Source organism: Lampetra fluviatilis, chromosome 44 (assembly GCF_964198595.1).
Source record: "Lampetra fluviatilis chromosome 44, kcLamFluv1.1, whole genome shotgun sequence".
NCBI lineage: Eukaryota > Metazoa > Chordata > Hyperoartia > Petromyzontiformes > Petromyzontidae > Lampetra > Lampetra fluviatilis.
The window spans coordinates 9,975,277-10,119,455 of NC_136318.1; the positions used below are offsets into that span (position 1 = coordinate 9,975,277).

Sequence of the window (144,179 nt, forward strand, 5' to 3'; positions counted from 1 at the left end):
GTCAAGCAATCCCCGCGGCCAACGTGGCACTGGGAAGGTGTTCATCCAGCATTGGGTCTACGCTCGGCCATACATTCAAACGATTAAAATCACAGACGATCCAATGCCATGTACACGCCCAGCCCTTGTGTCGGTCCACCGCTGGACGAGGGGCTCCCCATGCCGTGCGGGCTGATCGACCATACTTCACCACGTTTTGCCAGTGTGGGTTGTGAAGTTTGGGAGCGTAGTGAAAGCACGGCACGGCAATGGGTCCGGACGTTGGGCGTTGCTTGACCAAGTCGGCAGCCGGTGATCATTGGGCGCGCGTGGTGGCTCGCCCAAAGCAAGGGCTGCTGCCCAGGCTCAACCCCTGCGTGGCCTCTGAGATGTGAGGACAGTGGGCACGTTCACAATGATTCAGCTTGATAGCGGTGTAGAACACTTTTCCAGTCCATCGCTTAACCTGTACTCACTTTTATTTCGGAATGTTGACTACCTTTGGGACGTGGTGCCCACTGGCAACCATCCCCAGTGGGCTTCAAGTGGCCCCTGCGTGCACTTCCTGCTCTCATTCTGCCCAATTCCAGCGATTTTTTTTGTCCACCGCAACTGAACGGAGAGCATTGGCAGATTAAAGTGGCCAAATACTCAACGATATTTATCGTTCAATTAAAAATTTGCACTCTTCTCATTTTTTTGTGCACGTGTGTGTGAGTTCTAAATGGGGAGTGGTGGCGCAGTGGTTAGGGTGCTGCGCTACGAACCCGTCGATCCGAATTCGATTCCCACCCATGGCCAATACCATTATTTGAACTGGTCCTGGGCCTCCCTGAGGTCGACCCAGCCTCATATGAGTAGTTGGTGCGGTGTGTAAAAACGTCACCACTTGGGGGAGCGTGGTGCTGGCCACCCACTCTCTGGTGTGCCCTGCAGGTCTTCATAGCTGCTCGCTAACGGCACTGGCCCCAGAAGTCCGCTCAGACCACGTAAAGGGGGATATTTGTCTCGTAAGTTCTGAGGGATTTAAATGCCGACAGATTTTCCTCTTAAGGGTCCTCGCCGAAACCTGCGTGCGCAGCCTCTGAGCTCTCCGCGCCTCTCTGGCTCCAATTTTCTGAGTGAACAAAATCAACAAGCCAAGCGGCGCTTGGCAGAGTGTTTATAAAGCGCGTTATAGTGTCCAGCGCCTCTTACGGAGTGTGTCATACCTCACGCCGCGCGAGAGAGTGAGCTTGCAGTCACGAGGAGTAGTAGAAGTATGCTTTATTTATTTATTTACACGTAATCCAAGAGATAAAATAAAGGGGGCCATCTGTTAAATGAATGACGTGGATTTTTAAACACGGTAATTTATAGTCTGTGCGAGTCTGCCAAGCAAGGCTATTGTCGTGTCTTTGTGTTCGCATCCAGTGTTCTCTCTCTCTCAGCTGTGGTTTATAATGGAACATCATCAAATATGAAACGTGTCCTCACATTGCAGCGCGACCTTTTGCCTTAAATCTTTAACGAAGGACTTTGGCTCGGCGGCAGATGAAAAAAGGTCCCTCACAGAGAGCGGTTATCACGACATCTCGCATTCAAATGTAAAATGTTGCCACAATCACTCACAACTGCGACGGCAAGGCGGTCGCCTCGTGTCCTCGCAAGGGTAAAGGCGCAGCCCTGAAATGTCCTGCTCGTTGCCACCGCTCGGCGGGAGGGCCTCCAATGCGGCGAGCTCTCGGAGGGGCCATCGAGAGGATGTTTTGGTCTACTCTTCCACATTGGCCAAATGTCTCGGAAGAGGTGGGAGTACTCACAATGTCCCCCACCACAGCACGAGACCGACAAGGTAACGCCGCTGTGAAGAAGAGCTGTTGCCGCAGTGTCGTTAACGAATGTGTTGTGGGTGTTGATACTTGTCCTTCACTGCCACAGAAGAAAAATGTGGATAAAATAAAATACAAACAATATTTACGTCGTATGAAGAAGGGCCATTTGCCCGAAACATCGCCTATTAAATATGTTTTACCTCTTAGACCCGCAGTTTTGCCGACGAATGTGTCAAGTGTTGTTGTTGTTGTGGATGCAGTGATGTGTCAGTTGGCATCACACAACGACATAGTCGAGTTTGATTCTCCGCTCCAATTTATTTGGATTCATTGAACCAACACTTTGTAGCAGTGCAGTCTGTGTGGTCATGCCTCTCCACGTAAAAATAACCAACTCTTCTTTTTTCAAACACAACCCATCGGCCGCACGACCTTCTGGAAAATGCATAATTTCAACAGCACTGCAGGGATCGATGCAAGCACACACCTTGGACCGGTTTCGGCATCCAGTGTCTCATCAGCAGGGTCAGACTCGCTCGAGCCGAGGCTGGTGAACTGCCAGATGTTTAGAACCCAGGGCCATTTCTGCAATATATGAATGGGTTCGAGTTCATCCCAGAACTCCGTGATGCAGGTTGCGTAATAAGTACTTTTTTTTTAATGCGAGAGACAAATAGGGGAAGGAAGCATTATTTATTTACTCAAAACCATTCTAAACCACCGACGATCAAATTATGATTTTGTGTTAACTGAACTGAATTGGCCCATTATAATTATTAACGGTAATATAATCATCTGCTGGACTGCAAATCTCCCCGTGGCTATTTATCTCTCGGGATATTTTATCTGAGAACGTAAGCAGCGAGCGATTTTTCTACCCTTTCTTGCCGATGGCAGTTATTACGAGAGCCGGCGATGATAATGAATGACAGGAAACATTTGAAGGCCACTGACAAAGAATGGCGTTAAGTTGGCCTCAAGATATATACGAGCAAAGCAAAAGTCACGTGGCAGAAGTTTGTGCAACAAAAAATATGAATACAAAAAAAGTAAACATTCGTCAACAGCACTGGGGCCTTAATGCAAAAAAAAAATGAATAGCACATGTGCTATAAAAGGGTATAACTTTTCATTTAAAACCTTGGCGTTATTGATAATTGTGTAGAGTTATTTATTATTTGTGTTTGTACACCACTGTCAACAGAGCAGCAGCATCATCATGGCCAAATGGAGTGTTTAAAACATTATACATACGTCGTCAGAGGGACACGGGCTGGAGAATACATCAGATTACGGTCACTGAGGGCAATTACCGAAGGTGTAGAATGATGGATTGAAAAATATGCGAGAAACAAATGGGGCGCCACGGTGGCGAGATGTTAACTACCTCGCCTGCTATACCAGGAGGTCGTGGGTTCGATCCCAACCCTGACAACTGTTGTATATTTTGAGTTTGCATGTCGCTCTCCCCGTCGTCGCGTGAATTTTTCTCCGGGTCCTCTGGCTTTTCTCCTCTACATTTAAAATCAACGTGCGTTTAAAGTATTTGGCTGCAATACATTTACACGTGACAAGCCACTTCGTCGAGCTATCATTTATGATGGCCAGGTCTCTTCTAAAAAAGAGTGGGCCTCACCCTGGTAAAAATTTCATAGATTTTTTTAGAATTAAAGAGACAGATTAGAGCAAGGTGGAGTGAATTCAGAAAACAACGTTGATAATGAAGAGCAACACAACGGTGTTGCGCCTTAGCAAGAGGAAGGTTTTCAGGCATTGCACATTGCCTGTCGTGACACGGGGACAATAATGAAAGGAAATGGAGCAAAAATCCGAAAAGTGCCCAAAGACGCACTGAGAGGTGCATGCTGGGAATTACATCGAGACGCAGAAGCATGAGCACGTGGCTCGGTGGGGTGGTAGGAAACCCCATCCACAAATCTAAGATCCCCCTTTGATGTAACAACAGTACGTGTGTGTATGTTGAACTTCTTTCGCACCACCGCACGTAGCCAACCGTGCTAATCGGAGGTGCGGGGCAAGGACAACAAACTAAACACAAAAAGCAGTGGTAAAGAAATTAGTTTTCAATGTAGATGATGATTTAAAAGTGCATAGCTCCAATGGCTTCCTAATATTGGAATGAACAGCGTTCCAGACGGCCGCAGAAGCGCACCTGAAGGCGACGCTCGATGCGGTCAGCCGTCTTTGTTCGATGGCCAGCCAAAAGCCGCTGCGCGAATGACCGCAGTCCCCGTGACGTCAGTCGGCGTGGGCCGCACTTATTCCTACGAAGGGGTGAGGGCGAATGGATGACAATGGTAGTGGAATGGCAGCGAAAGGAGGAAGCGCACCTGAGAGCACGGCCATTGCAGATGAGGGGTGACGAGTAGCTCGTGCGCAGGCGTGAGAAGGATTGTGGCTCCGCAGCACTCTGAGGGATGGCGACAGCCTTTAATCCGGCAGTGGATTGACCGCAGCACGTGACGGCAGAATGATGATTGACTGTGAACGAAAATACGAGGGCTTTGACAGGATACGCGGCGAGAAGGAATGGCGGCCGATGGATGAGACTGTGAACCGAATGACAGCCAAAGGAGGGGAACTCACGCGAGAGGAGAGTGACGTCCACTGCGGGGATGGATCGGCTCATGTGCGCAGGAGCGATCATGGATCGACGCGTGACCGACATGGCTTTTATCCACCGATGGAGAGATCACGTCTCATGATGATGATGTTATTTACTGACACATTCCTGCTCTGTGCAGAGTCACAGGGTTATTTTTTGGTTATTACTGCGACAATGTGGCGATGCTATTGTTGTTGTGCGTCCCTGGGTGTCCCTTGGCTTAGCCGAAAGGAATTGCGGCACCATTCATGCACAATCTTTTCAACATCTGTCTCTATCCTCGGCCATGAATTATGCCGGGTCAGCCCGGGTTTGGGTAATATTGTGAATTTGGTGAAAAGTCCATTGTTAGGGGATTACACGGCTGTGGCCATGCCTTAAGAGGGCATTGAGCAGAGCAAGAATGTCAGCACCGCCGGCATTGTCCTGATCCCAAATAATTGAGTTGTACCGATGTCCGTCGGCTGATTTTTTTTAAACCCCAGTAGGGAGGAGGGGTTGGGTGACTGCATGGCTCCCAGATAATGACTGCACGTGAGTAGAGTGCATGTGCATTTCTAAGTTCGTTAGCAGCCACGATCTATCCACTGCTGAATTAATAATACTGCTGAATTAATCATACTTGACATTTGCAGGGCGCATTTCATTCGTAGATCTCACCAGTGTGTGCCGTGTATGGAAGGCAGAAATGTACATAACCTGCAGGGTAAACGGTCAAAACTCGGGGGGTAACTACCAGTTTGGAGATGGGAGATTTCAATACAAACTTAAATAGCTCTCACGATTCTGATTGTCTTATGAGCAGAGGCAAAGCGTTCCGCAGCTTGGGAGCTGCACTGGCAAAAGCCCGATCACTCCGGGGAATGTGCCCTGACCCCAGAGTACTGAGAAGAATGCCGTTCGAAGATCTCGTGGAACTCGTTGTAGAATTCAGATGGATCAGTTCCTGCCTTCCCCTGAGCCGTCGCAATCCCTCACGGCCACGCGATGCGGCGATCCATCATTGCTCCTGCGCACACCAGCTGATCCATCTCCGCACTTGGACGTCCTCTCCTGTCACGTGTTTCCTTCCTCTGGCTGTCTCTCCACTCTCGGTCTCCATCCTTCGGCCCTCATCCCGTCAAGCCACGTCTCCTGCCCAAGCCCACGTGTTTTAGTTTACAGTCAATCATCATTAAACCTTGGCCATGATCGATCTACTGCTGAATGAGGCCATCCCCAAGCCTTCGGCATCTCTTACAGTCGTGCGGTGCCATATTCCGCATTCCATCTGGCAGCTCATCAGCATCGCTCCATCTCCAACAGTTAACGTCCCCTCGGGGGCAAGTCCCATTGCTTCGGCTGTCGATCTATCACCAGTCTCATCCTGTGGCCATCAACACTCCCATCGACGTGTCCTGCCTCAGGCCACTTTTCTCAACGAGTCATTCAGCTGTCTTCCTGTTGACAGTCGGAGGAGAGTGCCCAAGCGCAGCTGTCTTTGCCACCCCACTGATGGACGAGGGCCTCCTCACACCATGCAGCTCGTTGGGTCATTCGACTCTACCTCGCCATGCTTCCGTTTTCTATTATCCGGCATCGATTCGCTTCACTTGCATGTTTCTTGTGAAATGCATCGTAAGCACGATTCAGATCTCTTGTTAATCATTGTCGTCATCATCAGCGGGAGTTGAAACAGTGCTGCTAGTTTGTGTTTAGTGTTTAAGCGCCTCTGCTGCATGTTGCCCAGTGGACCGGTCGAGTGTGGCGGTGGGCATCATCTCTTCCAAGTCGTCTGGCCAGCGTAGAAGAGTAGGCCAAATACCGTCTGGGCGGGGTGGGGGGGGGGGCGCGCTCACTAGAGCTCGCTATCGTAGAGGCCGCCGTTCTGCCAGCAGTGGTGTGAACGAGCTCATTGCAGTGCGGCGCCTTTCCCTGGTCGTTCTTGATATGAAAACATAAAGCAGCATGTGTGCGCTCGCCGCTACGAACTGACAGCCAGCCACTGTTATGACAGTCGCCATGGCAGGGAGAACGTGTTCAGCCTTACGCACGCGTTCGTATTAACAAAAAAAACTATCCCTCATCGAGGCCACACTTCAATAATGCTCGACAACGCAACAGCGCGGATCACGCAGTGGCACGAGGGTGGCTTTTGTGCGCGCCGAATGTCATTGACGGCTGCCTCCCCAGCGGTCCACGTGCAGCTCAGGTGGTTGTTCATGCGTGGCAGGATCAAGCCCACGTGTAGCTCGGGTGGGTGTTCATGCGTGGCAGGATCAGGCCCACGTGCAGCTCGGTGGGTGTTCATGCGTGGCAGGATCAGGCCCACGTGCAGCTTGGGTGGGTGTTCATGCGTGGCAGGATCAAGCCCACGTGCAGCTCGGGTGGGTGTTCATGCGTGGGAGGATCAAGCCCACGTGTAGCTCGGGTGGGTGTTCATGCGTGGCAGGATCAAGCCCACGTGTAGCTCGGGTGGGTGTTCATGCGTGACAGGATCAGGCCCACGTGTAGCTCGGGTGGGTGTTCATGCGTGGCAGGATCAAGCCCACGTGTAGCTCGGGTGGGTGTTCATGCGTGACAGGATCAGGCCCACGTGCAGCTCGGGTGGGTGTTCATGCGTGGCAGGATCAGGCCCACCTGTAGCTCTGGTGGGTGTTCATGCGTAGCAGGATCAGGCCCACGTGTAGCTCGGTAGTGTTCATGCGTCGCAGGATCAAGCCCACGTGCAGCTCGGGTGGGTGTTCATGCGTGGCAGGATCAAGCCCACGTGCAGCTCGGTGGGTGTTCATGAGTGGCAGGATCAAGCCCACGTGCAGCTCTAGTGAGTGTTCATGCGTGGCAGGATCAAGCCCACGTGCAGCTCGGTGGGTGTTCATGCGTAGCAGGATCAAGCCCACGTGCAGCTCGGTGGGTGTTCATGCGTGGCAGGATCAAGCCCACGTGCAGCTCGGGTGGGTGTTCATGCGTGGCAGGATCAAGCCCACGTGCAGCTCGGATGGGTGTTCATGCGTGGCAGGATCAAGCCCACGTGTAGCTCGGGTGGGTGTTCATGCGTGGCAGGATCAAGCCCACGTGCAGCTCTGTGGGTGTTCATGCGTGGCAGGATCAAGCCCACGTGCAGCTCGGAGGGTGTTCATGCGTGGCAGGATCAAGCCCACGTGCAGCGCGGGTGGGTGTTCATGCGTGGCAGGATCAAGCCCACGTGCAACTCGGTGGGTGTTCATGCGTGGAAGGATCAAGCCCACGTGCAGCTCGGGTGGGTGTTCATGCGTGACAGGATCAGGCCCACGTGCAGCTCTGGTGGGTGTTCATGCGTGGCAGGATCAGGCCCACGTGTAGCTCTGGTGGGTGTTCATGCGTGGCAGGATCAGGCCCACGTGCAGCTCTGGTGGGTGTTCATGCGTGGCAGGATCAAGCCCACGCGCAGCTCGGTGGATGTTCATGCGTGGCAGGATCAAGCCCACGTGCAGCTCTAGTGAGTGTTCATGCGTGGCAGGATCAGGCCCACGTGTAGCTCGGTGGGTGTTCATGCGTGGCAGGATCAAGCCCACGCGCAGCTCGGTGGATGTTCATGCGTGGCAGGATCAAGCCCACGTGCAGCTCTAGTGAGTGTTCATGCGTGGCAGGATCAGGCCCACGTGTAGCTCGGTGGGTGTTCATGCGTGGCAGGATCAAGCCCACGTGTTGGGAGCTACGAGAGGGATGGGGGAAGAGGGATGAAGGCCGCGGCGATGCCTGGACACCAACTTGCAAATGAGAATGTCCATTTCAAGAGATCCTGCAGGTGTATTTGTTTACCCATCACTGCCACCGTCATCATCGAGCTCCTCCTGGGCAAAAATCTTAAGCCGCCGTAATTATGGCTATCTGCTATTGGTGTGATGAGTACCGGGGGAGACAAAGGTGGCTGGCCGGGCATGAGTGTGTGGAGCTCTTCACCACCACCCCTTCATGTGTCGTGCCGGCCGAATGGCTCAGAGGTCATAGAACTGAGCAGGCACCGTCTGCTTGTCATTCAACTTGGTCCTCAGCGGGAATGAGTTTATAGTCTCAGCCCGGTCACCAATGACTACACACAAAAACCCCATCACGATACATTCTGAATTACATTTGGCTAAATTCCAGCTTCCGCGAGTGCGCCATCGCGCCCTCGAATGCCCTCTTGTCACCCCCCTCTCCACTCCCTTTGCCGCAGACGAGAAGCCTCCGACCGACTCTGAGAAGAAGCAGGAGCGGGCGGCGTGGTGCGGATTCATCCGTGGCCTCGAGACGCTCGCGCGCTCACCACGCCGCGTCGTTACAAGTGATCCACGCCAGGCTGGCAGGGGCGGCGCCGTGCGGGCGCGTCCGTCTCGTGCCCCCCCCCCCTCGGCTCATCCCCTCTCGTCGTCAATCTGCGAGCGCCTTTTCCCCGTCTCGGGACGCGTTCGCTACGCGCGCGCTGCTTTTGGGGGCAGCAAGCACCTCGCCTTGCTCACTCCGGAGGGTTCATTTGAGGATTTATGACCAATTTTCCAAATAAGGTTGAGCGCGTTGGTGCAACGAGGTTCGTCTGTCCGTGTGTCCGTCTGTTTGTCTGGGGCATGGTGGTGGTGATGGTGGTGGTCACGGTTTTTAGCGATGCCCTTGTTACTGCCGCCACTTGCGAGCCGGTGTTGGGCTGCCGTCGTCCTTGGCGAGCTCAATGGGAGGCCTCGCACCATCTGGACTCTCAAAGTCTCAACTCTTGATCACGGTGATCCAACTCGGCTGACGAGACACTGCGCGTCGAAACGGGCACGGAATTTTGTTTTGTTTTGTACTTAAATCGATGCCGTGGAAATTGTTCACTCCCAGAAGGCCGTGGAGCCGACCGTAAATAATCCTTGTAATGTTTTGTTTTGCGGAGAGATAGATAAGAGTATATGAAGGAGATGCATTGTCTGCTTATTGATGTTGTTACTTAGATATTTATATTCTCCCAAACGACACTCGAGAGGAAGGAAGGTAGGCACATAGGTAGGTAAGTAGGCCATTCGGTAGGTAGAAAATAGATGGGGGGTGGAGGGGTATGTGTAGACAGTAGGTAGGTAAGTATGTGGGCAAATACGAAGACAGGTCGGCAGTTACCACACACAGGCAGGTGTGCAGACAGCTGTGTGGATACTACACAGATACATCTTGCCGACACGTACAACTGGAGTATGTTGCAGGTAAGCACACGGGAGTGTTGTGTCGGTGGGTGCAATGTAAATATAGCGAGAGAGGGAGGAGAGAGGGGAGCGCGTTCCTGGCCGACACGGCAGAGAAGGCGGCTGAAGTGTGCGGACAGATGAACAATTGCGCTTTTGTGTCCCCGGGACCATTCTCCTGCGCTTGCCCGCGCGTGAACGCGCGCTGATTGTGCACTTCCTAAGTCGCACACAGATCACGCGAAGACAAATACCCCCCCCCCCCCCGTGTAGCCCTTAGCAGGCTTGGGGCAAGTGATGTCAACGATGAAGGCCGACACGGCACACAAGCCACGTGGGGTGGGTGGCCAACACCACGCCCGGCGGCCGCCTTTGTCTCCCCCAATGCTGATGCTTACCCGCCGCAACAGGTACCCGTTTAAGGCTCTCAGAAGTCCAGTAGTCGACCTGGCGGATTCCGAGAACCGGTTCAGATGTTGGTTACTGGTGTTGGCCCTGAAAGGAAATCGAATTCGGGTCGCCGGGTTTCGAAGTGCCGTGCGCGAACTGCTCTCGCACAGCTCCTTCCCGCACAAGGACACAGAAGATCCCCCGGTGCAGCCTTCACAAGCGAGCAGCCGACGAAGGCCGATCACGGAACAGGAGGGGCTGGTTGGCCAGAACCACGCCCGGTCACCTTTGTCTTCCCAGTGCTGGTGTTTACCGACATACGCACACTCACACACATACACACACACGCACACACATACACACACGCACACACGTGAGTGTGTGAAATCCACCGCGTCGTGCGGAGCGGTGGCGCAGCAGTGGTTGGCGCACCGCTCTACGAACCCGGCCACCCGAGTTCGAGTCCCACTCACGACCAATAACAATGGCGGATATCTCTCCCCTAGGTCGACTCAGCCTTAAATTAGTACCTGCTGCGGTGTGTAACAAAAACATGTCAGCACTGGCGAGACCGAGGGGCGGCCGAGCGTGGTTGTTGTTGTCGTGCGCCATGCCGACATTCGAAAGGTGCTCGCGAACGGACCTTTCCCACAGCCTGGTGAAGGCTACTCGGGGGGGGGGCTCTTTGTCTCTGCGTGAGCCACCCCCACCAGCAGCAGCAGCAGCGTGCGCGCGTCTCGGCGCGCACGCGAGGACACGCACGGGCGGCGAGCTGCAGCGCGGCCTCGTGACCGCCACTCGGGGCGCAGACCGCCCTCCGCAAACAAAGTGGCGAAGAGAGAAGTCGTGCTTGAGAATGCATGAATAGTGACTAGACCCGAGCAGCCCTGCGCCGTGATGGATGGCGACGGCGTGGTGAGGTCATCGTCCAGTGGATAGATATTGACTGATGGTCATGATTTGTATTTGACACTGTTAGTTGCTGTTCTCCGTAGCCAACTCTATCCCCGATCGACTGCGCTTGTCTGCCAGATGGAGCCACGAGACAAAGGTGATGGGGACACCCCCCCTCCTCCACCCGCCACCGCTTCCCCTTCTTTAAGACCCTGACGATGTGGTATTTTATTGACTTAGCAGAGAAATACACCGAATGTTTATTTGATTCCGATACGCTACCTGCTTGATGAACTCGGCATCTCGAGACCGTCCCCTCTTGGGAAGGTTCTCGTCCAACCTCTGGTTCGCGTGCACCCGGTGAACGCGCCACCTTGGTCGAACGTTGTTGGTTAACGTTGGCACAACGTTGCTTGTGCATTGACCATGGCTGATGATGATGATGATAGTGATTGATGATTTGCCTGCCTGCTCTCCTCATTCACTCATGCGGGGGAGCGTGAGAAGGAATCTGTGGGCATCAGCGGGGCAGTGATGAGGGTTGGCGGTGGCTTGGGGAGGCCTTTATCCAGCAGTGGATAGGTCGTGGTTGCAGACGATCGCGATGGCAAGATAAGTAAACTCAAGATAAGTTAACTTGAAGCATCTTTACCTCACTGTGGACCACACGCCCCGTGTTTATTTGAGTTCCGAGCAAATGACGTGGTTACGAGAATTCGGAATGTAAACCGAATTCCTGTCTGGTGCTATGCTAACACAAAGTTATTAATATTTACAAACAGCAACGGGGCAGGGGCATCAACAAATACAGCGAGTCCTCGTTTAGTGCGGTAGGTGCGCTCCTAAAAGGTGCCGTTATAACGTGGAGCGCATCCCGCGTTATAATGGGCGCGTTATAGTGTGAACGCGCGTTGAGTGAGGACTTACCGTATTTATATGTGGAGATACAGTGGTCCCTCGGTTAAGGATATCAATTGGTTACATGAAAACCATCGTTATTTGAAGTAATCGTTAATGGAACACTGCATCGGAAATGCATGTTAAAGGCTTAATTTGTTCCAAGACGATCAGTAATTGACCTTTTTCACCCTAAAAACATAGTTTATCATATTTAAATTTTGAGTTAAAAAACCCCGACTAAGTATTCAAGAGAGCTGTTTCCATAAGCAACGTCAACCTAAAACATTGAAGGGTGTGCAGCCGATTGCTCTCGAACTGCTCATGGAAGGGCTGGTCGCTGATTGTCTGAAGTCTGCTGCCGAATCCACTTCGGAGTGCTCCGATTGGCCGAAATAGGCGGGTCCGCGTGTGAGATCGTAAACCACACATCGTTAATCGAACATTCATCGTTAATAGAAACAATGGGACCCTATGGGAGGCGGATCGTTAATCAAAATACAGTAGATAATCGATTATCAACAAAAAGTAGATAATCGATTATCAACATATAGTAGATAATTGATTATCAACATACAGTAGATCATCGATTATCAACATACATTTTGATTTAAAGCTTTCATGACTGCAGGGATTCATATTATTGGTTGTTTCGGTAAAGTCACGTAGAAGGGAAATAATAAAATAATAATAAAAAATACTAATATTAAGCAATCAAATTATTCTACGTGACTTTACCGAAAGAACCAAGAATAACAACATACAGTAAATCATCGATTATCTAGCGGCTTCGGTGGGGGGGGGGGCACCGGATTTACAAAAACGCTGGATAATCATTAATCATCATTATTTAAAATAGTTTATTTTTGCACATTCTTGACTGACATTATTATTTGCAGGTGTTGTTATATGGTTTTTTGTTAGTGTTTTAAATTTGTTTATTATATGAAATTCGCATAAATAAACATACAAATGGTAAAAAAAAATATCCTTTAAAAAGTTACTGTACCGGACTTACTACTCCGAATGGGGTGGTGTATAGACGTGCACTATTTTCATTGTTGAAGTTGTATGTAGTGTATAATGTACCGTATAGATTATTTAACGCGAAGATCAAGCGTCGTTTGTCACGCTACACGGTGCCCATCGCCGGGCTGGTCACAGCCTTTGGAGCGGTGTTGCCGATGTCGCCAGATCGGCCCGGGACCACAGCCGGATAATGTTGGAAGCAGCCGAATAATCACGCGGTGCCGGATATAATCCATGGCCAACTCTACCGTTAACCGATGGCATCGTAAACCGAGGTTACCACTCTACGACGCGGCGGGGGGGGGGCTCCTGATGGCTCCACACAGTGGCCGTGGAGTTGTCCTCCTCACACTGTACAACACCCTCCAAACAGATGGCGCGGGCGAGGCCCCCCGTGGCACGGCTAATTTCGGGCTCTTGCTCCCACCACACGCGGCCAACTTCGCTGGCCGCTCGCGCAGACGACCGACAGACCGACCGACGCGGGACACGTCGTGCGCGACCGCGCCGCGTGAGCTCGAATCACGTGCAGCAGCAGCGGCAGCAGCAGCAGCCAGTGTGCAGTAGCAGCCAGTGTGCAGCAGCAGCGGCAGCAGCAGCAGCCAGTGTGCAGCAGCCAGTGTGCAGCAGCAGCCAGTGTACAGCAGCAGCAGCCAGTGTGCAGCAGCGGCAGCAGCAGCAGCCAATGTGCAGCAGCAGCAAGTGTGCAGCATCAGCAGCCAGTGTGCAGCAGCAGCAGCCAGTGTGCAGCAGCCAGTGTGCAGCAGCAGCGACAGCCAGTGTGCAGCAGCAGCCAGGGTGCAGCAGCAGCAGCCAGAGTGCAGCAGCCATGTGCAGCAGCAGCCAGTGTGCAGCAGCAGCCAAGTGCAGCAGCAGCCAGTGTGCAGCAGCAGCAGCCAGTGTGCAGCAGCAGCCAAGTGCAGCAGCAGCCAGTGTGCAGCAGCAGCCAAAGTGCAGCAGCCAGTGTGCAGCAACAGCAGCGGCAGCCAGTGTGCAGCAGCCAGAGTGCAGCAGCAGCCATGTGCAGCAGCAGCCAGTGTGCAGCAGCAGCCAGTGTGCAGCAGCCAGTGTGCAGCAGCAGCGGCAGCCAGTGTGCAGCAGCCAGTGTGCAGCAGCAGACAGTGTGCAGCAGCAGCCAGTGTGCGGCATTGAAGAACACAGCCGAGTGGAGAGGAGGAGAGACGTCGATGAAGCCCCCTCCCCACCTGCGTGCAATGAGCATCAGAAGAACGGCGACGGTTTTAGGACGCGCATTGTGCGGGCAGAACAAACAATTGGACGTGACATTTCGGCTCACAGAGAGAGAGAGGGCTTTATTGATGGCATTGTTGAGTTGGGCGGAGGGGTGGTTGGGTTTGTTGTTGATGCGTCCAAACTTTTGTGTAACTGTGTCTTGTGAGAGGGGACACTTCATCTTGGGGATGTATTTTTTTTAGACACGAAACTGGTCGTGTTGCAGCGAAAGCAACGGTGAAGAACGAGGGCTTTTAGAAAGAATCCACTGACCGACTCCCAATGGGATCCTTCAGTCAACGCAGTGGTAACAGACCACTTAAGTAAACAGGCCCGTGGAAGCAGATGGTTACAGAACTACTTCTGAGACGTTTTACAGCGAAAGCAACATGGACCACTCCGTAAACGTGAGACGTTGGCATGTTTTTGCTGGGCAGGAGGACCTCAGTGGATTAACTCGACTTCGGCTCGTGCCTTCACTTCCTTGGCCACCTGCACTGTGGATCTCCCTGCTGAAAGCGGTCACAGAGTCCGCTTCGGTTGGTTATCCGCAGCGTCGTTCCACCCCCGAAAGACATTTTTCTTTCAGAAGGCGTTTCCAGCCCCAACCCCCCATTGGCTTTGATGTCAAGTACCTTGAGATTCCATGAAAGGCACTGTACAAGCTATTATTATTACGCAGATTTTAAAAACGTCTGCTTTTCATCCACACAGGTGAGAAAAGTTTCGTCAATCCGCTGCTGGATGAGAGCCTCCCCACACCGTGAGGAGGTCGTGGGAGGTTGTTTGACCATACTTCACCACGTCCGATCTCATTGAATCTCAGGAGCAAGCAGGGTTGAGCCTGGTTAGTAGTCGAACTGCCTTGGAAAACCAGGTGTTGTAAGGTCCCGACGAGATGGAGCTCCAAGTGTTATCGAATGCGTGGCGAGTTTTCTCCAGGTGCTTCTGTTTCCTTCCATGTGAAGAGAAACAATAATTACACAGAAATTGGCCAAACTTCCCAAATCTAAGACCCTCTTTGAACATAGCCATGAGACACTGTCAGCCTTTTTCAGGTAAATAAAGGACATCGCGTGCATTATAAAATAGAGGTCGGTGTTATTATACCGTCTGGTCTTGCGTAAATCACGTTTCTTAAAACTGGTATAATTGTTGCGCGTAGTACCAAATTACCAAACCCATTTTAATTGCATCAATCGCTTTTATTTAATAATAATGAGGACTAATTGGGGAGCCAGTTTCTTGTGTGATGTTTGCGCAGTGGAAATGTGTACAGCCCTCTAACAATCCACTGCTGGATGAAGGCTCCGACAACAATGCCCTTCGTTGTTTGGTTCACAATACTTCACAACACTGGCAGTGGTGGTTGGTGGAGGGACCGCCTGGCACTGGTTTATACTTGCCACTGATGTAGGCCGTGCCTGGGAATCAAACTTCGGTTGCTGGGCTCATCGGGGCAATGCGCTGATCACCCAGTGAACTGCCCCTTGGCACCAAATATAAATTAGCATTTATATTATAACAAAGTGACAGCCAATGGTAACAAATTGTGAGAAGAGCTGGTACAGCAAGCACAAATCTAATTCCAAGTGAGATGAAAAAACAGATAATGAAATTAAATCTAACAATGACAAACATAAAAGGTAAAACAACTCGATTATTTGAACATGAAATATTTGATTAATTCAATTACATTTCAGTTCAAGTGTTTAAACAGCAGGGACTAAATGAAAGGACATAATACTATCCCTTATTTTTTTTACTATTCAGAATAAATCAATGTCTTTGAAAGATGAATACAAACAAATTAAATACATTTTCTGACTGGCGAATAAGTCCTAATCAATATGGCCGTTAACAATACAATGTATCTTTAAAACACGCAGCCTTTCGAGACCAATATCATCCATATTACAGGGGTTTTTTTGTTAGATCGCGTAAATGTATAAATGTGTCATTAAACCCGCCGCCACCCGACACAGCCAATTAGCAACGAATTGGCCACGTTCTGTTTACGTGGCAAACATTACTAGTTGGCTTTGTCGGGAGGTGGCGGATTTAACAACACATTTATATATTTACGCGATCTAACAAAAAAAATACCTGTCTTCTTGGTTCTGACTCAGACTCTGTCTTCTCGACAGACCTGTTCTCCACCTGAGGACGGCTACTTGCGTTGTGGCCGAAACGTCGTGACAATTATTTTATTATGTTTTAATTGTATTATTTTATTATTTCTATTCTACGTAACTTTACCGAAATAACCAAGAAGATGAATCCCTGCAGTCACGAAAGCTTTAAATCGAAAAATACCTGTATTATGACTACAAGGTATCATCATATGTTTTATGGTAACATATCATTATGATAATATGTGATTGTATTTAGTAAGACAATGTAATTCAACTACACTATTCAATGAACAAATGTCATCAGCTGTGCTGGGTGGAGTGTTGCAATGCAGGATTGTGAGAGATGGCGATGGTTTGGGGAAGCCTTCATCCAGCAGAGGATATATCATGGCTGCTGATGATGATGCTGCTGATGATGATGATGATGCTGCTGATGATGATGATGCTGAATTCCAATAACATTTGGCTCTACAATTGCGTTCTTCTACAACTCAGCAAGGTCTCATAACGAGAGTTGGCACCCGTCCCGATTTTCCCAGAATCGTTTCGTACGTGTTTCTTTCGGAAGAAGCTGTCTATAAGAATTTCTATCTTCCAGCAACGTAAAAAAAGTTCCAGTTTAGTTTTTATCATTCCGTTGTATAACAAACAATGTAAAGGCGACGATGCCTTTACAATGGCGGTAGTGCTGTCCTCTTGAGTTACGGTATTCCTCGTTCACCATAATCACAATACGCTTCGGTTTGTTTTGTACCGCGGAGGTGGCAACCCCATAAACTCGAGACCGCTTCACGCATTCATTGGCTGCCGGCTTTGTGAGCGAGCCTGTGGGGCCACTCCCCACGCCGTATAAAGTGGAAGCTCCTGCGGCAGAAATAGCAGTATCACCCGGCCCCTCGCTGGGGAGAGAAGTCAGCGGCAAGGAGCACTCACTCACTGACACCAGCGAGCCAGCCAGCCAGCCGGTTATTTAATCAGTCCGTCAAGTCAATGCTCTTCACTCTGAAAGTGTACACTTACAGCCGAGTGTCGCCTGGCTCAAAAAGATGCACGCGCGTGTAAATGTGTTACGTAAATAAAAGCCACTGTTAAAAAAAACTACCGGCGATGCCAAATGAGTGAGTGGGGAGTTTTGGACAGTACCCTATGACAGACATGGTGGCACAGGATTATCACTTGGAGTTCATCTCTCCGGAGAAGAGCCACGGCCTGCCACAGAAGAAGAATCTCATGGCGCTGCCTGCGAATGAACCGGAGGTGAGTGAAGTTGGGCTTGTCGAGGTCTGCGCGCGCGTTGACACGAATCGTCTCTGTCCATCTCAATCGCACTTTCACGGGAGAGAGAGGTCGCTATAAAAAAAGGTAGAAGGGGCAGGTGCAGCCATAAAAAAGAGAAACCCTCTTGGTAGTGAAGTGTCCTTTCAGAACACTGACAGATTAACGAATGACCAACCCTGTGTTTTTAGAAACGGGCCCGTAGAAGCGGATATATGTGTGTATGTACGCACGGTTACTATGTGTGTATGTATGTTGAACTTCTTTCGCACCGTACGTAGCCAACCGTGCTAATTAGAGGTGCCAGGGTAAGGACAACAAACTAAAACAAGCAGTCCTAAAAAAATTCGTTTTAAATTTAAGGATGTCACAGAGCTACTTCCGAGATGAGTGTTGATGATGAATGCTGTGCTATTCATATCACATGTGTATATTTGGTTCTGCGTATACAGTAACACGGCTGTCACCCCCACCCCCTCCTCCAACATGGATTAATTAATGTAATCATTCATGACCGCACTCTGCTATGAACCCGCCCACTCAAGTTACATTCCTGACCACGGCTAATATCAGTGGCGAGTGGTATCTGAACCGATCCTGAGCCTCACCTCCAATTGACAATGAGCGGGCGTGGTGAAGTATGGTCAAACAACCGCCACGAACCCGCATCACATTAGAAGGGGCGGGGGCTCATCCAGCAGTGTATTCAGAACGGACTGCCGTGAGTCATTAACCGTATTGTAGTCGTATTGAAGTGGCCAAGTAGGGTGCGTACAGCGCTGAATGTTCTGTGATGAGGTGGCACGGCGGTGCGAGAAGCGTTGCGAGTGTGTATTTTGTTGAACCAGGTGCGAACTTAGAAGGGACCAGGGTAGAGTCTTCATTGGCAGTGTGACCGTGGGGGTGCTTGTCGTGAGCAAGTGGGTGCCTATCTGAAATGAGGTAATGAGCTTCCTGGGACAGAGCTGTGAGTGGACGTGTTATCCACAGGAAGTTGTCGTCAGCCTTATCCCACAGATTACCAACTCCCTCCCTGAATGGCGAGATGTTAACTACCTCGCCTGGTATGCAGGAGGTCGTGGGTTCGGTCTCGACCCTGACGCCTGCTGTATATTTGGAGTTTGCGTGTTCTCCCCGTGGTCGTGTGGATTGTTCTCCGGGTCCTCCGGGGTTTCCCTCCACATTTAGAAACGCGCGTTTAGCGTATTTTACTGCTTTAAATGTCCACTTGATTAGCCGCTTAGTTGAGCTATCAATGTGTGGCCAGGTCGCTCCTGAAAAAGAGCTATATAGCTCAGTTGGGCCTTACCTGGTAAAAAAAAATATTAGTTAATCCGCAACTGTCTACTGTTTGCACAAGATATAATTAATTGTTTGCAACCGTCGGATATTTTATCTGTGATATGTTTAAAGTTTCGTTTCAAAAGGTAATAATGCAGTTGTCGTCTGATGCTCGGCTCTGTTTAGCGAGTGTCACTGTCGGTTGAAGACATTGACAACGTGGACCGATATCTCTTCAGGGCAAGCTCTCCCGACGAGCTCGTTGGAGAGTGAAGTTTCCTTGGGTGGACATTAGTGTACCAGTGAGGGTAGCGATGGTTGTGATGTGGAGAGAATCCGCCATCGATTCATCATTTGCGGGGTGGGGTCATTTTCCATTTTGGCAAATGTTGGACCCTGTCGCCGGCGCACGGAGTGACGTCACTCTCGTGAACGACGTCAGGGGGGGATCTTTAACGTCCACTGTGCGTTAAGCAGACGGTGTGTTGTTATTAATAATACACCGCGGTATTAATCGGGGCGGCCGCTGGATTCGAACCGTGACCCTCCGCGACAACGAGCGGGTGAACGCGCGTCCCGTGTCTCCCGGATGTGATTTTTTTCGGGAATCGAATTTTTTTCCTGCCTGAAGAAGCTCTCGGCACGTGGAAGCAAAACGTCGGACGTCGTGGTAAATAAACCCGAACACACATTGGAGAGCCAGCTTGCCTCGTGGTGGGAAAGCAGATTATGGTTACCAGCAACGCCATTGAACGTTCTGTACAGCGCAGTCTTGAGTCTCTGTCAAATAGTCATGAAGGCATGGGTGCTCACCTGTTTACAGCCATACAGAGACAGTGGTGGAAATTCAACATTCCTATGGTGGGGGATAGTCCGCTGTTGACTTCCCACACAAAGTGGTAGCTACTTTATCAGCCCTTGAGAAACGATGGGCTGAGTCAACCGGTAACCAGAATTGGAGCGTGCAACCTTTCCACAACGCACCAGGGGCCGTAACGATTCTCCCGCCCCCAGCCCCCCCACACGATTCAACCAATAGCCCAGATTCAGGGTTGTGACGTGCTTCAAGAATTATTTTAAACATTTGATCCACTCGAAGGGTTTTTCAGAAGAAGTTTTGTCGAAACTCGATTGCACCGTCATTCTCGGACGGAGAATTGTGATATTTCCAAATGGATTCTTTGGCTACGTGGCATTATAAAATCAATGATTGCACCGCGATGCTGGCTGACATCGTGCCAGCAATAACGTTTGGGCATGGAATATAACCCAATGTTTTTTTTCCCTTTCACACGTGTGTTTCACACAGTGGTGTGAACGTAGCACCCTTAGGTGTGGCCGGCGGCGGGATTACACACACGAGCCAATTAGAGGCAGCATATACGAATCGAAAAACAACGCGAGCCCGACACTCGACATTAATCTACGAATTTACAGGTGCGTCGTCAAATAAATAGAAATACAAATACCTAGGGAGGAGAGGTGGCACGGTGGGTAGCATGCTGCGCTACAAACCCGACAGTATCATTGGCGTGTCATATCTGAACTTAGTTTTACCACCACTCCCCCGACTTCACGAACCGGCACTGACCAGCGCGGTGAAGTATGGTACAAACAATCCCCGTGACCGACACGGCATTGGGGAGGCCCCTCGTCCAGCATTATATTGGCAAGAGGACTGTACATTATCTGTGTTGCTATACACGCACAAACAGGAGCCATACAAATTTTTGTTAAAGGTCTCCGGAGTAAAATCTGCAGACCAATTTGCTGCTCGTGTAAATGCCAAGTTTTTTCTCCCCGAACTCAATACAATTGCCTCTGTATACGGCCAGCGTGTGTGTGTGTGCTGGGGAGTTTGGAGGAACTCGGAGCATTCACACGCACAAGATAAGTACAAGAACTCCACCCCCCCCCCACCCCCCACATGTAGCCTGAACAGACTGTTGGGGCACGTGGGGGTGGGTGGTAAGCACCACGTCCGGTCGCCTTTGTCTCCCGAGTGGCGACGTTTACACACCGCACCTGGTACTCATTTGAGGCCGAGTCGACCTAGAGAAGGCCCAGGACCGGTTCAGATAATCGTCACTGGAGTTGGCCGTGAGCGGGAATCGAACTCGGGTCCGCCGGGTTCGTAGCGCAGCGCGCTCACTACTGCCCCACTGCCCCCCCCCCCCCCACACAAAGATAAAGATCGCCCAGTATAACCTTTACCAGACTGTTGGGACAAGTGTTGTTAGCGAGCACCTGTGAACGCCGGCACGGCACGCGCATCTCTTCACACACACGCACGCACGTGTTGTTCATTCTGCTCCCGCAGAAGATGAGACGGAATGAGAGGTTCCTCTTCTGCGTTGGGCTTCCCCGCTGCTTCACAAACAGCCACTCCACAAGCTGCCCCCGCCCGCGCACCGTCCACTCGAGGGGGGTGGGGGGCATTGCTTTACCTCCAAAACATCGCTAGCGTTTCACCAATGCGGAGGGGTTTTTTCCTTCCCGTGGCCATCGACTCCTGCGAAGCGCTCCTCCCGCGTGCGTTTTTCGCGTCGTTCGACGTTTTTCGCGTCGTTCGACGTTTTTGTCCGACGTTTCGCTACCACGGGGAACAAAACGACGCCGCCGTGCATCGTGCCGAACGACACGAGCGGTGCGATCCGGAGCCGCATGGTCCGTGGGCAGAAATCGCCGATGTATTGACACGGCTCGTAATGGTGAATTGCTCGGCAGCCGCTCTCGTCCCAGGTGGTTATCGCATGCTTCACTGCTGCTGTTGTTGTTATCCACGTGAATACATTTGAGGGATGCCACCCAAGGTGCTGCTGACAAGTGAGATGTCTGGTCTGCGCTCGTGGACTACCACCGGTTACATTCTTGTAACGACCGCTTGCCACTTAAATAGAGAATTGCGGCGACGTACTTTAGTTTTATTTTTTTATCACCAGGTGAGAGTTTATTGAGATTAAAAGTGGGGTGTTTTTTGTTGTTGCAAGGGAGAACCTCTCTTGGTAACAATACAAGAGACCGAGATCGTAAATAAACGTGAGAGACGGTGATGGCTTGGGAATATCATCTAACAGTGGATTGATCATGGCTGACGATGACGACGATGATCATAAAGAAGACAAAAAATATGGTGAAGAATAAACGAGGCGTGAGGCAACGATGAAGAAAATCATTTCGAGCGATGAACACGGTTTTATCAATAGACGGCCGACTGGGGATGCAACACGTCTGTTGGAAAACACGTCCAGTGGAGAAAAGAAAATAAAACGAGAGAAAATCTGCTGCGGGAGCTGCACACAGTGCCAGGTCGCAAGAGAACAAGTCAAGAAACCTCAATATGGCGAAACAACGTTGGGGGCACTCCCAGTGAACAACCATTTCCAAATCGTTTTTTTCTTCCATAAATACCCCTCCATGGTTGGTTGCCTTCTTGTGTAACAGAGAGAGAAGCCAACTGATATGTATCGAAATGTCGCGCTGGAAGCTGGACTGCGTGTGTGTAACAATGTAGCGGAGTTAAACAAATTGATGGACCGACCATGCTTGCCGAGCCCGCGCTGACTGATCAGCGTGGTGAAGTATGGTCAAATAATCCACGTGACCGACACGGGCGTGTGCGAAGGCCCTCGTACATTGACAAAGGGCTGTAGCACTAAAGCGTTAGATATCATGGGTCTATTGTATACCATTTAAAAATAAAAGAAAACTACTTTTGTTTGTGAGCCTATCAGCCAGGAAACAGTTGTGGCTCTCGAAAGCATCATCATTCATGAACTATTGTCTAAATTAATTATTGTGTATTTTTAAACGGCATAATTTTCCAATCGTTCCTATATTTGATCCCAAACAATGTAGATCACGTGCAACGCGGTGTATCTGTTTTACTGCTTTATTTATGAAACGTGCCCTCCGCTTCCAGTTCGCGACAAACCCCATCGTCGCCCGTCGCCATTTGCGGCGACAATTCTCGGAAACACTTCTGCGTCGAGCTTTGCTCGTCAAAAAGCGTAGAACTGGCGAAGGCAGGGCAACACGAGGCAAACCAAAGGCGCGCTACGTACGTTGGCCTCGCTATCTCAATCTCGGGATGCATCATGCGGAACGCCGCAGCAGCCGGTGGCGTAGGCGTGGGCGGTAGACGGAAAAATGGTAGCCGGTGGAATCCGTCTGTTTTCGTACCCGTGGGTACATCGCGCGCGGTTGTGTGTTGGCGAAGGCGCGCGTGCATGTGTGTGCTCCGTGTCTTGTGACGAGGCCGAGCGGCAGCGCGTTTGCTGCAGAGGTTTGCGGTTCAGAGGCATTGGCCGCCCATGGTGTCACGGTGGCCAGGAGATGTTAACTCCCTCGCCTGGTATGCAGGAGGTCGTGGGATCGATCCCGACCCTCACGCCTGTATATTGGGTAGTTTGCTTTTTTCTCTCCCGAGTGGTCGCGTGTATCTTTATCTTGAGCTTCAAAAAAAAATTCCCTCCACATTTAGAAACAAGCAGTATTTGACTACCATACATTTTAGCATGATAAGCCACTTCTTTGAGCTATCATTTGTCGCCAGGTCACTTCTAAAAAAAGAGCCATATAGCTCAGTGGGCCTTACCTGATAAAATGCAAAAAATAGTTTTAGTATAGTAAAACAATAGTTTTAGTCATAGTTCTGATTTGACGGCAGGTTTGGTGAGGTGGTAGCGCTCGCACCGCGGAAAACTTCGGGTGCCCTTTCCGTGCGGAGTTTGCTCTGTGATCTCCCTCTGTTCTGTTCGGCACTGGTGGCCTCCAGAGTTCCCCGGTTGCCCTCCTGGTCGCTAAACACGCACAACAATGTGCGGCTTGCAAAGGTAACCGGATAATGGAAAACTTCTCAGGACACAACTTCGCGTTGCAAAGTGTCACAGAATCCATGCATGTGCGCGGTCTTTCTGCCTTGTTATTGTTTCACTTAAGGAGGGTTTGAGGGGCACTCTGTCATTTGTGTCAAAACACCCGATGGGCACCTATTTTTAATTAGCTTCAAAAGTTCAGAGGGGCAGTTAGGGATAATGTATTGCCTTAATTAAAACACTTCCTTTGTTTTTTGTTTATTTGCTTTTCCCGCTCACCCCCCCCCCTTTCTGCTGAGCTGTTTTGTTTGTTTGCTTGTTTATTTGTTCAACGCGTGAATTACTTTTTTTTATTCTGGGTGGGCCCCGGGGATTGCTTTGGGGGGACGAGCTCCGTTGCCACCCATCAGACGAGGACGAGGCTCGTGCGGGGCCAGGTGATCGCGTTCGCTCTGCCCGCGCGTCTAATCCCTGTGGGGGGGGGGCGGGGGGGGCATCGCTTCGTCTCACTGCCTGCAATGGCCCAGCAACAGCTGCGCGGTTGTTTAGGCTTTCAAAGGTGGGGTGATGGCATCGACAAAGATCCCCCGTGTAGCCTGTAGCTGTTGGGGCAAGTGCTGTGAGCGAGCAGCACCTATGAAGGCCGGCAGGCACACGAGGGGTTGGGTGGGCCAACACCACGCCCGGCCGCCTTTGTCTCCCCCAGTGGTGACGTTTGCACGCCGAATCGAACTCGGGTCGCCGGGATCGTAGCGCAGCGTGCTAACCGCTCCACCACCGCTGCGGGTGATGACGGGCACACGCACCGCGCAGAAAGTACACGGGTGGCAGGGCGGTGGCGACGGCGGCAGTGGTGACGCTTGCGCCTCGCAGCAGGAGGAGGAAGGGCCTGGGTTCAACTCGTGACTCCGGGCGCCCTTTGTATGTCATCCCACTGTTCTGGTATTAGCAAAACAATCCAAACGTTTAAAAATTACCCCGGCAAATGAACTCATTTGGGATTGCACTGGGCAGGTGATTAATCGCAGGACGCTCCGGAACGATTGTCTTGAGACGAATCGACGCTTTCCTGGGTGAACAAGTGTAATAATCAACAAACGAATTACACACGCGTGCACAAACGCATGCACAAACGAATGCACACGCATGCACACGTGAAAACACATGCAACATTGAGATGCATTACACATGCATCCAGCTTTACTCGACTCTTAGGGAAAGTGCTGTTAGCGAGCACCTATTAAGGCCGCATGGCACACGAGGTACACATGTGAGGCTGAGTCGACCTAAGGGAGGCCCAGAACCGGTGTCAGATAATCGTCATTGGTGTTGGCCGTGAGCGGGAATCGAACTTGGGCCACTGGGTTCATAGCTCAGCGTGCTAACCGCGACACCACCTCTCGCCACCACACACGCACACACACGCACACACACTCTCGTCGTACACAATCAATGTATCAAAGCGAATGGTCTTTGTGAGCACCCATTAGTCTGGCAGGAACACGCATAGGGGAAGAGTGTGGCTAAACAACATGCAACCCGGCTGCCTTTGTCTCCCTTGTATTGACATTCACTTCACTATTGTAGCAGCTGCGAATTCTAGCCTGAGTTGACCGAGGAGATGTGCAAGCCCATTTGTGTTATGCGTCACGGCCAGGAGTTGAACCTGGATAATATCTCAACAACCACTGTGTCGCAACCCTCCACATACACCAACACTGGTATTTATTTATCTATCAATAAAGGCCGCTCAGTGACACAGATCTTCTTTCCATAATAAAGCGGGTTTTTGTTTGTTAAGATCGCATAAATATAAATGTGTTTGTGAAACGCGCCACCACCCGACACAGCAAATGAATAAGGTTTGTCACGTAAACAGAACGTGTCAATTGGTTACTAGTGCAGCACAGTGGTGTTGTGTGTTGGAGAGTAAAGCCACAACTTTTACAATTCGAGCACCGTGACGTTTCACCAGTAGTTACAACCAGCCTCATCAGGCGACAGCCAGAATTGTGGAGAAATCCTCCTGTTGTTTCGGTCTTAAATAAGATGACGATATACTTTTTTCTTGTTATTGACAAATGCACTGAGATGCTTGCCTTTTGACACAGATTCGAGCCAGAAGAAAAATGCGTCCAAAAATCTTGAGACAATTTTCCACTTTGTTTCGTTTTGGCCGCAAAGAAGCCCCAATGGGTTTTCCACAAATCGCAAAATGGTGGAGCAAAGTTCCCGGAACATCGCCCGTAGTTGCACGGGATTAGATTTAAAACGGGTGACCCTTGACCCCGTGTGAAGTTCCGCCGACCTTGTCTGTAGCTCGAGGATCAGCGGGGCCCATTTCCTGTGCGAGGTGTTGTTGGCAGCTGGTCGCCTATAAATACTCGAAGCCTCTCGTTGCTTGTGCGATATAGCAAGATAAACAACCCATTGCCGTGCGTCCTCACCGAAGGGGGCTGTGCGTGGCGCGTCTGGTCACGGTGGCGTGACTCTGGCGGCAGGTGCAGCTCAGCCGACGCGGTGTTACAGCAGTCCCCTTCTGCTCGCACTCGCCAAAACTCGCCGGCGTGCGAAACGAGGGGCGTTCGTTTTTCGCACGGCCCCACGGAGTGGCACTTAGCTGCGAGCATGCGATGTGACGATTGCTCGCGAAGCGCTCGCACAAACGCTCTGCAGCGGCGAGCCCTGGTTGTGCCTCAAAGGGCCATTACATCTCCCGGTGCATTGAGGCAACGTTCACAACTGCGCTGAGGCAGAAGCCAGTTAAACTGAGAATTCAAGAGAACATGAGAGGCTCATTTGCAAGAGTTATCTGGGGCATTAGTCCGACAGTAGGGGCAACAATCGTGTAAAATTAATTTAGTGACTTGGAGGTGACTTTCAAATTTGACAAATTTGGACCCTGATGCCGACACACAATGACCTGCTCTTGTGAACGATGCCACGGGATCTTGAATGACCACTGCGAAACTGACGGCGCGTATTTGTACGGTGAATACACCTGCAATATCAGTCGGGGGATACGCTGGATTCGAACCGCAAAAACCTCTGCAACGAGCGGAGGCGAAGCCACGTCGCGCCAGTGGTGTGGCCCTCGAGTGTGAAGGCGATGCAACTGCAACAAGGGCCCGTGGGCCGCAGGGGCCTAGGCGCTGAATTGCAAAAATAATTATGAAATTGGACAGGGCGCGGGGGGCATTTCATTCCTTGCACCAAGGTGCATGCCAAGCACCCTGGGCCAACTGGCAGAGGAGTTGAGCTGTTTCAGTCTGTGGGCTTCAGAGCCTGCAAAGTGCGTTTTGTTCACCCAGTCGGCGAAGACATTGGCCAAAGTTTGCCGACAAGAAAACCGCTCGGGAGTCGGTCAATTCGTGTGAAGAATTGAAAAAGTGAGGAGTAATTAAGAGTGCAGGTAGCCGGAGTGAGTGCAGTGCGATACACAGGTGGGGCAAGCCAGGACACGTGACCGTGAAACTCGTACACGTCGCCGTAATTCTTGAGTTGCGAATGGTGGCAAGATTTAAATTAGAAGCAGATCAATCTTGATGGGATCTTGTGCTGCCGATTTATTTACTAACCCCCCCCCCCCTGAAGTATTATTGTCAAACAAATTATCCATGATTTTTTGTATTTTAGTTTGGAGTGAAAACATATTTTTGGCTGGTACGTTCTGTTCTTTTGTTGTTTTTTACATCTGTCTGTTTACCCATCGAAAAAGTTGAAAGTTGATTCTAGATAGTATCACATTTAAAAAAGAAATGTTCAACCGTTAGCATTTTGCCATGCATGTGCATGATTTGTGGCCTACAGGACTGCTTTTAAACTTAATTTTAGGGAAATGGTTATTATTTTTGTTCGACTATGAAGTGTAATAATCTAGAATCGGATGTAACAGCGGTGGCTTATTGCTTACCATGCTTCGCTGCGAATCCAGCGACCCGAATTCCAATTTCACGGCCACGGCGAACATCAGTGCCGAGTGATAACACTTTACCCCACCATACACGACCTTACAATGAACTGTGCCGTGCCCCTTTATACTCTACAGGTATCCCTCAATTTACTAAAGGGATGCGTTCTTTAAAAAAAAAATCTAAATTCCCCACCTGTCCTCAGGCCACGGGCACGCTTTGCTGTGTCGCTGAACGTATATATCCTGAACCTCTTTCCCACCGTATGTAGCCGACCGTGCCAAGCGTGATTCATGGGTGAGGCTGAAGCGAAATTGATTGGGCCCGTAATTTGAAATCGCAAACAAACACAAACCTTTATTTAATTCCGTGTTGCGTGCGCGAGTTTGCGAGAAACGCAAACGTCATGGGGCACGGGAGAGCCCTCGTCACTGTCTGTGGCACCGACCTGTGGCGGGTCTACATTCCACATTTCTATGGCAGGAGCAGGTCTATCTGAAGCAGAACATCTGCTGTGCTCCACCACGTGGTGCAGTCTCACCAGTGTAGGGCTGGTTTTACTCGGACCAAGATGATGATGGTGGTGGTGATGATGATTGCGATGACTAGAATACTGCTGATTGCTGATCATTGTATTGATCTTTGATGATGATGATGATGATGATAATGTTGATCATTAAGGTTGTGAAGATCATGCTGATAATGTTGCTGATTATGATTGACTTTAGATGATGTTATATGTATGTTGAACTTCTTTCGCACCGTACGTAGCCAACCCTGATGCTGATGTTCATGGCGGTTATGAGACTCATGATCAATTTGTATGATGATCGTGTTTCTGGTGATGAAGATGCTCTTCCTAACTATGATGATGCTACTTAATCTGATTGTGATGCCAAAGTTGCTGATGATGATTCTGCTGATTGTGATTATGTTGTTGCTGCTGCTGACGATGATGATTAAGTATGAGGATAATGTTGATGGCATCAACTCGGGCTGGGCATGCAACACGTTGTCTCACAACTATGAGCCGTGTTGCGTTGCCAACCGAGTTTTTACCCCAGCCGCAAACCGCATAACTGAATAAACGCGTCACCTTGTGTACACACATTCTTTTTTTCATGTTACTTCACAGCAACTCATTTAAGTTGGAACAAAATGTATAGTGGGACATCATGTCCCAGACTTGAGCATCCATAAACAAGTAATTGCAATGCCTTCTCCCTTGGACTTTTAAAGTAACCACTTCCATGGTAATTGCATTTAGGCAACAAATCAGACATGTCATTGGCTTATCAGGGTCGGTTGTTTACTGGTGGTGTAAACAAAGCATGAGGAGGATGCGGCAGTGGGCGGAGGAGGCTATTTTGAGTGAAGTGATGATGACCCCTGTTCTGGATTCGTGTTGTGACCAGCAGCTCTAAAATTGTGTTTACGACTCCAGACATTTTGGACGAGAAAATAGAAACAACAACAACAACGACGAAATATTTTTTATATTTTTTAAACAGGAATGTTGTTCACTCTGTGAATTCGGTATCTCCGGTGGTTAGCGCGCCGCGCTACGAACCCAGCGACCCGCGTTCGACTCCCACTCACAGCCAACATCGGTGACGAATATCTGAGCCGCTCCTGTGCCTCCCCCTAGGTTGACTCAGCCTTGAAAAATGAGTACCAGTACTGGGGAGAAGAAGGCGACCGGGCGTGGTCCCAGGCCACCCACCCCCTCATTGTGCAGCGTCAGACTTCATATCGGCCGCTCGTTACGAGCACTTTCCCCAAGAGTCTGTTAAAGGCTATATTGGGGATCTTTGTATTGTGTGAGGAGGAGGAAGGGGGGGAGTGGGCAGTGCCTCACATTGTATTCCTTTGCCCCAGGGCCCATGCCAACCGCGCTCAGCTGCTCTGAGATCTCGGCGGGATTTGGCCAACGTTCACGTGTGACGGTTACAGTGATGTCGTCGTTTCATTGAGGAGGAGGAGGGCTTTCACCGAGTCTTCTTCATCTGGATATATCCCGCATCGGAATATTGGGCCCAATTGTCTAATTGTTTTTGTTTAGGGACGTCGTTCGCGTGTGATGTCGCCGCCGCTTACGAACAACGGACCAGTGTCTTTAATTCCACCCCCCCCCCTTCTCTGTCCACTCAGCAATGTAATTGGGTCATGGAGGACCTCGCTTGCCAGTATATAAATATATATAACAATAGCTTTTACCCTTTCTGACAACAAAACAGGAGGTGTTACGATGTTAAAACAACCAAACAGAAACCTTTTCCCAAGGAATCATGTCCGCATTAACCGCACGTACTCGTGGTGAGTATGCAAACAAATCCGTTTCAAAGGCAACGCCACATATACTACCAGAGCACGTGCTTTTGTTTGCATGTTCGCCACGAGTACATGCGGTTAATGCGGACATGATTCTTTGGGACAAGGTGTCTGTTTGGTGTTTTAACATCGTAATACCTCCTGTTTTGTTGCCAGAAAGGGTAAAACCAATTCTTCTCGTGAAAGTGGGGTTCACCGTAGTTAGTCGATCAACGGGCAGGTCGTGTATGGTGGGGTCACGTGTGTGTAAGCCCTCCCCTTCCAAGATGTCTGCCCATCGTGGAAGAGGAGGCCAAAAGTACGAAGCATGGGTTGCCTTCATCTATGTTACCTTGTTACCGCGTACATTACCTGGAGGGGCTTCGTGGAGCTCCCCGTTAGTGACGAGGCCCTTTTCACCAGCAGTGCCACGAGTGAGCAATTGCAGGCCTGCAAATTTTACCTTTTAAGAACATCCGAGGAAACATTTGACCCTAATTTTGGCGCAAGCAAACGCGTGCATAAGTTGTTGAGAAGGATGCTTTCAACCAGTGGCGGCTCCTGCAAAATCTCTCAGGGGGGGCAAATGTCTGGATGATTGATAAGGATAGGGTCCACCCATGCAATGGATAAATTAACAGCTTAAGCATGTAAAGGCAACTTCACTTCTTTAATATTAATGAAAAATAAAGTGACTCTACAATACATCTTGTTTGTTTCTATACTCACTATTATTACAATCCACTCAGTTTCTTTTATTAAAGATTCCACTAGGTGGCGACAAATAATTTTGTTGACTGAAACGTGCTTACGTATGATGACGTAAGCACGTTAGTGCGAGCCCTCCCGGAAGCCATAGAGAATGCATTGCAGCGCCCGCCCTTCGAAAAAATCATCTTTGAATGTAAGGCTACTTGCTAACCGCACTTGCCCCAACAGTCTGTCGAGGTTATACAGGAGGATCTTTGTCGAGGTGGAGAGCGGTTACCAACGTAAATTAGCCCACTGCGCTACGAACTCAGCGACCTAAGTTCGATTCCAGGCCGTGCAGGACATTGCCAGCAAATATCCTCACCAGACCTGATCCTCCACTTGGCTCATTCAATTCTTAGACAGGTAACTGGAGCAACGTGTCAACATCGGTACTGGGGGCGCTCACTAAGAACACTTTGCCCCAACAGTCTGCGCAGACTACACGGCGGTGGCGGCGGGGGATCTTTATCTTCATGAGTGTGTGTGTGTCCGTGTTTGCCGACAGGAACCCAGGAAAAAGCGCGTTCGACCCTTGTCCCGCGTGGCTTCCCTGGTCAGCCTGATCTCGCCCGTCAAATCCACCTCCATCAAGCGCCTTGGGCAGACCCTGCAGGTAAACCCGTGGTTGATGATGGCCTCTGATCGCCAGCGTTGCTTTATTCATGTCGAGGTTGGTGAGCGAGGAGTGAGCAGGTGGATGGCCTCTGTGATAAGGATCTGAAATGCTGCTGCAGGTGAACGATATAAGCGTGGTAGTGGTGCTACTGTGTGGTCCACGGTTTGAGATGTGTGCTCACATGGAGTTTCATTGACTCGCATGGAATCCAATAGATTCACAGAGACTTGCATCAAAACAAACCCATTGACTTGTGTAGAGAACCAGAGATTCACATATAAACCCACATACATAGACAGCCATAGACTCACATCGAGATCCACAGACTCGCATAGCACGGTTGGCTACGTGTGGTGCGAAAGAAGTTCAACATACAACGAGACCAACGGGACTTAAATGGTGGGGAATTGATGAGCTGCGTTTATTTATACTTCGTACGTCGAGGTTGGTGAGCGAGCCAGCGGACGGCTTCAGGAGTGGCCTGATGATGAATATCTGAAACTCTGCTGCCAAGGATTAACGGAAGCTGGCACTGGATCCACTTACGTGGCCTCACGGTTTGAGATCCCGGCGGACCTAGAGAGACCCAGGGAGGTAAACGAAGGCAGTGGGCAATGGTTGTTACCGCGTGGGCCACGGCTAGAGCCTTGGCGACCGTGTGAGCAGCAGGGCCTGGGAGTCGCTCGCGAACCCCGCTGCCGAATGTGTGCCCGCGCCCTTCAAAAAGATAGCCCTTTCAATGAGCACGCAGGCGGGCAATGCGTGGACGTTGCTCTCTCCCTCTCTCTCCTCTCTCTCCTAAGGTTGTGTGAGGTTAGTGCCGTAGGATTTTGTAGTGAAGCGCCCGGCGCATAATGGGCGTCTCGTGCGTGGCTCTGGTGCTGGGGGGTAAACACCGACGACACGTGGAAAGCTGACGCTGGCGTTTCACTGGATCACACATATGAGTGGGTGTCATTGAGAAAAACATAACTTGATAGCCCGCATATATATAAGAAGATAATATAAATTAAGGTAACTCATTTTGGCTTAATGGAAACAATTTAGAATATATATTTTCTATTGTTTTTACTCCCATCATCTCCCCACAATTAACTTCATAATGCTCTTTTTTTTACATCCACTTACATCTGCTTATTTTTGATAAAAGCCGACGCACGCACACACAAAGTCTCATACATACACAGTCTCATATATACACACCCTCATACACACACAGATTAATATATACAAAGACAAAGACAAAGATCCCCCGTATAGCCTTAACAGACTGTAGGGGCAAGTGCTGTTAGCGAGCACCTATGAAGGCCGGAACGGTGCACGAGGGGGTGGGTGGCCAGCACCACGCCCGACCGCCTTTGTCTCCCCAGTGGCGATGTTTACACACCACACCAGGTACTCATTTCAGGCTGAGTCGACCTAGGGGAGGCCCAGGACCGGTTCAGATAATCGTCACTGGTGTTGGCCATGAGCGGGAATCGAACCCGGGTCGCTAGGTTCATAGCGCAGCGCGCTAACCGCTACACTACTACTCCCATCATCTCTCCACAATTAACTTCATAATGCTCTTTTTTACATCCACTTACATCTGATTATTTTTTATAAAAGCCGACGCACGCACACACAAAGTCTCATACATACACAGTCTTATATATACACACACACTCATACACACAGTCTCATACACACAGTCTCATATATACACACCCTCATACACACACAGTCTCATACACACACAGACTCATGCACACAACAAAGACAAAGATCCCCTATATAGCCTGTAACAGACTGTTGAGGCAAGTGCTGTTAGCGAGCGAGCGCCTCTGAAGGCCGGAACGGCACACGAAGGGGTGGGTGGACAGCACCAGACAGTCACACATTTAACACTTTCGCACAGTGTGTGACACATTCACACAGTCGCTCTCTCTCTCTGACACACACACACAGGCCTCATCACAGTTGGGCTCTGTGTGTCCCCCAGCGTCAGGGTTTGCAGGACCCACAGTGCCACGTGGTGCCGAAGATGCCTGTGGAACGCATTGACCCGATCCCCCCCCCCCCCCCAGGGCTCCCCTCTCTGAGTGCGACACTTTGATCCCTGCAAGCACCACAGGCTGTTGCTTCGAAAGAAACAAAACGCACGTCACAACTGGAAAGCAATTGCTAAGCGACAATAATGAACAACTCTACATAGGTATTTCCCACATTGTCGTCGTTGTCATCGTCGGCCATGGTCAATCCACTGCTGGATGAAGGGCGTCACCAAGCCGTCGCTGGCTCTCACGATCCCGCACGCGAGCCAGATTCGTCATCGTTCCGTCTCCTCCGTGGACGGGCTCTCGGACGCGTTCCACTCCTTGGCTGCCCCCCCCGCCCCTCGTCAACGTTTTTGACCAATAGCCATCGCCCCTTCTTGCGATGTTTTCAGCTCGAGCCCCGCGAACTTTCCTAATATCTTTAACCGGCTTGCGTTCTCTCATCCGTGTGTTATTCCTTCTGCCTCTTGGCTATAATTCCAACCGTGCAAATGTCCACATGTACGGTACACAATAATTATAATGTGCGGCCCTTTGCAAATCCACTGCTGTATGAAGGCATCCCCATACCGTGGTAGTTTTGGGGATTGTGTCACCATGCCTCACCACGCTGATCAGTGCGGGTTGGTGAAGTGGTGGAAGGAATAGGGTTGGGTGGGACCATAGAGGCCGGTTCAGATATGACACGCCACTGATGACGGCCGTGGCCAGAAATTGAACCTCAGAATGTTCCAGCAGGTTCATAGCGCAGTGCGCAGACCGATATCGTTGTGTCCCCAGCCTGAAGCGCACACACGCAGCCAGTTACACGGCCGCGGGATTGATTGCCACGACCATCCTTGCGTTTGAAGTTCAAGTATCAACCATTTTTCGATAACATTCATCATCTCACACTCGATCTGGTAAAAATGCTAAGATGTACATTTGTTAACGTTTATTGATTGATACGTATTGTTTCAGAGAGCAGCTAATGACACACACACATGCACACATGTGTAAAGTCAAAGATCCCCCATGTAGCCTTTACCAGATGGTTGGGCCAAGTGCTGTTAGCGAGCACCTATTCAGGCCCAGCGTTGCACAACGGGCGGTAAATGTGGCCAGCGCCGCGCCCAGTGCCGATGCATGAAACACTGCACCGTGCTCTCGTTTACGGCCGAGTTAACCTAGGGGGGGGACGCCTGGGGAAAGGTTCAGAAATCGCTCACAACGAATGTTGTTGCATGAGCCAGGAGTAGACACTTGCTGTTGTGTGACAATGTTCCTGAACGTGACCAAGAAGACAGTCTCATTCCACTGTTGTGATGGGTATCCGCTGCCTTCGCAATTTTCAGCTGCGTTTGTTTGACAAAGCTGGCCAAGGCTCGTCCCAGACACCTGTTGGTGCGTTGTTAACGCCAAGGGATCCGCAGTCACTGGTTTGGGTGGGGGGGGGGCTGAGGTCTAACGTTTAAACAAGTGTCAGACAAAGACGACTGTACGAGCGTTAGTCATGAAAAGGAAACGCGGGACGTTTGAACTTTTAGGATCTGGCCCTGGGGGGGTGGGGGGGGGTCTGCAATGGCCGCGAGAATCTCAACTTACCAGCGTCAATTAACCCCCTCGTGACCCTGTGCCAGCGGCAGAGCTGTCCCCTGGGGGAGGGTGGGGTGCGGGGGGGTACGGGGGAGGGGGTTTGCGGGGGAGGGGGGTGCGGGGGAGGGGGGTGCGGGGGTGGGGGGTTACGGGGGATGGGGTGCGGGGGAGGGGGTGCGGGGGAGGGGGGTTTCGGGGGAGGAGGTTGCGGGGGAGGGGGGTGCGGGGGAGGGGGGTTACGGGGGAGGGGGTGCGGGGGAGGGGGTGCGGGAGAGGGGGTGCGGGGGAGGGGGGTTACGGGGGAGGGGGGTGCGGGGGAGGGGGTACGGGGGAGGGGGTGCGGGGGAGGGGGGTTTCGGGGGAGGAGGGTGCGGGGGAGGGGGGTGCGGGGGAGGGGGGTTACGGGGGAGGGGGTGCGGGGGAGGGGGTGCGGGGGAGGGGGTGCGGGGGAGGGGGGTTTCGGGGGAGGAGAGTGCGGGGGAGGGGGTGCGGGGGAGGGGGGTGCAGGGGTTGCAGGGGAGGGGGAGGGGTGGGTACGGGGTGGGGGGGCTACTGCGTGTGGGGGGTGTTTGGCCATGCTGTGAATTCCCAGTTTGAGCCGCTGGCTCAACGTCGAGCCGGGTCTGAGAAGCCACTGCTGCCCTCGGACGTTGAGCTGCTGATGCCGCTGCTGATGCATCTGCTGATGCATCTGCTGATGCCGCTGCATGTGCTCTCGCGGTTGCGCCTCGTGGCTGTGCGAGCGGCTTGCGGCGCGACTCGCAACTAACGCATCGATGGGAGCGAGCGCCGAGTGATTGGCGCGACGTTCGCTCACATGGGGAGCGAATTGTTTCGCCCGGAAAAGGGTCGAGCTGCAATCGCGTTCGCCGCATCGCGATCTTTACAAACGTATTCACTGTTGATCGGTGAAGATTATATAATAATTGTGGTGATACTGTTCAATTAACCCAGGAAAGCGTCGCTGAGTCTCAAGACTCTCTTCTACATTTACTCATTCATCCAGGAGCTGTGGAGTTGTAAGACTCAGCAGGGTCCAGCTGCCATCATTCATTCACTTGTTCATTAAACAAGTGGGAGTAAACCGGAACACCCAGAGAAAGCGCCCCCCCCCCCCCGCACACGGGGGGAGCACCACTCTCATCCCCGTACAGATGGAAACATGTGGCGATCAGTCGGCGTGTTGTACTGCCCCCTCTTGGCGAGCCAGGGTACGGTGGCCTCCTCGACACCCACAGGAAGGGAGTTTCACAGCATTCGTGCGGTGATCCACCAACCCTCGCTGCTGCCTCCACAGGGCTGAGTGACACCCGGCCATGTGCAGCAGCGCGGCCGCCACCGGAGATTCTTGCCTGAGGAAGTTTGGCCAATTCCGTGATCGAGCGTTTGGAGGCTTCATGTGGGATGCATATGGCGTGGAGGAGGTGGTTGGGGATGACACTAATAGCTCGGCAAAGATAGATTCAGGAATTAATTACGTATCGCGCGTGCAGCCCAATGCTACAGCAACCGCTTTTCCCAAGCCAGTCTCCCACGCAAGGACTAATCACAGGCTCAGCCCTGATCAGCTGCTGTCTGCAGGAGAAAAAAAAAGAAAAAAAACCTACGAAGGAATTTTCATGATAATCTGTGCATCTTTTGTCGCGTGGACACCAAGAGCAACTAAGGATGTATAACCAATCGCGAATTTGACGCGATATTCGACACGATATTCAAACGGACGGCGTAGCGTCAAGGTGGGTCCGTAGCTCTAGGCGGACAGCATCGCGGGGATTGTGAGAACTCTTTGGCTCTCGCCTCATCGCGAGAGGGGGGAAAAAACTCCGCGTCTCTGTGGGCGCACGAGAGCGGATGAATGAGAGGCAGCGGAGTGAGCGGATGAATGGGCCAAAGTAAATAATGTAATAATCCCGTACACACGGGAGCTCTTACCGTGAAACGCTTTCAAGATGTTTTAGGACACGGACAGCCATCGACTGTGTGATGACTAAAGCAAGTGTTTGAAACGGTGCCCTCGCGCCATTGTCAGTCATAACACTTCACGGCTAATGGACTTCCCAATCCTCTCTCTGAGGCTTTGATGTGTGGAGTCCGTTGCCCTCTCTCTCCAACCGCAACCCCTCTAGCTACCCCCCCAGCACCCACCGAACCAAACCCCAAACCCCCACCATCTCCATGGCCCCCTTTTCAGGTCATCAGACCAGAGCCCAGTGCGTTCGTGTCGTTCATGCTTTGCCTATAGAGTTGCTAACCCTCCCGGATTGGTTCGGAATCGCTGATGGAATTGGCATCGATCTCTTCCCGGTGACAATTGAGAGGAATCTCGGAGATTTTTTTGCGACTGGATATTTTAAGAAAATATATTAACTATAATAACCAAAACAAATCCCAGTACATCTTCAGAGTTAGCCTCGTCTGCTAGCCATGGACGATCACTGAATGTGGACACGACCAATGCCAATGACGCGGATCGTTGCAATATGTTTCTGAGTTTATTTTTTGTTTAGCCACCATGAGTTTCGTTTGTAAGAGTGACCTGCGATGGGGGCGGGGGAGGCATTGATGTGCTCGTGTGGGGTGACGATTGCTCTACAAATTGTCCCAATTGAGTAAATTTGCGGGTGTAGTTTTCGAATCCGGCACAATTAGAAACCATAAATTTCATTTGGCCGTGCATGTTTGAAGTCAAAATCTCGACCATTGAAGCTGGGCCACCGAAGTTACTACAAGGAAATAGAGCAACAAGAAAACAACTAAATCATCGCTGCAGAGGACCCACCTAGCAGGAGGAATGCGTTTATAGAATTATAAAGCACGACGATAGTTTATCAACATTGCGTCAAATTGTATTTACTTTCACGGACATTGGCTCTATCGAATTACTTGACACGTTCGCCGTAGAATTAAGTTTGAGAAAACGTTCCCAGGGGACGCGCGTGACCAAAGCGTGGCCAAAGCGCGCACAGCGTGAACGAGTGCAGAGGTGGTCTTGGGGGGAAGGACGCGCCCGCTCGAGATAATCGATGGCAGGCGTTCGACTCTCACGACGGAGCGCCAGCCATGGAACCCCGGAACGCGTACGTGAGAGGATGTCCGCTGCCAGGTCTTCATTCAGCAGTGGATCGATCGTGGCTGGCGATCACGACGATCTGCGAGTGGGTTCGCCCCGTAGTTTGTCTACGGTGGGGCTTCGTAATCTCGCGCCGATCGCGTGACAGTCGCTGCGAACACGTGCGGTGTCTTCGTTTCCACATCTGGCTTTGTCATTGTGGGAGGTGGGTGGGTGGGTCTCCTCTCTACAATGACCCCCTCACACACACAAGACAGAGATCCCCCATATAGCTCTAAACAGACTGTTGGGGCAAGTGCTGTTAGCGAGCACCTAATTAGGCCGGCGCCGCACGCGAAGGGGCGGGTGGCCAGCACCACGCCCGACCGCCTTTGTCTCCCCAGTGGCGATGTTTACACATCGCACTAGGCAGTCGTTTGAGGCAGAGTCGACCTAGGGGAGGCCCAAGACCGGTTCAGACAATCGCCACTGGCGTTGACCGTGAGTGGGAATCGAACTCGGGTCGCCGGGTTTGTGGCGCAGCGCTGACCGCTGCACCAGGGGGTCGGCAACCTGCGGATCCCGAGGCGCACGCGGTGGCTCATTCATCACGGGCCGCCACCGCCTCGTATTCACATTGCGTTGCGGCTCTTGAAATATAGATTTTTTTTTTGTTTTCACCGATAAAATCGAAAAAAGTGGCTCTTCTCGTTGTTTTCGACGTGTCGACCCCTTCGCTCCACTGCCGCTCCCCACACGAAACACACGGGCGCAGAGACGCACGCACACTCGCATCCACGCCGCCACCACCACCACCCTCCTTCATCTGGCGCAGAATCCCTCGCCACCAGCAACACAGCCCTCAAGGTCAGCAGGGACTTCGGCCTGCGAATGACGAGGAGCAAACGCAATGCAACAGTTGGTGTGGAGTGTCGAGTTTCAGTTGGGGGGACGTGTTCATGTGCAGGCGTTGCGGGTCTGTGTGTGTGTGAAGCTGTGTTGGTGTACGTGTTTTTGTATGATTGTCCGTGTGCATGGGGAGCGGTAGCACAGTGGTTAGCACGAAGTTCGATTCTCGCTCATGCCGAACGCCAGTGACGATTATCTGAACCGGTCCTGGGCCCTCAGTCTCAAATGAGTACCTGGTGTGGTGTGGAAACATCGCCACTGGGGAGACAAAGGCGGCCAGGCGTTGGTATTGGCCACTCACCCCCTCGTGTGCCGTTTCGGCCTTCATAGGTGCTCGCTAATGGCACTTGCCCCTACAGTCGTTAAGGCTATATGGGTGATCCTTGTCTCTCCGCCTATATATAGAGTATCTTTAGTTCATCATCCTATGGGCTTTCCAGACCAATATAGCAGAGTGCATGTGTGCTCGTGTGTGTGTGTGCTCGTGTGCGTGTGGCTCACGGACTGCACAACAAACTTGGCAAGTCGAGTTCAATTCCTGTAAGTGTGGATAATATCAACGGAGATTGATATCAGCACCAATCCTGGGCAACCCCTGCATCCGGTGAGCATTCAAATGAGTATCCGACGCAAAACGTAAACATCCAGCGCTGGGGAGACAAACTGTGAGGCTCTGCAATGTGTCCTTAGACAGACGTGTCAACTGTCTGACTAGAGGAAGGACCTGAGGCCTATGGGTGGCGGTGATGAGGCTGTAAGAGCGTTCGTTGAAGGTCAAGCGTTGACTGCGTGACGGCCGCTGGCTCCAGCAGAGGGGAAGAAGCGATGGTGAGGTGTGGTGGCTCTTCGCTTCTCAAAGGCACCACCTGCTTGGGAGCGAATGCACAGCCTGAGCGAATCCATCACGTGAACATCGTTGTTACTTTCGCAAACTTTGTTGTGGGTGACGTTTGACATTTGGATTGCTAGTTTGCCAAACAGTCACACAATGGCCAATCCTTGAGAATAATACGAAAATGTTTTTGTTGACTTTTTTTGTTTTGTCGAACTAGCTTTACCGCATCGTGCAACAGCTGCGCGATCCGGCAAAAGGTCGGAAGTGACGGCGCAGTGGGCTGGTGGTGTTGGCTGCGATGGCTTCTTCACCTTGACCTGGCACCGTCGTGCGCTCACACGGTGCGTGCGTGTGTCTTCACAGCGCTCCATCAGCCTGCGCCCAGAAAGCGGTCCCCTGGTTCCGCCATCGCCACCATCGTCTCCGCCGTCACGATCGCCCACTCTCTTCGACGGCGCCTGGAGAGCGGTGCGGTTGGGCGGTGGCTGTGGAGGAGGAGTGGCAGCCACGCCGGGTCCTCACCCTCCGTCGTCGCACAGCAGCTCCTCGCTCAAGCGACGTGACAGCAAGCTGTGGAGCGAGATGTACGACACCGGCACCACGGAGCGTCTCTCCCGCGCCGAGATCAAGCGGCAGGAGGTAGCTCCTGGCGCACTGCGAACCAACGCCACCGCGCATCGTCGGCATCGCCATCACCATCACCACCAGCCATCACCTATCCGCTGATGGATGGATGCCTACCTCGGGCTGTTGCCAACTCTCGCAGTCCTACGATGGAACGATCTGGCTGGCTCCTGCACCATGAGCTGATTTCATGGCTCCCAACTCGATGGAAGACGTCCCTGCGGGCGTTCTCCCTCCTTTAGCTGCCACTGCATTTTTAGTCTCGACCGTTGGCCGTCACCCCTTCTCACTGTGGCGAATTCTAATGGGGGCTTTTGTTTATTGGTCAAATGATCCTTATGGCGGTACCCCGGGGTACCAATAATACAAAATGGCCGAAGTAATTAAATATTTTATTTCTGGGACACTATTTTTTCCAGGTGTGTACTTCACTCCGCGACTGTGGTACCAATCAATCCGAAATCAGTGCTACTCCGCGATCTCAAAACGCAGCGAGGACGATTGCGCTGAAACCCTGAACGTTCGTGTATGCACCGTAGTGGTGCATCGTGCACAGCTCGTCGAGATGAGTCGATTGCCGCATCGCCGACCATCTACAGACTAAAAATGACTGTATCACAGACATTATGCGAGAGCCGGGGTACTATGGTACCCCGGGGTACCGCCATAAGGTTCAAATGTAGGAATATTTGTACAATGTGACGCAATAACTCCATGTGGTGCATAATCTGTAAATCTAAAGTAGCTTACGCCTCCCGTAAATCTCGTGACATCCGCGTGGCCACTCCCACTCTGAACCCCTCCCTCTCACTGCCCGCTGCAAAAACAGACGATCCTCCTCCGTGCTGCTCACGTCTGCTCTCTCCTTCCTTCTCTCTCCCTCTCGTCTCTCCCCTGTCATCATCACCACCCTCTCATCATCCTCGACATCGTGGCCCGGTCATTCCTTCTCTCCCTCCCCCTCCTCCCCCTCCCTTCCTGCTGCTCCACTTGAGCCGTAGCCTCCTCCTCCCCTGTCCCTCTTAAGGACTTCCGTGCAGGTCTCGCTTCCCGTTCCTTTCTCTCTCTCCTTTGCATTACATCCTTGACTCTACTCCCCTTCCTGTCGTGCAGTCACTGGTAAATGGTGTTATGCTAGCGAAATTACAATTACTTATGATTACTTAATGCTAATTTAAATCTGATCGAGTGAACACACTGAATCGATGTGTCCTGTGCACGTAAAGTAACATGAATACTGATTTCTGACGCTTGGTTTTGATTCTCCAGGCAATTTTTGAGTTGGCCCAAGGTGAACAGGACCTCATCGAAGACTTGACCTTGGCCAAAAAGGTTGGTGTCCGTCCGCCAACCACCTCAAACAAACATCAGTCATCATTGAAACCACAGGCGGAGTCTGACGTCTATATTTGGTGGCGGGGGGGCACTTTAGAAATCGCGGTTGCATATAATTAATTAATTTATAGTCTTCATATTAAACTACTAAACTAATTAATAAAGTTGTCTAGTTTGGAAGGGGCCTTGCCCCCCCCCCCCCCCCGCAAACACCCGCTCATGATTTAAATCCAAAGTTTAAATTATTCACAAACCCCGTAGTGTCAACCCACTGCTGCATGAAGGCCTCTCACCATGCCATGTCGGTCAGTCATGGGAACTGTTTGGCCCACACTTGGCCACGCAGGTTCATGCCAGATGGTGAAGGGGCCAGCAAGCCCAGGGCCGCGTCTCAGATAGAACTCGCCACTGATGTTCGTCCATGGCCTGGAATGAAACACAGGCTCACAGCACAGTGCGCAACAACTACACCACCCCCTCGATATACACAGAGTCCACCGATTGGCTGACGTGGGGGGAGGGTAAGTTGCATGCCCCCCACACCAACATTTCATCGCCTCAGAAGAGTGCTTAACCAAATGTGTGACTGCTTTTGTGCCATCTGTACGGAAAAGCGTGTTACCCCCCCCCCCCCCATGCGTAGCTTTTCACCGGGTGCTCTGATTTCCTCTCACACGTGTAAACACTCCTTCATTGGCTGATATCACCTTCATATATAGAGGACCGCAGAGCTTGGGGTGGGTGGAATTTGGCACTGGCTCAACACCTGCCTGCCGCCTTCCTGCTTGTCTGTAATTTGTTACAGGTTGAAATTGTTGTTGTTGTTCTTATTATGTCATGGATTACACTTAGAGTATGGCTAAAACGCAATCCACAGAGTGATACTCGCACAAACATTTCACGGTTTTTTTAAATACCTCGACTGGACAAAGACTGTGCAACGAAAACAAAATAAAACCCCGAAATGCCGACCACATTACCACCGCTCTCTGGGGGGGGGGGGGCACTGGGTGGGTGGGGGGGTCAATGTCACCCGCTCGCCACGCACCAGCGAGCGCGCGGTGCGGTGAGTCGTTGAGGAGCGTCAACACGAGAACATTTTGTGAGGCCTCCCCCACCCACCCCCCTTTTCACAGGGTCCCTCACCACCGGAGGTGTGTTTGACTTTCCCAAGTGAGGCCCAAACTGCTGCGCGGCCGGCCGAGCCTGTTTACTTTCCCAGATTGTGCTGTGGGAGGTGGAGGAAAAAAAACCCCAAAGGAGATGAAAAAGCATGGAGCGCCCTCCTGCGTGCTTGGGCACGCGGAGACGCGGGCAAATTAAAAACGCCACCCATCGAGACGCCGCCGTCGTCACTTCTGAGTTACCACTCGGGTTGCCTCCTCCGAGTTACTACTCGAGTTGCCGCTTCTGAGTTAGATATGAAGCCGGGGGGGGGGAGGTTAATCGTCATCATGGGGAGGAAGGATCACTCGCAATACTATCAGGAACTTTTTTTTCAAGTCGGGTCCCGGAAGAAAAACCTCTATCGATTTACCAAGACGACAACCTCACAAAGAGGACGACGGTCCTGGGAATACCAAGTTAGGTGGACACCCGAGTTATGGCACCGTACACTGCCCATGGTGGACACTACTCGTGGTGGACACTACTCATGGTGGACACTGCCCATGGTGGACACTGCTCGTGGTGGACACTCCCCATGGTGGACACTGCCCGTGGTGGACACTGCCCCTGGTGGACACTGCTCGTGGTGGACACTCCCCATGGTGGACACTGCCCGTGGTGGACACTGCCCCTGGTGGACACTGCCCATGGTGGACACTGCCCATGGTGGACACTACTCATGGTGGACACTGCCCATGGTGGACACTGCTCGTGGTGGACACTACTCATGGTGGACACTGCCCATGGTGGACACTGCCCATGGTGGACACTGCTCGTGGTGGACACTACTCATGGTGGACACTGCCCATGGTGGACACTACTCGTGGTGGACACTGCCCATGGTGGACACTGCCCATGGTGGACACTGCCCGTGGTGGACACTACTCGTGGTGGACACTGCCCATGGTGGACACTGCCCCTGGTGGACACTGCCCCTGGTGGACACTGCCCATGGTGGACACTACTCGTGGTGGACACTACTCGTGGTGGACACTGCCCCTGGTGGACACTGCCCATGGTGGACACTACTCGTAGTGGACACTGCCCATGGTGGACACTGCTCGTGGTGGACACTGTCCGTGGTGGACACTACTCGTGGTGGACACTGCTCGTGGTGGACACGAGTAGCATTAGTCACCCCAGGTGGGTCCGAACGAGCTCTTTGATGCAAGGACCGTCCTGAGTGTGTATACAAACCCGCGCAGGGCTCGTTCACAAAGACGGGGCGCTACCCTCCAGTTCCCATGGCTAACCGCGCCAGGCCCCACACTTTCCCACGTTCTCGCCGACGAGGCAGAGGTGGCGGCGGCGGCGCATACGTAATTGGCCACAGTTTAATATTTGCCAGCGTTTTCAGGCCCCGTGCGCAATTTTGACTTTTCTTCACGGCAGATTAAGGGCGAAATTCGAAAGTAAAGTTGAACCATGGAAACTGGAGGGGCTGGGCGGCGGAGGTGACGGGGGAGAGGGGGTGGTTGCGGCTGGCTACTGGCCGCGGCGGCTGTTTGCACTCTGGGAAATTTACTCTCTGGAGCAGGTGGTCAATTTGGCTGTGACACCGACACGCAGCGCCCAAGAGCCCGTGGGAACTTCGCCGCTGGATCTGCGGGGCAGACTGCACGCAGCAGCAGCACCCGTAATAGCGTGGGGGGGGGGTCGTAGCTAAAGACGACAAACCACACGGTGCACATGAGATATTGGCCCAAAACATCCCAATTCTGAAAAAAATGTCCTTGCATATTACTCAACTGGAATTATATGTCACGTCGCCCCCCTTCTGTGTACACTTGGCAGGACCCTCTGAAAAACGAGCCTTGAGACTCGGTGAGGCTTTTCTGGGTAAACAAACAAAATCATAATATTATCCAGAATAGAGGTTTTTTTGGGTTAGATTGCGTAAATATAAATGTGTCATTTCCCGCCACCGCCCGACACAGCCAATTAGTAATGTTTGTCACGTACACAAAACATGCCAATTCGCTACTTGTTCAGCACACCGGTTTATTGCAGAGTAAACCCACAACATTTACAATTCGAGTACTGTGACATTTCACCGGTAATTACAACCAGCCTCATCAGGCGACAGCAAGAGTTGTGGAGAAATTCTCCTGTTTCGATCTTAATAATAATAGACATTGGAGATTAGTCCAGAAGGACGGAAATTACATTTTACCCAGGACGATCTCAACTCAAGACTCGTATTGTCATGACGACCCTGCTACGGTAGGTTTGGCTGATTTCACTTGATTGCGTGTCTTTAAGGTGACGGCGCCCTCGCTGCTGCAGAGTCCCCAATGTCCACTTTGTCGAGCCCAATAGTCTGCGCTCATGCCGACAAAAATAAATATTCTGATTTTGACATTTAAAATATTTAATTGAAGCTCAGTGCTAAGACACCATCTCTTGAACCCAGGGGCAGTTTCTTCATTAGGGCGATTGGGCGACGCACCACCAATGTCATTCAACCACAGAGTCACGCTAGCCGTCACTGTGCCTCTGGATATAGTCCAATCAGCGTCATGTCACGTTCTGTGGAGTACCGCCTCTTTTTGGGCGATTTCACTCCGGCTGAGAATCGCCCAGAGTGTTCCCATAGACTTACATTCAAAGATGTTTTTTTTCGAATGGGGGGCGCTGCAATGCATTCTCTATGGCTTCCGGGAGGGCTCGCACTAACGTGCTTACGTCATCATACGTAAGCACGTTTCAGTCAACAGTTTTATTTGTCGCCACCTAGTGGAATCTTTAATAAAATAAACTTGAGTGGATTGTATTAATAGTGAGTATAGAAACAAACAAGATGTATTGTAAGAGTCACTTTATTTTTCATTAATATTAAAGAAGTGAAGTTGCCTTTACATGCTTAAGCTGTTAATTTATCCTTTGCATGGGTGGACCTTATCCTTATAAATCATCCAGACATTTGCCCCCCTGAGAGATTTTGCAGGAGCTGCCACTGCTTGAACCCCCTCGTGTTCACTCACGACCGCCGTCTCTTCCACCCGGGCCCTGTCCACATGATGGGCCACTTTGCTGAGTTAGCATTTGTGGGTAGGTCGCTTCTGAAAAAGAAGTGAATACCTCAGCGGGCTTCGCCTGGTGGGATGGGGCTGGTTTAGTGTCATGTGTTTGTCTTTGGTTGACTTGTTTACCTTTCTTGCACTTTGCACGACTACCATGCGTTTGTGTTGTTTGTTGTTGTAACTGTATTACTTGCCCCTACTGGACATCTGTGAAAAAGAGCTTCATAGCTCATCGGATTCCTCCTGCAGTGTAGATACATCTTTCTGCTGATTCTGTCCCCCGCAGGTTTACCACGACCCCATGCTCACGCTCGCGATAATGTCCGCCAAGGAGCTGGAAAAAATCTTTGGGATGCTGGAGACCTTCATCCCTCTGCACGCCGGTGAGTGCCTCGGCTCTCGCCTCCCTTCCCGCGAACACACGCGTCGATGCCGGCCCGGTGTTGTTGTCTCCATTGCTATTGAAGAACAACAACAAAATACTACATGATGAAGGGAAATAGCAACGACGGAAAGTGGAGCCACTTGAGACGGCGTTTAGTCGTTGAGCTGTGAAGCCTTTGGCTTTTTAGAGAAGGCCATGCTTCAGTCCCAGCCGCTCTGCGGTTGTTCGGAGGGGGGGGGGGATAATTAGAACGATTGTCCCTGCCATAGGAATGTGTCGTTTCTGATCCCCCGCTGGATCGGGGTCACCAGTGGGAACAAGCTTTGTTCATGCGTTGGGTTTGAGTAGAGAGACGTCTTGAATCTACTGGCCTTGTACGCAACTTCACAGCGGAGGAGTGAAGGGGCCTTAGCGCAGGGGATTACGAATGCCGTGCAACCTCGCGTGAAAGATCCTCAGCAGCAACTCAATCACTACACCAAGTTCTCCCAGTTACTCCGCCAATTTAAACTTTCTTTAACGCTCCGACAAAAAACAAATCTTAGTTTCTCGTCCACACCATTTGAACAACGATTTTGTGAATAAGTCACCAAAGAAATTTGGGTGCCGAAATAAAAAAATAAAGTGTCTGGAGGGCATAGTTTCAATCGGGCCTGTCCTTGTCGGTAATGCTTAAAATCACACCAGAGCTCGGTACACCACATCCAACATGTGGTGTACCGAGCTCCCGTGAGAAATTGAGTGCCGGGGGGCTCATCCCTCGTTGCGTTCACACGAATAGCCAAACGGTGAGGTCTCTGTTGTTGACACGGGTGGCCAATTTGGCTGAGCACAGGAAGGGCCTCTCCTCGCAAGTGGGTGCCGAGAGTAACTCGCCGTGTTGTGTCCCGCCGGCACTCTGCGCAGACCTTCTGGCCAAGCTGAAGACGGCGCGGAAGGACGACGGGACCACGGACAGAGTGGGGCACATCTTGGCAGCCTGGGTGAGACAAACGGCTGGTTTACCCAGGACAGCCTCGCGTTTTCAGGATGGTCCTGCAAAGTTTTAGCAGTTGGGGGGGGGGGGGCGATCATTGCCGTTGTGTAAATTCCGATTAAGTAACTTGAGAGTATTTTTTCTAATCTGAACCGTGACGTCGACACGCAATGGCATGCTCTTGAGAACGGCGCCACGGGATCTTTGATGTCTACTGGGAAGCACGTGGGCCGTAGTGTGATCATGGTTGTTACAAACCACAGTATTGACCAGGGGCAGCCGCTGGAGCGAACTGTGAACCTCTGCAACAAACAGCGAATTCGCCACCGCCAGGCTGCGTCACTGCCCGGCGTGTCTTCGGGCCGTACCGCTGTGCGTCATTTGGCGCGATGTCTGGCGTTTCGCTCTCCAATTCCGGAACCTTCTTCCAGAATTAAATTCAATTCAGGTTGAAATACGCCAGAAAGTTATGCAGCATTACCGTAAAAAATGTACGCGGTACAAAACGAGCGTATGTCCGGCGACAACAGCTCCAGCAAGTCAGCCGGATCGGCCACTACAGGAAATATCTCCCAAGTCTCCTTTTAATAGGTTTCGTGGAGGTATAATACGTAGGCTCTCACGACCAATATTATCCACAATTGAGGTTTTTTTGGTTAGATTATTTTGATGTCAGTGTGTCATTTAACCCCCCACCACCCGACACAGCCAATTCGTAAGGTGTGTCATGTAAACAAAACGTGCCAATCAGTTACTAGCTCGGCACACCGGTGCGTTGGAGAGTAAACAACAACATTTACAATATGAGTACCGTGACGTTCGCCGGTAGTGACAACAACGGCCAGCATCATCAGGCGACAGCCAGAGTTGTGGAGAAATCCTCCTCCTGTTTCGGTCCTAAATAGAGGACGGATAAACGTGATGTCGTCACTCGTGAGCCAATGAGGTGCGAAGACCAGAGGGGGGATTAATTCATTCATATGAATGACAACGGATGTCTGTTATTGGTTGGGTTATCCACAGTTAAGTAACGTACAAATGTACATTGTGCATTATGTATGTACATCATGCAGGTACATCATTATGCCATTTTTGGGTCACAAAGCTTTCCTGGACTTGGTTCTTTGAGTTCATGGTTGGGGAGGGGGGGTTATTACCACAACCTCTCTGCACCTGTCAGGATATTTTTTTGATTTGTGTACTGTTTTCATGAAAACCCATTTGTTCTGTCCGTCCACATGTCCATCCGTCCGTTTGTCTGTGCTTTGTTTGTTCATCTACCTGTCGCCAGCCAGTCAGTCTGCCCGTACATTTGTCCATCCTGTTGCCAGTCCGTTTGTCTGTCCATCCATTTGTCGTCCATACAATTGACCCATCTCTCTCTCTCTCCCCATCCGTTTTGCCCCCACCCCTCCCGTCTGTTTGACCGCCCGTATGTCCCGTGCCCCCGCCCTCTGGCTGCACACAGCTCCCATGCCTCACCGCCTACTCGCGCTACTGCAGCAACCAGGTAGCGGCCCGCCTGCTGCTGGAGCGCAAGCGGGGCGAGGCGCGCGTCCACGACTTCCTGCAGCGCTGCCTCGAGTCGCCCTTCTCACGCCGCCTCGACCTCTGGAGCTTCCTGGACGCGCCGCGCTCCCGCCTCGTCAAGTACCCGCTGCTGCTGCGCGGGATCCTGCGCCACACGCCCAATGACCACGCCGACCGCCAGCTGCTGGAGGAGGCGGTGAGCGAACTGCTGCCCGGAAGACGTTAAAGGCTTTATGGGGGGGGGGGTGTTGTCTTTGTTTGGATAATGTATAGGTAACGATCTTACAGAACACCAGAGTTTTGAACTGATGTCATTTTGAATACACAGCCCTAAACCATTGCCTGTGACCAAACCTCCCAGAATTCTGCACAGCCTCGTCACGTCTCAAAAAGCTAAGCAGGTTTTTTTTATCGTGGACAGTGCTCGGATGGGCAACCACCGTTGCTAAAGCTCAGGTGCCATAGGCTGCTGCCCTTACAATGTCGGCAGATGGCAGCGTGGAAAAAAATCCACCGTGGTTCTGTACTACGCCTGTTCTACGCCTTCAGCTGCTGTACTGCTGTTTTGTACTACGCCTTCAGCAGCCCGCAGCCTGCGTGTGTGTGCTGCTCCCTGTAAAATTGCTAAATGAAATCAAGCGCACGAATCCACAGAACGAGCCTGGAGACTCGGCGAGGCTTCCCGTGTAAATGAAGAACGGTTATTATCGTTATTACCACCTCCGATCGGCCCGGGTGGCTATGTACGGTGGCAAAAGAAGTTTAACGTACGTAGAAAGCAATAAGCCGAGTATAAAACAGGTTTTTGGTGTTCGTTTCTAAAAAGGTATATTTTTTCTCGTTATATTTACGGACTAAGGTCCCAAGTAAGGGCTCTCCTTGGCACAGTCTTGCGGCTCAGTCGAGGCTGTCTGGAACAAGTAAATATTAACTTTACGCATGTTTTTTCATGGTGGAATCTCTCCGGACATCTTTCAGCTAGCTATAACCGCGGCATGAAAACAAAAAGCCGAGTTTGCGGAGAAAAAAAGAAAAATCGCCCAGAGCGATGCAAATCAAAAGATAACAAAACGATTTGGTGATGCTGCTGCCAATCCTGCAGCTGCTGCATTGGCAGTGGCGCACACATACACATAGCAGACACACATACACATAGTAGACACACATACACATAGCAGACACACATACACATAGCAGACACACATACACATAGCAGACACACATACACATAGCAGACACACATACACATAGCAGACACACATACACATAGCAGACACACATACACATAACAGACACACATACACATAGCTGACACACATACACATAGCAGACACACATACACATAGCAGACACACATACACATAGCAGACACACATACACATAGCAGACACACATACACATAGCAGACACACATACACATAGCAGACACACATACACATAACAGACACACATACACATAGCAGACACACATACACATAACAGACACACATACACATAACAGACACACATACACATAGCAGACACACATACACATAGCAGACACACATACACATAGCAGACACACATACACATAGCAGACACACATACACATAGCAGACACACATACACATAGCAGACACACACACACATAGCAGATACACACACACATAGCAGATACACATACACATAACAGACACACATACACATAGCAGACACACATACACATAGCAGACACACATACACATAGCAGACACACATACACATAGCAGACACACATACACATAGCAGACACACACACACATAGCAGATACACACACACATAGCAGATACACATACACATAACAGACACACACACACATAGCAGATACACACACACATAGCAGACACACATACACATAACAGACACACACAACTCAACGCACTCGTCACTAACACTTGTGGCCTTAAAAGGAAATAAATATAATATAGGCAACGCTACGGGCAACGGGCCTCTTCTGTACAGCACATGAAGAAGTGGCCATCGCCAGATACAAATCGTTATCATTAACTCCCTCGCCTGGTATACAGGAAGTCGTGGGTTCCATCCCGACACTGATTCCTGTATACTTGGAGTATCTTATGTTCTCCTCGTGGTGACGTGGATTTTTCTCTGGAGCATCCAGTTTTTCCCTCCACATTTAAAATCAACATCACGCGTTTCAGAGTATTTGCCTGCTATACATTTCCACGTGATAAGCCACTTCATTGGGCTATCATTTGCGATGGCCAGGTCGCTTCTGAAAAAGAGTTACATACCTCAGTGGGGCTTTACCTGGTAAAATAAAAAATTTAATTGTTTAGCAAATCGTAAATATCTGAACCCCACGGCTATGCTTCGTTTCACCTCCCGTCGGAGAAGAACGCTGCCATGTGTGGAAGCGTGGGGGCCGGCCTCGCACCACAAGGACGCGTGCACGCTATCGCGTCGTCGCGAGGGTTTTTGTTCGTTGCGTTCGCAGGTCTTTATTTTTTCTCAAAATAGATCAGAGATCGGTGGTGGGGGGGGGGTGCAAGGGGGCTAGGTTTTACCTAAATTGTTTTGTACGCCTAAACAGTTATGGGTGGACTCGTTGGTTTTTTCGGTAAAGTCACGTATGTAGAAATAAAAGAAAATTTAACTAAATAAATTAAAATAAATCACGACGTTTCGAACGCAATACAAGCGCTCATCATCAGGTGGAGATGGGGCAAAACACACAGCAAGGGAACACACAGGGGGACACCAAGCACGCAGCACACAGAGAACGGCAAACTGCATGGAGGCAAACAACAACAAGAAGATGGGAGACGAGAACTCAACAAACCTTAGAAACACAATGTGATGCAAAACCAGTCGGCCAACAACACAGTCAAACACTAACCTGGTTGACCACGTATTTCAAAAGACTGCTAAATTTCGTAGTCAACTTCTGGGCTGAACATACCAACGTAAACAGAATGAATAGATACGAGGTACAAGGTAGCAGATATACATATACAGAGAAGAACACGCAGGAAAAGATGCTTTGAGCAGCACAGAGGGACAACCAGAGTAACACCACAACAAGAGACATACACACATGGAGAAGCACACACAGAAAGACGCCTGGAGGGATAACGTACAGGGACTTATATATATTCTAAAATAGCTACCCTGGTCATTCTTGCAAATGACAAAAAACAGAACACGTTCGTCAATAACACGGTGTGACCTTTAAAAAACATATATATATAATGCAGGAGGCAAGGTTTCGGTCAATGGCCCTTCTTGCAACAAACAGGTCAGCAGAGCGGTGGAATCTCTGCAAGAGAGACTCTGGTCTCTGGTGCTTCTGGCTTGGTTAAATCAACAACAAAAAACAAGCCGGACACCTGAACCCATGCCTGTGCATCTGCCCTGCTGCAGATCAGCACGGCGGCCGGGATCGTGCGCGACGTCAACTCTCGCACCGGCGAATCCGAGTGTCGCTACTTCTGGAACCGCCTCGACTGGAGCGACGTCCCGGCCGGCGACGGCGCCACCGCCGTGGCTGCGCCGCGGCTCCTGTCGTGCCACGGCGAGCTGAGAACGGCACGCGGCGCGGTGAGTGCGCACGCACACAGATACAAAGACCGTCGGGGCAAGTGCTGTTAGCGAGTACCAGTACCGGCCACCGTTGTTTTCCCAGTGGCGATGTTTCTACACCGCACCAGGTATTCATTTGAGGCCGAGTCGACCTCGGAGAAGTCTAGAATCGGTTCAAATATTATCGGCCATGAGCGAGAACCGTCTGTGAGCGTGCATCACAGCACAGCGCGACCGCTCTTCGCAGCGAGCACGCTCGGCAATGGCTTCAAAACCATTTCCAGTTTTCTATCTTTGTGCCATGATGCCGATAGTACTCTTGGAATGTAATTGGGTGGAAAAAATAAGAGATTTTCCAACTCAAGTATTTGTTACCCAATCCAGTCCGCCTTTCCACGATTAGTAATCCTTCACCCTTTAAAATACAAATTAAGGCATTACACAGTGCACAATCCTGATGATTGGTAACAACATCTCACGTAATGTGGAGAGTGCCTTTTCAAAACAAATGAAGATTGTGAATCGTGAATGTGTGTGTGTGGAGAGCGCAGTAGTGTAGTGGTTCGCGCGCTGCGCTACGAACCCGCTGACTCGAGTTCAATTCCTGCTCAAAGCCAACACCAGGGACAGTTATCTGAACCGGTCCTGGGCCTTCCCTAGGTCGACTCAGCCTCAAACGAGTACCTGGTGCGGCAGGAAAAAACATAGTAACTAGGGAGACAAATTCATCCGGGCGTGGTGCTGGCCACCCACAGCCCCTCGTGTGCCACAGTGCCGGCCTTCATAGGTGCTGCTCGTGAACAGTACTTGCCCCAAAAGTCTGTTGAGGCTATACGGGGGATCTGTGTCTGTCCCAAGAGCACATACAAATGAAAATTGTAATAAATGAATATCGTAAATTAAGGCACGTCCCGACCACTTTCCACCAGCATTACGCAGCTCCTGAACGAGGTTGTTGACAAATACAATTATGCAAGAGTTCATTTTGAAAAACATTAATAATTTTGCGCGCAACATAACGCATCGAACTACGCACGAATGCAGCAATTGACTATTCACATTTTATATTGGTAATTGGAAAACTGTGCGAAGCTTACGTTTAGGCTCGTGGAACAAATGGCGCGAAATCAAAGTGAAGAATAGCAACGGGAAACGACGCAATCATTCTCTTTATTTTCAAACAGTAACTCCAAAACCTGACAATTCATCAAATCACAGTGTATGACAATAATTTTATTAAAGGTCCGAGCTGCACTGACTGCCTCAAGGTCATATAGACCTTGTATCATGTGAGCGCAGATAAACGCGGTGCGTATTAGCGCAAACGCCGTACAGTTTTGACACACCAAGACCTGTCCGTGATGCCAGGCAAATATGAATCGAGCTTGCTCTAATAACTGATTTAATGATCCTGGGATTTGGGAGCTCACTGGTGATGATGGGTCCTAGGCTGCACCGCAGGGATATTACGTTGCTCTAAATCACGCAGGCAGTGAGATCTGTTTTTTTTAAGTTATTCCAGCAAAGAAATCCACACGGATGGGAACAGAAAATAACAGCCGTTGGTGAATTACAGCAGTGCCTCCACTTTCTTCACCATCGTCACCTTCGTCACCACCGTCATCGGCCATGATCCGTCCATTGCTGGGTGAATGCCTCCCCAAGCCGTCACCATTTCTCAGTCCCACGAGTGTAACTGTTCATCGAGCTCCTGAAGACAACTTGAATTTATCGCTCCATCTCCGTGGCGTCTCGATGTCTCCTGCCCCAGCCCGTTTTATTTTCTCAACAGTCGCTTGGTGGGACAAGGTCAATTATAATTTCCTACTGCGCCCTAATTAATCAAATTATCAACCTCCCATTCACATCGCCTTCCAGCCAAGCAAACCACAAAGTGGGTCTCAATGTATAACATGTAGGCTTTCCCGAGCCAATATTATTCATGATAAAAGCGTTTTGGGGTTAGACCGTGTAAATGCATCATAAACCCACCTCCACGTGGATTGATGACGTGGAGGTGCGTGGTTTTATGACACATTTACGCGACCTAACCCAACAAAAATCTGATCGTGGATCTCGCTGCTCAAGCGACCCGTAGCTAGCACACAACTCTGCAGCGCAGCGTTCGCCCCGAGACGCAGGCGATGATCGAGACGCACGAGCACACACATACACACGATAAACCACACGACGGGTTCGCGCTTGCCGGCGCCGGGGGAGCGAGTCATCGAGTCCACGCCCGCCGCCACCCCCCCGTGTCCCGTCCCGCAGCGCGTCTACGTGTTCCTGTTTGAGCGAGCCCTGGTGGTCACGCGCCTGCTGGGGGGAGGCGGCGGCGGAGGAGGCGGCGGCGGCGCCTCTGACGGAGGGGGCCCGCGGTACCGCACGCGCGGACGCCCCATCCCCGTGAGCGAGCTGGCACTGTGGGACCTCACCGACGGCGACGTCATCACAGTGGGGGGCTCCTTCCGTGGGGCATTCCGTGGCGGACAAAGAGGTGCCCTGCCACTTCACGACCACTTCTCTTCCCCCCCCCCCCGCCCCTATTTTATATTTTCCCCTCTTGTCCGGATTGAGCAAATCGGCATCATGAGACGAAGGATCCATTCGAAATTCTTTTGCAAAGCACTGCGGCCATTCGCGTTGCAGAACATTCCCACGGAAGCAGATGTCACAAAACTACTTCCGAGATCCCTTCAAGTGACCTCTAGTCCACACACTGTGGGGGCAACACTTTATCGCATAACCTGCAATAAGAGTCGTGTTTGTTTTTGTGCAGTCATTGGTGACCGGGCAGAGGCCATCAACTGTCTCTATATAAGAACCCAGTTTAATCATAGGCAGCTGGATTTAAACACAGGATCGTAACTGAGCCAGCTCCACACTCTTAAGTCACCCAGCACCAACGTTGTCAGGGTCAATAGAATTAATATTACCGAGTAGAATATTGAACAGTGGTGATATTTTTGTTCTTGTGCACAGTCTATTTGATTGCCTGTCCGATGAGAAACATTTAATACTTGTACACTTTTTTATGCATAGATATTGACTAATTCATGTTGCATGTATGTTGAACTTCTTTTGCACCGTTGATAGCCAACCATGCTCATCGGGGGTGTGGGGGAAGGACAACAAAATAAACACAAAAAACTATTCTAAAGAAATTCGTTTTTAATTTTTGGTTGTGCAAAAACAAACATGGCAACAATAAAAAAAAAATGCATTTAAGTTACAACAAAAACACCCCCATTCATCCGCTATAAAGCGTAGCAAATCAAAAACTCAATGGCGGGTCGATCTGCCACGGCACACTGGATCATCACTCGCCGAGTTTGTTCTTCGTTTATTCGTGACCACCTCTCTCCTCCCCTTGCTCTCTTCCCCTCGTCTACTCCTGAACTCCCACGTAGCGATGAACATGTTCCGCGTAGGTCACACCGACCCGTCGCGGGGTCAGAGCATCACGCTCAAGGCCAACGACGCCTTCGGCAAACAGCGCTGGCTCGGCTGCATCCGCGCGGCCGTCCAGACCGCAGCGCGGGCACACGCGAGCCCGCGTTCCAACGGAGCCGGCTCCGGCTGGTGCGCGGAGACGGAGGCGCGCTGCCCTCCCACCCCTTCGTTCGGCGACCTCGGCGTCCGCCCTGAATCGTCGGAGGCGCCAAATTCGGCGGCACGCGGAGAAGGCGACGCAGCATCGAGTCATCCGGCGACGTTGTCGACGGTGGCGGCGGCGACGAGTGAGCCGGCCGCTGGCGACGCCGCCGATTTCCCCACGGCTTCGTGCTCAAGCGCTGAGGACGACGTTTCTGCGGGCGACGCGATGGAGAGAGACGGGATCGATGCGCCGCCCGTGGGATCGTCTGACGCGACTCCGACGAGCGATGCTACGACGTCATCTCGTCGTTCGGACGCGGCACACCGCTCGGCACAGCAATGCCTGGAACCTCAAGGCACGAGCGAGGCTGCCCTCCGCGCCGCAGAGCCGCCCAGGACTAAAGACGTTTCCCCCGAGACCCTGGAAGGATCTGAGCTCTTCGGTGACACACCACAAAAGGACATCGTCGCTGTGTTAGAGACAGCACTGCCTGCGGACGTGCAAGCCTCCGAGCAGGTGCCTACTGCGGCAGCCACAAATACTCAAGCTCTGGAAACGACGACGTCAGAAGCAGTCGGAGATCTGCACGCGGGCATACGGCCGACCTTGCTAAGTTTGAACTCCGGCGGAAGTTCGGCCATGGGGTCCTATGAGGCCACGTTAACGGCGGTTCCCGGCCCTCTGCGGTCCGGTGAGCGTAACATGAACTCCATAGCGAACATCTTCTGTGAAAAGGACCCAGAGCAGAAACACCTCCGCAGCATGCTAGAGGAGCAAACAACGAAACTCTGAATGAACGTTTCAGGGCGGTTTTTTTTTGAGAAGCGAAACGACAAACCTCGCAGGCCATCGCCGTGTGGTGGCGTGGCGATTTGACCTCCGCTGATGCGCGGGTGCGTGAGCTTTATGTGCAGTATTGCAGTTAATGCCTTGACAGTTGACAGGTGTTTTATGTCAACGACTGAATGTGGGATTTTCTTTTTCAGCAGCACGACTTAGGCCCAAAATCTTTCGTTTTTTGGTCGACCGTGATTTGTAAGATTTTGCCTTGTTGCCTAAAGTAAAATGTAAAAAAATGGTATTCGTGCGTCGAAGGCTGATTGGCTGACTGCCAATTAATGAAGCTGATTGGCTGGCCGTCTCATGAAGCCTGCCTCTTTACTCTTGATGGCTGAATTGGCCAGCTGCTGCGCGATGAACTGTGATTGGCTGGCGGTCATATGCCGCCCGATTGGCTGGTGCTCACAAGCTGAAGGCCAATTGGCTGGCTGAGATCCACTGAAGTCTCATTGTTGAATGTGTCAATTTCATGATTCATGAATATTTCACGTGTAACCACAACAGAATGAAAGCAAACTGGCACACTTGTGTTCTCAACCACGAACACAAGAATCACAACACCTAGTTGCATGACACTGTGCAGATTTAGCACATTTATTTTTTACCCCAGTACGCACAGTACTGTATTAACATGATTCGCCCTGGCCTCTGAACCGTTATTTTAAAACGATGACAACGTTATTTTAATCCCGGCTGGGGAGGATGTGAGCTTCTCAAAATAGAATCCCATTGGAGCGCTTCCCCCCCGTTAGGAAGTCCTGCGATGATTTGCGCGCACGAGGGCCAATGCCCACGAATGCGCAATGCGAAGCAGGATTGATTTTTGTTGTTGCAGGAAGTATAGCTGCAGGACTTGCGACATCTCTTCCTGTGCACGGGCCCCACTTGGGAGTTGCTGCCACCATACGCACCTTCGCAACGTTGCAAATCCTATTAGCGGTCGTTTGATTTCCTACTCTGCTCTCTAGACTCTTTTTACATATCGTTCCTCGTGTGCTTCAATCGGGGTTCCTCAAATGCATGTTCGAGCGGGCCACGCAATTAGCGTGCGCTGGCAGGGCATGTGATGTATAATGTCATGCGTACCAGACGTTCCATCACATGATGCTGACATGGTGTTGTGAAATCATAACGGCTCTGCGTGTGGCCACTAATGTGTAGCTCATGCCTACAACTCTCTCATCTCTTGTTTAACTCTCAACTCCAATGTCTCGAGCGACTGGGCCTTTTCACTGACCTATTATTGTTTAAAGGTGCAGCCCTGGAATTGCTTGTCCATGCCACTGCTGGTGGAAGGGGCCTATACTGCAGGGAGCTCTGGAGAACCCCTTTAAAGGATATTTTTGCCTACGAGACGTCTTGGAAATGAGTACCACACATTTTTTCCCACCACACGTGACCTAAAGATAACGAACTGTGCCGTACCCATTTCATTTGTACTGCTATATCGACAGAGGCAGGGAGAAACCTGAGCAACTTACTGAGCAACTTGCCCTTTGTTTTAGCTGCCATGCCACGAGATCGAACCGACAAACTCTACATTGGTAAATCCAGTGCGCTGAACATTACACCGTGGCAGCATTCCGGCGCACCAAATCACTGTATAAGCGTGTCTGTTCTACATAGACAAAGTACTTGTTACCTACAATAGCATGGTCTGTTACCTGGGATGTCAGTAGCCTGCTGCTCAATAATCTCAGCCGGGGCTTAATTTCTCACTGAAGGATTGCATGCGACTACTGTAGTGGTAGCCACAGCCATAGCGAGAGGTGGTGTGTCGGGTGCGGAAACATATATTCAGGACCTCAGAGCTGGACAGCCCTGGCTGAAATTAAACCTAGGTACCAACAAGGTGGCTCCTACTACCGTGTGGTACCAGACGGTTGGACTTCGAAGTGATCTGTAGCCAGGATGGGTAAGGCATGGCCGAGTTTGCGCGTACGTAAAGTGTTGTTGCGTTGGTTCGTTTCGACGACTGCGTCTGTATGTTGTGCAGATGAATGAAAATAAATTAAATGTGAAACGATCGGACTGATATTGGTGCGTTCTTGCGTCAGCGCCACTGAGTTTGCACGCATTCTGCTGAATGTCAGACGACGATGGCTTAAATTGGCTTGTACTATTAAGGCTGGCACGGCACACACGGCGGTTGGGTGAACAGCACAACGCCCAGCTGCATTTATCAGCACAAGGCAGTGAGGCAAAAATGCCTTTGTATGGGACCATAAAAGTGCAGTAAGGCAACGGATTATGCCGCCCTGCCCTCTGCTGCCCACTGCGTAGCCCCACGGCCACATGACACCCCCTGTTTGTGCATGGTGGTCGCCCATCCAAGCAATTAGCACTGCCCAGGCTCCATCTGCTTAGCTTTTGACATCTGGTGAGATCGGGTGCATTCCAGGTGAATTGGTCAACGGGTCGAGCAAAGCACAGGAGACCAGCACGTGGGAGCTTTGACTTAATGCAGGAAAATCATATCCGTTCAAGCACAGTTTGTAATACAGGTTTTTTTGGGTTAGATCGCATCAATATAAATGTGTCATTAAACCCGCCACCACCCGACACAGCCAATTAATACGTTTTGTCACTTAAACAGAACGTGCCAATTCGTTACTAGTACAGCACACCGGTGTGTTGGAGAGCAAATCCACAACATTTATAATCTGAGTACGACGTTTCGCCAGTGATTACAACTAACTTACCGGTCGCGAAAGCCGACCTGCTTAACTCACGCAGTTTGTGCTGTTATTGTTTTAATGGAACGCCACCTGCTGCAGACTTCCAGCCCACCCCAGATTCGAGGGCGGTTTAAACGATCGTGATCGGGAGGACTCCCGTGACGAGTGTCCAGGGAGGCCCTGCGCAAACAAGAGATAAGCGTCCCTTCATATCCGAGTTCGGAGACTTTTAAACAATGCCCGATCGCGGCAAGGATGACGCCCGTGTCCACGTTGATAGTCGCAGCGATCACACCGCGCGTGTGCCAGCGTTGTTTTGCTTGGATGGAAGAACGCTTGACGATCCCAGCGGGGCTGCCACGTGTCCTGGGTTGGGGTGAGGGTTTCGAGTTTTGAGATAGGGTTGGGGGTTGGCGTTTTGGTTTAGGGTTTAGATGTAGGGTTGTTCGGGTTTGGGGTTGGTGCTAGGGGTTAGGGTTTAGGGTTAGCGGTAGGGTTAGAGTTTGAGTAGGGTTACGCTTTAGGGGTTAGGTTTAAGGCTATATGGTTGAGGACTTTAGGGTTACTGGTGGATATATGTGCACTGCAGGTTCTACACATGTTACATGATGCCCTCTTGTGGACAAATTAGTGTTTGGTTTAGGTTAGGGGTTAAGGTTAGTGTGAGGGTTATGGCAAGGTTTAGTAGTTAGAGCCAGCGTTTGTGGTTAGGGCTTTAGGGTTTGTGATGGATGTGCACTTCAGTTTTATACACGACACGTGATGCCCTCTTGTGGACAAATGCACAACTACAGCGGCTGCCTTGCAAGGGACAAAATAGCCGAGCAGACGGCAGCCTCCACACAGCCGCCTCTCCACATGCACACTGCGAGTGGCTCGACTCATCCCATCAGCCGCACGCCCTTGCTTGAGTGCATCTCATCGGCAGCACTCTGATCCAACACAAGCAGCACCCCAGGACAGCCTTCGACACTCGGCGCCTCGTCAGCAGGGCAGGCTCACTCGAACCCAAGCAGGTGAACTGCCAGACGTTAGGGGCCGTCCATAAATGACGTCACGCGATTTTGGACAATTTATGACCCCCTCCCCCGTCGTCACAAAAAGTCAGACCCCCCCTCAAATATGACGTCACAAAGCTCTGCCCCCCCCCCCAAAAAAACATGCTTCAAATCGCTTTAAACTATTGTCATTGTAGTGCGTATTTAATGTGGCGCTGCACTCTGATGTTGTAGGAGAAAACATTTATCAAAAAGTCTATTTAATTAAATAGAACGTGTTGTCTATATTTATTTAAAGTTGCGCATTTTTATGTGACGTCACATTTCTCAACCCCCCCCCCCCCCTCTCGTCACACATCGTCACAAATGTCTAACCCCCCCCCCCCAGGTGCGTGACGTCATTAATCACTGATCCGTCTGTCCTAATGCCTGGCTTCGACCTCCCAGGGCGCTGCAATAAGATAATATCGTTTAGTTTAACACGCAGTAGGCTTTCGGGACCAATATTATCCGTAATAGAGGGTGTTGTGGGTTAGATCGCGTAAATATAAATATAACAGGTATTGTGATTTTTTGCACCCAAAAACGGCAGAATGTACACACATCACGTACGTGCGTGACGACCATTAATGATGTTGATTAACTGTGAACAACCCAACCCATAATAGATATCCATAGCACCTGGTTGACCCGCAAGTGACGTCATCACATGTATCCCCCGGAGGAGGATTTCTTCACAACTCTGCCTGTCGCCGTTGTAATTATGGGCGAAACGTCGCGGTACTCGGAGTGGAAATGTGGTGGGCTTACTCCTGAATTAGTCACGGATTATTGCCATGTTTTGTTTACCTGACAAACCTTACTAAATGGGCTGTATCGGGTGGTGGCGGGTTTAACGACACATTTATATTTACGCGATCGAACACAAAAAACAACTTATGGAGAACAAAATCGTACAGCCGACGACCACCGATCACAGATTTGCCCATGCGTGGTGTTTGTGGATCGTGGATTGATTCCGCTCAGTCGATCCGGCAGCCGTCGTTGAAATGTCCGATTTTATCTTAAATTATGACATTTTGCCATTCACAAATCATACAAAACAAAGGAATTGATGTCCAATTTTTTACGTAAATATTTACATTATTGTTCATATAGTCGATAAGACTGCTGTGTTAAATAAAAAAAAATATTAGTTTATACTTATAAATACATTTTATGCTCAATGTACAATTTCATCATATCCGCGATTCAATGTATTCTGATGTCCTACTTAATCTTAATTCTATGAGTGTCCGATCTTGTGTTAAACTTCATGAAGTGAGTACTACACAAGACCATTGTATTCCGATGTCCGACTTCATCTTCAACTCGAATTTGTGTCAACGCTTGTATTCAACTTCAGGGAGTGCAAACAATGACAAACACACAAGGGAGATGTGACCAGCATCTCAAATGGTGCCACACTCTCCAGAGAAGTATAACCACAATGTCACACGCATAAGTCAGAACATGACTCACGCCTGTGGCCCTCCGCAATCACGACGCACACACAGTCCAACCGTGCTAATCGGATGTATGGGGGACTGACAAACTAAACACAAACAAAAAACAGTTATAAAGAAATTCGTTTTCAATGTGGATTTAAAAATGCATATCTCCAGTGTCTTCCTAATATCGGAAGGAAAGACGGCCACAGACGCGCATCTGACAACGTGTGATACGGTGACCGCCTTTGTTCGATAGCTCGCCAAAAGCCGCTGCGAGGATGACTGGAGGTCGTGTGATAATTTATGCTCTTTGACGAGATCAACAAGGTATTGTGGTTCATTTGTGGCAGGCACTTTGTGTCCAATGAGTGAGCCTTATGATGTATCCGTTCGGTAACTGGAAGCCAATGCAGCTCGGTAAGCGCTGGACGCACAATGGTCGGTTCTTGCAGTACCCGTCACAACACGTGGCAGCGCGGGCGATGAATTGTCCAAAGAGTCGCAGTTCACAAAGCACCGAGTGTATCATGCGAGGGTGAATACATGGAGTTGATATCAAAATCCATAACAAGGCACACAAACCCCACGATAGCACATATGAGCAGCGGACCTTGAGTAGGTGCCGTGTCAATCCGCTCACATTTATGTGCTGTGGATTTAAAGTGTTGTTATTATACATACGCACTTTGTGACGTCTGTGCACAACATATGTACAAATACTACTTGCTGATAACATATTGAATGACTGTCTTTGAAATATATATGAGCAAGCCTTCAATCTATTAATAGTTTCTGGACTAGCCTCTGCTGAACACCGCTGAGCAGCTGTTAAAGTCTGGCCAGAGTGATTTCCATTCAGGCTATGCTGATTCCTTGTATACAGCCTTGAGTCAATGATGGCAATGCCACATTACTATGGCCGGGGGTGGGATTGACTACAACAGTAGCAGTCTGTTACAAAACTTCGTCGATTTATCAACTCAATTGTCCCAGTTTTATCTTGTTTTATATTTACAGAGCACCTTTATTAAAGGCGCTTAACATAATTTAAAGAAAACGGTATAAGCAACAATGATTTAGATGGCAGAGGCGTGCAAAGGATGAGGAATGGGTGATTATAGCGGTTATAAAAGGGTAGAGGAGTGTAGGGAAGACATAGCAGCAGACCCATCCCTAGGGTACCGCGAATCGGGGTGACTGCCCCAGGCCCCGCGCTTTGGGGTGCCCCGCGGTCACGGTGTCAAATGTAATACTGTACTTGAAGGAGTTGGAGTACCCACACGGTGTCAGTTACCCCGTGATCCGCACCCCCCCCCCCATTCACAACCCAAGGTAACAGCGTCGCATTATCCCTTCCCTTATATATAAAAGGGAAATTTGTGAATGTGTGTCTGTTCGAAATGTTTAGCATACTTCCCGACATGCAACAAACTTGAAATTTGGCATGTGGATAGTTTCCAGACTGTACACAATGTAAAAAGTATAAAAATAGACTTTTGTGGGGGGGGGGTTTTGGGGGGGGGGGCGTAATAATGGATATATTTTGCACGGCAAGTGAGCGGTGACGTCACATCTATGATGTCACCCGCATGCGGTAGCGTCACGCAGTGTGCCTGCTGACGTCACGCATCCCACCCTCTGGGTAGGCCGTCTATTAATCCAAGACAAGAATCCATGTCTCGGACGAAGCCGGGTAGTAAAGCTCGTTATATATATAAATAAAAATGCGTTTTCTTGCCAACTTTCCCAAATAAAAACAACAATTCTATCCGAGACACAGATCTTAGCGTTGATACTGGAGAGTTGCGTGGCAAGTTTTGTTGCGGGTGGCTTAAATCAGTTGTTTCTCAACTCCAGTCCGCACAAACCACCTTCACGATGCTTACCAAGCGTTGTCATTCGTCGTCTGCTGATTAAGCCACTAGACACCGCACTCATTATTAACGATAATTACTTATTTACCCGGGAAAGCCATACTGACGACAGATTATACTCTTCTTTCGGGAGTGTCCTGCATTTGCATGTTTCGCCAATACAAATAATATACAAAAAAATGCAGGCTTCGTAGCCCATGCAATGGTTCATATTTGTTTTTGGGTTCGGGCCAAGTAGTAGTTTTATGGCAAGGACAATGAATATACCACGTGGTCCAACCCAAAAACAAATATATAGATCACCAATTACATTGCACGCGATGTGTTTAACGATGGGAGAACCCCCCGTGCGGAACAAGGCGAGAAAAGACAAACTCCCACACACAAAGGCGTTCATGTCAGGAATCGAACCCAGGTCCTTCTGAATGCGACCCTCTGCCACCCACGTGGTGATTGGCAATCACGGAAAGTCGTGTCGTGGGGCGGTCGCGAGGACTGAAGTTGAGAAGCTGAATTCGGGGTTTCGGAGGTTTCCCGGAAACGCAATTGCCCTCGGGCACGCGCGTGTACCAACATGTGTGTATGTTGAACTTCTTTCGCACCGTACGTAGCCAACCGTGCTTATCGGAGGTGCATCATATTTCGGCTGCGTTGAAAGTGTCAAGCACTGCTCTTTATAGCTAAAGCCAGGTTATATTTGTAATTATTTTCAAACTACACAACAAAACATACTTTATAAATATGCCATCGCGTTTTGCCCTGACAGCTTCCTGTTTTTATGCTGCACATTAAAATTTGTTTTAATAATAATAATTTAACATTCAAATAAAAGCAAAAACCCACGACGTTTCGATCGCTTGTGTATTTTCTATCTATGTGACTTTACCGAAAGAACCAAGAATATGAATTCCTGCAGTCACGAAAGTTGTAAGTCCGGCATCCGTTCGTGGACATGGTTTTTCCACCATGTAGACAGACAAAACCTACGTTTAGACGTAAAGCGGCAACTGACCTTACATTTTGAAATTACATCCAGCAGTGGACAGCTCGTATCTAGCGGGTGACTACTATGTGGATTGTAGGAGGGTACAATTTAAGTGTCAATCCCGCCGTCGTATGCGTGGTAGTGGGTGTCACTGTGGTGAGATGTTAACTACCTCGCCTGGTATACTGGAGGCCGTGGGTTCGATGCCGTAACTAATGCCTGTATATTTGGAGTTTGCCTGTCTCTCTCCTCGTGGTCGCGTGTTTTTTTCTCTCCGGGTCTTCCGTTTTTTTTCCCTCCACATTTAGAATCAACATGCGTTTAGAGTATTTGGCTACAATACATTTCCACATGATATGCCACTTTGTTGAGCTATCATTTGTGGCCAGGTCGCTTCTGTAAAAGAGCTATATAGCTCAGTGGACCTTACCTGGTCAAATAAAAGTTTATATTCTTTGGGTCTTTCGGTAAAGCCACGTAGATAGAAAAAATAATTAAATAATAGCATACGACATTTCGATTGCAACACAATCAATCGTCATCAGGTACAAATGAAAGAGAAAATAAACCTAGTAAACTTAGAAATAGAATGCAAAACAACACAGAGAGCCGGCTAACGTAACAGTCAACACCCTACCTGGTTGATTACGTTTATCCAAAGATTGCTAAATTTGAGAGAGAGACAAAATTTCACACTTCACTTCTATCTAGTAATCTTTGGAAGAACGTAATCAACCAGGTTATGCATTCATTGTGTGTTGACCGACTCTCTGTGTTGCATTGCATTACATTTCCAAAATTTTACGAAGTTTGTTTGACTAAGTGTGTTTTCTCTCTCTCTCTGTGTCCTCGTGTTCTTGCTCTATCATTTCCTGCAGTCATGAAAACTCCAAATCTCTCATTGACATGCTAATTTCTCTACCCCCCCCCCCTCTCTCTCAGCCCCCCTCTCTCTCTATTTAAGGCCTCGACACAGAGGCGTTGTTTCTCTGTGTGCCTATGTGTGTGTCTCTCTCTGTGTGGCTCTGTTATCTCTCTCTGCTTATGTGTCTGTCAATGTGTCTCCGTGTCTGTGTTTTGTCTCTCTCTCAAATTTAGCAATCTTTGGAAGAACGTAATCAACCAGGTAGGGTGTTGACTGTTATGTTAGCCGACTCTCTGTGTTGTATTGCATTGTATTTCTAAGTTTACTAGGTTTGTTTTCTCTTTCATTTGTACCTGGTGATGATTGCTTGTGTTGCAATCGAAACGTCGTATGCTATTATTTAATAATAATAAATCCTTCTACGTGACTTTACCGAACGAACCAAAGATTAACGGTAGCTGTGTTCGTGAATGTAACTCAGAGAGTCGAAAATAACTGCTGACATAGGCAGGTAGGAAGGGAACATCACAGCCAGTTATGACCTAAACTGGTTAATAACGTCCTTGCTTCACAGTAGACATTAGATATCCCGTGCCGGCGATGTGGTCCAAATATGGCCAACCTTGAAAAAAAGTAAAAAATATTTCTAGACGGCAAAATTACTCAATTAGATTCGCACAGGGCAGCAACCATCGCCCCCACCACCCCCAAACTGCGAAAACCTTCCAGGACTCTCCTGAAAAGTAGTCACGAGACTCGGTGAGGCTTTCTTGGGGAAGCGAGCAATACAAACGTATGGGGACCTTTCATGCCAGTATCATGCCAGTATCAAAATATAACAGTAGGTTTTACCCTTTCTGGAAATAAAACAGGTGTTAGGATGTTAAAACACCAAACGTAATTCTTTTTTAATGAATCTTGTCTGCATTAACCACGCGTACTTGTGGTGAACATGTAAACAAAAACGTGTTCTGATAATTATATATATGGCATTGTTTTCTGGTCTAACACTTTGAGATTCAGATCAAAAAAAATCTGTCTCTGGTGTGGACCAATCAGTTTCAAAGACACCTCAATAATAGAGGGTTTTTTTGGGTCAGATCGCGTAAATATATAAATGTGTCGTTAAAACCCACCACCACCCGTCACAGCCAACTAGTAAGGGTTGTCACGTAAACAGAACGTGGCCAATTCGTCACTAGTGTGTTGGAGAGCCAAGCCACAACATTTACAATCTGAGTACGACGTTTCGCCAGTAATTACAACTAGCTTCATCAGGCGACAGACAGTTTTGTGGAGAAGTCCACCTTTTTCGTTCCTCGTGTAGAGGCGGAGATGTGGTGACCACGCTTCTGCGCCCTTGCGCAAAGTGGGGGGGGGGGTGCTAATAAGTCAACGTTCATTATGCATGCGCATTGTGCGAGCACCTCCAAATGATTACGGTTGGCTAAGTAGACGTTCAATATCCATACAATATTCCATGTATGAAGGAGAGAGAGAGACGTGCATGTACGTATGATCTGTGGAAAAGGATTGTCAAGCAGTGCCCTCTAGCGGTGTTTGGTGGCAACTGGTCATTCCACATTACCAGTCCCCTCCCTCGCTAAACCAGTCGCTCGAGACCTTCTCCGGATCGAATTCCTGCCGTAATCTCCCCTCCTCCCCTCCTCCTCTATCCCTCCATCCCTCACATTCCTTTCACGTTACACAGGCGGCTCGCACCCAGAAGCTCGTCACTGACACCTCATTGCCCGCCCCTTATAAATATACTTTACAGAGAGTTGCCACAAAGGAGGTCGTCCACTCTGGCTGCAGTTGCTGCTGCTACCGAGTACAGAGCAACGAACCCTGTTGAACCCCGTGACATCAGCCCGCATATACACACGTACACACACACACACCTACCCACACACACCTACCCACACACATCTACCCACACACATCTACCCACACACATATACCCACACACACACCTACCCACACACGTACCCCCACACACACCTACCCACACACACACACCTACCCACACACACACACCTACCCACGCACACACACCTACCCACACACACACACCTACCCACACACACGTACCCACACACATACCGTCGAGATGGACGGTGATGAGTTCAACATACTGCTCGCCACCGATTCATACAAGGTGAGGCAGTGTCACTGACATACAGCACACACACACACGTCTACATATATGTCCACGTGTCTAAAGCACGTGTGGGGAGCGGTGGCGCAGCGTTTAGCGCACGCGGCCAATACCAGTAGGTTGGCGATTATCTGAACCTCCTCCCCTAGGTCGACTCGGCCTCAAATGAGTCCTGTACCCACTTGTAAACATCACAACTGGGGAGACAAAGGCGATCGGGCGTGGTGTTGATCACCCACTCGTGTGCCCGTTTCGGCCTTAATAGGTGCTCGCTAACAGCACTTTTCCCAACAGCCTGCTCGAGACAACACGACGGGAGTACATGGTTTGTGTCTTCATGATCATGATGATGATGTTGATTTATATCCTGGCTATATATATAGGATGCACATGTCTTGCGGGTTGCATTACGTACAACTGGGTGTATTGCCAGACTGGCCGCGATATGCAGCGATACGATATTTGTACAGTTAATACGATTATCACGATATCGTTTTTCCACCGCCACCCCCATTGCATCCGCCGACGGCTCCGCGTCGCGTCTGTGCTATTATCTAATCCCGGAGCAAAAAGAAAAACTTTCTAAAAATCTAAACATAAAAAAAATTACCAGGTAAGGCCCCACTGAGCTGTATCGCTCTTGTTCAGAAGCGACCTGGTAAACACGAACGATAACCCAATGCAGTGGCTTATCGCGTGGAAATGTATAGTAGCAGACAAATACTCTAAACCGGTGGTTCTTATTCTAAACCTGGGGTGCATCACGCAGCCCCTGGGGGTGCAAGACACGGCCACATTTTTTTTGTTTAAGGTAACACATTCCTGCGGAGGGAGCTGGTAGGAACGTTGGGTTGCTCAGTCAATGGCCAGGGTCAACAGCGGCGTGGTGTATTCCGCAAATATGCCCGACTGTGAGGGCGGGCACAAGCCGGCGTGAGTAGGTTAAACTTTGAGGTTTATCAGGGCACCACGGGGTGACCAGCCCCTCCCCACCCAGCCCCACCCCTCCCACCCAGCCCCTCCCCACCCTCCCCACCCAGCCCCTCCCCACCCTCCCCACCCAGCCCCTCCCCACCCAAACCCCACCTTCCCCACCCAGCGCCTCCCCACCCTCCCCTCGCCACCCAGCCCCTCCCTCCCCACCCAGCCCCTCCCCACCCTCCCCTCTCCATCCAGCCCCATCACTCCCATTTTTGGATGCACGACGGACGGACGGACACAATAATCTCCTGTGGGCTAGTGAAACCAGGAGGTTCCTACCAGTATCATCAAAACACAAATTAAGCACGGGCACGTAAGTAAAATTATTTGGTTTCATCAAACCCTAGGTGTTTATACATTATTGTTTTTAAGATTGAGAATCAAAGGGGTGCAAGGCTGCAGTAAATGTTAAGAACCACTGCTCGAACGTGTGATGTTGACTCTAAATGTGGAGGGAAAAACCAGAAGACCCAGAAAAAAATCCACGCGACCACGGGGAGAGAGACACGTAGGCCTCGGCAAGGTAAGGTAAAAGGTAAAAACAACGAGCCTACCTTCACCCTACCTTTTACCCTTACCCCATACAAATTACCCGATCACAGGGTAATTACTAGGGTACTACACATGAAAAAGGTTTATAACAGGTAAATGATAGGTATAGCGCGTTAATCATATAGAATACTCTTGATGATTCCAATTTTAAATGGAGGCCACGGACTGCGCCACGGAGCTTTTAGCGAGCGGCAAACAAGGTGTTTACCAGGTAATTCTTCGCGCTACCTTTACCCTACCGGGTAATTCTTCCGCGCTAACTTTTCCCTACCCTTTACCTTACCCCTCGGCATGTCGACACTTTCACCCTCTTACCCGGTACAAAGGGTAAATGACCTTACCTTGCCGAGGCCTAGAGACACGCACACTCCAAAAATACAACAGGAGTCAGGATTGGGATCGAATACACGACCTCCTGTATACCAAGCGAGGTAGTTAACATCTCTTAGCCACTGCGGTACCTGATGCAAGTTCTGCACAGTTCACCCAACAACATAAACCGAACGTATGCACGAACATGGTGGTCCAGATGTCTTAATTAATTGACCCCGGATATATTTCTTCCTTTGCATATTCATTTCTGTTCAAAATAAACATTACTTAAACAAACATTATGCTTTAGAGAATTAAATGAGGGCCACAATATATCTGGACCACCCTGTGTACATCATCGCTGCGACTTCACAACCTTGCCATCAAATCAGTGCTGTCATTGTTCACTGAGGTGGTTGAGCCAGACGATTGCGGCAGGAGGAGCGCAGCGGATCGCTGTGATGATTCCGCTGTTGCTCGGGCGGTGGTGGCTTCTTTTGGGCACTGTTGTATGTGCGATGTAGATACACATGAACCTCATGGCGGTACCCCGGAATTATAGTACCCCGGCTCTCGCATAATGTCCACGATGCAGTCATGTTTAGTCTGTTGATGGTCGGCGATGTGGCAATCGACTCCTCTCGACGAGCTGTACACGATGCACTATTCAAAGTTAAATAGTGCATCGTAGCACTGATTGGTACCCCAGTCGCGGAGTTAAGTACACCCCTGGAAAAAAGTGACCCCGGGGTTACCGCCATAAGGATCATATACATAGGTACATGGGCAGCGGTTGTGTAGCGGTTAGCATGCTGCGCTACGAACCCGGCGACTCGAGTTCGATACCCGCTCACGGCCAACACCGGTGACGATTATCTGAACTGGTCCTGGGCCTCCCCGAGGTCGACTCAACCTCAAATGAGTACCTGGTGCGGTGTGTATAAACATCGCCACTGGGGAGACAAAGGCGGTCGGGCGTGGTGCTGGCCACCCACCCCCTCGTGTACCATTCTGCCCTTCATAGGTGCTACTCGCTAAAAGCACTTGCTCCAACAGTCTGTGCAGGCTATACGGGGGATCTTTGTATTTGTACAGAAAGTGGACTCATCGCAATCCGTTTAAATCTGCACGGGGATAGGGCGTTGCTACCTTGCTTGAGGCGTGGGGTTTTCTCCAGGTGCTCGGTTTCCTCCCACACGTGTTTTGCAATAATAATCATAATATTAAACACAACTCGTCGTTAATAGGCTAAAAACATCTTACAACTAAACATTCAATGTAGAGACAGGACCCTCCTGAAAACCAATCCTACCACTTGGTGTGGCTCTCCTGTATAAATAAGTCAATGTTATTATTTGTGAACCGAGCCATTGAGTCGTTACACATTCCACGGTGCTGTTAGGGGTGGTGATCACATTCAGCGCACACTGACCGGGGATATTTTATTATTCCATTTGTACATCATGCGTGTATGTTGAACTTCTTTCGCACCGTACGTACCCAGCCGTGCTAATGGGAGGACAACAAACAAAACACTAAAACAGTTAAAAAGAAATGCGTTTTCAATCTACATTTAAAAGTGCAATCTGGATCACCACCATGTACAACCCGTATCTGCTGCTGTGGTTTGTGGAGTGGATGAGGTTTAGCGGAGCCCCATGAGCTTCACGGTGGAAGATCACAGACCGGGCGATCTCCTGCGAAGTCGGGGGCTCCTGAGCGAGACAAGGAGTTCGTGACTTCTTGTGAACTCCACTCGGCTTTCCAAGCAACAGCAGCAGCATCGTCATCAGAGTAGAGAGGCTCTTATTAACATATTACTATTTGATTCACTAAATAAATAATGATCTCGACAATGAAATAATTTCATCAAATCAAAAGGATTCATTGACAATCGTTTACCTGTCCCGGGAATAGCGTGTTTCCTGAACGCCTGTGTCTCGACAATTACAGCCCTTGACCAATACACTGCTGGATTAAGGTCTTTCCACGCTGTGTTGTTACGGGGGGGATTGGTTGACAATACTTCACCACACTGGTCAGTGCGGATTTGATGCTTAGCTGTGGGCCGGAAATCGAACTCAGGTCGCTGGATTCAGAGCACGATGTAGTCCCAACTGCGCCACCGCTCACCCTGCAATGCAAGCACAATGATTAAACTGTCGCCAGGCTAGAGCGCAGGAAGAGCGTTCGTAAAAAAAATCTCAACACATTCGTAAATAACACTGCGTGTGTGTGTGTGGCCTTTAAATGAAAAAAATATATATAATAGGCGATGTTTCGGGCAATGGCCCTTCATCATAGCACTTGTGTGTGTGCCGTGTCCTTCATCACAGCACCTGTGTGTGTGTGCTGTGCCCTTCATCATAGCACCTGTGTGTGTGCTGTGTGTGTGATCTTCATCACAGCACAGTTTGTACTTTTGCACCACTGCTAATGAATGCAGCAGCATGACCGAATGTTTTGTATTTGTGTTGGAAATTTTCTCCCAAATTTATTATGGCACAACACCTATGAAAATAGACTGACAAAGCTGCCCGACTTTTGCGGTGATTGGGGGAACATTTGTTGAAAGTACCTGTCTTATTTCACAGTTTTCACTACAGTATCTGCATATGAAATGACATCGGTCGATGCGTTAATCGTGGACCTTACACAGTACGATATACCCCTCATTGCCACATCCCTAGTCATGAATACGCGACAACGATGGCCCAGTGTTTGCTACCGTCGGCGGAAACTATAAACGGGTTCAATCCAACAGCGCATACACAAAAAACCGAATGGGCAAGAGGCACTCAGCCTTTGCGCATTATGTCAAAACCAAAATGCAGTTGCTGAAGAACTGCATCGTGACCGCTGTTTGTTAACCCGAGATGTTAACTCCCTCGCCTGGTATGCAGGAGGTCGTGGGTTTGATCCCGACCCTGACGCCTGCTGCTGCTGTATATTTGGAGTTTGCGTGTCTCGCTCCCCGGGGTCGCGTGGCTTTTATTCCGGGTCCTCCAGTTTTCCCCTCCACATTTAGAATCAACTTGTGTTCAAGAGTATTTGCCTGCTATGCATTTCCACGTGGCGACGATAAGCCACTTCGTTGAGCTCTTATTTGTGATGGCAGGTCGCTTCTAAAAAAGAGCTACACAGCTCGGTGGGCCTTGCACCTGGTACAATAGAAACAGTTTAGGTTGGTTTAGAAATAATATAAAAACAGTTTCGTTTTCAGTTCAAGGTGAAATCGAGCGATTTTGACTGCTGCTTGCAACGACAAAACGCGAGCTTAGTTTATCGACGGAACCCTTTTGCTGTTGCCAGTATCAAGATCCTGAACTTTGTGGCCTAATTGAAACCAAACTTTCTGTGGTCTCTCCCCGCACACGCTCGTGTTGTTGTTATTGATGATGATGTTGTGGTACAGTGGTTGTCATTCATTTGCCCTTTAGCCATGCGCCAACATGGTAAGGACAACGCGCACTGTGCCAAACATGCTGTTATCGTTTTGTTACTGTACATCACGGACGCCAGAAGGCCCAAAACACACAATTTAAGAGTTGTAGTGGATAAAACAAAATTTGTCAATACGTTTCTTCAATTAAGAAAGGTTATTATTATTTAACAAGTGATGAAAAATAAGAATAGTTGTTTTACCTTTTATGGCAATAAAACAGGTGTTAAAATGTTCATTTTTGATACTGGCAAAAGGGTCCCATAGATATTGTAAAGAGGTTGGCAAAAGAGACAATGGATGGGAATTTCCAAGGAGAGCAGTGCGCGGGAAGAAGCAAAAAGAGCTGTGATGTGATCTGCAGTGTGGCGAGTGGCTGAGTGAGTGGCTGAGCGAGTGAGTTGTTGTGACCTGCAGTGTGGTGAGTGGCTGAGTGAGTGAGTGAGTGTTGTTGTGATCTGCAGTGTGGTGAGTGACTGAAAGAGTGAGTGGGTGAGTGGGTGTTGTGACCTGCAGCGTGGTGAGTGGCTGAGTGAGTGAGTGAATGGGCGAGCCAGTGAATGGTAGAGTGAGTGAATGGGTGAGTGAGTTGTTGTGACCTGCAGTGTGGTGGTTGAACATAGCGTGGATGAGACAAAATAGTCTGTCTGGTAGACCAAGTCCTTAACATTAGTGGAGAACTATGGTAGTAGCGATAAAAGAGTGATCATGAGGCGACTGACCGCCCATTGAGTGAGTGACTGACGTGAATATGTGAGTGTTGAATCGTCAGTCACATCGTCCACTCGATCAATATTGCGCCCCATTTGGCCTGAACATTGTTTGCCCATGTATGTGTGTGTATGTTTGAAATTCGCATTGATACAGCAGTTTAATCATTTACACTTGTGTATAACGTATTCAGCATTATACATGGGTACAACTCTATTTAATCAAGCAAAGCGTGGGTGCTCCCATCGATGAACGTCTATGACTCCTACTGGACATCTGTGAAAAAGAGCTTACTAGCTCATTGGATTTTTCCGGTATGAATGCGTAATTATGATTCCTTGTTCCAACACGTCTGGCCCGTGTGGAAAAGTAGGCCAAAGATTCCTCGAGAGAAGCTCTCTCTAGCTCCAGAAAGCTTCTCTCCAGACTGTCGTGAACCAGAGACGGTCTGTTTTGGTAAAATTTGAATAAGTGGAGATATTGGCGATACACCAGTGCAGCATAAAACACCGGTCCTCATAAAACAGTCATAGCAATCTAAATTTGAATCAGCAAATCTGTTTATCAGTCTGTAATTGACCCTTTAACCAAGTTTGATGCAATTTTAAGGTTTATTCAATCAACTAAGATTTGCAACAACAAAAAAGGTCAACATTGACCATTGATTTGGGTCTGTGGAATCGAGGAACCCCTCGACCAAGTCGAGCGCACGAGGAGTCAAATCTGCCTTTGGAACACGGAGCAGCCAATCGTCATCAGGCCGGGTGCTGCTATATGGCAACAGACCGTGAAGCTTCATGTTCAGCCGCTCGTAATGTTTTGTCTTCCGACTGCTTCGACATCATGAGAACTGATTTTGACGAAAACCCCACGAGATTTTCTGACCGGGGTTGCGAATCACGGGAAAGTAAATGAATATTGTGAAAAAAACTATTTTTTATTTTTATATACCGCGCACCACATGTGTACCGCCAATTCGTAAAAATGTGAAATGAGCATAAAAAGTCGAGAGAGAGAGACGCGGGAGTGAGCACTGGCAGAGCACGTGCATTGCCGAGGAATCCAACATAACGGGTCATCGCCAAATTGCCATACACATGCACAGGGCAGCAACTGCTTTGGTAACTCTGCTTGGTTGCCATGTGCTGGCTTGCCGGGAGAAAGCGTGAGCTGACGCACGTGCGTGCTACTGACGCTCGCGCCGGGAGCCCGTGACGACAGGGATGGCCCCGCGCCTGGTGGGTGTTGCGTTACTCAGCGCCCAGGGGTCACAGATCAGACTGCACACCCCGCCACAGGCTTCTATTTACTACTAAAATGAGCAAAGAATGTCTGTGTGTCCCGCGTGTGACTTCACTCCACGTCGACCAGCCCCCCTCAATAATAATCATGAACAGGTGACGTCCTCCACATGGACCCCCCCCCCCTCATTAATAATCATGAGCGGGTGACGTCACTCCACATGGGGGGGCGAGGCGCCTCCTGCCCCCTCCTCAGCGTCAACTTACAACCCTCACTACAAAGGTAGAACCCTCACGTCACGCGATCTCTGTAACGCTGTTGAGACGTAGAAGTAAAAAGGACGTCATGATGAACAAGGGATTATAACCTTTAAAAGATATAAGTCTGTCACCGTGGCCTTAAAAAAGTTGGTCCAACATGTTTACAAAAATTGTCGACATGCCCCCAATTTTTTTTTCACTCCCCATCCCCCCCTCCCAAAGTTGTATTTTTTTAATTTTGTAGGCATTCATGCCTATACACCATACATACAATAGAGTCAGTAGTATCTACAATAGAGTCGGTAGTATCTGCACACATGGGGGGGGGGGGAGGCGGGATGAAGAGGACATCAGTGGCAACGACAGGTGAGAAGTCCTCCACAGGAGCTAGAATAAGGCGGCCTGCGGGGAGCTTATCGTGTAACAAAACTGTGCGCTCCTATGTGTTAAGAGTCTTTTTTGTCGCTCCACTGCTGGATGAGTGCCTCTGCACGGCTCGTCAGTGCCGGGTGGTATGCCGGGGGGGAGGGGAGGGGGGAAAGTGGGGAAGTTCGGATGTCACGTGCCACTGATGTTAGCTGTTAAAGTTCAAGAGGCCAGGCCGAGTCTGATTACGCCAGAGGGGGGACCTGGTGTCGCATAAATGGGCACAGCAAAAAAACAATAAAAATGAGAACAAAAATCAAAATCTAAAAACTGTACCACACAACTAGGAATGGAAATCGTTGCACGAACACAATTGGCGACAGTAAAAATTACAAAACTAAGCCGCAGAATCCATCTGAGTCATGGTTAGACTCCTGCAATGATCTCCTCTTTGGACTTCAAAAAAAAAGAAAACTTTAAAATTCTCGCGCTCGCGAGGATCCGGAACAACCCTTGGCTCGAGTCGTCACCCGGTCACCAACATCTACCGCCAACTCGGCCACTGCTAGAGCCGGTTCGCCAGTATGGTGCAGAATCCAGGACATTAATAACATTTTGGCCCTTCCGACAGCTCAACGAGAAAGCGTCACACCCCAGGTCCGTCGTGAGCTGAAGGTTCGCTTCGCCAGCCTAGTTGGAAACCCGTTCAGCCAAGGTCTACCGCCAACCGTTCTAATCTGAGGTGCGGGAGGGAAGGACAACAAACTGAACACAAAAAGCAGATTTAAAGAAATTAGTTTTCAATGTAGATGATTTAAAAGTGCATACCTCCAGTGGCCTAATATCGGAAGGAAGAGCATTCCAGATGGCTGCAGAAGCGCATCCGATAGCACGCGATGCGGTGACCACCTATCAGGTGGGCAGCACATCGTGACTGCGGCTCCTTCCAAGATGGAAGAACTCCAAACGTGAATATACACACGTGTGCTCCCGGTAGCCGAGTTCAAGCGAACAGATTGACCAGGAAGCGCCCCACAGAGTCTTTGGAACCGTGGTATTGGATCGACATTGGACAGATTGTTGTTGTTATTCAGAGAAAGCAACGGTCGAGAATGCGTTCGTCTGGGAATCCAACCACTTCTAAACACTGCTTTCTTCCATCCCTGCTGCCGGTGGGTGGACCCCCCTCCCCCCTCCACCATTTCTCATACAGGTGTCGCACTACCGGCAGTTTCCTCCCAACGTCACCAAGGTGTACTCATACTTCGAGTGCCGGGGGAGAGGTCATGTCAGCAGCCAAGCAGAGCCCCACAAGTTCACCGAGTCGGTCTTCTTCGGGCTGCAGTACACGCTGAAGAAGTACCTCTGCGGTGAGTTCCAAAGCAGCTTCTGCAGGGTTTATTGCTACTCCCTCGGTGACTGTTGCTGGGATCACTCGTTGAGTCCTCCACCCGTGTTGAGGTATCACCCAGACACGGACGTTTTCGTTTCAACCACCACCACACTGTTCAACCACTAACACACTGCAGGTCAACAGCTCACTCACCCACTCACTCAGTTACTCATACACCCAATCTCCCACTCAGTCGCCATACTGCAGGTCACAACAGCTCACTCACCAAGTTACTCACGCACCCACTCACCCATTCGTTCACCATTCACACGAACGCGTCTCAGGAATGTAACCCCCCGTTCGTCGAGGACTGCCTGTACGCGAATGGGCAGTGTGCAAGCAGCTGGTAAGCTTGTCGCGTGTGCCCGGTACCGAGATGACATGAGGAGATGACAGAGCTCGGAGACCGGTTGGACTTGTTGAGTGCAGGTCAGGTGGTGACGAGGGAGAAGATCCAGCAGGCCAAGGAGATCTACCAGCTGCACTTCCAGCAGGACATCTTCAACGAGGATGGATGGAACTACATCTTGGAGGTGAATGTGGGCGGTTGTTTAGGTCCAGGTCCAAACTCGTGTTTGCGAATGACCTCCTATCAAGTCGGTATATTCCAGTTAAAATTCACCTCCTTGCTGTGTTGCTTCGTTGGCATGCGACGGATTGTTCATTAGCTTTGATTTTGCTTGCGTCTGTTCGTCCCATATTATCTCTGATTGAATCGGTATCTTGCCATGAGGCGGAGATTCCACTTTGAGCTCCCCTCCACCCCCCCCGGGTCCGTGAGCCCAGACTAGATGCAGTTCGATTTAAGTCTCCCCCTTTTAAGTCGTTTTGCAAATACGTCGTCACTTTATGATTAACACCGCCGCCTGAGTTTTGTTGCCTCAACCCCATACTTATTTTACTGACAGCGGTGCCAGGGTGGCGAGATGTTAACTACCTCGCCTGGTATGCAGGAGGTCATGGATTCAATCCTGACCGTGGCGCCTGTATATTCGGAGTTTGCATGTCTCTCCGTGGTCGCTTGGATTTTTCTCCGAGTCCTCCGGCTTTTCCATCCTCATTTAGACTCAACGTGCGTCCGGTACTACCTGGGGTGGCATAGCTTTCGCGGCTACAATTTCTTTGTGTGGCCAATATCAGGACATGATATTGCTAACCACTTTGAACAGAGTGCGGTTATCAAGTGATTCCCTCACATTAGCCGTATGCATGAATTCTAAAGTTTTGATCACCTGAGGCGGTACCCATTTCTGCCCGAGGTTCTAAGACCTCCCACCCCCACGTTAGAGAACAGTCCACAGAAGCGGATATCGTCAAAGTACATCTGAGATTCCTTCATGTTGATGGATATTTTTTATTTTTATTTTAGCAGGTAAGGCCCACTCAGCTATATAGTTATTTTTCAGATGCGACCTGGCCACATATGATAGCTCAACGAAGTGACTTATCACGTGCAAATTTACAGCAGCCAAATACTCTAAACGCAGGTTCCTACTCCTACCAGGCAAACGGATTCCACTTAGTCATTTCCATTCGAGATGGTGCCGGATGGAAGCATGAATATGACTATGATGACGACGTTAATGACGACAATGATGATGATGATGCTATGTTCATGGCAGCTGCACGGGGGTTGGCTCCCAGTTCAGATCACGGCGGTGTCTTGAGGCAAGTGTGATGATGACGATGATGATAACGACGACTATAATGACGATGATTACGATGGCGATGATGGTGATGATGATGATGCTGTGCTCGCGGCAGGAGCATGAAGGGCGGCTGCCGGTTCGGATTAAGGCGGTGCCGGAGGGAACCGTGGTGCCGCTGGGGAACGTGCTATTCACCGTGGAAAGCACCGACCCCAAGTGTTTCTGGATCATCGGGTGGCTCGAGGTGAGTGGGGCGCTCCCAACCCCCCCCCCCCCCCCCACTGCCTGCAGAGCCCCTCGGTGATGGGTGGTGAGATTTTATCTTCCACGCCTGGTATGCAGGAGGTCGTGGGTTGTGTCCTAACCCTGGAGCTGTATATTTGGGGTTTGCATGTCTCTCTGTCCCCATGGTCGCGTGGATGTTTCTCTGGATCCTCCGGTTTTTTGCTCCGTATTTAGAATCAATATCACGCGTTTAGAGTATTTGGCTGCTATAAATTTCCACGTCATAAGCCACATCGTCGAGCTATCAAATTGTGGCCAGATCGCTTCTGAAAAAGAGCGATGTAGCTCAGTGGGCTTTACCTGGTTAACACAAAAATAGTAAAAAAATAAATTGTTTGTTTGTTTGCTCTACCCAACACAGACCATCCTGGTGCAGACATGGTACCCCATCACCGTGGCGACGAGCTCGCGGGCACAGAAGCAGCTGCTGGCGCGCTACTTGTGGCGGACGGGCGGCAGCCGCGCCCTGCTCGAGCGCCAGCTGCAGGACTTTGGGTACCGCGGGGTCTCTTCCCAGGAGGTGGGGCTGACCACTGAAGTGATCGGACAAAGACGGTCACCGCATTTGCGCGTTTTCAGATGCGCTTCTGCAGCCATCTGAAATGCTCTTGCTTCCGATATTAGGAAGGCACTGGCACTTTGAAATTTTAAATGACTCTAGATTCACAGCTCATTTCTTTAGAACTGATTTTTGCTTTTAGTTTGTCCTTCCCCCACACTTTTGATTAGCATGGTTGTCAATATATGGTGTGAAAGAAGTTCAACATACATGCATAGACTCACACAGAGACCCATAGACTCACACAGATATTATTTACAGCTATGAGCTTCTTTTTCAGAAGCGACCTGGCCATAAATGATAGCTCAACAAAGTAGCTCATTATGTGTAAATTTAAGGCTGCCAAATAATTTAAATCATCTAAAAGCATGTTTCTAAATCTGAAGGGGAAAAAAACGGAGGTTTTTTTATCGTGTGTCCCTTCGGTATGCTTTAGAGCATTGCCCCCTTCGTCTCCATTAAATCTCAGAGTGCGCCGGTTTCCTGCCACGTGCATAAACACCCACCAATTGGCGCGATCCCAGACAGCGGCTATCGGCGGCGCGGCGCACCTCGTCAACTTCAGAGGCAGCGACACCATGGCCGGCGTGATGCTGCTGCGCCGCTACTACGGCTGCCCCATGGCCGGACACTCCATCCCCGCCGCCGAACACAGGTGACCCCGATCACAGCTGCGCCTCTGGAGAGTCGTCGCCTGTGCCACTTGTGCCACGTCTGCCACCTGTGCCACCTATGCCGCCTGTGCCACCTGTGCCACGTCTGCCAACTGTGCCGCCTGTACTGCCTGTGCCGCCTATGCTGCCTATCCCATCTGTGCTGCTTGTGCCACCTGTGCCACCGGTGCTGCTTGTGCCACCTGTGCCATCTGTATCGTCTGTGCCACCTTTGCCACCTGTCCCACCAGTGCGGGTTCGACCTGGGCAGGCCAGGAAATGGCAGCTGAGTCTGGGTGGGCAAGGATTGATTTGTACTGCGATCTGGTGGCGGTGGTATTGTGTCGAGCTTGAGTACGGGTACGATCAATGATTGGTTTCTGCTTGGGTGTAGATCGTGTGGGTATCAGGTCAGTTAGAGCTCTCCACCATCCAAAATCAGGTTGTCACCTGGACAAATGTGCCAACTGATGTTGTGTTTTCTCCAAACTGGTGGCAAAAGCAAGTGATATTTAAGAATTTTGCATATGATGTGTCGTTGGTGTTAGCAAGAGCTCAGATCACTGAGATCACTGAGCTCTGAACTCAGATCACCAAAATCACCCAGATCAGATTTGGTTCCTTTTTAGCCTAATAAATATCAACAAATATCCACTGAGCCACCTTGGTGGACAGTGAATATCTGCTGAGCCTCTTTGTTGGGAACAAACGGTTGTTGTCACGGTGGGACCCACCGTCGTGGTGCTGCTGTGCGGCCAGCAGCACGGTGACGGCGTGGGGGCGTGAGCGGGAGGGCGCGGCGTTCCGCCACCTGCTGCAGCAGTTCCCGTCGGGCGCCGTGTCCGTGGTGAGCGACAGCTACGACATCTTCCACGCGTGCCGCGAGCTCTGGGGCCGCGAGCTGCGGACGCTCGTGGAGGAGCGCAGCCTGGTCGGGGGGCAGCTCCTCATCCGCCCCGACTCGGGTGACCCTGCCGACACCGTGCTCAAGGCAAGGCGAGGCAGGGCGACAGTTGTGGTGGTGGTGTTGGCGATGACGGACGAGTGTATGTATGTTGAACTTTTTTTGCACCTTACCTAGCCAACCGTGCTAATCGGAGGTGCATACTACCACTGTAGCGACAGTGGAGTGAGAGTGTCGTGACAGTGGTAGTTGCGGTGATGGTGATACAGAACCGGACCCCATTGCCAATCGTGGCCTAGAACTGGGCCATTCCTGAGCTAGTTGCTGTTCCCGTAGCAACATTGCACTCTACTGACAGACCGGGGGCAGCTGCCACCGGGGGTCCCCTTGGCTAGGCTGTGGCAAGACGCTTCCAGACGTCCTGCATGGGAGGTGCAGCATACACATAAAATAACGACAACGATGATGGCAACGTTCGCTCCGCAGGTGTTGAACATCCTGGGCAAGGCGTTTGGCACGGTGGTGAACGAAAAGGGCTACAAGATGCTGCCGGATTGCCTCCGCATCATCCAGGGCGACGGCATCGACATCAGCTCCCTCAAGCGGGTCAGGAGAGATCCCCACTGGGTGGCCCTCACTTCCGTGTTCCCCGTGCCCCCCTCCGCCCACTCCTCCGGTCCTCCCGCTCGTTCTGTCCCTTCCCCCACCGGCCCTACGGACAGTGGGGGACGGCGCACCCCCTGCCAGCGATGTCGGTGGCGTTTCCCTGGCTATGCGCATCACGTCCCCTCTCAGAGACGTCCGTGGTCGTGGCTTTAATTCCATTTGGAGCTGTCCGTGATATTTACTCAAAAACGTGTTAGTCCGTGGGCGATGTTAGTCCATGGGCGATGTTAGTCCGTGGGCGATGTTAGTCCGTGGGCGATGTTAGTCTATGGGAAATGTTAGTTTATGGGCAATGTCGATCTTTAGGCAATGTTAGTCTACATCTCTATCTATATGAGTTGTGTCCTTTTTTAAAAACGTCGGCGATCATCGCCTTCCTTCCATTTAGCGCCGTCCATATTACTCAATATCATTGTATAGGATGCTCCTTCCATTTGCATCCAGTTGTTCAAGTCGCATCTGTAACTTAATTCCGTGCCTTCCTCAGCTACTTGTGGTGCCTAATAATTGTCCCAGTCAAAACTCACTTATATTATTTATCGTTTTCTCATCACATGTTCGAGATATCCAACGTTGCCTTTTTTATCGTTCTTGTTATGTACATGGCTCGCTATCCACTGGCAGGTTCTGGACGCGGTGGAGAATGCCGGCTGGAGTGCTGCGAACCTGTACTTTGGGAGCGGAGGTTCCCTGCTGCAGAAAGTCAACCGCGACACCCTCAACTGCTGCTTCAAGTGCAGTTACGCCGAGTTCGACGGACAAGGGGTGGGCGCCAATGGCAAAAATCCCCCGCGTAGCCTTAACGGACCTTTGGGGCAAGTGCCGTTGGTTAGCGAGTAGCACCGAATGAAGGCCGGCACGGCGCACGAGGGGGGCAGGTGGCCAGCACCACAACCAAGTGACAATGTGTGCACACCGCACCAGGTGCTCATTTAAGTCTGAGTCCATCTAGGGGAAGCCCAGGTCCAGACAGACACGTGTACAGATACAAAGACAAAGAGCCCCCGTATAGGCTTTTAATAGACTCTTGGAACAAGTTCTGTTAGGAACTGTCTGCATATGATGTTAAATTAATGGTCGTTGTAGGATAGTTGAGTGGTGTTGCATTCGGTGTTTTCTATAGGATGGGTTGGGTGCTGTAGGATGCTCGGGTGCTTGAATGATGAGTGGTAGCAGCAGGACAGGCAGGTGCCAATGTGTTTAGGTGTTTGCTATAGGATGGGTTGGGTGCTGTAGGTTGCTTGGGTACCTATGAGATATCCTGGTGGAGGAATCGTGGGTTTGTGTGTGTGTGCCTGCAGGTCGATGTTTACAAGCAGCCAGTGACAGACCCCAGCAAGTGCTCAAAGCGGGGACAGCTGTCCCTGCAGAAGACCATCGATGGGCAGCTGGTGACCGTGGAGGGCGGCAAGGGAGATCAGGACACGGTAAACGCGGTGGCAGGGCGCGGTCGGCGTGCGGCCTGAGGAGTCACGGTGGCTAGGAGATGTTTACTTCCTTGGCTGGTATGCAAGAGGTCGTAGGTTCGATCCCGACCCTGACCCTTACTGTATATTTGGAGTTTGCGTGTTCTTTCTCCCCGTGGCCACGTGCATTTTTCTCCATGTCCTCCGGTTTTTTGCCTCAACATTTAGAAACATTCGTTTAGTGTTATCTGGCTGCTATAAATTCCACATGATAAGTAACTTCATTGTGCTATCATTTGTGGCCAGGTCGCTTCTGAAAAAGAGCTACATAGCTCACTGGGCCTTACTGGTAAAATTTAAATCGATCATAATTTAAATCATTTATAGTTTTACACGAAATGCCCCATCACGTTACTTTTTCGGAAATGCTGCAAAGCCAAGAGAGATGAAGGTCTTTTTGGGATGCCTTTATCCAGGAGGAAATAGATCATGAATTGAGAATATATGCATAATAATCTAAATGTTTGGTTGTATATAGCATCCTTGTTTATACAAATTGCATCTCACAAACACTGAGGAACCACAGACAAGCTGGTAAGCAGCCAAGTGGTGAACCGGTGCCAACAATTGCCTAAGCTCTGCAGTGCCCTATATATTAAGATATTTTCAGCCAATGAATGAGGGTTTTATAGATGCGGGAGGAAACCGGAGCACCCGTAAGAAACCCAGTGCATGCGAGGGGAACATGCGGGGGTGACGAGATGAATTTTGCCGCCACTTTTGGGTGTTACGTCTTCCTCGTTTGCGCAAATGCACGGATACACGAGGATGCACTCTGTGGGACCACTCGCCAGTCACTTTGGGTCGGGTCGATCACACGGATGATCGCACATAATTGGATGAATTCCTGCCGGCTTCTGGGTTACTCCTCATATCCGGATAATGGGCGCGAGGTGCACGTCCGGACGACAGAGTTGGGTATCGTCGTGGTGGGTAATGGGAACTATCGGCCCTCGCAGTTGCCGAGCTGCAGGCTCAGAAACATAAAGCGTCCAGCAACAAACAGCGCTGTTGAAGTTGTAATAGGTGAGAGTTATCACGTGTGTTGATAAGTAGGGTTGTGAGAGCGGTGAAGGGGGGGGGAGAAGATGATGGCGTGAGGGAATTCAAAGGTGGAGCAGTGTGAGTGAAGAAGATGAAAGAGAAGTGAGGTGACCTGCAGTGTGGTGCTGTTGTATGTGGATGGTCTTACAATATTTATGATATTTAATTTAATTGATTCTCGCAAGCTCGTGTCTAGGAGTTTTATTTCGATTTAAAGCTTTCGTGACTGCAGGGATTCATCTTCTTGGTTCTTTCGGTAAAGTCACGTAGAAGGGAAGTAATAAAATAATAAAAATAAAACATAATAAAACAATTCTCCCTTCTAGGAGTTTTCTTACATCAATTATATGACCACCTCCACAATTGACACCAGGTTCATAGATCTGTCCAGCAGTACAGGCCCTTTCAAGCATGAAACAGAAATAAACCACTCAGTGCACGACAAATCTGAGTATTTAATAGATCAAAGTATAAACTAGTGCCATAATCACGTCAACTCTGCATCATTATACTTCTACAGTATACATGAAAACACGCGACCGACTAACGCAACTGTAGGAACCAAGATATGATAAAGACAAATATGAATGTCTAGATGTATAAGCAGCTAACGTATGAGCCCTCTAAAGTACTCCCCCTCCCCCCTTTTAGTGATGTTATTAAGTATTGTTATAAGTAGACAATATCTGTTACAAGGCAACCGCTAGATGCTCCCTCTGTGAGCGACCACCAATATCTCCTCTGCGCAGGTGACGTTAAGGCAGCAGTCTCTCGCCATTCTTGGCTTGCAATCACTCAGACAGTCTGCAGCCGGCCATGCCTCTGCATGCACTGTCTCAAGGCTGCCAGCGAGGGTGCAGTTCGCTCCTTCGGTGTGTGCTGCACTGGAGCCACAATCGCTGATGAGGCTCGCAGACCGCTGGTCGTGCCCGCGCTGGTGTAAGTCAGATGCCCATCACCCCCCCCCCCCCCCCCCACGTTGTCTCCAGTGTCAGGCACGAAGGTTTCTGCACCACTCTGACCTTTCACCTCTCAGGCGATAAATCAGACTCGGTATGCCTTATATCACTCACAAATCAGAGACGAATATTTTATGCACTCGTGCAATATGTAACAATGTGCCCACGTATATGTATTGCACTCCTTAACAGATATATCAAAACCAACCCACATTTGCAACTACTGAAAAATACGCAAACCTTATGATATAGCCTTAGCCTTAACAAAATATGGGAACGCACCAGCGTTAGAACTGAAAAAATTACTCTCCAAGAACTTAAAATAATGCAGAAAATAGACTTTGTTTTTCCAACAAAGTCTGTGCACAACAAGAAACAATTATTTTACCAGTAATTTTTTAGAACAATTATCGTTTTAACAGTCAATCCTCTTGGTGAGGTAACCCATGGGAGCCATGCCCCTTGGCATAGACTGACTTGAGAACGTTGAGTTTAATATTAGATGGCAATTTCCAATCTTTAAATCACGCCCCTTCTCATTAATATGAATTACTGTTAATGCAACTAGACCATGGGATGATGTAGAACCTAAGTCTTTAGACTCGGAGGCTGGATGTTATAACCATGTGTAGTGAGCGACTTCCGAGACACGAAGTGGAGAGGGCTCCTTGTTTATTTCTCACACTTACAGGCACAATCACTGAGCGAAACATACATATATATGGGGCTATGCATAGCTGACCCATCCACACAGCCCCATCATCGGCATCTAACTATATAGCTGGCTGACTAATATAGCGACGACAACAATGGTAGCCTACAGCGGATCGGCCATGCGGCCGGATGATGAAGAAGAGATTACGGCAAAGACAGCGACAGCAGCCAGGACCCGGACCCCACAACAGCCCCGAACCTTCGGTCACGTCCCCCTATATACTCCTCGGCGTGGCCAGGCCCCGCTTCCGGCCACGCCCCCTTCTAGAACCTTCAAGCAGGTTCCCAGAGATTCCCGACTAACCCCGAATTTAACCTTTAGCCCAGTTACGCCCCCCTTATAGTTGATTATTATATAACACACCCATACCCGTGATTATCCCTCCTGGTCAACAGATGGCACCCTGTCATTACACATGTGTAGTAGCATAACGCGCGGGGTTTGCAAACAGCCGGTGCATTTGAGGGCGAGTAAGTGCAAGCGTCAAGACATGGAGTGGCCGCCAGAGAGGCGCCTGCAATTAGGGGGAGAAGCAGTAATGAAGTGGGTGCATTTGGGGACAGGCAGGTGCGAGCGTGGGAACACGGGGTAGATGCCGTAGAGGCAGGAGATGGAGATGAGAAGAGAGCACATGCAGGAGGCACCGGTGAGGCGCCCGCTTAATGGGGAGTAACTGAGGACCCTTAAAGAGGAGGGGGGTATAAAGGTGTGTGCGTAGCAACTCGGGGTTGTTGGTTGGAGCTGAAGGAACGAAGAGGACAAGAGCCGGGGAAAAGAAGCCTGGGACCTCACTCTCTACACCTCGTCCCCCCCAGCGGTGTTGGCTGATCCCCCGCTGGAGGCATGGACGGGGTGGAGGTGTGAGAGAAGAGTGACAGGCTAGCAGAGTATTAAGTGACAGGCTAGCGGAGTATAGAGTGACAGGCTAGCAGAGAGAGGGAGTTCTGAGCAAGGGTGCGTTGTGTTAGTGTAAGGAGCATCCATATGAGATGCGAAGTAATAAAGTGACACAGGAGAAAAGCTAAGTGTCCGTGTGAATACACCACTGCACATGTATGATGTTTGCTACTTCTTGCAAGTGTAGTGACTGACTCAGAGACACTAAGAGTAGGAGGCACTCTGTTTATTAGCAGCCTTAACAGTTCACACAGAGTAACTACAGCTCCCAGTCAGGGCAGCTGGCAGACTGCCTGACTGACGACGCCGAGCAGGTGAAGACGTAGATGGCGGTGAAGACTCCTGCAGCACGACGAGGGGATCCCACTCCAGGCAACAGCCCCGAGCTCCTGCTCTGGGGGTCCCCTTTTATCCTCCTAGCGTGGCCTCGCACCGCCCCGGCCACGCCCCCTTTCTAGAACCTAATTGCGGGTTCCCGGGCTTCCCTCACGTGCCCCTTCTGTAACCTTTCCCCTACATCCCTCTCTCTGGTCTATCATGTGACCTGCTGACAGCCATGGCTGCTGTAACTACAGATCCCCTTCCCTGCCAGCAACAATTATATGCTACCAAGTGACTGATTCTATGTCACTACACAAGGACCAACATTTTAACTAACTTATTTCTGACAAAGGGCCTATGTCCCGTGAAGTTCTCAGGTGCGATTTCACTTTTATTTTTCTAGACGGGAGAATGAAAGCCTCCGTTTCGAGACCATAACTCTGCTGAGAGGAATGAAGGCCCTGTTAATGAGTGCAACATATCTGTCGTAAAAAAGCGAGAAACTTAAAGAAACTTGTGATGAACAATTCTAAATCTAATATTCATTACATATTCATTATCATAAAGGGGTACAGACCGAGCAGTGAGTGGGTGGGTGGGTGAGTGATTAATTGAGTGGGTAGGTGGATAAGTGAGTGAGTGGGTTGTTGTCACCTGCAGTCTTGTGGTGGTTTGACACAGCGTGGTGGATGAGAATAAACCATCAGTGTCCCATAGATCGAGATTTTAACGCACTCCTATCCTGTGCTGTACACGCCGTGCGGTGACGCCATGCAACATGCAAGGCATTTTGGGAGGACCGACCCCTGTGGTCACATTCACACCTATTGCTGTCTGGAAATCACCGTTTGTGTGTGCGTGCATTCCTATTCCTCCCGGCCTCTGACCGTCTCTCTCTCTCTCTCTGTCCGTGCCATGTGCAGGATCTGCTGAGAATCGTGTTTGAGGATGGACAGCTTCTCCGGGACTTCTCTCTCGAGGAAATCCGGGTGAACGCCGCCCTCCGAGAAGAAGATTTTTCTCCCGACCCCAACCCCGACGTCATCCTCCAATGAATAACCGTCGTCGACTCTCGGTTATCTGGGGCAACGGCGGCGGCCAGGATAAAACGACAAAAAAGAATACACAAACTCGGGTATTGCAAAAGCGGCGTAAGGCACGTGATCTAAACAACCGTACCAGCGGGTTATCCGGGGATTGTAGCCCCGACGGAACGAAAATGCGGAGATTTGCGGAACCCGGAGATTTGCGGAACGCGAAGAGAGTGCGCGGTTGTCCGGGTCGGCCTGCGCGTCGAGAATTTCTCCCCCTCAAGCCTTCGCCACACTGCAACTCCTGCATACACCCGCCGTAATGCCCGTGGCACCCGTGGCATTGCCCGTGGTAGTGTGCTTGGCACAAGCTCGACACACGAAATGCTCAACTCGTGGAGTGCAGGCGGCCATGGCGAACAACTTGGTACGCTCATTCGAAATAAGCGATTAAGATAAGTCTCTGAAACATTTCTAGCATCGTGGTCCAAATTTCCAATTTCCACCATTTTATAAATGTACTTAATCGGTAAAAGCCAGATGAGCAACATTGGCCCGGCTATTCAAACCTAACTAAACTAAACTTTTTATTTTACCAGGTAAGCCCCACTGAACTATATAGCTCTTTTTCAGAAGCTACCTGGTCACAAATTATACCTCACTCGAAGTGGCTTATCATGTGGAAATGTAAAGCAGCCAAATACCCTGAACGCACGTTAATTCTAAATTTGGAGGGAAAAACCTGAGGATCCGGAGAAAAATCCACGCGACCACGGGGAGAAAGAGAACACGCAAACTCAAAATATGAGGGCATTGTCCGGGTCGGGATTGAGCCCACGACCTTCTGCATACCAGGCGAGGTAGTTCACATCTCGCCATTTGCTGGCCGATGCTGCATCCAGCTTGCACTGCACATGGTGGACGGCTGCCACCGGGGGTCCCCCCTCGGCTGGACTGCCACAAGATGCCTGGAGGTGTCCTGCATGGAGAGCGCGGTACAAATGCTAAGTGACGACAATGGTGATTACCCCCGTAGAAGGGGGGTGACAATGTAGAATGTGCCATCGATTAAAGTATTTGGTTTACGTGCTCCGACGTGCCTGCGGTCACGAGTGCATGGAGTCACTCGCCCCTGGCAAGTGAGGAGCACCTGATAAATAGAAGCGGTGACACGCGTTGAAAAAAAAAGACTTCGCTATTTCTTCACAAACGCGGTTGATTAACCCTCAACCAGGATAACTACGGATAGTCACGAGTTAGACGTACAAAATGTGACAACGTTAACGTTTTTATTATCATAATCATGATTACAATTGCTTGTGTGTTTTAAATTTCTTTTGAAGGTATTTCTGGGAAATCTTTTTTAAAGCTCAAATGTTGCGAACCTCATTTTAATGTGCTTGTGTACGTGTGCGCCCGCACATCAATTAGCAATTCAACGCTTCATCGAAACTTCGATGGAGAGGCTTGCGCTGGCGATACGTGCGGCGAATCGCTCATCCAGGAGACGGTTATGCAACAGACAGCAACACTGGACTCGCAATCCAGTGGGTCAACGGTTTGATCTCCAGGCGCGGCAGTTGAAACAACGTTGCAATTTTTTTTCTTAAATTCACCCCCTCTGCGCCTCTGTCCACCCAGTGGTATGGATATGTGCATCGTGGTCGATCAGCAGGTTATGCGTGGGTGTGTGGGTCAAGTGTGTGGGTGCTCACACCTCTTTTAGATGTCTGGGCCCAATGTGGGAGAGTTGGCCAGAAACCTCCCTAGTGGAGGCCCTACGACCAACAGTGGCGTGAGCGAGCCTTGACCTTTTGCCTCTGTCTATAAGCACACAAGTTAAACGGACCTCTTACCGTTTACTTTGGAAACATGGTTTAGAGCAAAGCATCTCAGGGAAAGGAATTGCATGGAGATTATGAACTATACATACTATTAAACTTTTTTTTATTGTAAGTGCGGAGTGATTTGATTGAAATCGGCTGTACGTGTACGCATGCGCGCGCGTCGACCGACGTGGGAATCGCGCCAGGTCGGTCGGCGCTTCAACCGGGGGTCGTGCAACGCCGGAGATCGACCCAGCGACAGCTGCGGGACAAACTCGGGCTGCCCCCCCCCCCCAACCCTCCTCCCGACATCGCGTTGCCATAATTTCAATCGGCTCAAGTTTGACTGATACTTTGGGGGTGGAGCCAGAATTGCACCGTTGCCAACACGGTAAAACGTGCAACGTTGGGCTAACGATGGAATATTCTTGCATCCGTTGGTGGAGCATAAACCCCCATTATCACGCGGAACTTCGGTCATCTTCGCAGCAGCGGCTTTTTTGGCTGGCCGTCGGACAAGGACGGTCACCGCATCACGCAGCGCTTTCTGGAACGCTCTTGCAATATTAGGAAGCTACTGGAGCTGTGAAGTTTTAAATAATCTAGATTGAATACTGCTTTCTTTAGAAATGCGTTTTTGTGTTTAGTTTGTCCTTGCCTCGCACCTGCAATTAGCACGGTTGGCTACGAATGGCGCGACAAGCATTTCAACATTCATACAACTTTGGACTAACGTTGGACTAGCGTTCGATGTTTTACTGGGGATTTCGCTTCACAGGCTGGCCTGAATTTCCTACAGAGCCGGTGCCAGGCGGATGCTGAAGGGGGCCCTGCACCACCAAATGCCCCCACCCCCCCCCCCTGGCACAGCCAAGTTCATGTTGCTCCCTAGCGGTGAATCACTCGCTGTGATGGTGGCCCCCCACAACAACTGTTCTACAGAACCCCCCCCCCCCCCCCCGTGAATCTGTGAGGAGCTGGAGCCGGGCCTACGCAATGGCGGACCCAGGATTTCAGGTCGCGGGGGCAACCCCTCCAGCAATGAAAAATGATAGAAGTTGTTAGTAAATAAGGGCTTGTCCTTTGCTTTTTATTCCACGCGTGTGCGGCGATGGCGCAGCCATCGATCGAGGGTCGAATTCGAAACGTGTGTGATCGGCATCGGGCTCGCTGAAGGTGAATGCCTTCAGGGAAGTCGTGTCCTGTATACGCAACTGCGCACAATTCTGTGAGTCACTTATAACTGCTTTGCCGTTACTTATTGCCAATTATGGACTCAGACTATTGTCCTATCACCTCATAGTCCCTGACACAATAATATGCGACACAGTGTCAGTGGGAGTCGCAAAATGCCGATGTATTACTAATAAACCCCAATGATCCGATCGAAATTAGGGATTTCGATCGGATCATTGGGGGGGCACGTGCCACCCCCCCCCCCACCGGCTCCGCCAGTGGGCCTACGTCAGATTTCTGGCCGAGTGATGGGCACACGTCACCAGAGATGTCACGATCAAAACTGTTATAGGTGGCTGGGATATTTAATTATGTTTAAAAAAACACGGTCTTGACCTTCGACTCGCAGACACATCTGGGAAGGCCTCGTGTGTGGCAAGTGTGTTCTGGGAGAGGTGGCTGCTCGCTCCATGCGGAAACTCAAGTTGATTCGGAAAGTCGTGGAAACGCCGCCGCCCCGCGTATAAACTGACTCGGTGGGAGGGCTCCATTCCGCTCGAGTTGCCTGCCCTCGGGAACTGTTTGTGCACTAACAACGTTGCAAATCTGACCGTCACGAATCCGCCATGACCAACTGGCCGCCCGCCGCCGAGTGCAGTATTTGCGGGCGCGGCGCAACCGTCGTTTCCCGTGGACGTTCACAAATCTGACCCCTTCCCGTTCGCCAAATGCGTTATTAACCCGACGTACGTTCTTCGCGAAGCATCCCGCCAGGGGTTAAAGCAGGTTTGCACTTTACTTGTGTCCCGTGACCCTGTGGCCGTCATTTTTCTAGCGATCGTTTCACACATCCGATCTTTTGACACGTCGACCTATGCCGCGTAGGAGCGGTGGCGCAGCGGTTTGCGCACCACGCGCTACGAGTCCAACAAACCCGAGTCCGATTCCCCCGTGCCGCCCAACGTCCGTGGCGAGCGCTATCTGATGCTGCCCTTTCTCCCTCCTCCTAGGTCGTCTCGGCCCTTTCTGAGTGCCCGGAGGCGATATGTGAACATCGGCACTGGGGCTACGCATGTGGGCGGTGTGCGACGCTGGCACTCGCCGGCCCCATCGTGTGAGCTCTTCTGGGCTCTCGATAGGCGCTCGTTAATTCAGAATCAGAATATTTATACGGGAGGAATCCGATGATCTATAAAGCTCTTTTTCCACAGATATCCAGACCGGGCGAGTACGAACGTGACAACGACAAACAATTACAAAAAACCATGATAGTCGTGCAAAGTACAAGCAGAGTTAACAAATCACCCAAACACATACAAATATAATTAAACCGTCCCCATCACACCAGGCAAAGCCCACTGAGGTATTCACTTGTGTTTCAGAAGCGACCTGGCGACAAATTCAGATTCCAAAGAACACAGGATGAGATGTTACTATCCTTTGTGCAAGCACTTCCAAGAGTTCATGAACAGTGAGCCTGGTGAAATTTGGGGAGCGCATCGTCAGTAGTGAACCTTTGGTTCCTAGGGTGTTTCGGCCTTTCATACTATACACCCTCCCCAAAGGCGGCCAGCGACAGGGTGATCAATCCTACGCTTGCGTCCCATTCCCAATTAGTCATAGGAGTTGCCTTGTTGTTGATAGCCAACATCCCATGGGACTATGCATGGCAGGGGTGTCCTCCTCCCTGAGTCAAGCATTGTTGACTGCATACCTCCTGGCCCTCTCACTTTGGGGCCCAGCTGGGGTCTTTCCTCTTCATCCAGAGCCACTGACTGCTGCCTTCTGCCGCCTCCGATACCGCTCTGATTGCCGAACGCTGGCTCTGGCCCTTAATTCCCAGGTCTCTAAGCAGTCTGGTTGTAGATGTTGCCACAAAACCTCTGCAGCCCACCTCCACTGGTCGGACTTCTGTATTCCAGCCATGATGCCGTGCTTCGGCAGCTAGATCGGCATAGCGCAGATGTTTTCGCTCATAAGCCTCATCTACTGAGTCCTCCCAAGGTACTGTGAGCTCAATGATGAAGACCTTCTTGAGCGAACGGGACCAGAGCACCATGTCAGGTCTTAGGGTGGTGGTTGCGATCTCCGGAGGAAACACAAGTTGCCGGCCAATGTCAGCTAGCATTTTCCAGTCGCGGGCCAAGCGCAGCTGGTCTCGCTCTATTGGTGTAGAGCCGCTCTTCGGTGGTTTAGCCCCTTCGCGGACAAAGGTCGTCCGTAAGGGGTGTGATGCTGTTGGGGGTGGTAGGGAGTTGGTGGCAGCTCGCTTATCCTCCAGGGCGGACGCAAGGTTTTTAAGGACTTGGTTGTGACGCCAAGTGTAGCGTCCTTGGGTGAGGCTTGTTTTACACCCTGTGAGAATGTGCCTGAGGTTGGCTGGCATGGAACAGAGGGCACAGTCCGGATCTTCACCATACCATTAGTGAAGATTAACTGGTGTTGGAAGGACGTCATATGTTGCTCTGATGGAAAAGCTCAACCGCCTCGCTTCCATGGCCCACAGATCCTTCCAGCTGATCTTCCTCTTCTCCACACTGTCCCATCGAGTCCACTGTCCCTGTTTGGCAAGAGAGACTGCCTTGGCCCACCTTGCAGCCTCCTCCTGATGGCGTACTTCCTGCACTACCATGTTCCGCCGCTCTGGTGCAGTGGCTTTACTCCAAGCAGCACGGCTAGTTAGCCCAAGGCCTCCTCTCCCTTGCTGAACATGACCCACAATGTCAGCATGTCTGAGGGCTGCTGTTGCCTCCTGGACTGCTTTTCCTGGCCTCCATTTGCGCCCAGTTGCCAAGGTCGGCGCGTTGTTGCTCACCACTGGGTCTCGAGATTCATTCAGTGTCATCTGGAGCCTGGTTTTTGCACACTTGAATTCCTCGGTTAGACTGGTGAGGGGCAGCTTTAGGACACCATCTCCATAGAGGCCTATGGTGGTAAGGCATCGTGGAACTCCGAGCCACTTCTTTAAGTAGCTCGTGACTCCTCTTTCCATCTTCTCCACTGTTGAGATTGGAACCTCATACACTGCTAGGGGCCACAACACCCGGGGTAGGAGACCAAACTGCAGACACCAGGCCTTTAACTTTCCAGGTAGCTGGGTGTTGTCGATGGACTGTAGGCTACTACTGATGTCTTTGCGCAGCTGTTGCACCTGGTCTTTGTCCTTCAGGCTTGCATCATACCACCTTCCAAGGCCTTTTACCGGCTGCTCAGACACTGTTGGGATTTGGTAATCTCCGATGAAGAATTTCAGGTCACAGAGTACTCCCTTCACAATCGAGATGCTGCGTGACTTGGATGGTTTAATCTTCATACGGGCCCAGCTGATGTTCTCCTCGAGTTTTCTGAGCAGTCTCCTGGTGCATGGGACAGTGGTGGTCAATGTTGTAATGTCGTCCATGTAGGCTCTGAGTGGAGGGAGGCGAAAACCAGTGTCGACTCGCTGTCCACCAGCAACCCATTTTGAGGATCTGATGATAACCTCCATTGCCATTATGAATGCCAATGGAGAAATGGTACATCCCACCATTATACCTACATTCAGGCATTGCCATGAGGTGGTGAACTCTGAGGTGGTGAAGCAGAACTGCAGATCCTGAAAGTACGACTTCACCAGGGTTGTGATGGTGTCCGGTATGTGGAAAAATCTGAAGGCAGACCACAGGAGTTCATGGGGCACAGAGCCAAATGCATTGGCGAGGTCGAGGAAGACTACATGGAGGTCCCTTTTCTCCACCTTGGCCATTTGGATCTGGTGCCAGATCATGCTGGAATGTTCCAAGCAGCCAGAGAACCCTGATATTCCTGCCTTCTGTACAGATGTATCGACGTACGCATTCCTTTGCAGGTACTCGGCCATCCTCTGGGCAATGACCCTAAAGAAGATTTTACCCTCGACATTCAGTAAGGAGATTGGGCGGAATTGGCTGATGTTCACTGCATCCTTCTCCTTAGGGATCAGGACCCCGCCTGCCCTACGCCACACTTTGGGTATTATCTTATTTTGCCAAATTGTTCTCATAAGCCTCCAGAGGAACCTCAGGACGTCTGGTGCGTTCTTATATACTTTGTACGGGACTCCATTTGGCCCCGGGGCTGATGCTGTTCTTGCCCTTCGAACTGTGTTTTCCACCTCTTTCCATGTCGGAGGGCTGGTCTCAATATGATGTTCCGGGGGTTCAATGGGTGGGATATCTGATGGGATGGCCAGATGTTCATGTCGCTTTGAGTCAAAGTTTGTTGTTCTCAGGTGCTCTTCTAGGTCTTTCTTTGTTGATTTTAGAACTCCACTTTTTTCCTTCGTGAAGAGACTTTTAAGGAACTTGAAGGGATCTTTATAGAATCGAGTTCTAGTTTGTTCTTTCTTCCTTCTGCACTTCCGTAGGTTCTCTGCTCTACGGAGGGATGCCAACCGGGTTTTGATGTCAGCCTGAAGTGCCTCTATGCCCTCCTTTTCCACTTCCGAGGCTTTCTTCCACTGTTTCTTAAGCTGTCTCCGTTCTTGAACGAGGCGCTTGATTTCTTGTTGCCTCCTGGAAACTGGTGGGGTTGGAACCTTTCTCCCGCCTTTTGCCTCTTGCACTCCAAAGCTTTCTGCCCCATACTCATAGACGATGTCCCCCATCCTCTCCAACTTCTTCTCCACTGTGCCTCGAAGTTTCTCGAGGGTCAAGGTAAGGTCAGTATTCACTGTTTCCCACAACTTCTTGTCACTGGCGCCAGGCAACTTCACATACGGTCTGTGCCCTGGTAGTCTCCTCTCGACTGCAGGTCTGGGAGGCTGGGTGAGTTCCACTCCTGTTGTTGGTTCCACCTCAGTTGTTACTTCGGTGCTTGAGTTTACGTCCTCCATGACAGTGGTACTGATGCACTGCAAACTATGGTTTGCGTCCAGTTGCTGTGCTTCATTCGACTGATTTGATCACTTTCGCAGAAAGTAATCAATGCGAGGCCTCTGTCTCTCTTTACCCAAACACCCCTTCTTCCCCTGGTGGATCCTCAACCCATGGTGTGATGTAACTTTCCTCCAACCACAGACACATACCTGCATCTGTTTGTGGCCTGCTGTTGCAGCGGAACTTGTGACAGTTGCTGTGGTGTTCTCTTGTGCTGTGCTCTCATTACTCGTAGTCGTTTCCGGTCCAGTCGTTACCATGTTGTCAGTCGATGAGTCATCTTCCGCCCCCGCTCTCGCAGACTCTAGGGGTATTCTCGTATGTTGACTTTCTGTAGCTAAAGCGGGTGTTTCCAACATACTGCGAAGCATGGGAAACTACAGAAATGGGAAGCTAACCCATGACTGTCCCAGTGGGGTCTATTCCCTCCTGTCAGCCGTCTCTCCGTGCCGCCACAAGGACTTTCCCCTGTTGTCAGCTGATCTTTCTCAGCAGTCACTGGACAAGTCCAGATATTCAGATTCCAAAGAACACAGGATGAGATGTTACTATCCTTTGTGCAAGCACTTCCAAGAGTCCATTAACAGTGAGCCTGGTGAAATTTGGGGAGCGCATCGTCAATAGTGAACCTTTGGTTCCTAGGGTGTTTCGGCCTTTCATACTATACACCCTCCCCAAAGGCGGCCAGCGACAGGGTGATCAATCCTACGCTTGCGTCCCATTCCCAATTAGTCATAGGAGTTGCCTTGTTGTTGATAGCCAACATCCCATGGGACTATGCATGGCAGGGGTGTCCTCCTCCCTGAGTCAAGCATTGTTGACTGCATACCTCCTGGCCCTCTCACTTTGGGGCCCAGCTGGGGTCTTTCCTCTTCATCCAGAGCCACTGACTGCTGCCTTCTGCCGCCTCCGATACAGCTCTGATTGCCGAACGCTGGCTCTGGCCCTTAATTCCCAGGTTTCTAAGCAGTCTGGTTGTAGATGTTGCCACAAAACCTCTGCAGCTCACCTCCACTGGTCGGACTTCTGTATTCCAGCCATGATGCCGTGCTTCGGCAGCTAGATAGCTCAACAAAGCGGCCCCATTATTTGGGCATTTATAGCAGCAACATCGAAATAGCCTCAATGCATACTCTTTGGTTATTTCGTAAAGCCACGTTCTACCTACGTGACTTTACCGAAAGAACCAAAGAGTATGGATTCCTGCAGTCACAAAAGCTTCAAATCAAGATTCATCTCAATACATGTTGCTGGATGTGGAGGGAAACCCCGGAAGACCCAGAGAAAAAACAAAATCCACGTGACCACGGGTGGAGAGACATGCAAATATACATCTCCTAGCCACCGTGGCGCCCCTTTAATAAATAAACAGACGACGCCGCTTGGCCCTGACAATGTGTCCGCAGGGAACCTTTTGTGTAAGGTGTGTGATAAAACGCAGCAGGTTGTCCGAGTGGGGAGCACAGGTGGGCCATCCACTGATCGCGCATGGCAAGGGAGGACAGAGAAGGAGGGGACCCTGGCTGGCCGTGGTAACTTTGGCGACGAGTGTAGAGTTCGTACTTTGTAACGACTTGGCTCATTACCCTCGTGTCAAACTACGGTCGACGATTCGTCCTGTAGACTTTTTTCTCATATAAAAAATACGAAATAAATGTCTGAGTTTTGTTCGTCTTTATTATTTTATATATATAAATGTTATAAATCTCGTTTTCATTGTGCGTTGTTATGGTTGTGACGCTGCACAGACAAACCTCTGTGCTAACCCGCGGTCTTGTGACCTGGTAATCCCCATCTAAAACATATATAGGGACTCCTCGACTTACGAACGAGTTAGGTTACATAAGTCTGTTCGTAAGTCCATTTGTTCGTATGTCCATGTTTTACTCCTGTAGATTCCCAACATATATACGGCATGTACACTAAACACGGGGAATAGCTTTAACAGTTGTATAATCTCCTGTAGATGTAGATGCCACTGGCTCTTTATGTTCTGCAGATGGAGATGCTAGTTCCCTTTGGTTGCTCGTATTTCCTCTCTACTCTCTTGAAAAAATATCAAGAGATGTCTGCACAGTTGCTCTCTTCTTCTCTTCATAAATCCACTTGTAACAGGCAATAGCATCTTGAACAGCTGCAACTGGGCACACGGACATGTTGTTCGTATCTCTGAAAGTTCCTAAGTCGATTTGTTTGTAAATAGAAGTCCCTTACAGTATACATCCACGTGATAGATTTGCTCTATTCCAGGCATCTGTCTCTGCTGCTCGTGCATATATTTGCGAATGCATTATTTAGCGATGCAATGGCTTGATCGCTCTATCGTTCACATCACCACCAGTCATCAACTCAGCTACCCCCCCCCCCCCCCCCCGTGGACTGCATTCGCCATGCGGAAAAATCGGCGGTCGGGGTTTCTGCTGTCTGTCTCTCACGCCAACGCTAGGTGGAGACGCGTCCACCCACCTCTGGCTGACTGCAGACTGACGGAATCGTCGTCATTGCGGTGAACCGTACGAAAAAAATGTAACGCGCGGTTGGTTTTGAAGTTTAACGCCTGCCGTGGAAGCAAAAGGAGTGACGTGGACTTCATTTCGGACGTTAAAATTAAAAGTCTCTTCGCGTTGTAAACATCCTCAATTAATGATTGCTGCCCCTGACTGATTGGTGGGGCCTGTGTCTCGCATTCGACTGAGGGCTGTCGCACCCGCAGCGAGTGGAGTTCAGTGCCTCTGATGAGTGAGCAGCAGCAAGTGGAGTTCAGTTTCTCTGATGAGTGAGCAGCCCGTCCTGTGGGCGGGGTGAAACCTCCCACGTGACCCCTCGTCAGACATTCACCAACTCACCTGAGCCTCACCACTCATCAACTCACCTGACCCTCACCACCCATCAACTCACCTGACCCTCACCAGTCATCATTTCATCCTCGCCACCGTGGCGCCCCTATGCTGCTCGTAGGGCCTCACGGACAGGTCCATGAACCCACTTGCTCTACTGCCACATCCTGGCCACCTCATAGCCACGTAAGTTTGGAGTTTGTTTGATTTCATAATCTGGAGGTGATCCACCAACCCCTGCTTTCAACGTGCTGAGCAGCAGACGTGGGCGTGGTGGGTGAAGCACGTGTCATTCATCACCCGTAGGTGGGGGTTGGTGCGTGAGACACCCACCGACATGGAGAGCAACGATATGTTCCGTGTATAAGCCAGTACGGCAAGCAGGTTACCCAGTATTATAAAGTATATACATCAAGGCCGTAATCAAAATGTCCCCCACAATATATTGCTATAAAATAGATTTGTGTATATGATTGTGGTTATGGTTGTACTTTATTAATCCTTAATCTCTGCCATTACATACAATGAAACAAGAAAAGAAAAAACAGAGCAATGTAATGCAATACACTATTAGACATTGTAAAAAAAAAAGTCCATCCTATGTGTTAGTGAAATTTTTAATATTTTGGCCAGGAAATGGCAGAAAATAAGTTTTCAAATTTAGATATTTTTCTGGGTTGGGACCCCCAGACCCCCTGGAAGATTTGGTCCCCCCCCCCCCCCCCAATGTTGACTCCATGGCTACGGCCTCGATATACATACTGTAGATTCTACATAAACACATACGGCATTAATTATTTGGTCATTGACTGCATTCACTTTGTTAGTAATCTGGCTCTGTCTCTTCAGATAATTGTATTTCATCATCACTTTAAAGATTAGAGAAAATAAAATCCCTTCAGGATAACCCAGCGGCATCGATGAAACCTCAACATAACTGTCCTGCATCCTGCAGGTATTTACATCGTAGATTGGTGGTGTACGGGAGCGGTGGCACGGTGATGCATTACCCATCTGCGGCGACTATGAACCCGGCTTGCCTGATTTCAATTCCCAGCGAGGGCGAACGTCAGCGGCGAGTGACTCTTCTCTCTCTTCCCTTGCTCGTCCATCAAAGGTTGATGATGATCACGACACGCTGGGGTACGGGTGAGCGCACAGATGGCCGAAGAGGCCAATCTGAGCCCGCAACACTCCGTGGCATACCCTGGAGATGAGATGTTGGGAGCAGCCTGCTGCCGGGACTTGCACTGCTGCCTCTTCGCCCTGGCATTTTTGGTCCTGCTGGTTTCAGAGGTGGTAGCGCCATCCCAGGTGAGATGTCGCCAGGTCGGACGATCCCTGAGCAAGGCTTTCCCATGACTTTTGATCGATGGTAAGTGACTGTCATGGTGAAGTATGGTCGAATAACCCCCCAGTGAACCACACGGCGTGGGGAGGTCCTCATCCAGCAGTGGAATTACAAATAGCGGTCCAGTATACTTTATTATTATTACTGCTACTGCCGTGTTGTTAATGCCTGCACTGGAATGTGATAACGTGTGTGTTGAACTTATTTCTCACCATACGAAAACAACCGCGCTAATCGGGAGATGCGGAGGAAGAACAATAAACTAAACACAAACATAAATTTTAAAGAAGTGAGTTTTTTAATCGAGATAGCAAGTGTAGTGGGCTGTCCATAAATGACGTCACGCACCTAGGGGGGGGGGTCAGACATTTGTGACGATGTGTGACGAGGCGGGGGGTTGAGAAATGTGACGTCACATCAAAATGCGCAACTTTAAATAAATATAGACAACACGTTCTACTCAATTAAATAGACATTTTAATACATGTTTTCTCCTACAACATAAGAGTACAGCGACACATTAAATACGCACTACAATGACAATAGTTTATAGCGATTTGAAGCATGTTTTTAAAAAAAAAATTGAGGGGGGGGCAGAGCTTTGTGACGTCATATTTGAGGGGGGTCTTTTTGTGACGCCGTGACGAGGGGGGGGTCAAAAATCGCGTGACGTCATTTATGGACGGCCCCTAGGCTTCACAAAAAACACAGCACTGTCCTGAGTCATAGTGAGGAGCTCTTTTGTGTTGAATTGCGACTGCTGGTATGTTGACAACGCGTACAGTAGATGTTAAATATTAGTGACGCTTTGTGAGATAGGCATCAGTTCAGGGCAGTAATAACAACAACGACGGGGCACGTGGCCCGTGTCACAAGTCATAGAAAGCCACAAGACCACCCCATCACACAGTGGCACCATTCATGCGAGTCTTGCTTTTCTTAAACAGATCGGGACGAGGAAGAGGGGGGGAGGGAATTGAACCCCGCTCAGCGGTCAAAGCGGTGCTACTCGCTAACGCGCGCGTGTGTGTGGTGTTACCTTCTTCCGTGGGGCGCCACGGTGGCCAGATGTTAACCACCTCCCCTGGTATAGAGAAGGTCGTGGGTTCAATCCCAACCCTGACGCCTGCTGTATATTTGGAGTCCAAGGCGCTTTATAATAATTAGAAACATTGTACATGAGATGTTGGTTAAAATAAAGAGTGGATTTGTTAAAACGCCTTCTTGTAACTCACTCTGTTGTCGTATCCTCAAATCTTGTAACTGAATTTTCACCCACTTCCCAATGTGGTATCGACTGAAAACTTGGTATACTTATGTCATACTGATGACAATACTATATTCTATCATTAAAAATATATTTTTTTCAACCATCTTTTTTATATGTTATGTTTCGGCGTGGGTCTAATTGTCCACGCTCAACTAACGTTGGCTGTAAATCACCACGGTCCCTTACGGTATGGCAAGCTTCGGGACCACTTCCTGGAGTCGTGGAGTTCTTCCATTACTCGTACATTTCATAAAAGCGTGGTTTTTTTAGTTTTTTTTTTAATATTACTTATTTTTTGTGTAACTCTAGAATACAAACATGAGGTACAAGCAACGTGGCGTGATATCTTCGATATCCAGTACTGCACGTGTTACAGGCTTCATAGCATGAGCTCACACGAGACATTTCTACGTCTCATTCCATAAAAGGGATCAATATGTCGTTATTTGTAAGCGAATGCAGTCAACTGTGGATTTACAGACTAGAGGGAGGGCACTGGTCGAGTGTGGGATTTAGCTGTGGAGGGAAACCCATGCACAGCAGAGGCGAGACCTACAAACTCTACAGAGAAAGGAACCCGAGTCCGAAATCGAACCCAGGACCTTCTTGCTGAGGCACAAGTGTCACCACAGCACCACTCCGCCACCGAAATAAAATGTTCAATGATGTTAATTGAAACGAGCGTATAACTTCGTCTTAATATTGTTGCTGGGCTATGGCACAATGGCTGTTCCAACACGCATCACTGGTCGTGATTGTAGGTTGCGGACAACACATGAGTCTCATTGGCACTCATAAACAAGCTCCTGTGCTTGCCTAGTCATTGGCCTTGCTGCTGTTAGAGACACTGTGCAACCTAGCATGCGGTATTCTTGTTTTTACAGCGTGTGTGTCCCTGTGTCTCCCTGTATCACCCCTCGTGTCTCCCCATGTGTCACACCGCGTGTCCCCGTGCCTCACCCTGTCGTAGCAAGGCACAGCAGCAATGTGAGATCCGTACATTCACAATGTCCCGCCTTCAGTGGGTTTGGGCGTCACGGTGGCGAGATGCTAGCTACTTCGACTGGTATACAAGGAGGTCGGGGGTTCGATCCCGACCCTGACGCCTGCTGTATATTTGGAGTTTTGCATGTCCTTCTCCCCGTGGTTGCATTGATTTTTTTCCTCCGGATCCTCCGGGCTTTCCATCAACATTTAAAAACGTGCGATTTAGAGTGTTTGGCTGCTATAAATATCCACGTGATGATAAGCCACTTCGTTGAGCTATCATTTGTGGCCAGCTCAGTTGGGCCTTACCTGGTCAAATAAAAAAAATAGTTTTCGTTTAGTTTCAAAAGTCACCTTCAGTTTTTTTTGTTATGTAAAACACGATTCTGTTTTGCTCGTGCAGCTCTTCCACACCCAGGCACGAGAACATTGGTGGAGCATTTCAGGGGTTAATTTGTGCGACGCTGAGTTCCCGCGGATTTCCCAGTCGCTCCTATCGTTCCGCAACAGATGGCGATGGCTTTGTCTATTCAGACAGGGGGGAGAACAGCCCAACAAACTGCGGCACAACGTCCCATCGCTGTGCTGTGTCCACCTGTCATCCCCCCCCCTCCCGTGCCACCCATAAACACACTAATCATTAAAACACACCGCGCCTGTGACCAAATCACCCAGAACGCGCCAGACCTCGGCAGACCTCCGCTGCTAAGCAGGCTTTGAGCCTGCTGCAGTGCTGCTTTGGACGGGAAACTGCCACCACGCGTAACAACGGTTGCCGTGGAGCTGCTGAGAGTTGGCGCGGATCTCACACAAACGCCGCGAAGACTTCTCTTCCCGTGAGCGTCGAGGTTGCCGTACCATTGCTTGCCAGGAGAAGGCGATACACAGCAGGCGTGGACTCATCTCCATCTGTTCCATCTGTGTGGGATGGAGCATTGCCCCCCCCCCCCTCGCGTGAGTTTTCTCCAGACGCTCCAGTTTCCTCCTGCACGTATAAGTATCCATTGATTGGCCGATAATTAACACCTTCAAAATAAAAGACCCCAGAGCTTTGGTGAGTTAGGTGCCAGCTCACGGGCCTGCCTGCTGCTGCCTTTCCCGCTCGACTGCGGCTCCTCCTCGCGCTCACCGAGTCATCCTCTCTCTCCTCGAGAGTGAGCGGACGCGGTAATACTTGCAGCGACGGCACGTTACAAGCTCACGTTTTTATTGAGGGGGGAGCGCAATCCATTAGTTGTCCCATACCCAATTGCGCAAGGATTGGACTGGCACCAGGGCTGTAGCGGGTCCATGTACTGCAACCAGAGGATGCAACGACCTATTTCAATGCGGGGGGCTATGCAAGATCCGACTGTGGGGGCCCCCTGCTTCCTCCCAACTCACTTTTACTGAAATAGCTACAGAATGTTTTTCACCCGTATAAAACAATTTTAGGCTATAACTATCTTATATATATTATTTAAGCTGCACCGTGTATTTGGTTTAGAGGACAGTCCCACAGTGACAGTATTAATTATAGGATTTACATGTACAATAATCACAATTAAGTTATCGGTCATCCTGCCTTCATGCGCATGTCAGTAAACAAGCAAGCCTGGCAGTGCTCAGTAACAACCACCAGCAGTAGCGCTACGAGATTTTATGCTGGGTGCCTTTAGGCAGGCGCGGTTCGTCCACTAGGGGCGTTGGGGTGTCGCCCCATCAAGCAGCTGGAGATGGGAAAACCTTTTTCTTATAAATTGTCTCGGCCTCGCTGTGCGCTGCATTGCACCACTCTCCGCGTAGTTAACCTCGCTTTCAATAAACTTTCAGAGCCAGGATGAACAACCCAATAGAAAAAACTACTGTGGTAAATAAAGTCACTTTGTGTAATCACTATACTGCAGCCCAAATGTACAGCACTGCACATAACACTGACCTGTGGATGAGATACTTCTTCATCCTTGCTCTCAAGAATGCATTAATGTTACATAGGCACAAGTCTGGCTTGACTTATCCAACTACAAATAACATTCACCATAATGCAAGTGGCAGGATTCGTTAACTATTCCTCATATTCATCATAACAATTTAACAGCATCATAAATTAATTTACAGCTTTATAACGGCAATCCTAACATAACAGCATTCCCAGTATTATAAAAACATAAACGAACTTACAGACAATGCTTATTAAAGTCCCATCTTCACTGAGACGCTAATTGTGCCTCCATTTTGTACTGGCTGAAACCCCTGCCTCGTGACTTTAAATCGTAACTTCCTGGCCACGTGACCAAACTCAACACCATATAAGGAAGTTCCTTTCGATTTAAAGCTTTCGTGACTGCAGGGATTCATCTTCTTGGTTCTTTCGGTAAAGTCACGTAGAAGGGAAGTAATAAAATAATAAAAATAAAACATAATAAAATAATTCTCACGACGTTTCGGCCACAACGCGACGCTGTCGCCTCGACAGACCTGGTTTCACCTGAGGACGGCTGCTTGCGTTGTAGCCGAAATGTCGTGAGAATTATTTTATTATGTTTTATTTTTATTATTTTATTACTTCCCTTCTACGTGACTTTACCGAAAGAACCAAGAAGAAGGAAGTTCCTGTGTAAAAACACCCCCATATCTGCCGTGGGGCAGAACATAAATATACACTTCTATAAATTGATTTGTTGTGTTTAAAAATGTATCTGATTCTTTCAACGTGAATTGCCTAATGCAGAGTCGTGTCAGCTGATCTTTAATTGTTATTTAGGCTTTTGGCAATGCCAAAAGGGTTGTGTTGTGTGGACTTGAGAGTCATGGAGACAGCATTTGAGTGCTTTGTTGTTTTGTTTCATATTGTTTATAAATGCCTACCGTTGGTAGAAAAGACAATTATATTACTTTCACGGGAAAGCCAATAACATGACGAGGATTTTCTTAATTAAAACACCAGATTTTCAGAGATCACTCACAACAGCCCCCCCCCCCCCCTTAGTGGATATTTCATGATCTGCCACTGGTTTTCGGGAAAAAAAATAATTTGTAACAACGTTTTTTTTGCCATATATCGTTAAATGTTGGAATTTATTTTTTGGAATAATTTTTATGAACATTTTTTGTTACTTGTTGAATCGAGCCCCCTCCCTCGTGGCCGACTGGGCCCCTACGCGTCGCATAACATTGCTGCATACCCCCAACGATAATTGCACCCCTTACTACAATCTAATGCCAGAGCATTGGTTCAGGGCACAGAGTGAGCTGCCGGAACTCCTGTCACCAGCTACACATGGCCGTTTTACATTTGTTGAACCTTGCTGTACCGTATTCTGCATTGCGTTGGGTCCGCTCAACTCGTGTTGAAATGCACCGTCCGCAGATGCGGTACGTAACGCGCAAATGTCGCGCCCATGACTAAACGGTGAGATGCTTTAAAAGCCAAGCGGGGTTGAGCCTGCATAGTGCTCCGATGGGTGACCACCTTGAATGAAAGGTGTTATGGACTGCACTGTTTGGTTTTGTGGTGAACAGTAGAGGGCAATGCATAAAAATCCATCCTTGTCGTGTGCTTCCATGCTCACCGCTGCCACCAACCCCTCACTGATCATTGATTCAATGTTTCTGCAATCGATTAAATCAGCAGTGGTGAAGGTAAAAAAAAACCGCACACGTGCAGCCTGCACTTTGTCGCTATTTCACTTTCACGTCGAGGGGCAAACGTCAGTGCATACATTATCAGAGTTATGTTTTTGTTTGCATTATGACTGCATTTATTGTGGTCTATGCAAACATGACTCCACGTAAAAAAGGTGTCAGTTTTGTTGCCAGATAAAAGGGTAAAAAAACAATTATCATATTTTTTACTAGCAAATGAGGTACCAATCGCGTTGTTCTTGGTTGTTATTATGATGACACATACCATTGTTGCCAAACACAACATTGTTGAGGCCATTTGACTTCAGTACGGCACATTTGTTGAACGCCCCTTCATCTGTGCGCAGCTGCCGGAATTGGCAGCGGCGTCATTTAATGAACCGCATAATGCCTTCCCGCCTCCCAAACCCGCGCCTCCCCTTGTAATTGTCGTCATCCCTTCGCCGCCATCTCCACAGATCGTCTTCCACACTTTGGTCTGCCTCCTAGGCCAAGGGGGTCAGCGAACCTGCAACTCCGGAGTCCGCGTGCGGCTCTCTAAGGGACCATCTTCATGCCAGGACCACCACCGTATCGTACTCACCACGTTCATTGTGGCTCTTGAATATTGAGGGGTTTTTTTTACCGAATTGGAACAAAAAAATGTCTCTTCTTATTGTTATTTTAGTTTCCGACCTTTGCTCCAGGCGTGCGGCTCCATCTGTCGCGTCCCAAGATCTATTTTTCATGCACGGCTTTTTGGTTGCTCTTTTCGCCCTACTTGACTGTTAAAATTATAATTGACTTATTTCTCTCTCATCTCAGCCGCATTGCTCTTTTGGCATTCTGCGGCTCCCTCTCTCACTTCGGAGCAACCTCAATGTCATTATCTCGTGGACCGCTTTTCGTATCCTCTGCTTGCCCGTTAGTGCCGTCTGTCCGTGTTGTCCGCTTCTGTGAATGAGCAGCGGCTATAGTTCGACCTGTGCGACCACACGTTTAAATTAACAGAACTGAAACAAACCGAATTAAGTGAAAACTCACTTTAAATGTGAATCTCGTCGGGAAGTCGTTGCTCATCAAGCTGAGACCAACTCTCACTACACCTCAAGAACCTGGTTTAACCACGGACAACCGAAAGCCTGCACTCGAACCCTAGCTTTCAGCGGTTGCCGGCTCAGTACCTCTACCACAGTATCAGTACCCTGTTTTTTGCGGCAAACTTTTGAATCCAAACGCATGGACTAAAGATGCACAGCGAGACTCGGTACAGAGTTACAGTAGTTATATGCATACACGACACAACGATCCCATGTAAAGCCTTATTATACTTAAGAGGTTTTTTTTCGGTTAGATCGATCTAACACAAATAAGCCTCTATTATGGATATTGGTCGGGAAAGCCTACGTGTTAAACTAACCTTATCATACTGTAGGAACAAGTGTTGTTAGCGAGCACCTATTAAGGCTGACCAGGCACACCAGTGAGTGGGTGACCAGCCCCATGCTCGGCCGCCTTTGTCTCCCTACTGGCGATGTTTACACACCGCACCAGGCACTCACTTGAGGCTGAGACGATCTAGGGGCAGGCCCTAGGACCGGTTCGGATAATCGTCAGTGGTGTTGACCGTGAGCGGGAATCGAACCCGGGTCGCCGGAGTTCGTAGAGCGGTGCCCCAAACCACTGCACTGATCACTTTCCCAAATTCGCATTCCTGTCAACTCACACGGTTTATAACCCCGTATTCTTGCACAGGGAAATCGAGTTTTCAGGTCCATACGGCGTAAAGCCGTTTCTATACGGACTTTGTAGGATGAACGTTGAGATTATAAGGGGCATGGGATGATCAATAACGTCTGAATTGGTCTGTAAAAACGTAGGCACTGGTAAAGGTATGCTGTACACAACACTATACACTACTATACACTACACTATTATACCCTACACTATACACTACACTATACAATACCTGTCAACCCATACGGTTTACCCGTATTCTTGTACAGGGAAATTGAATTTTCAGGTCTATACGGCGTACAGCCGTTTCAATAGGGCTTTTTAGGATAAATGTTGAGATGTATAAGGGCACGGGGTGACCAATAAGGACTGAATTTGTCTGTAATAAGGTAGGCACTGATAAGGGGTTGACAGCTATGAACTCATATGAGAGTCCCTATCTGTCCAAAGTGTGAAAAACGGTTAAACTTGGGTGAGTGAAGTTACGAGCAAACTCGACCACTTAGAGCTCCGCTGCTAAGTCGTCTTGGAACCCTTCTCCCGCAGTCTTCATCGTCCCCAGCAGCCGGTCCATCTTCATTATTCATGGGGCTGTTTAGGCCCCAAAGACACCAACGCACACAGCGGCGAGGCATCGCATTGCCAAATCCATCACCGCCCGCTGCCGCCCCGTGTGTCCACGAGGGAGGTTTCTCATTGTTTTAGCAGCAGGCCTTCGGAAATAGAGTAAGTAAACTAAACTATTATTCAACTGAAACGAAACTTATGTTGTTTTTTTTACCAAATGCGGCCCACTGAGCTGTATTGCTTTTTTCAGAAGCGACTTGGCGATCACGAATGATGGCTCAACGGAGTGGCAGCAAAATACTCTGAACGAATATCGATTCTAAACGTGGAGGGGAAAAACCGGAGGACCCAAATAAAAAAATTCCACACGGCCACGGGGAGAGAGAGACATGGGGAAACTATTTTTGCATGAATAATGTAACGACAAAGTTTGTCGAGATACAACCACGCAGTGATATGGTGAGACAGATACCCGAGGGAACTCCGCCGCGTTGCTGTATCATTCCGCGTTGCCACATCACTCCGTTTGGCCGCGCAGCTCAAGAAAGTAGTTCGACGTCGACCGCTCAGAAACCGCGTTGTAACGAGGTGCGATCCGCGTTATAACAGGCGCTTGCAGCGTTGTACGAAAAGTGTTCCTTCATGGAAGAACCGCATTGTAGCGAAAACGCGTTATGTGAACACGCGGTAAGTGAGGAATTACTGTGTATGTTTTACGGCCCTTTGTCAATCCACCGCTTGGTTATGAGGGGCTCCCCGCCCGCAGTAGTATCACGTCATTTTGGGGTGTCGATTGACCATATCTCACCAGACCGGTCAGTGCAGTTGACTAAAGAGTGATGGACGGATGGTGCAGGAGCCGTTCAGATATCGATCGCCACTGAAGCTAATCGTGGCCGGGAGTTGAACTTTGGAGTTGCCAGGTTGGTAGTACGGTGCACGCTCGATCAAAAGCATCAAACGCTCTACCCATATTTAGATTCAAGTCCAAGCGTGTTCACCGTTTACGTGGCTGTGGCAGCATCCCGACTCCAAGCGGCAGTGCTGTGTGCACGTACAGACGTTTTCCCCCGCACCTCCGATCAGCACGGTTGGCTACGTAGGGTGCGAACGAAGTTTCAACGTACAGTACACACGTTAAATGTAATATCTGCGACGAGATCTATCTCTTCCCTATTGTAAAATACCCGTACAGCAGGCCGAGGTGAGATAGAAGGGGCACGCAGTGTGGATGCTAATCTTGAAGACGCGCATCCTCACGCTCGTGCACCGATGGCGTCGCTCCTTTGCAGTGCTCCCAGATTGTTCCATTGGTTTATCGGCGACATTTCCATCCATCCTTCGATTAGCGCGGTTGGCCTCGTACGGCGAGAAATAAATTCAACGTAAAATTTGCCACCCACCCCTCCAAAAAAGATATATACTGGACAATGTGTCCATTTTAGCAGGCTCTTTTGCGCGTAAAAATACTAAAGCACAGCATTGGATAGTCGGATAGAGAGAAAGGGAGGAGTGTGAGAGAGATAGTGGGAGAGCGAAGGGGGTAGAGATGGAGTGGGAGCGAGATGGAGGGGAGTGGGAGAGAGGGGGGAGTAGGAGAGAGATGGGGGAGTGGGCGAGGGGGTGGGAGAGACGGAGTGGTAGCGAGATGGAGGGGAGTGGGAGACGAGGAGTGGGAGAGAGGGTGCAAGGATTTAAACCTTGAAATGTAATGAATTATCACGATTCAGTGCTCTAAATTAGCTTTCGTATCATTTCTACTGCCTCGTTTGTTTTGTTACAGTCACATTTGTACTATTGTGTCGCTCTATTAGGATAAATTCAATATTATAATATTGTAGTCGTCAATGTTTACCAATTCATGTACATAGATAGTTATTTCTCAATCCACTGCCGGATGAAGGCCTCCCCACGCACCTCTCTCCATGTGTGAGCGAGAGAGAGATCAGAAAGGTGTGTGATGGGAACAGCATTGAGATGTGTGGATGGCGGTGGAGTGGTGGGGGGGGGGAAGCGGACGTGGCCCCGTGTTGTCGGCAATTGAACAGTGAGCGCAGTGTTCGTGCTGAGTGGGCGGTGGTGCAATATGGCGTGGGAGGGCGGGCGGGATGTGATGTCGCGAGGATGCTCAGCACCAGTCTGGCTGCTGGCGGGGTGGGGGAGATAGTGGCGGAGAGGATGACAGACCCCACCCCCCTCGCCCCCACCCTCGGTTGTCATAGCGACATCCATCTCTCCTCCCCTCCTGCCCCCCATCTTCACACGTGTGTGTATGTGTGGGTGCGTATGTCTGGGGAACGGTAGTGTAGCGGTTAGCGTGCTGCGCTACGAACCCGACGATCCGAGTTCGATTTTTGCTCATGGCCAACACCGGTGATGATTATTTGAGTCGGTCATGGGCCTCCCCCTAGGTCGTCGCAGCCTCAAATGAGTAGCTGGTGCGGTGTGTAAAAATTGCCAGTGGGGAGACAAAGGCGGTCGGGCGTGGTGCTGGCGACCCACCCCCTCTTGTACCGTTCTGGCCTTTTTGGTGCTCGATTCAGCACTTGCCCCAACAGTCTGCAGGAATAATTAGAGAATTAATAATAATGATGATTTAAAGCTTTCGTGACTGCAGAGATTCATCGTCTTGGTTCTTTCGGTAAAGTCACGTAGAAGGGAAATAATAAAATAATAAAAATAAAACATCATAAAATAATTCTCACGACGTTTCGGCCACAACGCAAGCAGCCGTCCTCAGGTGAAGAACAGGTCTGTCGGAAAGACAGCGTCTGAATGAACACCACCAGGCTTGGCAGCGTATATTTAAACTAGGTTGGAGGGGGAAGAGCGCCTTGACAAAGGCATTTGCATATCAAGAGGAATTTAGCATATTTATGAGAAATGCAGATATGGGATTAGTCACTACTTGTGGAATGCGTAGGAGGTGGGTGGGGGGTTTAAAAGTCATATTATGCCCGTGCATTATACAGGATTAGCTGCATCAAAGGGAGGGAGTAGGGTTAGCATTAATAAAGGGAAGGAATGTTAATAGTATGGAGCTGCAGCAGCTAAGCCACCACGTAAAAAAAACTAAAATATAAACTACATCAGTATCATCAATATACTAAATATACTCTCCAATAAGCTGAGCTACTAACAGTAAGTCATACATTACAATTCCATGTCGCAAAAAATATAATATGCCTCCAGCTAAACTTTTTTCTCTTACATCACACGGGTCTACCCCGTACTATATGCTGCCATAGACAAACCCAACATTAAATTATATACTGTATTACTATACACCACCTTAGACTCTACATTGTAATATTACACTATGTATTATTCTACCCACCCTACTGTATACCACACTGCTGAATATTCACTATACAATTACGATACTATATATTACCTTATACATTATATTAAACATTACACTTTTATACTATTTATTATCATACAATCTGATATACACTATACCATTGACCGTCGCGTGAAAGGTACTAAGAGGAAGCAACGAAATATGCCAAGTCTCCTAACACCACTCTCCAATACTGTTAGTAGTTCAGCTTATTGGAGAGTATATTTAGTATACTGATGATACTGATGTAGTTTATACTTTAGTTTTTTACGTGGTGGTTTAGTTGCTGCAGCTCCATACTATTAACATTCCTTCCCTTTATTAATGCTAATCCTACTCCCTCCCTTTGATGCTGCTAATCCTGCATAATGCACGGGCATATTATGACTTTGAAACCCCCCGCCCACCTCCTACGCATTCCACAAGTAATGACTAATCCCATGTCTGCATTTCCCATAAATATGCTAAATTCCTCTTGATATGCAAATTCTTTTGTCAAGGCGCTCTTCTCCCTCCAACTCAGCTTAAATATACGCTCCAAGCCTGGTGGTGTTTAATTCAGACGCTGTCTTTCCGACAGACCTGTTCTTCACCTGAGGACGGCTGCTTGCGTTGTGGCCGAAACGTCGTGAGAATTATTTTATTAGGTTTTATTTTTATTATTTTATTATTTCCCTTCTACGTGACTTTACCGAAAGAACCATAAAGAATAATAATAATATTCAACTCGTAAACATTATGATTCTTGAATTACGTAGCCGTTTGTAATGGTACAAATATAGTATCTCGTGTTGCTACCGTATTCTCCGGATTATTAACGCTTACACTTTTGACCTCTGTATGTCAAGCAACACTTGGTCGGAGTAGGGGGAGGCGTATAACCTCAAACTAGATTTGAAGCTTTCGTGACTGCAGGAATTACTCTTTGGTTATTTCGGTAAAGTCACGTAGAAATAAATTAAATTATAATAGAATACGACGTTTCGATTGCAACACAAGCAACCATCATCATGTACAAAGGGGCCGTCCATAAATGACGTCACGCGATTTTGGGCGATGTTTACCCCCCCCCCCCCCATCGTCACACGGCGTCACAAAAAGTCAGACCCCCCCCTCAAATATGACGTCACAAAGTTCTGCCCCCCCCAAATAACACATGCTTCAAATCGCTTTAAACTATTGTCATTGTAGTGCGTATTTAATGTGGCGCTGCACTCTGATGTTGTAGGAGAAAACATTTATGAAGAAGTCTAATTAAGTAGAACGTGTTGTCTATATTTATTTAAAGTTGCGCATTTTGTTGTGACGTCACATTTACCCCCCCCCCCCCCCCCTCGTCACACATCGTCACAAATGTCTGACTCCCCCCCCCCTAGGTGCGTGACGTCATTTATGGGCGGCCCAAAATTAATTTTAAATTTTCTATAACCTGGCAGGTGTCTGTCTGTGCGTGTGGAAGACCACATTTGGATACAGGGACTCCTATACTTACGAAATTTGTACTTACCAACGTTCAGAGATACGAACAAACACGTCCGCATGTCCAGTTGCTTGTTCGGACCGAGAGACGTAAGTTCAACCCCCACGCAATAGATGGCGTTGGTGGCATCTACATCAGCAGAATAATAACCAGTGGCATCTGCATTCCCAGTGTTTCGTGTACATGCCGTACAACATGTTTGGAATCGGCAGGAATAAAGTGGGACTTACCAACAAATCAACTTATGAACAGACCTTTGGAGTCCCTGTACCATTCTTTGACACTGGGCGCTCGCAGTAGTGCGTGGCGAAAGCCCGCGATTAAATAAATGCTCAACGCGAGTCCCCGACCTTGGACGCTGTCGCGTTTGTCTTGGACTGCAAGTGGCAGCCAAAACCCTTGGTGGAAAAAAAATTACAAGTGTCGTTTATCCAGATTCCACAGAGTTGTAGTGGCTTTGTTGTTGTTTAGATAAAATACCACATGGCAGGCCTCGGCATCCATTTATATCAGTCGTGACGAAATTCACGAGCTCGCAGGAACAATGAAAGGAAAGAGTGCGATAAATTGAGGAAGGCTTTTGGTCAGCAGCAGAGAGTTACATTACTACTATAATAGCCCAGAAATGTGTGTAACGCGCGTGACGTCACTCCACATGCCGCACCTCCCGTCATTAATAATAAAATAATCATGAGCGCGTGGATTTTTACACTCACGCGGAAGAAGGTCGATCGGAAAGAGTTTGTTTTACGCAAATTCGCTTTAAAGTTGACGTTTCTTTATTGAAATGTAATCAAATCAATATTTCTACGCAGCAACAAAGTGTATTTGGTGTCTTTATTTATTTCTTCAGCACGTGAAACAAAAGGTAAGTCTAATTTTTGCTTCTAAATTATGATAAAAATAGCCGGTAGCCCCTCCAAGGACGGGTGTATTGCAGTTAATCTGAAATATTCAATCGAAAATAATGACCCGCTCATGATTATTAATGAGAGGGTGGGGCCGGGGTCCACGTGAGTGACGTCATCAAACCATGATTATTGATGAGGGGGTGGGGGCGGGGTCCACGTGGCTGACGTCATCAGCTTATTATTGATGGGGGGGAGCTCCATGTGGAATAACGTCATCCGCTCTTGATTATTAGGGAGTTTGTGTCCCGCGCGTGACGTCACTCCACATGCCGTACCCCTCATCATGAAGAAGGTCGAGCGGAATTTTTTTTATCGCAAATTCGCTTTAAGTTTCACGTTTCTTTATTGAAAGTGACTCTAATAAATAATTCTACGCAGCAACAAAGTCTATTTGGGGTCTTATTTTTTCTTCAGCACTTGAGAGAAAAGATAGGTCTAATTTATGCTTCTATATTTTGGTTAAATAAACATTTCTCGGTGATTTTCCAGACATTGTATTGCAATCCAATGTATTTGAACTCCAGCGACCGAAAGCGGAAGAGAATAAAGTATCAGAGTAGTGAATTAGAAAAAATTGAAGGTCAGTTTATATACAGTGCTACAGTGAAATGCAGCGAAGTGTTTGATGACATACTTTCATGCCAGATTCACTGCCATTCAATTTACACAAGATACAATTATACTCTGCTCATTTTTTTCGTAAATATTACAGCTACCGTCGTGGGACGGGCAAAGAAGCTAGTTGTACATAATACAGTGGAACCTCGGTATACGTCGTTAATTCGTTCCAGAAGGTAGGACTTATGCCGAAAATGACGTATACGAAACGAATTTTTCCCATAATAAATAAAGGGAAAGGAAATAATCCGTTCCAGAGGAAAATACATGATATTTTATATGGCATATTATACATTAATGGGGTTGTATAAAATAATTTAGACACTAATTAATAAAATGCATACAGAAGCCACGTGACAGCGCTGTTGCCAGCTGCGCTGGTCACGTGACGTGCCTCAACCCAGCACGTCGCCCGCCCCTCTCCCCACGTACCCCGCCCCTCCTTCCCACGTCCCCGGCCCCTCTCCCAGGCCACCCCGCCCCTCTCGCTTTGTTTCAGTCGTGAACGGGGCATACGCAGGTACTGTACGCGGTGACTCATCCCGACCCATACAGTGAGGGAAAAAATATTTGATCCCCTGCTGATTTTGTACGTTTGCCCACTGACAAAGAAATGATCAGTCTATAATTTTAATGGTAGGTTTATTTGAACAGTGAGAGACAGAATAACAACAAAATAATCCAGAAAAACGCATGTCAAAAATGTTATAAATTGATTTGCATTTTAATGAGAGAAATAAGTATTTGACCCCCTCTCAATCAGAAAGATTTCTGGCTCCCAGGTGTCTTTTATACAGGTGAAGTATTGGAAAATGACGGCAGGAAACTCCTTGAGGGGAACACACTTCTTTTATTAAATCTTGACTTGTAACGATACAACGCGTGGCCTCTCTTCTTCACAATGTGGTCACCATACAACGGTACAACTCGTGACCTCTTCTCTCCACCCTACGCTTCTCTTGACTCTCTTAGATTCTGTGCTGCTGGCTCTCTGTGCCTCGTGTAGACTCCGCGCCTCGGCTACACTCTTCTCTCGTCTCGTGTAGACTCTGCGCCTCTGCTACACTCTCCACTCGCCTCGTATAGACTTTGCATCTCTCTCTCTGGCTACACCGTATGCATACTCGGCTCGTGTAGACCTTTCTCTCTCTCTGGCTACACCGTATGCATACTCGGCTCGTGTAGACCTTTCTCTCTCTCTGGCTACACACTATACATCACTCAGCTCGTGTAGACCGTTCTCTCTCTCTGGCTACACACTATACATTACTCAGCTCGTGTAGACCATTCTCTCTCTCTCTGGCTACACACTATACATTACTCAGCTCGTGTAGACCGTTCTCTCTCTCTGGCTACACACTATACAGTACTCTCCTCTACTCTCCATTACTCTCCTCTCCGGGCTCTATCTCTGCACCTTCGTCTTCATTCTTAGATGGTTCCACTTCTGCCCCCTGCTCCTCTGTGCATCACCTTATATACCTCTTCTTCCCGGGAGACGGAGCGGATGCGGACCTCAACGTCGGCACCGCTCCTCAGTTACCCAATCCCCACGCGCTATCTCTACGATCCGGTTCCGCTCAGCGCGTGTTTCCACTCCCCGACCAATCACACCGCGCTGCTACCCGATCACTCCCTCTGGGCGCGTCACCGGCACCCAGCCAATCAGCAGCACTACCCCCACCCGCGCACTGACGCCTGCTCCTCCCCGTCAGCGCGCGTCACCACACACACACCCGTACATACGCGCTGGCACACGACGTATACACCCGGCGCGTATCACCACTACATCACCCCCTCCCACATAGCTCGCAGCCGGCCCGGCTGCTAACAACAACCAACCGCGACGATAAAACGACAACCAACAAAAAAAAACCCGTAACCCCCCGAGTGTGCCCCGTAACATAACAACAACAACAACAAGAACAACTATGTACAGATTGACAATGAACACGAAAAGTCAACAATAACACGATACGAGCAAATTCCAAAAAACGAACGCGCCCCACGTCCCTGCGACTACACGCAGTGACGAGGCGCTCCAACTGCCCCGACTCCTCACGAGGCAGGTCATGCAAAGTAGCACGACCTGGCGCGAGTCCGTCTGGCTGGTCCGTCGTATGGGGCGGGACACTGACGACCGTCCGGCGGTTCCGGCTGCTCCAGACGGCGCGGAACGGGCCTGAAAGGGCCGGCCCCGCCGCGGAGATCCGGCCGCCGGTGATCGGCAGCTGTCAGTTCCGAGACACCTGGGAGCAGATCAGGCGAAAATACGTGTGGATCAGGCAGAGACATTTCCCCCTCTGGGTCGCCGGTCACGTCACACGCCCGGCCATCACGACACAAGGGGAGGCCATATGGAGGCGAGAACGGTTTCAGTCGGGAGGGGTGAACGTACCAACGGCGCTTTCCCCACTTTATCTGAACGCACTGGGGCCGTGCAACGCGCACGACCTCCACGGGTCCCCTCCACGGTCTCAACAATTTAGGCGACGTAGCCAAGGGTGCCTGAGGGCAATGCAGCCAGGCCCTGTCACCTGGTTTCCATTCGTGCATGGACACCTTCCGTGCCCGCAACCGTTCATTAGCAATTTGGCGAGCCCGCGAATTAAGCCGTGCGGCCTCCCTCGCCTCTGTCAGCTTGTGAATATTAAACTTAATATGTTCTGCCAAATTAGAATTAGTTCGTGGAGCGGACAGGCCAAGTTGCGTTTCCATTGGCGGGTCAGCTTCCCGACCGTACATCAAATAGAATGGGGAAAACCCCGTAGCTGCATGGGGGGTCATTCTATACGCGGCAAGGACTCCCGGAACCTGCAGGTCCCAATCTACATGTGCCTCGCACACCTGCTGGCACAGCATGGAAGTCAAAGTTTTGTGGAGTCTCTCCACCATCCCGTCTGTCTGCGGGTGGTACGGGGAGGTACGCACCTTCTTGGTACCCAACAGATCGCACACCTCTTGCAACAATTTACTCGAAAATTTTTTACCTTGGTCGGTCAGCAGGCGTTCGGGAGCCCCCTTGTCCAGGACATAGCCCTGGACGAAGGCATCCGTCACAGCCGCTGCCGACTGGTTAGCGAGAGGCCACGCCATAGGCCATCGGGTAAAGTATTCGACCCCCACTAACAAATATTTATTCCCTCTCAGCGTGACTGGGAAGGGCCCCAAAATATCGAGTGCAACGAGCTCGTTGGTACGCGAGACCTGAATAGATTGCAGCGGTGGATTAGCTGCCACGGGCGGTGGTTTACGCCTGGCGCACTCAACGCACCCCTTCAGAATATGTACCACATCACTTCCCATTCCCGGCCAGTAATAGTCACGCTGAAGCAGGGCAAGCGTCTTGTTAACTCCCAAGTGCAAGAGGCGTTCGTGTGCCGCCAAGACAACCCTCCCCCTCACAGCGGAAGGCACCACGAGTGCGTTCCGCCGGGACAAACTGTCCCATCTCAATAACACGCCCTGCTCAAGTACATAGGAGCCGGTACGCTCCTGGTCCCCCTCGGGACCCCCAACCTTGCGGCGCAATGCTAGCAGCGAGCTGTCCGCCATCTGGAGGCGGCCCCATTCGCTGAGCGACAGCGAGAGCAGCGAGTCCCGACCCTGAGAGGCAGTGGAATCATCCACGATCGGTGCGCCCGCTGTCGCAGCCAGTGCCCCCATCTCCCCCGCAAGCGTCGGTTTACAGCGCGCCGATCCCGACAAACACGCGCATTCATCACAAGGCAACAACCGCGACAAGCAATCGGCATTTGTGTGTCGCAACCCCTTACGGTACGTAGTCGTAAACTGATAGTCCTGGAGGACTTCCAACCAACGCGACAACTGGCCCGAGGGCTGGGCGACCCTCAATGAATACTGTAGCGCCGCGTGGTCCGTTCGGACTGTAAAGTGACGACCATAGAGATATGGCCTAAACTGCTGCACAAAAAAAACAATGGCAAGCAGCTCGCGACGGGTGACACAGTAGCGCTGCTCCGCCGGAGACAACACCCTACTACCGTAGGCGACAACTCTTTCGACACCCCCAACGACTTGGGATAGCACCCCCCCAATGCCCGTGTTGCTAGCATCCGTGTCCAGCAAAAAGGGACTGGCAAAATCGGGATAACACAAGGGTGGGGCACCCACCAAGGCGTCCCGAAGGGAGCGAAACGCGGCCTCCTCCTCCGGTCCCCATTTGAACTTCACTCCCTTCGCCGTTAGAGCGTGCAAGGGTTTTGCAATAGTGGCGAAGTGCTCAACGAACCGCCGATAATAAGAAGCAAACCCGATGAAACTACGCACGTCGGAAACGAACGTAGGTGTCGGCCACGAACCGACACAATCCGTCTTCGCGGGATCGGTGGAGATCCCCGAAGAATCGACAATGTGACCCAAGTATCTAACCGACCTACGAAGGAGGTGACATTTGGCCGGTTTAAATTTCAACTTAGCCGATCGCATTCGCAAGAACACCCCTCTCAATCGCCGGAGGTGTTCTTCAAACGTTTTACTGAAAACAATGACATCGTCCATATAAATCAAGCATGTATCCCACTGCAAGCCCGACAAAACCAGCTCCATAAGTCGCTGAAACGTCGCTGGAGAGGAGTGAAGTCCCATGGGTGACCGGTTAAACTGGAACAGCCCCCCTGGAGTCCGAAATGCTGTCTTAGGTTTCGACTCTTCGTCGAGCGGCAACTGCCAAAACCCCGATAACAAATCAAGAGTCGAAAAATATCGCGCACCAGACAATGCATCGAGGGACTCATCCATCCTGGGGAGCGGATACGCGTCAGCCACAGAGATCTTATTCAGGCGACGGAAATCAACGCAGAATCGCAGGGACCCGTCCTGCTTCTTAACCAGCACAATAGGCGCTCCCCACGGGCTAGAGGAGGGCGAAATAATATCGGCTTCTAGCATATCGTTAACAGCCGACTGAACATGTTCCTTCTCCACGGGACTCAGTCGGAAGGGATTTAGCCTGACCGGCGCCGCATCGCCCGTTTCAATGTGATGGTGCAACAAATCCGTGCACCCAATGTCATACTTATGTTTACTGAATACATCAGAGAATTCAATGAGCAACTCGCGCAGCGCACCCAACTGCGCCGCCGACAAATCGTCCGAGGCGGCACATAGCGAATGGACCCACTCAAGGTCTTCCCTTGGCTCAACGTTCCGCGCGGGGCTCGAGCCCACCTGCGCAACCAACCCGTCATCCACAGGGACCTGCGCCGCGTGAGCCAGCACGGTGCCCTGCGGAATGACAGCTGGTCGCGACCCCGCGTTCAAAACCATCACAAACGGATCCCTGTCAGCCCGCACCAAAGTGTGAGCCACCGATAAATCAAGACCCCCGACAGCCTTGTTAGAAGGACCCAAAAGCATACTTTGTCCCGAAGCCTCCCTCACCCATGGTTTCCGCAACCGGAGGGGAATCAACATCTGTGAACCCGGGGGCACTTGCACTGTCTGCGTCGCCACCGCTTGTATCGTAGCGCACGCCGTCCGAATGTCAGTAGGGCCCGTCAAAAATGAAATCCGGCGACCCGATGGCAGTTCAATGCATCGTTGATCGATAAGAATTTTAATAGGCATTTTAGCCAAAAAATCAGTGCCCAAAAGACACGGAACTGCCAAAGAAGACGAAACGAAAACGGGTCCCGACAATTTGATATCTCCAATGCAAATGGACGCCCTAACCTGACCGATAATGCCCAACGATCCCCCATTAGCGGCGTAAAATGGCACATCCACTGGAAGCAGCGGACGACATTGGACTGGAAGAATATTATAAATGAGGTCCGATATAATAGTTGCCGATGCCCCCGTGTCCACTAACACCCTAATCTCAACCCCATCAATAGATCCCGTAACAACGGACGAACCCGCCGAAGCAGCCACAATTCTATGCCCCAATTCCGCCCATTCAATGTCTCCCTGGTCCCGGCCGAACCCCCCTCGCCGAACCGAATCCCCGAACCTTAACCGGCCCTCCTCCGCCGCAACGCGGCGTCCCATGTGTGCCGAATAAACAGGCCGAGCGTGTGAGGTGCCGCGACTTGCCGGGGATTGTAGAGATGACTTGGGCTCTCGGTCGTCGTCCAGCCGAGCTCCCATGGCGCGCTGCCGCGGAGCGCGGCACCCGGACGCCACGTGGCCCCGGAGGCCGCAGTTATAGCACGTGACGAGGGTCGGAGTAGATCTTGGTTGCTCCGACTTTCGGCCCGATCGCAGAGGCGACCGGGCCCCCGGCCTCCAGTCCCCTGGTCGTCCCGTGGCGAACGCCTCCTCTCGTGGGCTGACGACTTGGGGTTCGGCGACCACCAAACCCGGGGCTGCGACGACAGCAGCGTTGCAACCAACGCCTTGCTTCCGTTGTAGGGCCTCGTGCGCTTGAATACTCGTGGCGACTCTCAAAGAAGAAATATCAATCTCGTCAGCTGTGTTGATAGGGACCCCCAGGTCCTGCGCCAACTTGAGCAGCTGCTCCAAAACCATCGCGTCTTGGCCCTCCTCGTCCATCCGAGGGAACGCAGCATCAGCAAGAGCCAGCAACGCCGTGCGATAGGCCAGCGCGGTCTCCGTGGCCGCTTTCCGTCTTGCGTAGAACTGATGGCGGCACGTAGAGGGAGGTCCGTAGACCCTGGCCAACAAACCCAGCGCATCCTTCAGCGTGGAGCGGTCCGACTTCCGTGCAGCCCTGAAGGCCGCGAGCGCATCGTCGTCCAGCATGGCGGGCAATGCCCGCAGCGCCGTAGCATCGGACCACGCTGACATCTCTTGATGCGCCAAAAACCTTCGCTGAAATTGGCCCCAGTCTCCGCCTTCCGCCTTGAAGGCTGACAACGTGGGCAGGCGCTGCTGAAAAATGAAGTCATCCGCCTCGTGGTTCCTCTCCGCCTCTCCGTCGGTGTGTAAGATGGCGGCTCCAGCAGCAGACGTAAAATGGCGGACCCCCTCGCGCGCTGATGACGTCGATGCGCGCGCTTGGGAACCCACCACCACGTGGCGCTCGCCGTTCCCGCCAAAAGTAGGCCCAGGCGCAATGGCGGGAATCCCCCATTCGTTTTGGCGGGAATCTGCGGGGCGACCTTGTAAAATGTCCCCCACCGTCCCCGCTCCTCCCGACGAGCTGATCTCCGCCAAGATGGACGCGGCGGCGAGCAGCAGCTCCGCCAGTCGGGAGTGTGCCTCACGAAGCCCGGCGTCGGTCCCCGGTCGCTCGGCCGGCGCCGTCGACGGATCCTGTAGCGTGGGCAAGTCCTCCTCCTCACCCCCCGCCACCAGCGGCTCCGAGTCGTCCAGGTTTTCCTCGCGGTCAATCCCGTGGGTCCTACGGGTCTTCCTTGTCTCCATGCTTGGAAGCCCGTTTCACTTCTGACGCCAGATGAAGTATTGGAAAATGACGGCAGGAAACTCCTTGACGGGAACACACTTCTTTTATTAAATCTTGACTTGTAACGATACAACGCGTGGCCTCTCTTCTTCACAATGTGGTCACCATACAACGGTACAACTCGTGACCTCTTCTCTCCACCCTACGCTTCTCTTGACTCTCTTAGATTCTGTGCTGCTGGCTCTCTGTGCCTCGTGTAGACTCCGCGCCTCGGCTACACTCTTCTCTCGTCTCGTGTAGACTCTGCGCCTCTGCTACACTCTCCACTCGCCTCGTGTAGACTTTGCATCTCTCTCTCTGGCTACACCGTATGCATACTCGGCTCGTGTAGACCTTTCTCTCTCTCTGGCTACACCGTATGCATACTCGGCTCGTGTAGACCTTTCTCTCTCTCTGGCTACACACTATACATCACTCAGCTCGTGTAGACCGTTCTCTCTCTCTGGCTACACACTATACATTACTCAGCTCGTGTAGACCGTTCTCTCTCTCTCTGGCTACACACTATACATTACTCAGCTCGTGTAGACCGTTCTCTCTCTCTGGCTACACACTATACAGTACTCTCCTCTACTCTCCATTACTCTCCTCTCTGGGCTCTATCTCTGCACCTTCGTCTTCATTCTTAGATGGTTCCACTTCTGCCCCCTGCTCCTCTGTGCATCACCTTATATACCTCTTCTTCCCGGGAGACGGAGCGGATGCGGACCTCAACGTCGGCACCGCTCCTCAGTTACCCAATCCCCACGCGCTATCTCTACGATCCGGTTCCGCTCAGCGCGTGTTTCCACTCCCCGACCAATCACACCGCGCTGCTACCCGATCACTCCCTCTGGGCGCGTCACCGGCACCCAGCCAATCAGCAGCACTACCCCCACCCGCGCACTGACGCCTGCTCCTCCCCGTCAGCGCGCGTCACCACACACACACCCGTACATACGCGCTGGCACACGACGTATACACCCGGCGCGTATCACCACTACACAGGTAACAAGCTGAGATTAGGAGCACTCCCTTTAAGAGTGTGCTCCTAATCTCAGCTCGTTACCTGTGTAATGCGGGCGTAAGCGACCTTCCGGATGTGACGTCACGGGGGGTGGAGTCACGTGACGTGGGTGGAAGGTTCGGCTCCTTAAGCGGGTAAACCGGAAGGGGAAGTCAGTCGGGGTGTGAATGGAAAAGAGTAAGGCCACGCGGGCGAGTGAGAAGAGGGGGGGCACCGTCGGCCAGCGGGAGCCAACCCCGAGGACAGGAGGAAGCTACAGAGTGGTGTGGAGCTGCAGAGAAGACAGCCAGAAGGGCTGTGTGTTAGAGGCAGCGGTGTGGCTGCCAGGAGTGGCAGGAGCGACGAAGAGAGAGAGACAGCACGAGGCTGTCGGAGCTGCGGAGTGGACGAAGGAGAGAGGAGCTGCAGCGAGTACAGCCAAAAGGGGCTGTGTGAGAGTAACAGCAGCGGGGCTGCTGTTGTGGACTGGAGCGACATCGGAGTCAGCACTGTGGAGACTGAACGAGTAGAGACAGCCGTGTGGGAATACAGTACGAACCGAATAAAGGACACTGAGCCAGACATCGTGGTCAAGTCTTTTATTACACCTGTATAAAAGACACCTGTTCACAGAAGCAATCAATCAATCAATCAGATTCCAAACTCTCCACCATGGCCAAGACCAAAGAGCTCTCCAAGGATGTCAGGGACAAGATTGTAGACCTACACAAGGCTGGAATGGGCTACAAGACCATCGCCAAGCAACTTGGTGAAAAGGTGACAACAGTTGGTGCGATTATTCGCAAATGGAAGATACACAAAAGAACTGTCAATCTCCCTTGGCCTGGGTCTCCATGCAAGATCTCACCTCGTGAAGTTGCAATGATCATGAGAACGGTGAGAAATCAGCCCAGAACTACACGGGAGGATCTTGTCAATGATCTCAAGGCTGCTGGGACCATAGTCACCAAGAAATCAGTTGGTAACACTACGCCGTGAAGGACTGAAATCCTGCAGCACCAGCAAGGTCCCCCTGCTCAAGAAAGCACATATACATGCCCGTCTGAAGTTTGCCAATGAACATCTGAATGATTCAGAGGACAACTGGGTGAAAGTGTTGTGGTCAGATGAGAGCAAAATGAAGCTCTTTGACATCAACTCAACTCGCCGTGTTTGGAGGAGGAGGAATGCTGCCTATGACCCCAAGAACACCATCCCCACCGTCAAACATGGAGGTGGAAACATGCTTTGGGGGTGTTTTTCTGCTAAGGGGACAGGACAACTTCACCGCATCAAAGGGACGATGGACGGGGCCATGTACCTCCAAATCTTGGGTGAGAACCTCCTTCCCTCAGCCAGGGCATTGAAAATGGCAATGACCCAAAACACACGGCCAAGGCAACAAAGGAGTGGCTCAAGAAGAAGCACATTAAGGTCCTGGAGTGGCCTAGCCAGTCTCCAGACCTTAATCCCATAGAAAATCTGTGGAGGGAGCTGAAGGTTCGAGTTGCCAAACGTCAGCCTCGAAACCTTAATGATTTGGGAGAAGATCTGGAAAGAGGAGTGGGACAAAATCCCTCCTGAGATGTGTGCAAACCTGGTGGCCAACTACAAGAAACGTCTGACCTCTGTGATTACCAACAAGGGTTTTGCCACCAAGTACTAAGTCATGTTTTGCCAAGGGGTCAAATACTTATTTCCCTCATTAAAACACAAATCAATTTATAACATTTTTGACATGCGTTTTTCTGGATTTTTTTGTTGTTATTTTGTCTCTCACTGTTCAAATAAACCTACCATTAAAATTATAGACTGATCATTTCTTTGTCAGTGGGCAAACGTACAAAATCAGCAGGGGATCAAATACTTTTTTTCCCTCACTGTACAAGTTCTAGCAAACGTGTCGTATCCCAAGCAAGACGTCATATCCCAGGACGTTTTTTTCCGAAAAAACACGACGTATACCAAATTCGACGTATTCCAAAGCGGTCGTATACCGAGGTTCCACTGTAGTATATTCTGTACTCAATGCCTGTATCATGAGCCTTCACAATCCTTGTGCAGCCCTTTTTTTAAATCCACAGCTGCAGGAAGGCCTCCCCTGCTGGTCAGTGCGAGTTTTTGGATGCAGGTAACATGTTCACCGATTCATTCCCGCACTTTCGATTAGCACAGTTGGCTACGTACGGTGCAAAAGACGTTCAACATACATAAAATTATAATGGACTAGCTTTTACTACCCGGCTTCGCCCGGGACTTGGATTATTGTCTTGGATTAATAACACGGCCTATGCGGAGGGTGGTGGGGGGATGCGTGACGTTAGCAGACACACTGCGTCACGCTGCGGCATGCGGGTGACGTCATAGATGTGACGTCACCGCTCTCTTGCCGTGCAAAATATATGCATTATTGCACCCCCCCCCCCCCCCCCAAAATACCAAAGTCTATTTTTATACTTTTTGCATTGTGTACAGTCTGGAAACTACCCACATGCCAAATTTCAAGTTTGTTGCATTTTGGGAAGTATGCTTAACATTTCGAACAGACACACATATTCACAAATTTCCCTTTTATTTGTATAGATGTGTCTGCTCGTGAGATATGTATTGAATGATTCGTGTGAGAATACTTTTTTTGTTTTACAATTAATGCAAATTATATTCAACTGTTAGTCTCCGGGCAAACAAGACGATACATGAGATGCAACAAATGGTAAGCAATACAAATGAAAAAGTAAAAATGAAGTTAAAAAGACAATTTATTAATCACTGTTACATGTCAAACTAATCTAATTGTAATACAGTAATAAAAAAAACGGTAAACATTTTATATTCCTTTCAACTTCAATAGTGCTGTTAATTGCTGGCCACTTGACATCTTGGGCCTCTGCCCAGCAAATGTGATAATTTTTTTGTAAATTGACAATTTCACTAAAAAATATTCTTTACACCACACAAGCATCATTCATGATCAATCCACTGCTGGATGAAGCATCCCCAAGCCGTCACCATCGCGTCCTGACCCCATGATGCAACAATGCACAAGCACCACACACACACGATATGATTCCATCGCTCCATGTACGTGCCGGACGTCCTTTTGGACTTAATCCATCCCTCGGCTGCCACCCATGAGAAGAAAAACACATTCCTGCGGAGGGAGCTGGTAGGAACGTTGGGTTGCTCGGTCAATGGCCAGGGTCAACGGCGGCGTGGTGTATTCCGCAAATATGCCCGACTGTGAGGGCGGGCACAAGCCGGCGTGAGTAGGTTAAACGTTGAGTTTTATAAGGGCACCACGGGGTGACCAGCCCCTCCCCACCCAGCCCCACCCTTCCCACCCCCCACCCAGCCCCACCCTCCCCACCCAGCCCCTCCATCCCCACCGAGCCCCTCCCTGCACGACAGACACAATAATCCCCTGTGGGCTGGTGTAACCAGGAGGTTCCTACCAGTATTATTTAGCATTGCTAATAGCTTCAACAACACCAAGTAAAAAAAAATATTACTTTTATGTAGGCTGATCTGAAGATCTGAAATTAAATGTAATGCATTCCTTTTTGCAGTTGTGCTACTGTGCATCCGATGCGTGTTTGGTCGTACCGGGTGCTGTTAGGCACGGTGTCCGACGTTTCGCTCCACGTGCCTGGACCTGCAGTTCCGGAGAGCTGTACAGCACGTCCGCGAAAAACATACGCAGCGGGAAGCAAAAACCGTGTGATTAGGAGTTCAAATTACTCGGTTGGGATTATGCACAGCAATCATCGCCCCCTACTGGCAGGCTAATGCCCACTCGCAGGCCAGGTGCTGATTCACCTTGTGCCACACAGGGACAGCTGCCACTGGGGGTGCTCTAGGTTGGGCTTCACTTTTCACTCAACGTGTTGGGAGCTTCTTTAGAAGGGTCCAACCCGCGCGCACACAGCGGAGAGCAATGCATGAATTGAAACCCGCTCTAAAACGTTGCATTTAACATTTCGTGGGAACGGGTAAACCCCTTGGTGCCACTCTTAGCTCGAGGTGTGCTAATCGAGACTGTCTGGTCTGAGGCTTGCAGTGCCACATCACTCTAATTCGTGGCTCGACTGCGAGGGCGGTTTACTCTGAGCGATGGGATAATTGTGGTGTTCCATCACATACATAAAGACAAACGTGGCAAAAACAATAACCACAACGCCAATTTATTGCACTTGTTACATCCTCGTTTTGCCATCCCGCTACTAAATGAAGGCCTCCACACGCCCTGCAGGCCCGTGGTCTTTGCGCGTTGAAGGTCGGGATCATAGTAGTTGGATCACAGTACAGTACAACAATGGCGTTGCCGCACTGCCTTCTGCTGGAAATACAACTTCGCAGCCACCTATAACACCCGTTTAATACACGATGGTTGCCTCATTAAATACATACATCATTGTATTATTTTACACACACATACTTATGCATAATTAAAGACCGTGGACTTAAAAAGCACAAGAGGGTTGCTTTCATTTACATGTTCCCCCCCCCCCCAAGGATATTTTACACCCACGTAGAGCGTTTAATTTTGTCCCGTGCCTCGGCTTTCATCATCGCTTGTCGTTAGGTCCTCCGGTTGGCATGACAACAGGATGTGATTCCCCCCCCACCCCCCTCACCGCCCTCACTCGATATTGCTTCGTACGTCGATATACTCCCTCCAAGGACCCCACCCCCCGTTCCTCAGCCTTCCCTATTGGACCACGCTGGTTGCAGTTGCAGTCTCCTAGCAACCAGTGAGAGGATGGAGAAATGGGCACGTGACCTCAATGGCCTGCGCAACCCTGCGTTAGAATATCCACGTGAACTCTGCTGCGGTTGACCGCCCCTGATCCCTCGTGTCGCACAATTTCTTGAAAATAACAAAATTACTTTGATAATTAAATACCCAACGTAGAGACATTCAATTTGGAGTTGTGGAGAGGGGTATTAGTATCCCAAATGTGCAGGAATAAAACTATATACTGTATATACAATATCTTTTTTTGACTCTTGTGGCATTGTCTGCCCATATTAATCCAGTGTAGCCAAAATATTCCCCAAATGACACAATTCTCTTGTTTATCATCAAATGCCCATCAGAGAATGAGACAGATTTTGCATTTGTAATGGTTGTGGAGAGAGTGGATAAGTGTGCATGACGAATTGTGTTAAAAGAGTATTTATAATATTTTTTTAAACTCTCTAATCCTATGTGGCATACATTTTTCCCAAATCAGACAAAAATTTGAATCATCAAATGCCCAACACAGAGAGATATATTTCAATTGTAGTGGTTTAACATAATAAGGGGGATAAAAATTAGTGGTTATAAAGTGTGAACGTACATACTGTGTTTGTGTTTTAGTCTTTGGGTGGATTGGCGTACTGTACCCTAAATCAGAGTTTTCAAAAATCTTCAAGGTGAAAATTAATTATGTTGTTCATCAAAGTTCCCATCACGGAGAGAGAGAGCATGTTTTACCTCACTGTAGATGCATGGAGAGAGGGATGGGCGTGTATAGGAAAATATTATATAAATATATACACTGTATACACTGTATTTATCTCTGGTCGGGCTGGTTACCCGTAATCCAGTGTTGTTCTCAATATTTTCAACTGAACAAATTTATGCTCATAATCAAATGCCCAAAAGAGTCATGGACCCTTCACTTCCAGTGGTGGTGAGAGTGTATGAGTGTTAACAAAGTGTGCAGGAAATTAATGTCACATTATTTCATTGGTTTTCCGTTTCATTGTCCCATAATCCAGTGTCACCCGCAAATATTTTCAATAGAACGCGATTTTGGTGGCAATCATCTGCTCATCAAAGAGAGGGAGTCTCTTGCTTTCTTGTGATTTTGGTGGTGTTGGAGTGAGAAAGGAGTGTGGAGGAAGGTGGTTTTGAATAATTTAGTACATTAGCGACGATTCCTTAACAGTGGCGAATCAGGTTGTGGTGGAACAGCAACGGGAAATCACTGGGCAGCGTTATCGGCACTGTGGACTGCGTGAAGTGTCCCTTTGTCAATGAAGGGTCACGAGAATTACTTATCAGCTGAGAGGAGAGATGGGGGAGATGAGGTGGCAGATAGGGAGGGGGTGGGAGAGAAGGGTGTTCCTCAGCCATGGAATAATAAAATTGCGTGACCGTGTAAAAATGCTGACTGGCCCATACAGGCTCGGGCAGAGTTCCGAATGGACATTTCTTCATCTCGTGCACTTAACCCCCGATAGCACGATAGCAATATAATTGGGGGAGTGGAAACAAAAAAAAGCAAAACATTTAAAACTAAATTCCGTATACTGTAGATTCAAAGCAAACATTCTACAATCTTTTGCATTCACGGTCGCGAGATGTTAACTACCTCGCCTGGTATACAGAAGGTCTTAGGTTCGATCCCGACCCTGACACCTGCATGTTCTCCTTGTGGTTGCGTGGATTTTGCTCTGGTCCTCTGGTTTTTCCCTCCAATTTTTTTTACGTACGTTTATAGTATTTGGCTGATATACATTTCCACGTGATAAGCCATTTTGTTGAGCTATCATTTGTGACCAGGACGCTTCTGAAAAAGAGCTATATATCTCTCAGTGGGTCTTACCTGGTAAAATAAAAATGTTTTGTTTAAATCAACCTTAGCAATAGTTTTACATTAACTGTTTTGCAAGCGATGCAAACACTTAGCTTAGTATTCACCAACCATTCCGAGTTTGGCTGTTCTACCGCGGCGACGTGATTACGGATGTGACAAATTGATAATATAGATTGCGGGTGGCCGATACAAGCCTGCTTAGAACAGCAGAATACGCTACAAATTGGCAATGGCTTGTCACAGGTGATGTGGTTCGATGCGCTAGGATTTCGCGCGAGGCCAGTGTCTCCTCACCAATACGAAGCGTTGAATGATAATTATCATTCACATCTGCCCGTTGTTGCTGTGGATCTGTTGTCAATGATGTAGTGACGTCGCCTTCATATAAGGTAATACCAATAAGCTCTGTGATTGCACGCTTATTTATCGTGAAGCCCTTTATATACCCGGCAAAGCCTCACCAAGTCTCAAGGACGGCATTTTAATGGAGGCGTCCTGTTACATTGTAATGTAAAGAGAATTCCATTGTTTGGCTTCATGTGGGAGGAGAGTGGAGACCGCTGGTTAGTACGGATTGACCAGCGCGGTGAAGTATGGACTGTGAAATATAATACGTTTTTTTTGGGTTAGATCGCGTAAATATAAATGTGTTGTTATACTCGCCACCACCTGACAGACAAATAGTTAGGTCTGTCATGCAAACAAAACGTGCCAATTAGTTACTAGTTCAGCAGAGAGTAAACCCACAGCATTTACAATTTGAGTAGGACGTTTCGCCAGTAATTACAACCAGCCTCATCAGGCAACAGCCAAAATTGGTTTCACAACACATCAAACCCAGAAAACCCTCTATTATAGATATTGGTTGCAAAAGACTATGTGTTAAACTGACTGTAAAATAGTTATGAAGCATGATAAAATGTAGCAATAAAAACAATTATTTTTTAGTGGCCGGGTGGCTTAGAGGTCAGAGGAATGAGTTGGCACCAATGAATGTAGGCAAACGCCTGGGACTAAACCCCAGTACAGAGAGTTGATGGTCTCAGCCAATTCACCAACAACTTCACAACAACATCACATCAACTTCAGGTATGCACTTAACCAGGCTAAATTCTGGCTCTGAGTAATAAAATATTGGCTCGACGGTCATGCGACGAACATTGCTCTAAGTGGCAAGGTAGGTGAGGAGAGTGCTGCCCCCTACTGTGTGGACTAGATGTTACAGGAAGGGATCTCAGAGGCAGCTCTGTGGTATCCGCTTCTGCGGGGCAGTTATCCAACCCAAAGAGTAACACGGAAACCTCGTCTCGTGACATGACGTTGGTGGCACACTCGGGATGAATTTGAGGAAAAAAAGATAACGAAATATAATGTCAAAAGTACTTTGGATAATGGGCAAATCAAAATAGAGTAATAGGCTCTTTACAGTTTTTGACACCAGGAACTGTGGGGTCACACCAGTTCAAGTGAAAATGGTAATCTGCAATCCATTGAGCCAGACGTAACCTGCAAGTCGATTAGGATGCACGTACAGTCAGCTGCCATGGTGTAATGGTTTGTGATGATTACTGCAGTAAGGTACCAGTATTGCATGTTTAGTCTGTATTGTCATCATCATGAGCCACAATCGTTTATCCACTGCTGAATGGAGACCTCCTTGGTCAAGCCTACCATATGTAAAGCGTATGTATACAGTATATCACACTTTAGAATACCCCAATTACTTCACTGACTCGGTATCTCTACTCACCAAGTGGGATTGTGTGATTGCAATGATTCTGCTTGTTTACCCAGGAAAGTCTCCCAGAGTCTCAAGACTCTTTTTCAGGAGGGTCCTGCCAAGTTACACATTGCATGTACTATATGATGAACTTCTTTCGCACCGTACGTAGCCAACCGTGATCATGCGAGGTGCGGGGAAGGACAACACACAACTAAATGCAAAAAGCAGTTCCAAATGACTGAGTTTTCAATTTATATTTAAAATTGCATAGCTCCGGTGGCTTCTCAATATCGGAAGGAAGAGCGTTTCAGACGGCCGCAAAAGCGCATGTGAAAGCGCGCGATGCGGTGCCCATTTTTGTTTTATGGCTCGCCAAAAGCCCCTGCGAGGATGACAGGAGTTCGTGTGATGGATTATGTTCCTTGAAGAGATCAGCAAGGTGGTGTGGTTCATTTATGGCAAGCACTTTGTGTGTAATGAGTGCGTTCGGCAACCAGAAGCCAATGCAGCTCGGTAAGCGTTGGGCGGACAATGGTCTGATCTTGCAGTACCCGTCACGACACGTGCCAAACACTTTTGTACACGCTGTAGCTTGGCAATATATTTTCCAGATGTCCCGTAGAGTAGTGAATTGCATACTCTTAGGTTTTTTCGGTAAAGTCACGTAGGTAAAAATTTATAATAATAAAAATAATAGAAATAATAATAGAAATAAAATTATAAATCACGACGTTTCGGAGGCAACACACGTCTCCGTCATCAGGTGGGACCGTCATAGCTAGATTTACTGTATCAAGTGAGGCAAAATTCCAAGAGACAAGTTCTTAAATACAAGTTAAGGAGGGGAGGATGGTGGAGGCGCTTATCTGAATGTGGTAGCCAATGAATGGAACGTGTTGGGGGAGGTGGGCGGGGCAGAAAGAGAACAATAGCTGCACATGTTGTCGTTTTACCCAGTGTTGGTTGACAATCCAAATACAAAAAGGAGAGTACTGATAAACACTGGGGATGTCAACACTCGGTAAAGTAGAATAGTACCTGTCAAATAAGATGGTCAAAATATGTGTAGTTAATTCTTTTTTGTATGGTTAATAACATGATTACTCAGTTTGTACCCATCATCACGGTTGAAGTTATGTCTGTGTTTGTATATCTGGATGGCTTCGTGTACAAACCTTTGATGGTAGCCAGAAGGTTTGCAGAGCACCTTGGTCTCGGAAAAGACAATATCATGAGAGCCCACAGCGTTGTAGCAATGATCGGCAACGGCGGAAGACTCAATTTTGCCGTGTTTCAGATCTGACTTGTGCTCGCGGACACGATCAGAGACATGACGTTTCGTTTCCCCAATGTAACAATCACCACAGCTGCAACTCAGTTTATAGACTCCAGGGTATTGCAAGTCAGTAATGACATCTTTCACAGATGGAAATATATCACGGATTTTATGTACTGTACTGAATCAGACTTGGATCTTATGTTTGTTTAGAATTTTGGAGATCTTTTTGGTCACGCCTGCTATGTATGGCAACGTGATAGTTTTGATCGGAGTTTCAAGTGGCTGTTTCTGTATGGTGGGAGAAACAGCTTGGCGGATGGTGCGGTCAGAGTATCTGTTCATCCTGAGGGTCCGATGTACATGTCTTAATTCACTGGCCAGGTGGTGTTGGTCAGAAATGCCATGAGCTCTGTGGTATAGTGTTTTTATGAGAGAATTCTTTTGAGACGGGTGGTGGTGGGAATTAGGTTTCAAGTAGGAATCTGTGTGGGTGGCTTTCCTGTAGACAGAATGTCCCAAGGATCCATCAGGTCTCATCTCAAATAGAACATCTAGGAATGGTAGTTTGCCATCTTTCTCCACTTCCATGGTGAATCTGATGGATGGGTGTTTGGAATTGATGTGGTCCAGGAAATGGTTCAATGCTGGGAGGCCATGTGGCCAAATGACGAAAGTGGCATCTACATACCTCTTCCACAGGGAAGGACGCAGGGTGGACGTCTGGATGGCGTCTGATTAAAACTTTTCCATGAACATGTTGGCTATAACTGGTGACAAGGGGGAGCCCATAGGGGTACCCTCATTCTGTTTGTAGAAGGTGCCATTCCAGGTAAAATAAGTGTTGGTGAGACAACGTCTAACCAGCACAGGTACATCTGAATTAAATCCATGTTGGACCAAGTCTTCAATTATTGTTAGGGTGTCAGGCAGTGTGTCAGGCACAAGTCCCAGTGCAACTTGTGTTGCCTCTGAAACGTCGTGATTTATACTTTTATTTCTATTATTTTTATTATAATGTTTTACCTACGTGACTTTACCGAAACAACCTAAGAGTATGAATCCTTGCAGTCATGAAAGCTTCAAATCTAGAATTAGTGAATTGCAATAATCGAGCCTTGCCCACATATTATGCAACACGCCACCGTGTTGGCTTTGTCACACCTCAATGGTCGTCGAATGTGTCGTAAAGCCCTGATATGAAAATTGCAGGACCTGACTTCATTTTGCACGTGGTAATCAAATGACATTCTGGTTGAGTATGGTGCCGAGGCTCTTAATATGCACATGTTGTTGCTTTTCTTGTTTAAAACCTCGGGGAAGGAACCGGTAAATCCGGAGGAAACCCATACAGAACAGGGGGCGAAGAACATACAACATACTCCACACACAATTCACCCATCATGCAGATGTAGTGGAGTAACGCGTGCGTCGTTTTGCAAACAGTGTGCACGCACGTGTGAGCCGCGGACAGTGAGGTCACACCAGGGCGAACAGGTGCTGCGAGAGAAAGCAATGAGAGACTTTTGACTTTTAAACAACTTTTATTGCCGCCAGCAACAACAGCACTGGAGGCGATTCTGATATGAAATACACAGTCACCAGCAAACAAATAAACGCTATAAATCCACGCGCTGTGACGCTAAATGCACCACGCACAACACGAAAGAAAAGTCACGTGGTGGTGGTCATCGCGCACGCCACAGTGACGAGCGAGCACTTCAGAAGGTGAACACGAGGGTGCTGTCCACGCTGGTACAGAGGGCTTTTCCGGCTCCCCAGCGTTCGAAGAAGACGCGCACATCACCGACATGTGTGTGGTATGCATGCTCCAGCCGGAGCCGCGCCTTAAGCAGGCCCCTGAACACTAGAGACAACCAATAAAGATGCATAGCAGTGATTGGCTGGCTGCAAATGCAGGCGTGGAACAAGCGGCAGGTTGGCGAGAGATTGAGGCAATAGCAGCGGAAACCACGGGAGGACGCCAGCTTAATTAGGGCATTTAATGAGCAGGATAAATAGGGCAACGTGTGAGGCAGAGAGGTTGAGTTGGTTGGAGTGAAGACAAGAGGAGAGACAAGAGAAGCCCGGGGCTCGCTCTCCACACCTCGTCCACTCCAGCGGTGATGGCTGACCCCCCACTGGAGGCAAGGGCGAGGTTGGAGAAGTGAGGGTAGACAGGCTAGCAGTAGAGAGGCAAAGCAGAATCCTAAGTGTGAGTGCGTGAAGACTAGCAGTACAGAAGCTAGCAGAGTGTGTAGTGAGAGGCTAGCAGTAAAGAAGCTAGCAGAGTGTATAGTAAGAGGCTAGCAGTAGAGAAGCTAGCAGAGTGTATAGTGAGAGGCTAGCAGTAGAGAAGCTAGCAGAGTGTACAGTGAGAGACTAGCAGTGGAGAAGCTAGCAGAGTGTATAGTGAGAGGCAGTAGAGAAGCCAGCAGAGTGTATAGTGAGAGACTAGCAGTGGAGAAGCTAGCAGAGTGTGTAGTGAGAGGCTAGCAGTGGAGAAGCTAGCAGGGTGTGTAGTGAAAGACTAGCAGTGGAGAAGCTAGCAGAGTGTATAGTGAGAGGCTAGCAGTGGAGAAGCTAGCAGAGTGTGTAGTGAGAGGCTAGCAGTAGAGAAGCTAGCAGAGTGTATAGTAAGAGGCTAGCAGTAGAGAAGCTAGCAGAGTGTGTAGTGAGAGGCAGTGGAGAAGCTAGCAGAGTGTATAGTGAGAGGCAGTGGAGAAGCTAGCAGAGTGTATAATGAGAGGCTAGCAGTGGAGAAGCTGGCAGAGTGTGTAGTGAGAGGCAGTGGAGAAGCTAGCAGAGTGTATAATGAGAGGCTAGCAGTGGAGAAGCTGGCAGAGTGTATAGTGAGAGGCTAGCAGTAGAGAAGCTAGAAGAGTGTATAGTGAGATGCTAGCAGTGGAGAAGCTAGCAGAGTGTATAGTGAGAGGCTAGCAGTAGAGAAGCTAGCAGAGTGTATAGTGAGATGCTAGCAGTGGAGAAGCTAGCAGAGTGTACAGTGAGAGGCTAGCAGTGGAGAAGCTAGCAGAGTGTACAGTGAGAGGCTAGCAGTAGAGAAGCTAGCAGAGTGTATAGTGAGAGGCTAGCAGTAGAGAAGCTAGCAGAGTGTATAGTGAGAGGCAGTAGAGAAGCTAGCAGAGTGTATAGTGAGAGGCTAGCAGTGGAGAAGCTAGCAGAGTGTATAGTGAGAGGCTAGCAGTAGAGAAGCTAGCAGAGTGTATAGTGAGATGCTAGCAGTGGAGAAGCTAGCAGAGTGTATATTGAGAGGCTAGCAGTGGAGAAGCTAGCAGAGTGTATATTGAGAGGCTAGCAGTGGAGAAGCTAGCAGAGTGTATAGTGAGAGGCTAGCAGTAGAGAAGCTAGCAGAGTGTATAGTGAGAGGCTAGCAGTATAAAAGCTAGCAGAGTGTATAGTGAGAGGCTAGCAGTAGATAAGCTAGCAGAGTGCATAGTGAGATGCTAGCAGTGGATAAGCTAGCAGAGTGTATAGTGAGAGCCTAGCAGTAGAGAAGCTAGCAGAGTGTATAGCGAGAGGCTAGCAGTGGAGAAGCTAGCATAGTGTATAGTGAGAGGCTAGCAGTGGAGAAGCTAGCAGTGTATAGTGAGAGGCTAGCAGTAGAGAAGCTAGCAGAGTGTATAGTGAGAGGCTAGCAGTAGAGAAGCTAGCAGAGTGTATAGTGAGAGGCTAGCAGTGGAGAAGCTAGCAGAGTGTATAGTGAGATGCTAGCAGTGGAGAAGCTAGCAGAGTGTATATTGAGAGGCTAGCAGTGGAGAAGCTAGCAGAGTGTATAGTGAGAGGCAGTAGAGAAGCTAGCAGAGTGTATAGTGAGAGGCTAGCAGTGGAGAAGCTAGCAGAGTGTATAGTGAGAGGCTAGCAGTAGAGAAGCTAGCAGAGTGTATAGTGAGATGCTAGCAGTGGAGAAGCTAGCAGAGTGTATATTGAGAGGCTAGCAGTGGAGAAGCTAGCAGAGTGTATAGTGAGAGGCTAGCAGTGGAGAAGCTAGCAGAGTGTATAGTGAGAGGCTAGCAGTGGAGAAGCTAGCAGAGTGTATAGTGAGAGGCTAGCAGTGGAGAAGCTAGCAGAGTGTATAGTGAGAGGCTAGCAGTGGAGAAGCTAGCAGAGTGTATAGTGAGAGGCAGTGGAGAAGCTAGCAGAGTGTATAGCGAGAGGCTAGCAGTGGAGAAGCTAGCAGAGTGTATAGTGAGAGGCAGTGGAGAAGCTAGCAGAGTGTATAGCGAGAGGCTAGCAGTGGAGAAGCTAGCAGAATGTATAATGAGAAGCTAGCAGTGGAGAAGTTAGCAGAGTGTACAGTGAGAGGCTAGCAGTGGAGAAGCTAGCAGAGTGTACAGTGAGAGGCTAGCAGTAGAGAAGCTAGCAGAGTGTATAGTGAGAGGCTAGCAGTAGAGAAGCTAGCAGAGTGTATAGTGAGAGGCAGTAGAGAAGCTAGCAGAGTGTATAGTGAGAGGCTAGCAGTGGAGAAGCTAGCAGAGTTCATAGTGAGAGGCTAGCAGTAGAGAAGCTAGCAGAGTGTATAGTGAGAGGCTAGCAGTAGAGAAGCTACCAGAGTGTATAGTAAGAGGCAGTAGAGAAGCTAGCAGAGTGTATAGTGAGAGGCAGTAGAGAAGCTAGCAGAGTGTATAGTGAGAGGCTAGCAGTGGAGAAGCTAGCAGAGTGTATAGTGAGAGGCTAGCAGTAGAGAAGCTAGCAGAGTGTATAGTGAGATGCTAGCAGTGGAGAAGCTAGCAGAGTGTATATTGAGAGGCTAGCAGTGGAGAAGCTAGCAGAGTGTATAGTGAGAGGCTAGCAGTGGAGAAGCTAGCAGAGTGTATAGTGAGAGGCTAGCAGTGGAGAAGCTAGCAGAGTGTATAGTGAGAGGCTAGCAGTGGAGAAGCTAGCAGAGTGTATAGTGAGAGGCAGTGGAGAAGCTAGCAGAGTGTATAGCGAGAGGCTAGCAGTGGAGAAGCTAGCAGAGTGTATAGTGAGAGGCAGTGGAGAAGCTAGCAGAGTGTATAGCGAGAGGCTAGCAGTGGAGAAGCTAGCAGAATGTATAATGAGAAGCTAGCAGTGGAGAAGTTAGCAGAGTGTACAGTGAGAGGCTAGCAGTGGAGAAGCTAGCAGAGTGTACAGTGAGAGGCTAGCAGTAGAGAAGCTAGCAGAGTGTATAGTGAGAGGCTAGCAGTAGAGAAGCTAGCAGAGTGTATAGTGAGAGGCAGTAGAGAAGCTAGCAGAGTGTATAGTGAGAGGCTAGCAGTGGAGAAGCTAGCAGAGTTCATAGTGAGAGGCTAGCAGTAGAGAAGCTAGCAGAGTGTATAGTGAGAGGCTAGCAGTAGAGAAGCTACCAGAGTGTATAGTAAGAGGCAGTAGAGAAGCTAGCAGAGTGTATAGTGAGAGGCAGTAGAGAAGCTAGCAGAGTGTATAGTGAGAGGCTAGCAGTGGAGAAGCTAGCAGAGTGTATAGTGAGAGGCTAGCAGTAGAGAAGCTAGCAGAGTGTATAGTGAGATGCTCGCAGTGGAGAAGCTAGCAGAGTGTGTAGTGAGAGGCTAGCAGTAGAGAAGCTAGCAGAGTGTACAGTGAGAGGCTAGCAGTGGAGAAGCTAGCAGAGTGTATAGTGAGAGGCTAGCAGTAGAGAAGCTAGCAGAGTGTATAGTGAGAGGCTAGCAGTAGAGAAGCTAGCAGAGTGTATAGTAAGAGGCAGTAGAGAAGGTAGCAGAGTGTATATTGAGAGGCTAGCAGTGGAGAAGCTAGCAGAGTGTATAGTGAGAGGCTAGCAGTGGAGAAGCTAGCAGAGTGTATAGTGAGAGGCTAGCAGTGGAGAAGCTAGCAGAGTGTATAGTGAGAGGCTAGCAGTGGAGAAGCTAGCAGAGTGTATAGTGAGAGGCTAGCAGTGGAGAAGCTAGCAGAGTGTATAGTGAGAGGCAGTGGAGAAGCTAGCAGAGTGTATAGCGAGAGGCTAGCAGTGGAGAAGCTAGCAGAGTGTATAGTGAGAGGCAGTGGAGAAGCTAGCAGAGTGTATAGCGAGAGGCTAGCAGTGGAGAAGCTAGCAGAATGTATAATGAGAAGCTAGCAGTGGAGAAGTTAGCAGAGTGTACAGTGAGAGGCTAGCAGTGGAGAAGCTAGCAGAGTGTACAGTGAGAGGCTAGCAGTAGAGAAGCTAGCAGAGTGTATAGTGAGAGGCTAGCAGTAGAGAAGCTAGCAGAGTGTATAGTGAGAGGCAGTAGAGAAGCTAGCAGAGTGTATAGTGAGAGGCTAGCAGTGGAGAAGCTAGCAGAGTTCATAGTGAGAGGCTAGCAGTAGAGAAGCTAGCAGAGTGTATAGTGAGAGGCTAGCAGTAGAGAAGCTACCAGAGTGTATAGTAAGAGGCAGTAGAGAAGCTAGCAGAGTGTATAGTGAGAGGCAGTAGAGAAGCTAGCAGAGTGTATAGTGAGAGGCTAGCAGTGGAGAAGCTAGCAGAGTGTATAGTGAGAGGCTAGCAGTAGAGAAGCTAGCAGAGTGTATAGTGAGATGCTCGCAGTGGAGAAGCTAGCAGAGTGTGTAGTGAGAGGCTAGCAGTAGAGAAGCTAGCAGAGTGTACAGTGAGAGGCTAGCAGTGGAGAAGCTAGCAGAGTGTATAGTGAGAGGCTAGCAGTAGAGAAGCTAGCAGAGTGTATAGTGAGAGGCTAGCAGTAGAGAAGCTAGCAGAGTGTATAGTAAGAGGCAGTAGAGAAGGTAGCAGAGTGTATAGTGAGAGGCTAGCAGTGGAGAAGCTAGCAGAGTGTATAGTGAGAGGCTAGCAGTAGAGAAGCTAGCAGGGTGTATAGTGAGAGGCTAGCAGTGGAGAAGCTAGCAGAGTGTATAGTGAGAGGCTAGCAGTGGAGAAGCTAGCAGAGTGTATAGTGAGAGGCTAGCAGTGGAGAAGCTAGCAGAGTGTATAGTGAGAGGCTAGCAGTGGAGACGCTAGCAGAGTGTATAGTGAGAGGCAGTGGAGAAGCTAACAGAGTGTATAGCGAGAGGCTAGCAGTGGAGAAGCTAGCAGCATGTATAATGAGAAGCTAGCAGTGGAGAAGCTAGCAGAGTGTATAGCGAGAGGCTAGCAGTGGAGAAGCTAGCAGAATGTATAATGAGAAGCTAGCAGTGGAGAAGTTAGCAGAGTGTACAGTGAGATGCTAGCAGTGGAGAAGCTAGCAGAGTGTACAGTGAGAGGCTAGCAGTAGAGAAGCTAGCGGAGTGTGTAGTGAGAGTCAGTGGAGAAGCTAGCAGAGTGTATAATGAGAGGCTAGCAGTGGAGAAGCTGGAAGAGTGTATAATGATAGGCTAGCAGTGGAGAAGCTAGCAGAGTGTACAGTGCGAGGCTAGCAGTAGAGAAGCTGGCAGAGTGTATAGTGAGAGGCTAGCAGTAGAGAAGCTAGCAGTGTATAGTGAGAGGCTAGCAGTGGAGAAGCTAGCAGAGTGTATATTGAGAGGCTAGCAGTAGAGAAGCTAGCAGAGTGTATAGTGAGAGGCTAGCAGTGGAGAAGCTAGCAGAGTGTATAGTGAGAGGCTAGCAGTAGAGAAGCTAGCAGAGTGTATAGTGAGAGGCTAGCAGTAGAAAAGCTAGCAGAGTGTATAGTGAGAGGCTAGCAGTAGATAAGCTAGCAGAGTGCATAGTGAGAGGCTAGCAGTGGAGAAGCTAGCAGAGTGTATAGTGAGAGCCTAGCAGTAAAGAAGCTAGCAGAGTGTATAGCGAGAGGCTAGCAGTGGAGAAGCTAGCATAGTGTATAGTGAGAGGCTAGCAGTGGAGAAGCTAGCAGTGTATAGTGAGAGGCTAGCAGTAGAGAAGCTAGCAGAGTGTATAGTGAGAGGCTAGCAGTAGAGAAGCTAGCAGAGTGTATAGTGAGAGGCTAGCAGTGGAGAAGCTAGCAGAGTGTATAGTGAGAGGCTAGCAGTGGAGAAGCAAGCAGAGTGTATAGTGAGAGGCTAGCAGTGGAGAAGCTAGCAGAGTGTATAGTGAGAGCCTAGCATTAGAGAAGCTAGCAGAGTGTATAGCGAGAGGCTAGCAGTGGAGAAGCTAGCATAGTGTATAGTGAGAGGCTAGCAGTGGAGAAGCTAGCAGTGTATAGTGAGAGGCTAGCAGTGGAGAAGCTAGCAGAGTGTATAGTGAGAGGCTAGCAGTGGAGAAGCTAGCAGAGTGTGTAGTGAGAGGCAGTGGAGAAGCTAGCAGAGTGTATAATGAGAGACTAGCAGTGGAGAAGCTGGCAGAGTGTATAGTGAGAGGCAGTGGAGAAGCTAGCAGAGTGTATAGTGAGAGGCTAGCAGTGGAGAAGCTAGCAGAGTGTGTAGTGAGAGGCAGTGGAGAAGCTAGCAGAGTGTATAGTGAGAGGCTAGCAGTGGAGAAGCTAGCAGAGTGTATAATGAGAGGCTAGCAGTGGAGAAGCTGGCAGAGTGTATAGTGAGAGGCTAGCAGTAGAGAAGCTAGAAGAGTGTATAGTGAGATGCTAGCAGTGGAGAAGCTAGCAGAGTGTATAGTGAGAGGCTAGCAGTAGAGAAGCTAGCAGAGTGTATAGTGAGATGCTAGCAGTGGAGAAGCTAGCAGAGTGTATATTGAGAGGCTAGCAGTAGAGAAGCTAGCAGCGTGTACAGTGAGAGGCTAGCAGTGGAGAAGCTAGCAGAGTGTATAGTGAGAGGCTAGCAGTAGAGAAGCTAGCAGAGTGTACAGTGAGAGGCTAGCAGTGGAGAAGCTAGCAGAGTGTACAGTGAGAGGCTAGCAGTAGAGAAGCTAGCAGAGTGTATAGTGAGAGGCTAGCAGTAGAGAAGCTAGCAGAGTGTATAGTGAGAGGCAGTAGAGAAGCTAGCAGAGTGTATAGTGAGAGGCTAGCAGTGGAGAAGCTAGCAGAGTGTATAGTGAGAGGCTAGCAGTAGAGAAGCTAGCAGAGTGTATAGTGAGATGCTAGCAGTGGAGAAGCTAGCATAGTGTATATTGAGAGGCTAGCAGTGGAGAAGCTAGCAGAGTGTATAGTGAGAGGCTAGCAGTGGAGAAGCTAGCAGAGTGTATAGTGAGAGGCTAGCAGTGGAGAAGCTAGCAGAGTGTATAGTGAGAGGCTAGCAGTGGAGACGCTAGCAGAGTGTATAGTGAGAGGCAGTGGAGAAGCTAGCAGAGTGTATAGCGAGAGGCTAGCAGTGGAGAAGCTAGCAGAATGTATAATGAGAAGCTAGCAGTGGAGAAGCTAGCAGAGTGTATAGCGAGAGGCTAGCAGTAGAGAAGCTAGCAGAGTGTATAGTGAGAGGCTAGCAGTAGAGAAGCTAGCAGAGTGTATAGTAAGAGGCAGTAGAGAAGGTAGCAGAGTGTATAGTGAGAGGCTAGCAGTGGAGAAGCTAGCAGAGTGTATAGTGAGAGGCTAGCAGTAGAGAAGCTAGCAGGGTGTATAGTGAGAGGCTAGCAGTGGAGAAGCTAGCAGAGTGTATAGTGAGAGGCTAGCAGTGGAGAAGCTAGCAGAGTGTATAGTGAGAGGCTAGCAGTGGAGAAGCTAGCAGAGTGTATAGTGAGAGGCTAGCAGTGGAGACGCTAGCAGAGTGTATAGTGAGAGGCAGTGGAGAAGCTAGCAGAGTGTATAGCGAGAGGCTAGCAGTGGAGAAGCTAGCAGAATGTATAATGAGAAGCTAGCAGTGGAGAAGCTAGCAGAGTATATAGTGAGAGGCTAGCAGTGGAGAAGCTAGCAGAGTGTACAGTGAGAGGCTAGCAGTAGAGAAGCTAGCGGAGTGTGTAGTGAGAGTCAGTGGAGAAGCTAGCAGAGTGTATAATGAGAGGCTAGCAGTGGAGAAGCTGGAAGAGTGTATAATGAGAGGCTAGCAGTGGAGAAGCTAGCAGAGTGTACAGTGCGAGGCTAGCAGAGGAGAAGCTAGCAGAGTGTACAGTGCGAGGCTAGCAGTAGAGAAGCTGGCAGAGTGTATAGTGAGAGGCTAGCAGTAGAGAAGCTAGCAGTGTATAGTGAGAGGCTAGCAGTGGAGAAGCTAGCAGAGTGTATATTGAGAGGCTAGCAGTAGAGAAGCTAGCAGAGTGTATAGTGAGAGGCTAGCAGTGGAGAAGCTAGCAGAGTGTATAGTGAGAGGCTAGCAGTAGAGAAGCTAGCAGAGTGTATAGTGAGAGGCTAGCAGTAGAAAAGCTAGCAGAGTGTATAGTGAGAGGCTAGCAGTAGATAAGCTAGCAGAGTGCATAGTGAGAGGCTAGCAGTGGAGAAGCTAGCAGAGTGTATAGTGAGAGCCTAGCAGTAAAGAAGCTAGCAGAGTGTATAGCGAGAGGCTAGCAGTGGAGAAGCTAGCATAGTGTATAGTGAGAGGCTTGCAGTGGAGAAGCTAGCAGTGTATAGTGAGAGGCTAGCAGTAGAGAAGCTAGCAGAGTGTATAGTGAGAGGCTAGCAGTAGAGAAGCTAGCAGAGTGTATAGTGAGAGGCTAGCAGTGGAGAAGCTAGCAGAGTGTATAGTGAGAGGCTAGCAGTGGAGAAGCAAGCAGAGTGTATAGTGAGAGGCTAGCAGTGGAGAAGCTAGCAGAGTGTATAGTGAGAGCCTAGCATTAGAGAAGCTAGCAGAGTGTATAGCGAGAGGCTAGCAGTGGAGAAGCTAGCATAGTGTATAGTGAGAGGCTAGCAGTGGAGAAGCTAGCAGTGTATAGTGAGAGGCTAGCAGTGGAGAAGCTAGCAGAGTGTATAGTGAGAGGCTAGCAGTGGAGAAGCTAGCAGAGTGTGTAGTGAGAGGCAGTGGAGAAGCTAGCAGAGTGTATAATGAGAGGCTAGCAGTGGAGAAGCTGGCAGAGTGTATAGTGAGAGGCTAGCAGTAGAGAAACTAGAAGAGTGTATAGTGAGATGCTAGCAGTGGAGAAGCTAGCAGAGTGTATAGTGAGAGGCTAGCAGTAGAGAAGCTAGCAGAGTGTATAGTGAGATGCTAGCAGTGGAGAAGCTAGCAGAGTGTATATTGAGAGGCTAGCAGTAGAGAAGCTAGCAGCGTGTACAGTGAGAGGCTAGCAGTGGAGAAGCTAGCAGAGTGTATAGTGAGAGGCTAGCAGTAGAGAAGCTAGCAGAGTGTACAGTGAGAGGCTAGCAGTGGAGAAGCTAGCAGAGTGTATAGTGAGAGGCTAGCAGTGGAGAAGCTAGCAGAGTGTACAGTGAGAGGCTAGCAGTAGAGAAGCTAGCAGAGTGTATAGTGAGAGGCTAGCAGTAGAGAAGCTAGCAGAGTGTATAGTGAGAGGCAGTAGAGAAGCTAGCAGAGTGTATAGTGAGAGGCTAGCAGTGGAGAAGCTAGCAGAGTGTATAGTGAGAGGCTAGCAGTAGAGAAGCTAGCAGAGTGTATAGTGAGATGCTAGCAGTGGAGAAGCTAGCAGAGTGTATATTGAGAGGCTAGCAGTGGAGAAGCTAGCAGAGTGTATAGTGAGAGGCTAGCAGTAGAGAAGCTAGCAGAGTGTATAGTGAGAGGCTAGCAGTAGAGAAGCTAGCAGAGTGTATAGTAAGAGGCAGTAGAGAAGGTAGCAGAGTGTATAGTGAGAGGCTAGCAGTGGAGAAGCTAGCAGAGTGTATAGTGAGAGGCTAGCAGTAGAGAAGCTAGCAGGGTGTATAGTGAGAGGCTAGCAGTGGAGAAGCTAGCAGAGTGTATAGT

At 49.6% G+C, this 144,179-nt stretch overlaps 2 protein-coding genes across 2 annotated transcripts; both read left to right on the forward strand.

Annotated features, from left to right (window-relative positions):
* Positions 1-17,071: 17,071 nt before the first annotated feature.
* On the forward strand, positions 17,072-58,508 carry LOC144947161 (rho guanine nucleotide exchange factor 3-like). Its single transcript, XM_078876354.1, has 10 exons — positions 17,072-17,407; positions 31,003-31,110; positions 39,881-40,156; positions 41,411-41,473; positions 45,953-46,049; positions 46,958-47,034; positions 48,496-48,753; positions 51,961-52,137; positions 54,340-54,616; positions 55,530-58,508. Exons 1-10 carry the CDS (start codon positions 17,297-17,299, stop codon positions 56,507-56,509), a joined length of 2,424 nt encoding a protein of 807 aa, XP_078732480.1. The 5' UTR covers positions 17,072-17,296; the 3' UTR covers positions 56,510-58,508.
* Positions 58,509-67,483: 8,975 nt separating this feature from the next.
* Positions 67,484-89,205, forward strand: LOC144947207 (nicotinamide phosphoribosyltransferase-like). Its single transcript, XM_078876394.1, has 11 exons — positions 67,484-67,605; positions 76,685-76,841; positions 77,294-77,397; positions 78,629-78,757; positions 79,160-79,318; positions 79,882-80,012; positions 80,773-81,001; positions 81,401-81,520; positions 82,205-82,345; positions 82,882-83,007; positions 87,906-89,205. The coding sequence occupies exons 1-11, from the start codon at positions 67,558-67,560 to the stop codon at positions 88,035-88,037; spliced, it is 1,476 nt and encodes a 491-aa protein (XP_078732520.1). The 5' UTR covers positions 67,484-67,557; the 3' UTR covers positions 88,038-89,205.
* The last annotated feature ends 54,974 nt before the right edge of the window (positions 89,206-144,179 follow it).

Excerpts from the sequence above, each read along its gene's own strand:
- LOC144947161 (XM_078876354.1), top strand. The coding sequence starts at position 17,297 with ATGACAGACATGGTGGCACAGGATTATCACTTGGAGTTCATCTCTCCG. Across the intron at positions 31,111-39,880 it reads GCCTTGGGCAGACCCTGCAG|CGCTCCATCAGCCTGCGCCC; the intron begins GTAAACCCGTGG and ends GTGTCTTCACAG. Across the intron at positions 54,617-55,529 it reads ATTCCGTGGCGGACAAAGAG|CGATGAACATGTTCCGCGTA; the intron begins GTGCCCTGCCAC and ends ACTCCCACGTAG.
- LOC144947207 (XM_078876394.1), top strand. The coding sequence starts at position 67,558 with ATGGACGGTGATGAGTTCAACATACTGCTCGCCACCGATTCATACAAG. Across the intron at positions 81,002-81,400 it reads CTGCCGACACCGTGCTCAAG|GTGTTGAACATCCTGGGCAA; the intron begins GCAAGGCGAGGC and ends TTCGCTCCGCAG. Across the intron at positions 81,521-82,204 it reads ACATCAGCTCCCTCAAGCGG|GTTCTGGACGCGGTGGAGAA; the intron begins GTCAGGAGAGAT and ends ATCCACTGGCAG.